Below are 130,558 nucleotides of genomic sequence, written 5' to 3' on the forward strand. Positions count from 1 at the left end.
ACACTGTGGCCAAGCATTTTTCAACAAATTGTCGCACCTCCGGATCCTTCACTCTATATAAAGCATCTGGCTTTTTCCCCTGGACGTAGAAAATGCCAATGAAATTTCACCACCAATGAAAATCCCCTTATGGAAAAGACATAAGAAAGGGAACAAACTTACAGAAACAACTTTCTTATATATTTGAGCCGGATGAGTACATTCACTATAAGGATATTCGAACGTGACCATCTCTAGTATGCACATCCCAAAGGAATAGATGTCAACTAGCTCATTATATGCCTCTTCATATACTTCAGGGGCCATGAACTCGGGCGTCCCTGTGAAAACAGAAGAGACACAGATAAAGCCCCAACTAGAATCACTGATCCTTGTTATTACCAAATCATTTCCAAAAGACATAAACTAAGGTGAACAAATTGTCATAGGATTTTGAGCTGGCCTCAGCTTTTCTTGACAACTACCTACACGATATTGCTGAAATTAAACAAACATACCTACACAATGAGCTGCATGAGATTTCCGGAGAATTGCTGCCAAACCAAGATCCCCAATTTTCACTTCCCCTTGGTTTCCATTGACAAAAATGTTATCACATTTTAGATCTCTATGGATCACAGGCGGATCGTGACTATGAAGATAGAGAAGTCCACTCAAGATCTGTCTACACCAATGCTTCACTGCTCTGATGTTAACTCTCTTGTGCTTTAGCCTATACCTGTTTCACAATTAAAACAAGCGAAAGTAAGAAAGAAGAAGAAACGACCCCACTGTACAAGATCTAGAATGCACGGAGATGAATGATGAACAGGAATAATGCAGTTGCCGAGATAGTAGTGGCAACTAAGGAACTTACTGTCTGAGTGTACCGGAGGTGAACATTTCAGTCACGAAGTTGATATTCCTATTCGCAGTATCAACCCAAGAAGTGTAGAATTTCATAATGTTCCTGTGCTTCAATGTTTTGAGGAGGTGAATTTCACAATAAAGCCTCTCAAGATCTTCAGGACTTTGCAGAAAATCATACAGCTTGACCTGGTTCCAAGCAACTTCAATCCCTTGATACTCATCAAATGCCCTATATCTGCATCAATTAAGAAGCAAAACCACAGACAAAGAAAAAGTAGATTTATCAGATGCCCTTCTCCACAAACTCAACGAAAAGCATAAAGAAGTTCAGTTTCTAAGGAAACCAGAACTAGGCCAGAAATACAATAAACTTGAAGTGAAAATAAAAAATAAAAAATCCATCTTTGAGAAAAATGATGGTAAATGAAATAGGATGAGCTTGTAAACATACACTGTCTTTGAAGCTCCTTTTCCGAGGATTTCATTGTACTGCAATAAACAGGGAAAATCATCATGAAAGTGAGGCATAGGAGGAAGAGGAGAAAATGGGGAGAAAGAGAGTATACTCTGCCATATCTGCCAGTTGGATCAACTTCAACAAACTCAGAGTCATCTGGTTCAAGGTGTGTGACCCCATTCATCGTCTGAATTTGCTGCACTGGATGCCTCTTTTGCTATGCTATGATTAGATTTCTCTCCTATGTTCTTCCTCTTTTGTTATGACACGAACACAACCCAAAAGGGAGGAAGAGGGAGGAATAATATTTTTTTTTAAATAATAGTTTTTCCGCAACCTTTCGAGGAGATTTTTTTAAGAAAAAAAACCCATGAAATAATTCACGAGAAAGAGAATAAAAACAGGGGGCAGAGGGAGAGAGAGAAAGTTAACCAGAAAGAGAAGGGAAAACTGTATGTGTGCCACAAATTCTGAGGGGAATGGGAAACAATACAAAGAAAGAGAGTCACCCAATCCATGAGGGAACGTGACAAATAGACAAAGGAGAGAGACGTGCACAGTCATCACCTGTGTTTTTAATCTTAACCATAATCCTCTATTTTTTAAACATTTGAATTATAATAACTATGAGTTTGACCAATTGAATCTATCGATCCATATTAGCTTTACTGGTTCAATCTCTCATTTTATTCTTAAAAAACAACATTAATTAATCATGGCAACACGACAAACCCAGCACGGACAGAGCTGGCCTGTAAAGTAAAAACGTTAAGTGAAAAACAACGCCGCGCTCCGTACCACCTACCAGACTCATGCCCAAAACGCAACTGCCACAAAAAATATTAATTACTCACTTTTTTTTTTTCTTTATGCTAAAAATATTGAAGCGCCAACGTTTGCTTTGTTGCCCGTGTAGCTGAAACTTTTAGAACTTACGTTACAAAAGCATGACTCACTCTGCTCTGTGAAAAACAAAATATAATTAATTACTTTTTTTTGTGGTTTTAATATTTAATTTGATATTATTATTATTAGTAAAAAGTTGAACTGAATCTTTCAATTTCTAAAAACAAAGCCTAGGGGACCTGGGATACTAAAAGAGCAAGCATTCACATTTATGACATAAAGGACTAGAAATTTTGCCTCCATGCAAGTTCCCTAGAACAACGGTGACGGTTATAAGATTGTAAGAAATGCATTTATCCATTTTTGGTAAAAACACCTCCACTTGGTTTGTCAGTTTGTCACAAGACATGTATATTCTTCTATTTGAAATAAACAAGATTGTGCGAGCCTTCCATAGCCACTATAAAATATACACACAGAGGATCCCACTACTTTTCATCCATTATCTAGTCACATGCTCCTAAAGAAAATTTCTGGTAGAAAACCCAGGTTTTTCCAGATTGAACTCATTCTAGGATAGTCACGAAGACAGTGAATAATATCTTCAGTATTAGTACTGCATCTCTTACATGTTAGGATTGGAATGAGTCTATACGATGAAGAACTGCATATGTGTCGGGAGTGCATCTTACCCATAAACTAAATAAAAGATTTGATTTTTCCTGAGTCTTTGATTGTCCATGTCCAGCTCCAAGGAACCTTCGTATCAACTAGATGCTGCTCTAGACTCCACCATTGAATTTCTGAATGAGTGAGTAAATACCATCTATAGTTTTTTTTGTTAGATAAGAAAAATTTATAATATATAAATTAATACAAATCTGATTTTTTATAAGATTGAAATTATATTTTTTTTTACAATAATATTAAAACTATTTAAATGTATCTGGCTAAACTATAAATATGATTCCTTGTCCATAAATTTGAGTATACACCTTCAGTAATCTTTCTATTTCTTTATTTTTTTTCTTGAATATCTCACTCATATATCATTTGTTCTTTGATAAAAGCTTGTTAGAATTATCTGAGAAAACTTTACAACTCTAATCTATCATAACCACAAATAGAGTAAGTTCTTTTTCTTCCTTATTTTTGATAATTCAAATTGGGTTTTCCATTTTTTGTGCTTGGGTGGGTTGCATGTGGACCAATCCTATTCATATGCCCCTCTCATGAGGATGAGTTCAATCACATTCTCATCTGGATAAGTGTTGGGGAGTTTAAGAACACCATTTGATACGAGGGAAGTTAATTTTAGCTATCTCGTTATTTGATTTTCTAATTGATGGTTGTATGTGTTGGATTGTGATTGTATGACAAATTTTAGGAATGATTTGAAGCTGTTAGCAAATCAAATGCATAATTTATGTGAATTTTTTTAAAAGTTAGGATTTTATGCCATTTTCTTAGTTGAATTTGAATATGGAACGGTGAAATTACTTATGGAATGAATGGTTTCAATTATTTATTTAAATTTAGAGTGTTTGTGACTTGGTGGAAGGTTGAATTTGGTTTTGGTGTGCTTGGCACCAGCTGATTTGCAGGATTTTGTTTGTCTATGTTATGCAGATTCCCTAGGAGATTACCTAATTATGCAGGCATGATTAGAAGTTGTTAGATGCGAAATGAGATGTTTGAATTTAAATACAAGATTTTATGTGAATTTTAGAAAAGTTAGGGTTTTATGTCATTGCGTTGGTTGAATTTGAATATGAAACTCTGAAATTACTAGTGTGTACTAGAACGGATGGTTTCAATTGTGAATTTAGAGTGTTTGTGACTTAAAAGCTTGTATTTGGTTTTAGTGTGCTTAACATTAGTTGAATTGCAGAATTTGTTGTCTGTGTTATGCAGACTCCTTGGGCGAAACTTATTTTATATAAGGTGACAGCCAAAAAGAGATTTGACAAAAAATTAGTAAAAATCTGTTTGTTAGGTCTGTTCGGTGGTCGAACACTCTCGCTGAGCAAATGTCAAACTGATTTATGGCCGTGAGTATAAAATTTTAAAAAATATATTATTTATGATATGTTTTCTTATCTACTTAATATTTTTCACCTATTTTTTTTTTTCATACTTACAACTTTATTTAAGATATTCATATACTTAGACAATTCTCATTAATTATATATATATATATATATATATATATTTGATTTTTTATGATTTCAATAAAAATAAATTGTAAAAAACAAAGCATTACTGATTAACGTCATCTCTACAATGTCACACCTCCATCAGACATAAAAAAACTTGATTGTATCGGTGAAACCTCATCACTAATGTTTAAGTTCTACACATGCTATAATTATCTTATTAACCAAAGACTATTAACATGTGCACAATTAGTTTTTTATATAATAAGATTTATATTGAGAAGATAATAATTAAAAAAAAAAAGAGTGTGATGATATTTTTATAAATAAGTAGAACTTATTTTCATTGATCCTACAATATATTTTAATCTAAAAGTTAAAATCATGGTTGTTTGTTAGAATCTCATTCATACTATAATTTATTAATGTTTTCATTGGATTTGTTTTTGTGTACTTTTTTTTTTCACACGTTCTCTTACGCACTATAAAATTAACTCTTTTCATTTGTAGGTGTTTATTTTGTATTTAGTATTTATAATTTGCTGTTGTTGTTTTCGTTTTATTTGTTTTACTGATATATTAAGTATAAAATGTGTATGAATGTACGTCTATCTTAATAAAAAAATTTAATTGTAAAAAAATTTGAAAAAAGTTATAACTAACATTACCAGCTTTAATAAAAATTATACGTAATGAGGGACAATCATTAGTTATAATACATTATCATTTATATATTCAAATTATATATTTTTTATATTTAAATAAATCTCATTCTTGTCTGATATCAATAATATCTGTTTTTATATATAAAAATTCTCTCCTAACTTTTAATGCAACAAGTTTTTTTTTTTTATGGAAGATAAACATATAATTTCAGGATAAATCTTGTATTATAATACTCTCCTTAGTGATTAGGAATGTTTGGATGAAGTCTTTTATACATACTTTTAGGAATAGAAAATAAAAATGTTATAAATTAAGTTATTTTGTACATATGATTTTGTATTAATGTGTATATTATCTTTTAAAAGTAAATATTATAAATTAAGTTATTTTGTACATATGATTTTGTATTAATTTGTATATTATCTTTTAAAAGTAAATATGCAGTTGGAATTTGAATATTTTATATATTTATAAATTATATTTATTCTATGGAGATGCAAATTCACTCACATTCATATCCTGAATTTTATGAAAATTAATTTTTTCTGGTGTCAACGGAAGGAAGATGCAAAGATAAGAACATATCTAATGCTGTGACAACATCTCTTCTGATTCTTTTCACCAATTATTCGTCATAGGTCACAATCATGGGCACACAGACCAAAGTCAATTCACAGGATCGAGAAGGTTTAATTTTCAGCATTTTCATCATTCAATACTTTTGCTTTCACCGATAAAATTGTATTATAACTAGTCATTCATAAGAAAATAGTTTGGAGATGAAGACTACTACGTAGTGATAAAAAATAGATATGATCAATTTTATACTTGCTTTAGACACACAGTATATAATCTTGGAATTTTCATAACCTTATTATGGAAAATGGCTTATGATTCAGATTGTGGGGCATGCAATATTTAACACAACAACTCTTTCATAACTCAATACATCCAAACTTATAAAAAAATTCTCCATTAATATTTCGTTACCTAACTCAGACTTTCTAATATAATTAACATGTTAATTCAAATAATCAACAAATTTGTAATACATTAAAAGATAATTTTAATATGTCATTTCACTAGTTCAGAATCGCTAGTTCAGAATCGCGTTTTTAACTCGTTTTATAGGCTTTGATTATTGCGGAACTGAAACCTATAAGAATACGGTGATATTTTTGAATTTTTTTGCTTCGTGTCCCTATCCAACCAAAGCCTATAAGAGCTTTTATGTTTCGATTATCATTCAACTGAGGCCTATAACTCGTCAGTGTTCCCCAAAAATTCAAAATTGTCACTGACAATAGAGACTTTGGTCTCAGGTGGAATAGAATCGTGAGACCTATATAACTTTATATGTCTCGATTATTTTTAGACTTTATTTAAAAGAATGAAATTTGAACATAAAAATTGAAATTTATTAACCCTCTGTATTTTTATTTATCTTACTTTTTCAACTATGTCAATGTATTTTTTATTTGTCTTCATTACTTATAAACCAACCTGGCTCGCTCAACCTAGTTAATTAAAGTTATTAGTGAATTATGTTCGATTGAATCCATATCTAAATTTACAATTTTTGAATGTACTCCTATTCAAATTCATAATAAATCGAATCAACCCACTTATTTTAATTTTACTCTAACAATTCTATTCATTGTATTAATTTTTTTTCTCAATAAAAATAAAGCACTCATATTATCTAAAAAACATTCGCTTTGGGTTTATTTCTTCTTTAAAGTTTATATATATATTGTTGGGTATTGGGCTCCCTTCCTATGTGGAGAAAAGGCCCAAAATTTGAGAAGCTCATGTCTCACTTAACCTAGTGGAGAGGAGGCTATAAAAAAGAGAGAGGCAGAACAATAGAGTTAGAATACACTGAAAGCCCTAACACATAGAGGGAGAGGTAGAGGGAAAATTCTGTTCACGTTTTTCATAGAGCTGTCGCAGTAAATTCGGCGCTGCAGATTCGTTCACCGTTGGATCGGACTGAAATTTTTACAGCAGGTTCGGAACTCATTGCTCTTCATTCTGACCGGTCGGATCTTTGATACGAGGTCTGAGTTGGGAGATATTAATTTCGCACTGCAGCAGTGATTTGTAGAGGTTTTCCCCTCTTGTTCTTCTCTATTTGAAAGCTTTGTTGTTTTGTTATTTGGTTGAGTGTTGGCACTAATTTGTGCTATTGATTGAGACTCTTTTGTACTCTTGTTGATCATAGTGAAGCTATTTCTTTGGTCTGGACGACTCGTGGTTTTTACCCTTGATTTAAGGGGTTTTCCACGTTAAAAATCTTGGTGCCTTTATTTGTGCTTTTGGTGATTTATTATTGCTGCCCTTTGATTATTGCTCCTCATAGATTCTTGCAAGTTAGGGGAAATTATATCCGCTGCATTCTCTGGTATATTGTTTGTTGTTGTTTTCCCCATCAGAGTGGCATCAGAGCTCTTGGTTGGGCTATATTTACTTGCTTGAATGATGGAGGCAAATGCAAAGATGGTTGCTTTGAATGGTACAAATTATCATTTGTGGAAGGGCAAGATGAAAGATTTATTATTTGTCAAGAAATTGCATCTTCCGGTCTTTGCTACACAGAAGCCAGATTCTATGTCTAAAGAAGAATGGGACTTTGAGCACCAACAGGTATGTGGTTTTATTCGGCAATATGTTGAAGATAATGTTTATAATCATATTGCTAATGAGACACATGCCAGAGCTTTGTGGGAGAAGATTGAGTCTTTGTATGCTTCTAAGTCGGGCAATAATAAATTGTATTTGTTAAATTGCTTGATGAATTTGAGGTACAGAGAGAATTCTTCTATTTCTGATCACTTAAATGAGTTTCAAGGGCTCCTAGATCAATTGTCAGGAATGGGCATAAAGTTTGATGACGAAGTTATGGGATTATGGTTGCTTAATACTCTACCAGAGTCTTGGGAGGTATTTCGGATTTCAATTACAAACTCTGCCTCGAATGGTGTTGTTTCTTTTCAGATGGCAAAGAGCGGTGCTCTTAATGAAGAGATGAGAAGGAAGGCACATGGTTCTTCATCTCAGTCTGAGATGCTTGTTACAGAAGCTAGGGGGAGAAGTCAGAAAAAGGAACATAAAGGTGGTAGAGAGAAGAGTAGGAGCAAGTCCAAGTCAAGATACAAGAATTTAAAGTGCCATTTTTGTCATAAAACTGGGCACATTCAGAAATACTGTTTTAAGTGGAAAAAGGAGAACAAAGACAAGAAGGGCACACAGAGAGAGAATGATCATGATGATGATGATCGTGTCACTACTGCTACAGATGGTGATCTTGTTCTTCTTCGTGACTTTGAGTCCGTTAATCTTGTATCTGATGAGAGCATGTGGATTATTGATAGTGGTGCTACACTGCATGTTACACCTAGGAAGGAGTTCTTCACATCTTACACTTATGGTGATTTTGGAGTGTTGAAGATGGGTAATGATGGTGAGTCTAAAGTGATTGGTGTTGGTGATGTTTGCCTGCAAACCAACATGGGAGTGCAGTTGTTGCTTAAAGGAGTCAAACATGCTCCGGATGTCCGTTTTAATTTAATCTCTGTGCAGTTGCTTGATGATTGTGGTTATGACAATCACTTTGGTTCTAGTAAATGGAAGCTCACTAAAGGTAACTTGGTTATGGCTAGAGGGGAGAAACAATCTAAATTGTACTGGACTAAAGCTTTGGTTGCTAAAGACAGTGTGAATGCTATGTATATGGAGGCATCTTTGTGGCACCGGAGGCTTGGTCATATAAGTGAGAAAGGGCTTAACTGCTTAGCTAAAAAGGATGTGCTTATGGGATTGAGAAATGCAGAATTGAAGAAATGTTCTCATTGCATGGCTGGTAAACAAACCAGAGTATCTTTTAAGAAGCATCCACCCTCAAGGAAGTCAGAATTGCTTGAATTGGTGCATTCTGATGTTTGTGGCCCATTAAAGGTAAAGTCATTTAGTGGTGCACTTTACTTTGTTACTTTTATTGATGATTGTTCCAGGAAGCTATGGGTCTATGCTCTTCAGCGGAAAGGTCAAGTACTTGAAAAATTCAAGGAATTTCATGCTATGGTTGAGAGGCAATCAGGCAAGAAGCTGAAATGCATCCGTAGTGATAATGGTGGTGAGTACCGTGGACCTTTTGATGTTTATTGCAGGCAGCATGGTATTAGACACGAGAAGACTCCTCCTAAAACTCCTCAGTTGAATGGTCTAGCGGAGAGGATGAACAGGACCTTGGTTGAAAGGGTTACATGTATGCTTTCGGAAGCAAAGTTGCCTAAGCACTTTTAGGGAGAGGCATTGCATGCAACTGTGCATGTTATTAATCTCAGTCCTGCAGTTGCTTTGAATACTGAGGTGCCAGACAAAATTTGGTTTGGTAAAAATGTTAGCTATGATCATTTGCGTGTCTTTGGTTGCAGGGCATTTGTTCATGTTCCTAAGGATGAAAGATCCAAGTTAGATAAAAAGACAAGGCAATGTATCTTTATTGGTTATGGTGAGGATGAATTTGGCTACAGGTTTTATGATCCTGTTGAGAAGAAGCTTGTTAGAAGCCGTGATGTACAATTCATGGAAGACCAGACCATTGAAGACATTGATAAGGTGGAGAAGACCACACCCGAGAAAGATAGTAATCTCACTGATGGTAATCCGATGAGGTTGCCCGCTCACAATTTGGAGAATGTTGAAACGGAAGCTCAAGACAATGAGCAACATGGTGATGTTGATGATCAACAGGTTGGAAGTGGAGTAGAGGTTCCAATTGATGATGCTCAAGAGGAACATGATGATGATGATCTTGGTGATATATCTTAATCACCTCAAGTCCAACTCAGGAGGTCTAATAGACAGAAACAACCTTCTACAAGGTATTCTTGTGATGAGTACATAACCTTGACTGATGGTGGAGAACCTGAGTGTTTTGAAGAGACAAAGTTCATTGCTATTACTGAAGCATGCAAGGAGTTGTTATGGTTGAAGAAATTCTTGCAGGAGCTTGGTTTTAGGCAAGATAACTATTCATTGTTCGTTAATAGCCAAAGTGCTATCCATCTTGGTAAGAATCCAACTTTTCATTCTAGATCCAAACATATTGATGTGAGGTATCATTGGATACGTGATGCTTTGGATGCTAAGTTGTTGGAGTTGAAAAAGGTTCATACAGATGATAATGGTGCTGATATGATGACTAAAGCATTGCCAAGAGGAAAGTTTGAAGTTTGTTGTGAGATCGCCGGTTTGGCGGTTATCTCCACATAGTTGTGAGGGGGAGATTTGTTGGGTATTGGGCTCCCTTCCTATGTGGAGAAAAGGCCCAAAATTTGAGAAGCCCATGTCTCACTTAACCTAGTGGAGAGGAGGCTATAAAAAAGAGAGAGGCAGAACAATAGAGTTAGAATACACTGAAAGCCCTAACACATAGAGGGAGAGGTAGAGGGAAAATTCTGTTCACGTTTTTCATAGAGCTGTCGCAGTAAATTCGGCGCTGCAGATTCGTTCACCGTTGGATCGGACTGAAATTTTTACAGCAGGTTCGGAACTCATTGCTCTTCATTCTGACCGGTCGGATCTTTGATACGAGGTCTGAGTTGGGAGATATTAATTTCGCACTGCAGCAGTGATTTGTAGAGGTTTTCCCCTCTTGTTCTTCTCTATTTGAAAGCTTTGTTGTTTTGTTATTTGGTTGAGTGTTGGCACTAATTTGTGCTATTGATTGAGACTCTTTTGTACTCTTGTTGATCATAGTGAAGCTATTTCTTTGGTCTGGACGACTCGTGGTTTTTACCCTTGATTTAAGGGGTTTTCCACGTTAAAAATCTTGGTGCCTTTATTTGTGCTTTTGGTGATTTATTATTGCTGCCCTTTGATTATTGCTCCTCATAGATTCTTGCAAGTTAGGGGAAATTATATCCGCTGCATTCTTTGGTATATTGTTTGTTGTTGTTTTCCCCATCAGAGAGATTGTTAGGAATACAAGTGTGAGTCTAAGTCCCACATTGACCAGAAATGAGAAAGTAGAGCACTATATAAGAATAAAGACCCATAAACCCATTGCCTTAAGGTTTTGGGTTGAGAGTGGTGTCAGTGTCTTATGTGGTTAGGCTCAGATCTCATTGGTGTTGTTCTCCCTAGTGAAACCCCCTCTGTAAAACCTGACATATATATATATATATATATATATATATATATATATATATATATATATATATATATTTGTAAAAGATAAAAATGAAGCAAATTATTATTGTTATTTCGGTGAGTATGTGGGTGTAATATGTATATATATCGAATGCATTTATTTTTCGTAAAAGCAATTTTTAAGTTACTTTAAAGAGTTCAATAGTTATAGACGGTTAGTATGAAATTTGTTTATGCTGTGAGCTTAAAAATCACCATTGAGATGTTTCTAGAAATAGTTAGTGTAAAAATATATAAATTTATCATACAAGGCTGTTATTAAAGTTAAATAATTTTCTTTATGTATTTTTGCATTAAAAAGTAAGATCCATTAAAGAAACACGGAATAAATAGTATGTGATTTTGTGAAAACTAAAGTCGTAATTTTTGAAAGTAATGATAGAGAGAGAAAAGAAAAAGTTGGATGGAAATAATAAATTAATATTTAGAATATTCAAAATAATAGTAGGAATGATCTGAAGTGCGAGATGAAGACGTGTGGTGTATGGAGGTTAGGGTGCAGTTATTGTAAACAGCAGCACATGCAGAGGTTAGTGGGATCCTATGCACCTCTTCACCCAATGTTTTACATTCATACTAATTTAATTAAACACTCAAATATCTTTTATCCTTTCTTTATTTGCCAGAGGATTTTGGGGCTTCATTGGTGGAGGAGAGGATCTCAATAACTCACCCCAAATAACTGTCTTTTGATTACTATATGATGTAAAGAAATTTCTTCTAATTATAAGTAAATTTGTACTCAAAGGATTTCTCATTTGATATTTCTTTTTTCTAAAAAATTATTACTTGTGATACTTAGATACACAAATACTTCAAATACCATGGTGTGAGACCATGTTATTGTCGTAAAATTATAAACAAAGATTAAAAATAAGATGAATAAATTATAGGTAAAAATGTTGGGTCATTTGATAAATGATCATTAGAGTTCTTCTTAAGAAAATTCAAGTCGGAGTCTAAATATCATATTGAGTTAAAATGAGAAAGTTGAACATATAAAAAAATGAAGTTCAAGGTGGTGTCAATCTTTTATATTTGTATTAAACTTATGCTTAATTGGTATTATATTTTCTTGACATGATTTATCTCAAAATTAAAGCTAAAACATTTTAAGTTTAACTAAAATTAAAGTTAGAAATTTATATCATGTATGTAAAGACTTGTGAATTCATCACTATTATAAAATTTATATCCACTTTTAGTGATATATGTGTAGTGATCAATTTTTTAATTAAAAATCAATTTAAAAATTATTTTTTATAGGTAAAATCTTAGTAGCTCACCAATTTATATACTAATTCATGATAAAAATTATTTTAGTTACTAATTTGAAAATTAACTATAACTTTTTTTTTTATTATAAATTATTTTAGTTATTAATAATTTTTAGTTTATAAATTAATATTGATTAATTATTTTTAATCATTATAATTAGTTATGATTTTTATTGTAGTGATACAATGAATCGACTTATGTAAGAAAATTAACAATATTGTATGAATTATGTTAATCATAACAAAATTGTTGTTAAGAGTAAATGACTATATTTTTGTACACATTATATGTCTATTGTCAATGAAATAAATATATTATCAAATTAAAATATTTATTTATTTGATAATTAATATAATAATTACATATTTTTTGTAATGCAAAAATATTTCATTAATTTCTTTTTTAAAATGAATAGAAAATGAAACCTATAAGAGAACAAATTTATTCTAAAATTCTTAGTTTAGATTTTTTTTTTTCAATTTTCTTTTTAAACGAGTTTTTGTCCGATAAAACTGAGATTTTGTAAAGCAGGAGAAAAATATATTAAATTAAATGGATAAAAATTTGGTTTGGAAAATATATTGGACCATCTAGTATTTTAAGTTCCTTTTCTTCGTGATTGGATTGATATACAAATGCTCTTTTTTTTTTAAGGTTGTTATTATAGGAACTTAATAGAATTGAATAATTAGTCAGAGAAACTTTCAAACATCGAATATAAACACATACTAATCAAGGTGAGGGAATTTAGTAATACATTTATATAATTTATTGGTTGTGGAAAGTGTTGGAAGACATGGTAGTAAATAATAATTTTAATCAGTAAGATGATACTTATTTTGGTTTAGATGTGTCAGTTTGATATTCATTTTTAAAAACGTGTTAATTGCGTCCAAACTTTTGAAAAAAATGTATCAATTAGGTCATTTAAAAAAAATAACAAAATTAACTATGTGCCAAGTGTACATATGTGTTTTTATTTATTTATATTATATTATATATATATATATATATATATATATATATATATATATATATATATATATATATATATATATAAATTCTTGGAATAGTTTTTTAAAAGTTGTTGGGTTATTTTCTACAAGAGATAGTTACTCAAGGTTGACTATAACACTCAAACAACAATGTAATCACTAGAGTGCGAAAAATCATAAAGGGTATTGCTCGAATTGTATTTTGTATAAACAGGACAATATTCTTAAATGACATGATTAATACCTTCTTTATGTAAATGTTGTCACTCAAATGAGGGATATTCGCTTAAATAATGATATTAACAATATTTTTGTACAAAAAGCATGATTAAAAGTATATGATTAATGTTGAAATACATGACATGATGTGTGCCTCGTATATGTCCTCTTTGTCTAGCCTTTTGTAAGTCACTTATATACATGTATATGCATTATATAAGGTTTGACCTTGGATGCATGGTTTAGATGATCCTTAAGGTTGTTGGAAAGATACTTGGATAATGTCTCACATAATAATGATACATATAAAAACTTGTTAATAGAGATATGTTGACTTTACTTTTTGTTTTGTCATTATAAAAGACCTTAGATGATTGAAAGTTAAATGAGGTTTCAATTTGACTCAATAACAAATGTACATTCGACTTAAAAAATGTTTCATGTAAAGATGATATTAGTCATAAAAATGATAATAGGATAAGACACTTAGAGGCAATGTCTATCCCTTCTTTGTTTTGCTTAATAAGATTTGTCTCATCACCCATCTCGCTTCTCATAGGATGTTTGTTGAAGAATATTTGGAGATTCATTTTACACACGAGAGTGGATATTGATACTTATAGATATTTTTTAATTTTTAATTTTTAATAATATAATTTAAATATAATTATTTAAATATAAACTTGAATAAAATATTCATTTTAAAAAATAATTCAAATAACATTGTACAATAACATATTAATGCAAATAAGTTTGGTAGAAAAAAATAAAATTATATATAATGCACCAAAAGCATAAGCTTTAAATTAATATTTTTAAAAACAAATTAAATTTTGTAAGTCTAAATAAAAAAATACTAAAATATAAAATAATATTGTAAATAATTTTTTCAATAATTAATATTTCTCTTCAAAAATAAATATACCAAACACTTTATTTCTATAAAAATATTTAAATAAAATTCATTAACCATAATTAACAGACAATTAATATCCAGGAGTTAAATACCCATAATTATCAACGAATAATTAATATATATATATATATATATATATATATATATATATATATATAAATCAAAGTATTTAAATGTCAATTTCTTGTAGAATTTGTTTAATATCATTTAAAATCTTTCAAAAGACTAGTATTTATTAGCATTCAAGTGTGCATATAGAAAAATAAAAGTGCATATTTTCGTTATCAAGAATAAATCAACTCACACCTCTCTTGCTATAACTCGCTTGGGCCTTCTTCCCAACTTGTACACTTGTACTTCCAATTTTATTAACCAAACTTTTCAATTTTCTTGAACAAACTATTCACAATGAGAAATTTTGACGAAAGATGACAAATGTTCCTATAATTATAACAATTAATAACATATATTTTTTATACATTTTATCATAATTTCATTCTTTATATTTGCTAATGATTTTTTATAATAGCTATATGATTTTTTCTATTGTATTCATTATTTTGTATTATTATAAAAAATGTGGCCATATACGTTCTCGCGTCAGTATTTCCACCGTTTTATTAAAACGTAGATATAATAATAGAAAAAAAAATTAAATATAAAAAATAATATTAGAGAATAATGTACATTAAAATTTGATTAGAAATTATTACCACTTTTAGAGATTGTATTTATTTATCATATTATAATATTTTTAATTATATTATTTAGTTATTAGTTAATTATTGCAAACTATATTATTATTATTATTTACATTCCATTTTTAAGGTTATGTTTAACTGTGTTATTGAGTTAAGTTTAGTCATATTATTTGTAATTACTAGTTTATTTTTATATTAATCATGATTATCATATTATAACGTTTTTTTTTTACAATTATATTTTTCTTATATTCTATTGTTTCGTTGTAAAAATAGATCTTTTAACAGTGATCTCATTCTTTGAGTAAATGGAGTATAAATAATTTTAGTTGATAAAATAATAAAGTATAAATATAATAAAATATTCATAAGTGTTATACATGTATAGTAATTATTTTTTCCACCAATAACGAGATTTTCTACTTCATTATCTGTAAAATGAATTGCTTATTTTAGAGAAGTAAAACCGTCCCAGAATCAAAGTACAAAATATTATAAAATAACGACATATAACTAAACAGTACATGATAAAAACGCATTACAAATTTGAAATGTAAATATACAACATTGATGAAATTTTATATGTTTTATAACTTTGGACCAATTAATTAAGTCAGGACCATAGATGTTCCCAACCCAAGTTTCATTTTCATAATGATTTAATTTAAAATTTATTTAATCTTTTCTTAAAATATATAAAAATATGGGTATCAATTAATTGCATCGCTGTTGCGACTCAATTTGAAATCTGACCTTAGACACATTAAATAATATTAATAAGTTATTTTTTTTTTATAATTTACAAATAAAAGAATGTCTAAGATTGGTTTGATTTGTGGAGAAACTTTGAAATAAACATAGGTTGAGAAATTCATAGATAGAAAAAAAAAAACTAGAAAAATGCACAATATTTATTTTTGCACACCTTGTGCCCATAAAGTCTCTGTATTATGAATATATTTTTCTGACAAATAAATTATAAAAATGGCATATTTGTTCTTAAATTTCTGTCCACGAAAAAAAATTAAAAAGAAAAGAAAAGAAAAGTAAAGGGCGGCAAAAGATGTTTGGTGAAGTTGTGTTTTGAAATGTGATGAAAAGTGATGGATGGAACACCATACAAACATTATCCAAACAAACCCATCTTATTAATGTTGAGTAACGATCAACTGAAGGAGAGTAGAACAAATTAAACAGAATAGCAGAGGCCACACAATGCGACATGAAGACCCAACGTAGAACAATACAACAATGACGCAGGCTTGCATAATGAACCTGCAATCGCTTTGATATACAGTTTCTTTTCATTTTCATCTTGTTCCAATCATGGTGCTGCGTGTGTCCATGCCTCGTGGACCAAGACTGTGTGAAAATGAAAAATACTGAGTTTAAACATATGAAATCAGACTAAAGAAATTTCTGTCTCTTAAACATCATTTTTCTATCGATTACAAATAAGATGATATTTTGACCACTAAATTTTGACAACTTTATCTTACAATTTCGGATGTCATCTTTTAAGTGGTTTTAGAACACAGAGAAATGAGTAAATGAAAAAATGTATAACCACTTAAGAGATATCACTTTATGTTATAAGAGAAAGTTATCAAAATTTAATCGTCAAAAACTCATTTTTCTATAAATAGAGTGCATATCTTATAAGTATATTTTATGAAGTTTGAGATAGATTTAAAATCTATTTTTTAAACTGTGTCATTGTTATATAAAATTTTTCAAATCTCACTTTATAAATTATAGAATTAAATTAAACTTTAGGATCTAGATGCAAAATTGAAAGATACATTTTAGGATATATCGTTGGATCCAAGTGTGAGTCTAAAATCTTATATTAAATAAAAATGAGAAAGTTGATCATATAAGGATTAAAACCCATAAATTCATTGTCTTAAGATTTTGGGTTAAGAGTGATGTTAATCTTTTATGTATGAGTTGAACTCATATCTTATTGATATTATTGTATCTTTTCAATAATTCTTGAAAGATCCAACACTAATATCAGTTAGTTCATATAATGACCAACTTAGATGAGACCGTATCAAAAATACTTTTGACATTAAATATAAATAGAGAGATATCAAAATCATATTTTAAGTTAAAAGTTGTGTAAATATCTTAGTTAAACTCATATTACATTATATTTTTCCGGTGATCTTATCTCAAAACACAAAACACGCAACATATATGTTTAGCATTTGTCACTTTGACATGTGCCGCACATTGGTTCATACAGAATCTAGCACCGTGACCTCTCTGACACATTGATTTGCCAAAAGATATATAAATTTTAGTATTACAAGTGGTTAAAACTTCTTGGATAGTTAAATGTAGACGTAGAAGGCTAAGTTTTGTTGAATTCAATCCAATTGGTTATGGTTGATTTTGTGTTTTGGAACTTCACCCACTGTTTTTGGGTTCTGATTTTGAAGTTCTAGAGTTGCAGCAGTGGCATCATTTTTTGTCTGTCTTTTAATAATCTCCACGGTCTGTTCCTGCTAACAGATAAATACGAAGTTCATGTTGATGACCAGAAAAAATGATGAAAATTAAAGTTGGGGAAACATGCGCACATGAGATGCTTTACAAGTCAGCGAATGCGTCCCAGTGCCTAGTAGAGAGATTAGTATCACCAAAAGTTTAGATTACCATACACACACTCACGTCCAACTCACTCATTATAATTTTATTTATTTCTCTTTAATTATATCACTTCTCTTTTTGCTGTTTTTATTCATTATTTAAAATAAAAAGCAAGCACAAGTAACAATTCCGAAATCCTAAAACGTGCACCTGAACCCATGTCTGCATTCATTATTTGTCCTGTTGTGTACGTGATATACGTACGTTTAGTTTTCTCTAATCCAAAAAAGAAAAAAAGTGGCTCTTTTTAGTTTTGATGAAGATGTACTTAACCGTGGCATTAATTGTGTCCCAATAGAGCTTGGGTTGGCAACAACTAGTGGCCAACAATGACACTTATTATGTTAACTCACCCAGCTAAGGTTGTCTTTAATATCATGGAACATAAACACGTAAGACTTTCCATGAAGTTTTGTTCAGAAAGCATTGTTCGGCCTGGTGGCACCCTAGCTGCATTATAGTTATTGTTATAATTCGTTGTCTTATTTATTGCAAATCGATAAGGATGAATGAGAGTTTCTTTTTTAAATTGGTTGTATTTTTCTTTCCATGGAGTGGCTTATAATTAGTTGATGCAGAAAGCTTCTTTCTGAATTTTCCAAGGAAAAACATTTCTAATCAGGATTAGGGAGAGTGCATATTGTGACTAAAATGTAACCTACTTACGTTGGTTGGTATAATGCACTACTTGTTAATATTCCTTTGATTTTAGTTATTCCGTGCACGAAAAACACATATCTTTTAAATTATAATGCTTTTTTTTAATGGTTTCTTATTTCTCACGCACTAAACATACTTAGAAAGACTAACACGTGATCAACATTATTTAAAAACACTCAAAAAGACCAATGAATAAGACCTTTCTTAAAAATAAGATTGACCGAAAATCAATAAATGGTGATAATAGTTTGATTTAAATCATCTTTTAATTTTTTTTATTACATATCTTTAGACAAGGATTTCAGAACAACCTAGCTATTCTTTTAGATTAAACTGACTTTGTTCTTAAACTTAGCAGAGTATGTAGCAGTTGATTTTTTTTTTTTTTGTTATATTTAACAGAGGAAATAAGAATAAACCTATTCTTAAATTTAAACAAATCAAATTATTATTGATTTTAGAGGCAAACTCATTTAAAATATGTAAAAAAATCTAAAAGATGAGAAGAGAATATAGTGGAATGGAAGGAGAAGCAAATAAAATAGAGAGAAGGCCAAACAATGCATCTAGTGGTGTTGGTGGTGTCGATCTCAAAAGATTCTCCCCAAACATATTGTATAGTTAAAGAATAATAGTAATCAAGGTTCAAAATTATAAAGTTGAAAAAACTTGGTAAATTTGTTCATGAAACATCTTATAAACGTGAAACGAATTAAAAGGGAGAATAATTTTTAGACTAACCATAAGGGAAAAAAAAGTCCAATAATGAGACTGAAACAATATTACTTACAGCATGAGGAACTTTTAACCCCACGTACATCTCATGGGTAATGACATTTTATTCTAAATAGGTTGAATTTAAAGTTAAAGGTGTGAATTAATTAATTTGCATACTTCATATAACTTTTTTAAACATTAGTATGACCTTTCAAAAAGTGCATGTCTATCTTATTCAAAAAATAAAATAATGGTATTTTGACACCCTTTAACAACCATTTGATAAATTATGTAGGAGTAAAATGATAAAAAAAAAGGGTTAAACATGTTTTTGGTCCCTCAAGTTCCAGTTAACTTTATAATTGGTTCCTCTTTGAAACTTTTGACCAATTTAGTCTTTCTTCTTTAGAAATGTATGGATTTAGTCCTTTTAACAAAGATCTTGGTAAGTTTCTTTAACGTTTCAAGGACATTTCATGATAGTATTTGAATTGTGTACATAGTTTGACCCATTTTCACTTAAATATTAACTCAAATATTATTATAAAACGAGTTTAAAACTTCAAATAAACTTAACAAAATTTGATTAAAAGGACTAAATCAACGCATTTCTAAAGATGAAGGACTAAATTGGTAAAAAGTTTCGATGAAAGACTAATTCCAAATTTCACTGAAACTTGAGGGACCAAAAACATATTTAACCAAAAAAAAGTTAAACTTTTGTATTTTAAAGAAAAAAGAGGAAGTAAAAAAATACGAAGTAATGATAGTGTTAAATGGGAATAAAAAAAAATGAAAATACTATTTTAATTTAAAGAATATATATGTGCGTGTGTAGGATTCACACCTTTTCTAGTAAGATTTATTGTACACAATACGCGTTTTATTTTTCTTGAATTTGAAAGATACAGCATATTGCATGCCTTTTCAATGTAACTTAATTTAAAAATGAATGTTCCATTTCCAGATACTAAGAAATGGAACCCAAACGTTCACACTTGGATGAGCATCTGATACTTGGTAATATCCTTGTTCATTTTGTCCCTTTGCTTAAACAAATAGTACTATAAATGCATGTATGGGACTTTTGTTATGTCGTTTTTGGTCAACATGTAGTTTTTTTTTTTTCATCATTGCCTATTGCATTGCTTACTGTACCTCCAAATTACTAACTGCATCCTCACAATACTAGGAAAATACTTAAATATTATTCACCTTTGCACTAGACCACACCACCACTACCATAGTTTCCGCCACCACCACCTCGTATCGTTATTGCAAAGAAAGAATAAGAGAGAGAAAACGCTGCATAGGAAGATGAAGAGAAAAAATACAGAAAAAAAAAAAACTTATTTCGAAAAGTTTTTTTGGAGCATTTTCATATGTTTTGGAAAACTTTTCCTAAAATAAATTTCATATTTGAGTATTTTGGAAAATTAATTTCGGAAGATGTTTCATAAATTTTAGAAAGTTTTTGTTCGAAAATTTTATTTCGGAAAATTTATTGCGCAACACATTTTATACAGTCCGAAAATTTTCTTCTATAAATTATGTTCTAGAAATTTTGTTCAGGGAATATTGTTTCAGAAATCCTGAAAAGTTTGTTCCCGAAAACTTTCTAAATATCTAAACCAAAAGTCACTTTTCCGGAGGGTAAATTGGTCATTTCAATAGTTTGAGCGAGCGTGGGAAGAAATTGGAGGGGTGCAGGAAGTACAAGTCTCATCAATTAAGATTTGGGCCTCAAGACTCAGTTAGATACCGATCAGTTTGGGTCCCTAAATAGTATACATCTTCTTTAAGAAGGGCTTCAAAATATTGGAAAAGTTTAAACTATTAATTGATTAAATTTTTGGATTATATAATCTAAAAAATTAACCAATATTACACAATTTAGAATTAAAAAAATACTTCTGAAGATTTAATTTGAGAATATATTTTAAATAATATAATTTAAAATATTTTTTGATATGAAAATTAATTATATGCTTTTAGATTATAAAATTCAAAATATTATGTAATGTAGTTTTAGATTATGTAATATAAATAATATTATACATTATAAAATTAAAAATATATTTGTTAATTTTGGACCACTTAATCTAAATCTGAAATGTGTTTTCAGATTATTTGACTCAAAATATTTTCAGTTCATGAATAATTTTAGATTTTTACAATAAAGATATAAGAAGAAATTATGTAGGAAGTGATTCAGTGAAGGAGCCCTTCAAAGAATAAGAAAACTCCTCTCTCAGTAGTTTTGATGCATTCTAATATAATACTACTCATAACATTTAATTAACATTAAATAAATGGCAATAAAAGTAACCATATATTATGTGATAACACAAATAAACTAGTAAGACACTTTCTGAAAAAAAAAAACTATAAATTATGAAATAACAAGTCGAGAGTTAAGAGTAGGGGTGGCAATGTGGGCCGGTCCAGCTCGTTTAGGTCCGGCCCGTATAAGACCCGCACAACGCGGGCTGGCCCACTCTGCACAACGCGGGCTGGCCCGCTCCGCACACTTTATGTGGATTGAAAACACTGACCCGCCCCGTATACTCCTTGGTCCGCGGGCCCGCGGGTTGGCCCGTTTTTTTTTTAAATTTTGATGATAAAACTTTCAATGTTTAAAAATTGAGAAATTTTAAGAAATTCACAAAATTAAGTAAAGATTTTGGGGAATTATATGATAAATTAATAATTCAACATTTTCATCATATTCATACTATGACATATACACATTGTATTCTTTAAATTTTAGCATATTAAAAATTACATAATATTTGTCTTTTTCACTTATACAAGAATTTGAAACATTAATGGAAGAGTTCATAAAAGAAGTAATTAATATACACAAGTGCAAGTTTTTTTTTTTAATTTATGCGGGCTTGTGGGCCGGGCCGCGCGACCTGCGGGCCTATGTGGGCCGGACCTATGCGGGCCTGCAGGTTCACTACCCTGGCCCGACCCGCATTTTTTCTGCGGATCTGCCGGTCGGCCTGACGGGTCACCCCTAGTTGCCACCCCTAGTTGTCACCCCAAGTTAAGAGAGTATGAGATCATGTTTGCAATTCCATTTGCTTAATCAAATGCAAATAGTAAAAAAACAGATTATAAAAGATTTAATGACATTAAAGAAGAGTAAAAAACTTTGATTTTTATCCGCAATAAAAAAACATATTAACTAATGGAACATTTGGGGTGTTTCAACCCATATATCTTTAAAAATGTCAAACACAACTAAAGTTGTTTCAAAATATGAGAGACTAAAATAGAGCAAATATTAGTTGGAGGATAAAAAACAAAATTACTCGATACTTAAGAGACGAAAAATATAATTAACCATATTTTTAAAATAATTTTAAAATATAAAAAATAAAAACTACTTAAAATATATTATTTTGTAAGAGAATTTATTAAAATTTAATTGTTAAAAAATTATTTTCCATGTAAAAATAAGACATTAAAGAATACAATGTTATTCTGTAGGTACATCTTTTTACCCTTTACATAGTTGCACCTAGTTGAGTTTGCCTCTAGAATTGGTAGTGCACACATAGAACACAACATAACACAAAGCACTACATTTTACCATCATTTCATCAGACCAAGTCATTGTCTATTATCGAGACAACATTATAATGCTTTTATCTTCAAAAACCTCTTCTTTTTTTCGTAAATCAAAAACCAATAAAGGTTCTCATATGTTATGATAAATATATTTATATATCATATCAATAAAATTTATTTTTTCGATGATCTTTAATGAAGTTAATTGTACTAGGTATATGTAATTACCTCAATTATGTATGTTTAGTAATTACATTAATTACTTTAAGTACATTAATAAAAAAATTCCCAGAACGCTTAATAATTATGTCGCATTTAATACAATTAAATCATATATACTAATTACCTACCTTAATTAAATAAATTAAATAATTATATATTAAATAATTACATTAATTACTTTAGAAAAACGGGAGAAATGTAAGAGATAAACATAGAAAAAGGTCTATGAAATCGAAGTAGATGTACCGAGAGTAAGAAAGGATTACATGTTTATTCATGAAAAGTGAAAAGGAAAAATGAAAAAAGTTGTGAGTTCGACTCTCTGTTTTAATATTTAGAAAAATAAAATTAATTTGTATAATTTGAAGTTAAAGATGAAAAAGATTATATGTTCGATTCTCAGTGATAAAATTCTAATTACTAATATTTATTTATAAAGAAAACATTATTAAATTACTTTCGAAAGTAAATTTTATACCGAAATATTTTTTAAGTAATGGTCTATTCTTATAATTTATGTAAGATCACATCCATAACGAAAATTTGTTTCTCCTTAAATATATTACGTAGCGAAAGTTGAGTGTGTCTTTTTTTTTTTTTTCTATAAAAATGGAGGATGTAAGAAGAGGGAAGAAGAACATGGAACGTGGCCGCTGGAGAGGGAAGAGATTATGAGTAGATAAAAAATGTTAAGGCTACCAATAACTGACACGTAAGACATGTCTGAAGCGAAAATAAGAGGGAAAAGATAAATTAAAAAGAAAAAAAGGTGAAGTTTGAGAAGAGTCAAAAAGCGAGTGTGTCCAGAGCAAGGAGGTGCATTGGTCCGTTATCTATCGCTAATGGAAAGTGGCAATGGCACTTCCATTTTCCAAATTCCAGTAGAATAGGCAAAGACAACAACACATTCATTCAATTGCAATTATTATTATTATTAATATTATTTGCATCGTTATTTATTATTTATATTAATACTAATTCATGCATCTTGTAATTTGGGTGTGATCACCACTCACAATCTTCAATCCTCTCTACTACAAGACAAAATTTCCATTCCGGCATCTCCTTCAGCCTACATGCACAGATTCCCCCAATTCGTTTAACCCACAAAGCACAACACAACCTCGTTCCATCCTTCTCGACAAAGTCGGTTGTTGTCTTTGTGTTGACGCTTATGGCTATGGCGTCTCTGATTCAGTGTTCGGTTACTTCCTTTTCTGCAACTCGAGGAGGAGACTCTGCTGGCTTCTTTTCCCCCTTCACTACCCGTTTCTCGAAGAACCGCAAGTGTCGGGTTAGATGCTCCTTAGATGATAATGTTTCCGACATGAGCGTTAACGGTTTGTATTTTCCCCTTCTTTTAATTCGATTTTCGATGCTACACTTATCTTAGCACTGTTTTTTTTTTTTTTTTTTTAATATCTAATAATTTTCACTTTGGGGAGTGTTGGAGGAAAGGGAAATTGAAGGCTGGGATTTGTCACAGTTTGGATAATTTTTTGTTAAACTGTAATTTTGACTATGCAGCACCAAAAGGGTTGTTTCCGCCTGAACCTGAACATTATCGAGGACCCAAGCTGAAAGTGGCTATTGTTGGAGCTGGGCTTGCAGGCATGTCAACTGCAGTGGAGCTCTTGGATCAAGGACACGAGGTTTAGCTCCTTCTCCTTCTGTTTCTCTCTTAATATACTATACTTTCGTATTGGATGATGTGGTATATTATGTCTTAAAGTTATTTCTGAAGCAAAAGGGAGTGATTCCTTCATCGTTGGTCAGTTTGTTTGATTTTGTAATTCAGGTGTTGAGTGCATTGGGTTATTGCAGCTGATGTTTTTTCTTTTTTTATACCTTTTCTTCAAAATTCTATCACTCAGGTGGATATATATGAGTCAAGGCCTTTTATTGGTGGCAAAGTTGGCTCCTTTGTTGACAAACGTGGGAATCACATTGAAATGGGATTGCATGTTTTCTTTGGCTGCTATAACAATCTTTTCCGATTGATGAAGAAGGTAAGCTGTTTTCACTTGCAGTCATATGTCTTCTTCATCTCTAAAACCTAGAGTCTTCCTCCCTCTTTTTCGCCGTGAAACATGTACTGTTCATTTTATTTTTTGTGTACATTTTCGTGGTATCTGTTTGTCTGTAACTTCTTCAATGCTTGGATAAATAGGTGGGTGCAAATGACAATCTACTTGTAAAAGATCACACTCACACTTTTGTTAACAAAGGAGGTCAAATTGGAGGTATGTTTTGTGCTACAATACCTTGCTTCATTTTTATTCATTATTTTGTCTCTCCACAATTTCCACCAGAGCATTGCATTGTTCATAACTTTAGTTTTTGTGCGCAGAGCTAGATTTTCGCTTCCCAGTTGGAGCACCAATACATGGAATAAGGGCATTTTTGACCACCAATCAGCTTAATGTAATCACATTGTATATTATCATGTTTGTTTATATTACATGACTTGGTCGTCACTCATCAGTATTATACAGAACTAGAAAATAATATATTTGAATCCCCAAAAAAGTATATTTGTTCATTTGATTTTAAGTGGGACTATCGTTGTACCTAACATTACATATTTTTTATGCGCAGACCTATGATAAAGCTAGAAATGCTGTGGCTCTTGCACTGAGTCCAGTTGTCAGAGCTCTTGTTGATCCAGATGGTGCTCTCAGGGACATAAGGAATTTGGATAGTGTAAGACGATTCATTATTTTTTGGTCTATTTCCAAATAATGTTTCCTGATTATCTGTGCCCCCAGTTTCTGTGTGTTCTTAAACATGTTGATACCGATTCACTCAGCATACACATGCATGCACACACATACAATAGGAGTAATTATGAAGGTTCTGTATATACCAAAAGAGTAAAAATTCCAATACTCACTTCCCTGGAATCTAAGCTTAGTGTTTCTCTTGGTATTGATTGTGTTTGTCGATCATATTTCTCAATGTCCAAACTTGTTCTTTTAACCAATTTGTGCTTTTGTTACAGATTAGTTTTTCAGATTGGTTTTTATCCAAAGGTGGCACACGCATGAGTATTCAAAAAATGTGGGATCCAGTTGCCTATGCCCTTGGGTTTATTGACTGTGATAATATCAGTGCCCGCTGCATGCTTACCATATTTGCATTGTTTGCCACAAAGACTGAGGCTTCCCTTTTGCGAATGCTAAAGGGTTCACCAGACGTTTATTTGAGTGGTCCCATCAGGAAGTACATCACGGATAGAGGGGGCAGGTATAGTTCTAGATACTAGAATATTTCCACCATGACTATCCAAATTTCTTGGTATTTATACCTTCATATGCTGCTGGAACAGATTCCATCTTAGGTGGGGATGCAGAGAACTACTTTATGACAAAACTGCTGATGGGAGTATTTATGTTACAGGACTTTCCATGTCAAAGGTGATATCCGCTTTCTTGTTTTAAATCTTTACATGCTTGGTTAGAATACAAGTGACATTCTCAAAATCTTTATAGTTAACACTCTGTTAATTTTTATTTTCACAGGCTACTGAAAAGAAAATTGTGAAAGCTGATGCTTATGTTGCTGGTTTGTAGATTACTTGGTTTTTGTATTTATTCCGTATTTTACCAACAATCTTCAATAATGCCTTACTGTCATTTACATGATGCCAGCTTGTGATGTCCCCGGAATTAAGAGATTAATTCCATCGGAGTGGAGAGAACAACAATTTTTCAATAACATCTATGAACTAGTTGGAGTTCCTGTTGTCACAGTGCAACTCAGATACAATGGTTGGGTCACAGAGTTGCAAGATCTAGAAAAGTCTAGGTAATTCTCTGCATTTTAATTTTAGGGTCCACATAGAAACTATAGAGCGAAGTAATTTTGTTTGACAATAAAGATTGATATATTTTAATTTTTATCATTATTGTTCAACTTCTTCATGCACCATTACTGGAGGGCAGGCAACTGAAGAAAGCTGTTGGGTTGGATAATCTTCTCTATACACCAGATGCAGATTTTTCTTGCTTTGCAGACCTGGCACTTTCATCTCCAGAAAATTATTACATTGAGGGACAAGGATCATTGCTCCAGTAAGTGTTTGCAGTTTCACAGTTCTAAATTTTTGCTTTCACTCATGAGTTCATTAACTAACAGGAACATAAATTTAAGAAGTATTTTAAGTGAATATTCTGCAGTCAGCATAATCATAATTATATATATGGAACAATAAAAACAACTTATATTTGCAAGAATATTGAAAAATTGGACTATATGTTAAGATCTTAATGTTCCCATTGCATCATAGATTGATTTTGGTTCCATGGCTGTTCATCACCTTTTTTTTATTTAATCTAAAGAAAGAATGCTTCGCGTCACTATAGAACTTGCAATACTAAGCCAGGTTAGCACTACAGCCTGTAAGGTTAGCACTACAGCCTGTACCAATATATACAACATTCTTAATACAATTAAAAGAAAGAAGAAATACAAAAAGTAGGGGGACCAAACCAAAACCCACTAATGAAGCCTAATGAGTAAATTTCTCATGGTTCTAAATTTTGATCATCAGCATGCATATAGTATTTGATTTATTATTGACCTTAAGTATATAACGCTAATACCTTTGTCAGATGTGTTCTGACGCCAGGAGATCCATACATGCCCTTACCAAATGACGAAATCATTGCAAGGGTAGCAAAACAGGTTGGTTAAAAGGAAATTATATTTCTCTTATTATGGTTTTTGATATTTTCACCGTTGCTTTATTAGTGACATGAAAAGTGTGCATCAAAAGCGAGAAGCTTATGATGGAGTGTGTTTACTATGTGTTGATTTATTTTGATAATTAAGCATTCAACATCATATGATGTTGTTAAAGATGTGATTTGATTACAGTCAACATTCAATTACTAACATATAATTACGAATAATCCTTTCAGTATGGTATCATACTCGGTGACCTGTTTTGTTTACTAATCGGCTTAGACCTTGACTTTTTCCGTGGAAGCACTAGCCCTAACTTTGTCACTTTGACTTTCTGTATTGGGTAAACAATACCATTGCAACATTTTTGCTCTTCGGTAGCCACTGCACCCTCTGAGTATTTTCTTGCTCTCTGGCAGCCGCTCCACCCTTTGAGCACTTCTGCTCCCGAAAAATAGCCGCATTCTCTAAGCATTTTGTCCTTTGGCAGCCACTGCACTCCCAAAGGAATTTTGCTCTTTAGCAGCCGCTCTCAGTGCATTTTTGCTCTTGGGCAGCCATTGTGCCCTTCGAACATTTTTGCTCTCTAAGAAATTTTGCTGTCTAGCAACCGTTGTGGCCTACTATATTTTTTCTCTCCAGCAACCACCACACTCTGTTAGCATTTTTTCTCTCCAGCAACAGCTGTACTCTTCAATCATTTATTTTTTACTCTCCATTAGCTGCAACACCCCGCAGCTGTCGTGCTGACCTCTGACAGGACCCTGTGATCTGAGCTACCCATCTTTAATGACTACTACACTACCTAACGCTTGGTCCGCCACTCATGTGTTGCCAGTTTCTCATCACGTCATCTTCACACACCGGTACCAAACTGATGCGCGAAACTTTGTCTATACTGACTTTGTCAACTAAAACAACTATTGATTGACATGATCATTAAGTCCCTTTTGAGGTCTTACATTGATGACACACTAAACACAATTACAAGCAATCCTTTCAATATATCATAAGATATGTTACTGGTTGAATTTGTACTTGTTCATTTGATGCATATTTGTTCATCCTGCTAATTTGATACGTGCTTAGATTGTTCTTTAATCATCAACATAGCATTTTATATTATTTCTATCATAAGCTACGTCACATGTTTCAGTTTGTAGTCTATTTTAGGTGTTTTTAAGTCGATGGTAGATATTCAGCTCTCTTTGTCATCATATTGATTTTGAAAATTTCTACCAGGTTTTGGCACTGTTTCCATCATCTCAAGGTTTGGAAGTGACTTGGTCATCTGTTGTTAAAATTGGTCAATCTCTGTACCGCGAGGGACCTGGCAAAGATCCATTTAGACCAGATCAAAAGACACCAGTGAAGAATTTCTTTCTTGCTGGCTCTTACACAAAACAGGTACACTTTCTTGACTAGCATAGTTTGTGCTTCTTCTACACAGGCCACATATAACCCTTAAAATTTCATGTTATCAAGATGCGTTTTGCCTTTTGATGTCCCTCTACAGCAGTTAGTTACCTACAAATACTTATATAGGCCCCCCGGGCTTCTGGTATAACCTATGAAAAAAAAATAAATAGAAAGTGAAGTAGCTTTTATCAAGCTGCTATATTTGTTTGAATGGGATTACTTGTGTTGGTACCGCAATCTATCGAGAACTAGTGTATTTTCTTCTTCTTTCAGAATCCGGATTCAGGATTGAAAAATATTTTTGGTGCCTTTTGGCACTCTAATGAATTTGTTGGCATTCTTGTCCAATTAACAGTTTGATAAAGAAAGAGAAAGGATGTTTTAGATAAAAATCATTTGACCCGATGCCCAGTTTTAGTTCAACCTTTTCTATCCATGGACTGTATTTTACTTTGACCCCCCATGCCAAATTTAGGGAGCTCTTACAGTTTTGGTGTGTTTGTCCTGCAATTGCAGTATTTTTATTCCAGTTTCACTGCAGTAGTGAAATGTGACTTGCATTGATAGTACTCATTTTTATTATTTATTTACTTGCATGCCTGCGATTTTGTTTTTTTGTTCAGGACTACATAGACAGCATGGAAGGTGCAACTTTGTCTGGCAGACAAGCTTCAGCCTATATCTGTGATGCAGGGGAAGGATTAGTAGCATTGCGGAAGGAGCTTGATGCTGAGTTCAAAGACGACCTAAAATTTACAAATACTAAAGATAAATTGAGCCTAGTATGAGAAATTTCCTTGTGGGGTAGTCAAAGTCGACGTAAAGCAAGTTTGTTCTTTTCGCATGCAACATTTTAGAATGTATATTCGATCGAAAAGTTATTACAGAATAATTGTTTCAAAGTGTAGCTCATAGTTCTAATATCCTGTGCTATCAATTGCGTTGCATGCACTCATTGTTAAATGAATAATAGCTATACGAATTATGTTATAGCCACCAGTTAGTTGCTTTAAAAAAATCGATTAACTGTTTTTTATAAACCAATTCATTTTGCGTATTAATTAAATATTACACCTTAAGTAGAAGTGATGTTCAAGACTAACTAAGCAAACCATGCACTTACACAAGACCACCAAGTTACATTGTTTTGGTGGGCCTTAGAACTCAATGAAAAGATTTCTTCTTCCTCGACTCCCATTATTTCTTCTTTCACTTCTATAAAGAGTGGAAAAAGTTCAATCGTCCCTGTAAAACATTGTGCGATGTGGAAATTAATGCACTATAATTATGTACTCTCCGAATAAAATGAAAAACTTATACTCAGTTAACTCACTTCAACATCCAAAATGCTTTACCTCTTTGTCAATTCACTGACCAAAGTAAGATCTCACAAATAAGAACACCAATGGAGATTGAATGAATAATAAAACAGAAAAACCAAATGAGCATTTTTTATGAATTAGGGAGTGTAGAAGGAAAGTAAGGGTGTAGGGAGAAATTTCCCAATGAAAATGGGACAATTATAGTATTGGCTCACTTGATCTTTACGGTCCCAAAGGGCAACTGGTATCCTAGGGAGTAGTTTTGAGCCGAAAAAAAAAATATAATGTTTAATATACGAAAAAATAGAACATCTAACGATAAAACATTTTATTCTTTTATTCAATTAAAAATTTATCTGTAAATAATTTAAAAATTATACCTATCTTAATTTCTAACGGGTTGAGGATAACAACTTTCACTTAATTCCTAAGTGCTAATGCTAGAAAATATATTTACATTAATATTGAATTAAAGAAAATTGGTAATACATTTGGATAAACTTAAACTCAAAAAATAAACATAAACAGATGGAGCAGTGGAGTAATTTCGTTCGGCTGAAAGTGGGCGCGTTTGATTTGATGTAGTGAACGATTGAGAGCCCAAATCCCGTAGAGAGTAAGAGAAGCCGTGTCGTCCACACACAAATAATTTAGCGAATATTAGGTTGGCGTTCCGACAGAGAAAACTTACGAACTGTAAACCGGGAAGACAACCTTAATCTAAATGAAGAGGTGATGGTTTGATACGAATCATAATGGTGTACGTGTCTTCGGAAATGGCGAAACTATGGTGCTTCAGTGGAAAACCTCCACTACCTTCACGCAACCAGGTACCATTATCACTACATGATAACTGTTGATAATGTGACGAGAATTCAAGCTTTTCAAATTCGTTGTGTCTTATCTGATTTATGTTGTGCAGTTGCGAAGGAATCACGGCGTTCAAAGGTACTCAAACACTGACGTACCCAAAAGCATGAAGACTTATGCAAGTATGAATAAGGAAAGTAAAAGTGAAACCCCTCAGATGTTGAAAATAGTAGTGAGTGGAGTGACAGAGCTCTTGAGGGTTTTCTCTCCTTCTTTCGATCAAGCAAGGTGTCTATGCCTACTCAATTTCCAACCTTCTTTACTTACCATCTATATATGTAATGATTACTCACTCCCATTTATTTATATGCAGCTTTGAGAAACAGAGAGATGAATTCCCAATTTCAACCGTCGATGATGTTCTAAGTATCATCAAATCTGATTACGACAACGCCTATTTCGTAACAGGTAACATTCTTTTTCTTTTGTCTTAGTTTATGCATTCTCAATATGAAGTAGCATTAGGTAATATTACCGTGTATGATAAATCTGTTTATTTTAACACTGACTTGAATAGTCTATAATTTATAAATTCTTAACATCAGTTTTTTTTTTTCCTGGTATGGTATCTGTCTCTAAATTTTTGCATGCATAATGAAGCGGGTTCGTTCTTGCAAGAGATTAATTACAGGGCTAAAATTAATGGACGCATTTCTCACTTTTGTTTGACAACTAGGGAACTTCACTTCTTCAATTTATGCTGAGAACTGTATTTTTGAAGACCCAACTATTAAATTTCGTGGTAAGAATTCTTGCCTTTTACCTATAACAATTTGTATGCTGCTCTTCCGCTTGTGCTTGGTTTGTCTTCTCTTCTTCTGCTTACTTTTCAACAGTTACTCATTGTTGTTACAGAAAAAAAGAAAACATCATTTGAACAACGTTCAATCAACTGAAGCTATATGATGCATGGTCATATACAGGTAGGGAGTTATACGCACGAAACTTGAAGTTGCTTGTTCCATTCTTTGACCGTGCATCAATTATACTACAAAAGATTGAGAAGGTAGATATTCTCTGTAAATTAACATTTTACTCGCTAGTCGTACAACTTGTAAATGTATATATATATAAGAGATTGTCTTTCTGTTGGAACTCTTGTCCAAAGGCACTCTTTTGTTGAAAAGAAAAATGCAGTGTTTTAGATCTTCCTCATTAAAACCAATTAAACTCATTTGTTTTGGTTACACATTAAGAAGATTCACATTATCTGGGAGTAAATAAGAGTGATCTGTTCATGATCAGAAAACTTTTTTTTCTTTTTGTTGCTCAACTGGAAGAATGTACTAATGGGGGGACTTGGCGGGGGACATGGGACTTGGCATCAGACTATTGACATAGGATGGTTCTTTTGCGTTTGGATTTTGGATATTCCATAGTTATATTGTGAAAATGGTCAAGTTTTAGAGATAGGAATAGAATTGTATTTTAAACCAAATTTGAATTTCCATGTTTTTGACAAAATCAATTTAAATTTCAAAACATTAACTAAAGTGGGAGATTTCTCCCAATCCATTCTCAAGTAATATGCTATTGGAATCCAATGTCTGCTTTATGAGAAGTCCACATTTATCTTTAAATGAAAGAGATTGCCCTTTTAACTGGATATTTGGAAACTGGCCATAATATCTACCACTTCTTATTCATGAATGGAGTCACCCCACCCCCACCAATATTCATAGCAGAACGAACACGCGATACTAAGAGATATGACATAGATAATTCGAACCATTTCTTATCCATTTGTGTTATGGTTTAGACCCTTTAAGGATATGTTTCCCTGTTTTGATTATATGTGGTCATCTTTCTCCTTGTTAAGTTCCTATGTTGTCTTTCTCGGACAATTGAAAGCCCTGATATTACAACTCTCGCGACCTCTGTTATTTAAATACTGAAAACCTTATCGCTGGTTGTTTCTTTCAATCAGTCTCTGGATCTTACTATAACCAAAAGGACATTATCCTCTCTGGCTACGCTGTTTACTCAAAAGATACATCTCACGTTTTGCTCATGATATGTTTCATAATGCAGGATGTTGACTCCGACAGAAATTTTGTGCTGGCATCTTGGAAACTAAGGTGCTTGTCCCTGTCCTTGTGTGCATTAATGAACCATTATATTTCTCTTTTCAAACACTTTGTATTCCCTCAGTTAAGGAGTTTCACAAAACGTGATATACGAATTGTTAAAGAAGATAGAATAAAGCCTTTTCTTAATTTTGAATCTTGTGCTGTATAATGCTAGCTCAGTTGTACAACCTGGTCATATGTTTGTGTATATGTACCTGTCTCTTGGTTCCCTCTATATACGCTTTGTTCAAAGAACGATAAAATGCTTCTAAAAGGAAAAACAGTGAAATTCCATTATAGAAATAATTTGATGATATTTCTGAATATACATAAAAATCTGTATTTGGCATCCTTCACCTTTAACACAAACACGAAGTTTAGCACTAAAATGATTCCTAATGGGTTGCTGCTTGTAGCACTGCAGTGTAATGAAATTAGGCACAATAGTCTTAGTTGATTCCTTAGGTTTATCAGGTGTGCTATTAAATAGGAATCATTACCTAAGAAGATGTCTGAAGTTACATCCCTGGTCTCCATTCCATGATTTCATCTCTTAAAATTCTAAATTTCTTTGTTAATTTATTTGGGGGATCTGATATGCAGGACCAACTTGAAGCTTCCTTGGAGGCCTCTGATTTCTATTGATGGAAGCACAATTTATGAATTAAATGAAGATTACAGAGTGAGTCAAATGCCTCCTAAACTCTCTGTCGTATACCTTTGCACCAATTGATGTGATTTGAGATCCATGTTAATTTGTGTCTGCTACTTATTTGTTTGATAGATTGTTAGGCATGTCGAGAGTTGGGATGTTTCTGCAGTTGAAGCAGTTTTTCAGATTTTCTCCTTAAACTCAGGTGGTTGATATGTCAAGTTTCATGAAATCTTGGCATTCATTCATCAAATGGCTCTTTTTGACAGAGTCACTTCGTAAATATATATTTCACAATGATTATAAATTTATGTAGTTGTTAAAGATGCAATATACGCCTATGTATGCAGAATATTTACGTTCTAGAAGAAATGTTTATAAATGGTGTATTGATTGATTGAGATCCAGTGTATATAAATGTCAGTATTTACACGCAACATGAAAAATCAAAGGGATTTTGGGATTTGTAGGATTTGAAATTCTAGCTCTTATATTTTTTGCTTGAAAGGAAAACTGCATTCCAGAATCGGCAGCATCCAAGAAGTACATAGCTGACACAGAAGAAAAGAAAACAGACTTATTGTTGACAGTACACTAAATTAAGTTGAGCAGGCAAAAGATTCCCTTTTCCATTAAGTGCATGTTTGAAAAAACTTGTTCATAATTACTTATAAAAGAAGAAAATAGAAATAAAAAATAAAATAAGTTGTTTCTGTAAAGTAAAATTAGTTTATGAGGAAGTTTGTTCTTTTTTCCTTTTTATTCTCTTCTTTTGAAGGTACTCCCGGAGAAGTTTTTCTGAACAAACTCTAAATTTGTTGCATTGGTCATACTTGCCTGTACCTGTAAGAAGAGTATGGAGTGATTCAAATCATCAATTGATGGATCAGCTTTATTGTTTGTACCACAAGACGTGCATCTGTTGCTATAATGGTGGGGTGAGATTAGTGTTTAGTGCAGAGCATCTCTAGACCATAAGTTCAGCGTTATAGTGCTGTTAGCAGAACAATTTTTTCTATCACTCTCCATTATCCTTTCCCTCCACTCTGACCACTGCAGCACAACCATGAAGTTCAAAATTACCTTTTACTGCCTTGAAACTTTAAATGAATTTTCTCTTTACCTACTGTTTGACCCTCATTCATAATAGCCTCATAGCCCATCCCCAAGTAGAATTGGTATGAGTACTTGCTCAGTAGACCAATTTTAGTTGCATTTGAGAATTATGAAGGCTCTGTACTTACTTTTTGACCAAACAACACTCCTTATTCAGCAATGCGGATTCCAAGGAGTTAAGACCAGGATGTAGAGGAATAGAAACAGATAACCATTGAGCTATTTTGTTCATACTACTTGAAGACAACTTAAGAGAAATAAAATAACTGTACAAGATATACAGAAAGCTGAGCTACAATCCAAGGCAAGTTCAAAATCAATTTCATAAGTGAACTCATGAATTTGCAAAAGAACAATGAACCAATCCTGTTACAAAATTTCAGAGTTCAGTCTCTTCTCCAAGCGTAGAGTAACAAAGAGAAACCACCGTTACTGCTCCCACACGACCTAGTTGATGAAGAGCACGAGCTCCTTCCTCCATCGCTGCTCTCCTCCGTCCACTGCAACACACCAGAGTTCGACGGAGACAGTGTCGCAATTGACGACGTCATAGTGGGTCCCACCAACCTCTTCTTCATCAACTTCTTCTCCGGCCCCACCATTTCAGGCCACACTGCGCCACCATCACCTACTTGAAACACAAAAACGCCATAGCCATTGCCGTTTTCACTATCAACCACCCAACTCAACACGTCCCAGTAGAACTCTACTTCAACACCATCGATGAAGATTTTCTCGTTGCCTCTGAATTTCCACGCCAGCCTTTTCACCACCAAGCAAACCTGACCATCCATTTTCACCCTCAGCACTTCTCCACTGCATAATTCAATCTCTATTTCACGTTTGGAACCCAAGAACTCACCCCTTGACACGTAACTCGTGCTTCCAAACACGTGCTCCCTTCTGGACACAAGAGTTTGGTCGCCCGTTTGGTGAGTTGAAAGCTGCAACGGAAGAATACGAAAAAGGTCACCCAGAAAGAATTCAACCTTGCCACTGCAGCAGATTGCAAGGTAGAAGCATGACTCAGGCTCAGCCGAGTTTCGAGTACTGAACAGTGCTCCAGAGAAGTCCCAGTGAAGTTTGATTTTGTGAGAACGTTTGTGGGGGCGCGTGAGGTAGATGGACTTGGATCCTGGTCGAGTTCGAAAGAAGGAGAGGGTTGAAGGGTTAAGAGTGATGGTGATAGAGAAGGTGTGAGGAGCGTAAATGGTTAAAGAGTGAGAGAGAAGTGTTCTGAACCAGGTGAGTGTAAGGTAGGTGAGGGAGTTGCAAAGTTGAGTTTGGTATATGCAGGTTACCAGGTTTTGTGGCGCTTGAGTGGTGCTTGAACTGGGAGGTGTGTTGGGTTGGCTGAAACAAGCTGGGATCATGTTGTGTTGTTTCTTCCTTCTTGGAACTGTGTGTGTGTGTGTGTTTCTCAAACCATGTAGTTAATGTTTGGTTGGTTTCTCAAACCATGTAGTGTGTGTGTTGGTTTTATGTGTTGGGTGGGAAATTTTGTTGAATGTTTAAGGTTGTGTTGTTTTGAGATGTTGGGAAAAGTATAGAAGTAATAATGAAAATGCAAGGGTTGGTTGATATTAAAAAGAAAAAGAGAGAGAAGATGAGGCTTTATGTGTTAGCCTTTCACATACAGTTTTGTTGGCTTCCTTGATTTGCGCCTTTGACCTTAAAAAGCCTTCTGTTCCTCGTATGTGTGCTGCTGAGCTGGGTTGCACTTGGGCTCTTCAACTTTCCAAGTCATTCAAATTAACCAATGAAAAGGATAGAATTAACAACTACTTTATGCCTTAGGCCGTTTTCTTCTCAAACATACTCCTCTCACTTCCCTTCAAATTAAATGAGATGTCATAAATCCCTTTTATGCTGTTTCAACTTTGAATATCACAAGCGTTCCACATAAAATGATCGTGTCTTTTGTTTTCGCACGAAGTTAAAGGGTCGATAATGAGAACTGACTTTTCACAATATCTAATTTTTCTTTTTCTATTAATCAGCGTACATAGATATGTTTTGATCACATATTATCAACTAAAATTATATTTTATTTTCTATTTTAAAGTATGTATTAATTTTGTTGTTACACTTTATAAAAAAATGTAATATATCAAAATAATGATAGAGTTTTATTCCTCAATACAACTCTTGTCGTTACCATTTCTTAGTTGAATTATTTCTTAAATGAATTGGGACTTCATCCGAATCCAAAATATAAGACACATTCAAGAAGATGAGACAAGTACTAAAGGCAACTTCAACAATGTTGGCCTTCCTCAAATCTAAAATCACCATAGACTAGGTTAAACCCTTTGATGTCAACATTGACAAGTTCCACACCTTCGCTGGGACTAAGCGGAAGCACTCATTTTCTACCTTTTTCTGTACCATCATTCTTTTCTTAACGGGACACTACTAGGACCATACTACATTCGTCTGAACCGGTTTTAATCATCGGCTCTGATACCACTTGTTAAGTTTACAAAGGATGGGTTTTCACTGGAGAGATACAACACCAATGAGACTTGAACCCAACCATATCAGGAATTGACACCACTTTCAACCCAAAACCTTAAGGCAATGGGTTTATAGGTTTTTATTATTATATAGTGCTCTACTTTCTCATTTCTAGCCCCTCCAGCAGAAGCATTTCCAACCACGAGTACTGTTTTTCTGCCCTTTTATGTACCTCCGACAAAACTAATTGTGCACATTCTCCCAACTATGAAATACTTTCATGTTTATGGAGAAAAAAATATATACATGTTTTTGCTAGAGAAAATTGTATAACTATTCATGGCTCTAGTTCAGTAGAGTGCATATTATACTTGTATAAATTAGTCATTGATTATATTATTTACAAATTATATATATATATATATATATATATATATATATATATATATGATCACTCTTTTAGCTTTTTCTTACAATAGTATAAGCAGTTTGATTTCTGACCGTAAATTATTCAAATTATTCAAAGATTCAATAGACAGATGTTGGTGCGTTTTATATTAATCTTTGTTTGCTCGTGTAACACGTTATACACTTATAAGTTATATTCATATAGCCTTTTCGATTTGGACTTTGTATCATCCATAAAATATTTTATATATATATATATATATATATATATATATATATATATATATATATATATATATATATATATTTTTTTAATTGTCTTTTTTTTTCACGTTATACACTTATAAGTTTTTTTTTCACTAGATCAAATTGTCTTTTTTTTTTCTTCTCTTTTTTCTAAGAAAATACGATAAATTTATTTATTAGTTTGATCAACACAATTGTAAGTTACCTATAAATTAGATCGACCAACACGGAAAAAAATGATAAGTATTTCAAAGTAAGCAATTTTGAGAATTACTAACTTATAAGTTATTTCAGTTATATTCTAACTTTTAACTTATTTAATTTTTTTTATTATTATTCATTTTATGTATAATTTTTTATTATCTTAATTCTTTATTTGAATTTTGTAGTCGTTGTAGTTCAAATTAAAAAATATTTTTAATTTTATAAAATATATAAAATATGTTTAGTCCCTTACACAAAATTAAATTTTGTATTTATTTCAAATTTTAAATCATTTTTTCCTTAAACTTCATTTAGAATTTAGTTGTTTTGTAACAATAACATTAAATATTTGTTTATATGACAAACGGTATTGTCATGTGTGTATCCACATATTAACATAAAAGACAATGATATTTTGATTATTAAATCTTGACAACTTTTTCTTACAACATGATGTTACATCTTTTAAGTAATTTTGAAATATTAAAAATAAAAAAATGGAAAATCAGAAAAACCACTTAAAACATAACATCAGTTAAAAAATTATTTTTCTAACATAAATGTGTCGATGTTAGCACATGTTAACACATGGCAACACGGTCGTCTCCCATGTCACCAAATTAAATGTTTTAATTAAAAATGCACTAATCACCCGCTTAACAAAGAGGAGAAAAAAATTCACTCTTTTATAATTATTTATCTCCTGATGACAAATAATGAAATAAAAGATAACAAAATATGAGAAGAAAAAAATCTAAGTTAAAGAAGCATATGAGAGAAAGAATAGGAATAAGTAAAGAAAGAATAAAACGAGAACATAAATTCACGAAGAAGAGAGTCTGGCCAATTCATGCTGAACAGGCTTGGTGAGGAAGCTATCTTTTCCAAGAGCAACAATGATGGGAGAGCCACCGATTCCACGAGCCAAAGCATTCATAATCTCTGTCATCAAGGACTTGAACTCCTCTCGATCCAGTGCGCCATTCCCATCTTCATCAAACCTCTTGAATATCGCTTCATTCTCTTGCCGTGGCGGAGGATCCGAACCAAACGGCAGAAGCAACCCGAACCCGCTACGGATTTCCTCGCACGACAGCTTCCCATCGCCGTTCTCGTCCACCGTCTTAAACCACTCGTCCACGAAACTGTCAAACTTCGCCTTCTCATTCACGAACTCCGTTATGGTGAGGCTGTTCACCACCGCTATGCTCATTCTGGTTATGTATTTCGGAACACCAACAGTTGCTTGGTTTGAGTACGAGGAAGAGAGTGCGCGGCTATAGTGTTTGTGTTCTTCTTCTTCTATGGACATTCTTTTATATATGTAAAGTAATGGTTGCCCTAAGTTCACGTTTCCAATGGTTGATTAACCTTTATTTTAGAGCACTGCACCACGCCAATGTGGGATTTTTCGTTTTTCTTTTTTCCTTTTTACTTCACGGATACGGTGCGTTTTCGAGAAAAAACATGTTTAAAACATCAGTCTCTCGAGTTTCTGAAACATGTGGATCTTTATGAAGTAAAAGTACCTAGATTCAGCTTTGTAAATATTTAAGAGGCTAAGTATAATTAATAATTTATTCATTTTTTTTTCTTTCATCTTTCTTTCTCATCATTTTTGGACTCCAATGAACTCCGAGGATCATGTTGTTACTCCCGTTTTTTTTTTTAACTTTATTATATATTTTTTAATTACATCTCTATTTTGTTTTTCTATTTTTTTCTTCCAAATAATTATCAGGTAATCTCGAACTCCTATCATTCTCTTTAATTTTCTCACTATAAATATTATTAATTTTTTGGTGTAAATTGTAAAATTTAAGTTCGAGAACAATTCTCCTTTTTACTATTAATTTCTTCACATTTTTTATTAATTATCTTTTTCACCTTGACAATTGACATTTTCTTTAAAAGTAGAAACCAATCTGACATATCTAAATGAAAATGGGTATCATCTGATTAATTAAACCTTCTTTATACAAGACTTTTTGCATTATTATAGGCTTATGTAGACCATTTACAAAATATGTTCAATACATATCTATTTTTGTATTTGTGTTTCACTTATTTACATCATTGTTCACATTTTTTATAATAATAGAAAGTGTGAGAACCTGATTATAGATTCTACAAAGAGTAGAATTATATTATTATATTAATACTCTATTTTCCTTATTAATAGCATGTTATATATATTACAAATAAAATAAAAGTTAAAAGTTTTTAAACAGGGTGTTCTTTTTAAAGAACAGAAGTGACTTACATAAAAGTAGCTTACATAAACTCATTACATTTTCAGTTTTCAATCTCCTTCTTTCTTAGTAAATTTGACCTCTTGCATTTTATCTCTTGAAAATCTAAAGTTATAAAAACAATTAGATCCAAGAATTCTACTACACAATAGTCAATCAATTTCATATTAGGGTAAGTTCAATTTTTCCTCTCCTGATAGAGAAACTTTATTTTTCTGGTGCATGCAGTTTTCTCTGAGTGTTTGTGATTTTTCTATTTTCTAGATGCATCTTCATCTAGCCGTGGTCCTTAAACCATTATTCAATTGTCGATTTTAGTCTTTGGGATTATGAATATAGGACCATTGTAAGTGGAGACACTGTGTAAAAGGAGAACAATGATAAGAGTCTTCCTTAAGGTAAGGGAAGTTAATCATTTAAATTGTTTTAAAATGAGAATTTATAACTGCATAATCTTTAAATGATTTTTTGTGAAGTTTTTATTTGATGTAATTTTTGAGTGATTTTAAGTATCTGTGTTGTGTTTTGAGTGGGTCTATATTTTTATGGATGATGATTCGTAGAGTGATGACATGACTAAGTTGTTTAATGGTATGTATTGGGTTTGAATGGGAATTATATTGATTAATACTAAAAGAAAATGATTCTTGGGGAAAGGGAGTGTGTGAATTATGTGTTATAGAATGAAAAATTCAGATGATAAAAAAAAACAGATATGTTAATCTGTTATGGGTTTTTGTATTTGTTATGACCAAATGTGATGTTGACATTGTTGAAAAAAAGTAATTTAGAGAGGTTGATATTATAATTATAAATAATAATGTTGATAAGATGAGTATGATATTATGGTAGAAGGAAAATTTTAATTGTTTAGAAAAAAATCTTTTTTTTTCTGCTGTCACGGTTGAGCGGCTCTGAACACTGTTAGACAACATGGGGGAGGCATTGAACTGCTTGGTCTGGAATTTTAGAAAAACTTTAAATTTTGTTTGAATTATTTATGTTCTCCTTGGCTTAGAAATGAAAGTTTGGTTCTCTATGGCTATTTTCAAGGGAAAATACCATTATTTAGGATATCAAAGTGTATTGAAAGAGAATTCTGAAACTGAGACTATCCTGACTTTACTAGTATCTAACTCACACAGAGTATGATATCTAGGTGGGAAGAGTCTAAGGAGACTTTACATGGCAAATAATATGACATGAAAGACAATTATACTTATGAAACTAGTGAAGTTAACTCTGTCATGACTTGTCAAATTAGATTTTATTTCATTTTAATCCATCTCTAATGATGGTCTCAGATATAGTAAGTATGACAGGTGCAGAATCTCACAAGTTCGTTCAATACACTAATCTTCCGGAAGTAACGAGTGTTATGATGAGTGAGACTTTAGTAGTAATTTCTGTAAAAGCCTAATAGTAATCATTGAGTTTGTTTTCTGGTGTTATTGTAAAAGATTTATTTAATATTCTTACATGTTCTTTTGTCCTATCCAGATCGTATATAAATATGTGAGCAGATGTAAGAACAGACGGAGTCAGTTGCTCAGGAGCATGAGTTCGTCATTTATAATTATCTCTTATAGTTTTGAATAGTTATTAGTTCAATAAATGAAGTCTTTGTCTTTGTTTTGAAAATTTGTATCAAACATATTTCTCATATTTGATTTACTTTGAAATATTTAGAAAAAATCATATACAACAGATTCTAATAGTCTTTAAACATATTTTCTCTCTCCATATATATATATATATATATATATATATATATATATATATATATAAATAGCGGCATAAAAGCAAATTTAATATTATTGAAGTAAAAACTGGCTGGTTACTATTTAAGCAACCCAACAATAGAAGAGTCATTATAATAGATATAACTTTTGAAATATTAGAAAGATACGTAAGTTTATAGATATTAACATAACCCGTTAACAAAATATGTAAATACGTCCTTGCAGTATTCACTCTAATACTCAATACTGCTTTATACTTTTACATTATTCATTTATTTAATATTGGAAAAATATCAATGTTCATTATATCTATTTACTCGTATTTGATTTAAGCGTTAAAAGAAATTTGTAGGTAGACTTTCGTATAAATCTTTAATCAACTCTGACACTGTCCGTGAAATTTCCGGGAAAAACACGTTACAATAACAAATTACATTGGTTTAAACATTTCCATTATAAATGAAATAATTGGAGAACTTTGACAACAAGAAGAAATTAGATTTTAGGATCACCTAAAGTATACATGTAACATAATTGGATTCTATTGTAGAATAACAGCTCAATCAATTATAGCTCTAATTAAATTTATGAGAGAGACTTTTAGAACAAATGTTTATTTTGTTCAGAACACAAGTAGAAGTGCAGAACCTATCTATCTGTCAATACTCAATATAAAAAAACAGGTAGAATAATAATGATGGCAGTCATCACTCTCGGTCCACCACTGGAACAATAAAAACACTAATTACATAATTGCAAAATTCAGAACACTCTCACTTTACTTTTTCGTAAACCTAATCAACTCTCCTCTTTCACTCGTGTAATCCACACACACTCATTATTTAAAAAATTCACACACATTTTATTTTAGACATATATTTTCTTCGACAACGTGTGTCAGTGTGTATGCACTGCATACATAGAACAACTCGAGTATTTATGTTGGATGGTCCATTTTTGTCACTTCTCACCAATACCTACTACTCTAGCCATAGCTTACAAAAACTCAGTTGAATTTAGAGGATTCTCCCTTATTATGTTTGAATTTAGTTGAATCACATAAATAACCTTTTGTTGCTGTCATTATATGAAGAAGAAAGTTGACACATGTTAATTAATTGAATTCATGTTTACAAATTGTGTATATAGGAATACAAGTGGTCCACATAGTACGTGTTAAAAATTTAAGTGTGAGTTTAAGTCTCATACTGATTAGAAATGAAAATATAGTGAAGTATATATAAAAATAAAAACTCATAAATCTATTATCTTAAGATTTTGGGTTGAGAGTGATAATAACGTAGTTGAGCTCAGGTCTCATTGGTGTTTGTTCTCCACGATAATACTCTTCCTTAAAAACTTAACCGTGTGTTGACGACCAATTGGATTTAAATTTATATAACATTAAGCTAAGTCGATTTTGATTATGTAAAATGACTCGGTGTTTTTTTTTTTTTTGTGATGAAAGGTATGTTATGTTAGCAATGGGGTAAGTGGTAGTTGTCCCTTGATTGAAAAGAAGGAAGACAGAATGAAAAAGGAAGAAATGCTATGTTTTTTTTCTTTTAGGTTATGGTACTCATCGATATAACTTCTCTATCAAGAATATAAATATATAAATAAATTGATATGGGGACAAATCCAGTTGTCACGTACTAATTTATTCTCTTTTTTAACTTTATTTTCCTTTCTCACTCACAGAGCATGCAGATAAGTTTATGAGATCGCAACTTTTGTGGCGATGCCATGCCATTATAAAAGGAAAGTCAAGCCAGACAACTGTAAGTGAAGGGCAACGATACAATAACTTAAAAAAAAGGTCACTGATTCAAATAAAATCAAGTAGAAAAAAGAAACAAGAAATGAAAACAAATTATAAAATTTTACATGGTCGAAAAGAAAAGAAGAAGAAATGATAATTTGGAGTTGATTATATTTGCTATTTATTGATTTTTTTTTTTCATTTTCTAGTGAAATGATACAACTAACTTTCTATGGCGTGCAGTAAGGCGAAACACGTTTTGGAAACTACTGATCGTTCCTGAAAAAACTGTCTGGTGGGAATGAAATAAGTAATGAGAATGCAAGAAAAAGCATCTAAAGGTTACACAAGTAGCATCTAACTCATTAAAATAAAAATTAAGTTGTGAGGTTTTCCATGAATAAAAATTCTATTCATCCAAAAAAATATTTTAGATAGTGAAATGCGACAGAAAATGAGAATTATAGAATAAAAAGAGCTCAGGTTGTTCTGGTTTGAGCTGCAACTTTTCACAAACAGGTGAAGGACAGAAAATGTGGTATGGGCATTATGTAAACAATTCAATACATAAACAATATAATTAATTATGCATGTATCTGCACCCATAACGAAGAGTAAAAAATAAATAAAAAAATAAAAAATAACGAAGAGTCACTTGCAAGTAACGCATTTTGGATGGATACTTTACACCCTCACCACCAAATAATTCGATTTAAATTATGTTTAACTTTTTAACACTGTTTTTGGGAAGCAATAATTTTCTTGGATAATCTTTGTGATGTTGGAGAATGTTTTTGAAATTTTATATAGTCGAGTAAGAGATATTATTGACTTTTGTGAGTATAAAACAACAACCAGAATGAAACCTCAGTTACCTGAATTCCTGATAGGTCGATCCAAGTAATTTTAAACTGTGTTAGTTGTATTGTATATAAACTAAGTATCAAATCGTTATATATCGATTTTTGTAAATATAATGCACGCGACAACAAAAAATTAATTTAATAGTGTCCTTGAATCAGAGCCGCTCATGGATAAAATAAGTAAAGTTACTCTATTAATTTACTACTAATAATTCTTTATTAATTAATTAATTATAAAATTATTTTTAAGAAAAAAAAAATCCTCAAAATAATATTTTTGTACTAATATATCTTTATTAAAGTAATTATAAAATTATTTTTGAGATAAAAAAGCCTTAAGAATATTTTACTACTAATACAGTTCTATTACATTAATTATAAAATTATTTTTAAGAATAAAATTTAATTAAATTATTATTAGTGTATGTTAATTTTATTAGTATTAAAAATGATAATTAACGAATTAAAACATTTATTTAGTAAATTATAATTTTGTTTACGAATAAAAGAATGATTAATTATTTTTATTGTCCTATAATTCTATTTTCTTTTTTTATATTTTTATTTTTTTGTCTTTTCTTGTTTTCTTGTTTTCTAAAAGTCATTTTTTTATAGTTTTGGTAGATTACATTTCTTCAATCTCATATTGTTCGTGTATACTAATTTTTCATCTTTATTTCTGGTTAGTATATTTTTTCTTTTTATTTGTGTTGTTGTAGTTTTTATTCTGTTTTAGATTTGTACTAAAATTAAAAATGCATCTCTTTGCTCAATTTTATTTTTCGATACTTTCGGTTTACGAATTTCAAGAGTTTTTTTGCAAATATTTTTCATGTGAAAATGACATTTTTTACAAAACTATTAATTAGATTTTGAGTCGGTCTTTTGATAGATAATAGATTAATTATACCATAATTCAAAGTTGAGTTTTTTTATAAAAAAATAATTCAAGTTTAGGAAAAAAAAAACTAACTATCAAGTTGAGAAGAATCTAAGTTTTGAGAAAAACATATTGGATGCAAGAATAAATAATTTGATAAAAATATTGATAATGAAATTATAAAATCTCTTTAATAATCATTTAGAATTAATTACTTTTTGTATATTTTAGATTCCACACATTTATTACTATATTTGAAAATTTTAAAACATACGAAGATATTTTTTATTTTTAATTAGTGCTAAAAAATTAAAGTCAATAAATTATACATTTAAAAAAATGCTTAAACATTGAAAAATCTTTAAAACATGATAATTTGTTGGATAATGATGAATTTGATTTATTTTCATAATTAAATGTGTTAAGAGAAATTATAAGTTTGGAAAATGATAAAAGAATTGACACTCTTAATCATATAAAAGTATTATATTTCTTGTACAGATACATATATAACTTATAGAATAATGTTAACAATTATAATGTAAAGAATGTCTCAAAAAAGATTAAATGGATTAGACTTAATATTGATTGAAGAAGACATGTTAAATGAAATTAATTATAACAAGTTAATAAATGATTTTGCATCAAAAAAAGCTTGAAAAAATATTTTTTAAATAAAATGCCTCGTTTTTTCTTATTTTATATTTGTTTTAGACCTCCCAAACTCTTGAGCCACCCTTGCCTTGAATATCATCATGGAAAATTATACCATGACTTCCAAAATAAACGATACTGATACATTTTGCTCACATTAAACCACGTCAGAAAATAAAGAATATAAGTCAAAAAATATGAATCATAGTATCATTTATCTTATTATTATTTAATAAAATATCATTCCATGTTGAAAGGATAAGCACAGTTTATGTTAATTTCATCTGTAATAATATACAAAGTTCATAATATTTTTTGTGATTATATATTTTTTTCTGTATTTGTAGCAAATATTGAATACAATGACATAAAATTTTCACTATGAAATCAATTAAAGAGAAAAAAAAACTGAATTAGCATAATATATGCTAAATTTAGCGTAATAAAAATACGAATAAACAGTGTTCATATGTGGAAATAAATTGAATAAATAAAAGGTAAAAATCATTTCAGTGGTTGTGAGATAGGTTTCAGAGCATGTAACTGGATTTTCTTTCATTGGTGATGTGGTGTTGTAGCCCACGAAGAAGTAAGAAGGAGAAATTGGTCTTTGATCCCAATAATGTGGACAATTAATTGGTGGTTAAACATTCTAAGAAGATAGTTTATGGGAGAAATTTGTGTTCAATTTTCACAGCATGACAAATCCTTGGATGACACTTGTCCTTCAAATTTAGTCATTCATTTGTTAAAAATGTATGTGTTAACAAAATTTAAGAAAAAATATGTGATGTTTTTTAGTGGGTTAAACGAGAGGATAGGTGAATTATGAATAAATTTATAGGACTAATTACTATTTTTATCTTATATTTTAGATTTAGATTTATTTTGGTTTTAATACTTTTTTTTTAATCGAGTTTTATTTTATGATACATCGATTTAATGTGATTTTTTTAAAATTGACATTAAGACCATTTGGAAGCTTATCATGGACTAGTCTATTAAAATGTTTAGTTATTATTTTGATCACTATATTTTTTTTTAATTTAATTGAGTTTCTATATTTTATAAATAGAGATAACCTGATACTTTTTGCGAAATCAGTGTTAATATTGTAAAGAACTTATCATGTGTCATGTGTGAGTTCAAATCTTTTTTTACAATCTCAATGAAATGGTCTCCTTGAGATCCAAGATCGACTCCCTCAAATCTAAGATCACATATATAAGATCTTAAATTTTGTTTATTGCATCGTCGGATGTGGACACATAAATGCACTTGTTACTTTTGAATTTGTTCTCAGGATTCATGGAAAATGACATTGACGGAATAAGAGACTAACTTATTAATTAATTTTTTATTCGGTTGATATGTGGTCACCTTTTAAATATAGTTAATGTCAATTTAATATAAGAGACCATATTTAATCAATTTAACAAATAAATGACTTGATTTAAAAAAAAATATTGTAACCAAAGGAATCAAATTCCGAAATATATGAACCAAAATAGTAATTAAATTTAAATTTATATAAAAAACAAATTTATATGTTTTATTATTTATATATTATTTCTTTTTTATCTAATATAAAAGTTTAAATTCATTTTGAACTTTTGATCATATAAAAAACCAAAACATTTCACGTTGTTTGGATGAACTGTGAGAATGGAAGATACAAGAATATTCAACATTAATAATAAGTTGTGAACTAAATCATTTTATTTATATATTATTCGTCTTCTGACCAATATGTGACTTAAAGTTTTACACTTAAAATTTGTTAAGAAGAGAAACCTAAGATTCAATACCAATGAATGGTAAACAAACCAATATATAAAACTAGAATATTACTTTTAACTAAAAATCTGCAAAATAATATATATATATATATATATATATTTATATATATTATTTTATATATATATATATATATATATATATATATATATATATATCATTTTAATTATTTATACGCGAAACTTCCTGGTCATCTTAAATTTCTATCATAAAAAATGAAAAAAATGACTTATAAGAAGGGTAGAGAAGAAGGAGCTTGGATTTTTACAAGAGAGTGTGGGGTCCAATTTCAAAGAACTCCTTCTCAACCTGAACCTTTCACTCACTCTCCTTCCCTTTGAATACATACATGCCAAATAAAGGGAATTTACATTCATTGACTATTCACTCTAAACATAATAATAGTATTTCATTTTTGTTATTCTGATTGAGAAATCTCTTGTTGGTTCATGTGTGCTTGTCGGGCAAAAGCAACTACACAAACCATAGGAGAAAAAAAAAAAAAAAACTTTCTTTTCCCCTCTTAACTTTAACCAGTGTAGAGTAACTCTCACAATTCAGCCTTCCTAGTTCCACCCAGTTACCATTTTCTTCCGCATTGTCCCCTTCTTTTCTTTGGCTTGTCACCGTCTATTTTTTTCCTCTATGCTAAATCTTAAACCATAATTGTAGGCATAGAATAGAGTCACACACACACTCTACTATTATCATTGTTTTTGTTTTTGAACAAAAAAAATCAATTCTTGGAGATTGATTTTTGGCATTGACAGTGAAACAAGTCTGCTTTTTGTCTTCTTCTCTGTGACCCCCTTTCACTCTCTACATTCCGCCAAATTTGTCTTGTACCTGCACGCGCCTCTTCCGCTCTTCTTCTCTCAAAAACAGATGGATAGAATCATGGGTTCCAATCTAAGACCCCATCTCTTCAACACTCTCTGATATGCCTTGTACTGCATCTCTGATCCATCAAGGTAACACTCTCTCTTACCTCTCTGCACCTTCTGCCTTATCCTCAGATATATATAGAGAGAGTGTGTTTATGTGTGTGTGCTAGAGAGAGAGAGAGAGAGAGAGAGAGAGAACATTTGTTGTCTACTTTTGTTCTGTTTGCCAAAAAGGTTCGAAATTGAATTCGGTTGTGGTTGGTTGCTGTTTGAGGAAAGAAAAAAATGAAGGACTTCCCTTCATGCTTTGGTGAAAATGCAGTTCAGGTTGCAGATTCTTCATCTTCAAACGCGAGCAAAACTGCACAGAATCTAGTTATCTGCGTTTACCAATGCCGGATAAGAGGTAAGTGCTGCTTGATAACCATCACGTGGAGTAAGAGCTTGATGGGGCAAGGGCTCAGCGTTGGGATCGATGATTCGTCAAATCAGTGTCTGTGTAAGGTGGATATCAAGCCCTGGGTGTTTTCCAAGAGAAGGGGTAGTAAGAGCTTAGAGGCTTATTCTTGTAAGATTGATGTGTATTGGGACCTTTCTTCTGCTAGATTTGGTGTTGGCCCTGAACCCTTGGAGGGGTTTTATGTAGGAGTAGTTGTAGATCGGCAAATGGTTCTCCTTCTCGGAGATTTGAGGAAAGAGGCCTTCAAGAAGTCCAGTGCCATCCCATTACCCTCTAATGCAGTGTTTGTTGCCAAAAAAGAACATGTTTTTGGCAAGAAGATGTTTGGTAATAAGGCTGTGTTCTGTGACAATGGTCAGATTCATGATCTTGTCATAGAATGTGACACTTCAGGGGTGTCTGATCCGTGCCTCATCATTCGCATAGATAGCAAAACGGTGATGCAGGTGAAGAGGCTGAAGTGGAAGTTTAGGGGAAACCATACCATCTTGGTGGATGGCCTTGCAGTTGAAGTTTTCTGGGATGTTTATAATTGGCTCTTTGGCACATCTCTTGGAAATGCTGTCTTTATGTTCAGAACATGCATTTCCGAGGAAAAATTGTGGGCTGGGCAACCCCTTTCTGATGCAAATGTGCTGCAGTGGTCGTTCTCTCAGAGGTTTTCTGAGACCAAGTCACAAGGTCTTGGCTTCTCCCATATTTTATACGCGTGGAAGAACGACTAGAGTTGTAGAAATCCACCATACTCACCATACTAACAGACCATTTAGTGAGTTGTGGGTTATCAACGATGTGATTGTTTTACACTTGATTAAAGATGAGTACTTTTGTTGTATCGTTTCTACCCTTAAATTCATACCTCAATATATCTGTGCATTTGAACAGATCATGGACATTTTTTTTCTCCAATTGGCTGTATATTTATCTTCAAGTGTTAATTTTATGATATCTTTATTACAAAAACACTTTGTCCATAGTTTGCTCTGTGTTATTCTAGTACATATTCTTTTGATTTCTTATTTCAGATATAAACCTGCAAAATACTAATGCTCATTATCTGCTACGGAGATACAATAACAATCCAGGGGCAGTTAAGGTTGAAGAAGAAGGTAGCATGTGGGAGAAAGAGAACGATGAATTAGAATGAATGATACTTTACATCTCTTCTTGTGTTATAATAATCCACATAGCTTTACTATATTTCAGGAAACTAAGATAGTCTCACACTATTATCGGGCTATGGAATCCTTCTCTTGGTGGAATATTCTACTCTCTGATGTGATGTCTGATATCTTGGTACATATTGATTTATTTATTTTTCATTTTCGTGCTGAGAAACCAGGTATCTTTCTATATACCATATGAAGATGAATCATGGCATGTGATTGATGTCTTTACTCAAACTATCTGTTAATTAACCTGAGAATATATTAAAATCTGATTCGTGACTCTCTATATGAAGCTCTGATTTGTATTCCTTCACAGTTAAATCCAGAATTTGTTTTATTTTCATCCTGCAGCCTGTCTGCTGTGTGATTCTGTCGAACAAATTAAGCAACACGAATAAATTTAACAGTTAAATTTCTTGTAAGACACTTGGCTGCTGTTTCAGATGCTCGTGTAAGAAATATTCCACAATCTAAACAGAACAGAAAACTATACTACTGTTATTTATTTATACCCTATCACCTGCAGTTTTTGTTTTACTTACATTACAGCTCATATGTTTTCCTTTATATTCATTCCATAAAATAACTTTCAGCAGTATTGATCTTCCAACGTGACTGTAGATGCTGACATGGGAAGAACATTTGTTAATGAACGCTTGGTTGAAATTTTCTCTTCTATGTAAAGGTAAGGAGGAAGTACATTATACATGTATAGGAGATGTGCAAGAGAAGCTACCTAATGGTGTTGTCACTTTGGAGATTGTATATAGTGTTGTCCTTAATGGAAGAAGAAAATCTCTTCTGACAATGCATCCTCTTGATTTTCTGCATCTTTGTTTCTATATTCAATTATTCATTATAAATTGTGTCATGAAATGATTTAAAGGAGGAATGTGATAGAGCATGTATATTTGAAACGGGTGATTTGAAATGTTGGTGTAAAAGTAGGTGATATTTGATGTTCCTATGCTTTTACTGTAATACCTAGGCAAACTCTGCATACTTGTGTATTCTTTGTGCATCGAGCACTCTTATTACTCTGCTACTGCTTTGATCCCTCATAAATAAACTCATACACATGCACTCATGCTTCTATGTTTCTTACTTGTAAGTTGTATGTTCCATATTTATCACTGTACGGTTATCTTGTGTCATTACCAAATTTGGCCACGGTCCTACTGCTTTTAAAATCTTGCTCGTATCAGAGATTACCCTTTTTTTGTGCATGTTATCTTCCAGTTTAATTTCCATCTATTTAATGTTCTTCCTGTGATAACAATCAACCTTACATTAGTCGGAGGAAAAAAATGGTGACTGCTACACTGTTTTAAGAGAATGTTTTATTTACAGTCATCACATTTAAGTTAAATAGTCATTGAATAAATTAGATTAAGAATTTAAAAACATATTTGATTAAAAGTTTCTTATTTTAACTCATTTAAGTTTTGCAAATATATCTATTTCGATAAATATAAGATCTATACTATTGTTATTATTATTATTATATTATTACTTTTAGCATAATCTTTTTTATATTTATTTTTTTATTGTTTCATTTAAAATTTACATTCATTGATTTATATAAGGGTACAAGCTCATTAAGTTATTAAAAAATACGTTGTATAAAGTAAAAATTTAAATAAACGTTAGGCATGTTGAACTTTTGAAAATAAAAAATAAGCTGTATAATTTAAAGAAATACAAAGCCTCCTCTCATGCTTGTCATATAATTTTCAGTCATATTCCTCCCTGGTCATTTGGTCCACTTTTCTGTTTGTTTAAAATTAAATCTCAAAATAAGAATAATACTAATTTCAAAATTAAAATAGAAACTGTTTAGTATCTTTTACCTTTTAAAATTAAAAGAAATGACTACGATAAGAGTGGACGACAAGAGGACAAATTACATAGGCAAGAAAAGAAAAGAGAGGAGAAACAAGGAACTTGAAAGGTTTTTATTTGAAGTTTCTTTCAAACAATTTTTTTAAAATGGTTTTTTACACAACTGAAATGGTTAACTATTCAAGAATTTTCTTAAAAAATGCAAAAGGTATAAAAAAATATCAAAACAACTTAACCTCTTATTGACAAAGACAATTTGGACTAAGACGAGTTCAGGACCAAACCTACATTCTCAACTTTTACGACTAAACTTTATGTGACTTTTCAAAAGTTTTCGACATAAAAATAGCTTTTTCTTTTCATTTATATTTTGTGACACTTTTACAGTGGAAATTTTTGAAAGAGTTATACTATTTTTAGAACTAATCTTTTGCGATGTTACTCTTTTTATCATATCACCAATTTAATCACACATATTCTCTGTTTTCTCCTTATTTATTTACTGTACAAAAATTTGTAAAAAGTAGAATTTGTCCTCTATTTTTAATGATGGTATGGGTACACAAAAAAGAGAAACTGACAAACAAGAGCAACTTTTTTTAATGGGCACGTAGAAGGGTGTGCATATTTTTTTCACCTAACTAATTTAGAAAATAAAATAAAAGAGAGAACAAGACATCAGTGCATGTTCCAGAAAAAAAGGTTCAACAAATGAAACTTTTGAGAAAACTTATATATCTTACCGTGGTCGTTAAAAACTCAGAAAGAATAAACCGTTATGCATATGTAATTCAAAGATGAAAGTTTCAAAGATTCACTTAAAAAGAGTTAGAAAATAGTTACAATATGATTTATAATAAATAAAAAAATTGAATGAAATTTTTTAGGTAAAAAAAAAAAAGTCCTGTCTGTACTGCACGGAACAGACACAAACAGCGTCTGGTCTTGATCCGTGCCGCCACGAAAGCTGATCCTGCAATTTTGTACGTCAACACTCTCGACATCATCAACTACTGCTAACGTATACTTACATTTCTAGCCACATTTTCACATTATGTTACTTTACTCAGCCCTTGTTGCTTAACGAAGAATTATACATGTTTAAGCTTGGTGCTCCATCAATTTTGCCTTGCAAATTGAGAATGGACAAAGAAAGGCATCTGAATGATACAGAAAAGGAATAATAGTTGTGGCATTGTGTAAGGAGAATTTTATGATGTGAATTGCAGAGTCAACATGTTTACGTAACATGGCAATAAGGTTGTTTATTTGATTTGATTTATAATACAAGAAAAGTGTTTTGTATTTGAGTTCGTGGTTCCATACCCATATGCTTGAATATTTATGGGAAGTTGCTGGTCACGAGACCGTGATCACCGGGATAAAGGAAAAGCCGTGTTCAGTTCCTTTTCATTTCACGGACCAATCAATCACCATGCATGGCCTAACTAGTTAGTTAGTTCCATTTCCCAGTGAACTCCATCACAATATTCACTCTCTCCTTCCAATCAGGAGTGATTGTTGCAACACAATTTCAAATCAGCAACGTTCATTCATTAAAATATATGTCGCAATTAACATCATAGGCAAAAATGTTATAAATTGAGTCCCTTTTGCAAAATGGTTTGAAATTGTGCGGAAAATAACAATGTATTAACAAAATTTTATATACATCGCGGGGCTTGCTTGCTTTTAGTGAAATAAAGAACGAAAAAAATTATATTCTGAACTACCAACCGGATGGTTAGATTAGAATCTTGGTGAGAAAGTCGCACAAAATAAATATATACATTAAACTAAAAAAGATAGTTTATTCCATTTCGTTTTCAGAATATTTTTGTTTGAAATTATTTAACTTTGGAATATAATTATTTTCAGAATGCACTACTGTGAACGAAAATAGATAAAATGAAAAAAAAAAGTGGATTTAGTCTAAAATATCTTATTAAAATATAAATGTTTGGAGAATTTTGATTAGATTTAAATGGTGGAGTAATATAGATGTACCAAAAACATGAATGAGCTGGCGTCTGATCATATGTTAGTGGAGAGCTTTCTCTGAGAACAAAATTCCAGGTGGCCTACAGCTGTATAATGATGCTACCTTTGTGAAATTACCAAAAACCCCACCATTTTCCAATTTCATTTATTTATATATTATGCTATAAGTTACCCTCACATGTGCGCCGCTAATGTTCACACTCTTCTCTTCTCTCCTTCAAACCCATGCCCATGCCAGCTCAGACACAAATTCTGCAAAACAACATATTTTAACCAAAACCATAAGTGAAAATTATTAGGTACGAGAGTAAGACATTATTTGATTAAAACTCTTGAAAATGAACAATGAATTTTCTACCTATGCTATATAAATTGACTCAACTAATTTCTGAATAGCAGCAACGCGAAGGTAATGAAAATGAATAAATAAAGAACTAAATTTTAAAATAATTGTCTTTTAACCCATTCCAACGGTCACTGACTTGAGGGACACACGACACAGTACAAGGACCGTAAATTCTCGTACTGTGATAAGTTGTGACTATTTACTAAGGTCAGTTGTGTGGTTCCCTTGAAATAAGGAGGTTGTGCTAGTAATTTGACACCGACGAATGGGAAGAGAAGAGAAGAAAAGAGAGGCTGGTTGCGAACATCATCAGTATTATTAAGGTGTGTGAGCATTTCATGTATAGAGAGTGCAGTCATGGGCGAGTCAAGCGACTCTGTGTCCATTGACATTGATTTGATACCTTTGGGAGGAAAGGTAATGCCACTTTATCACGTGCTAACTGTGAAGAGAACCGTGATTTCATTTTATTCTTCTCCAAGTTTTGACATGGTGTAATGGAGTTTCTATGATAACCATGTACTTAACATAGATTATACTTTTGCAGGAATGCACGGTGAAAACAAGTAAAGGTTCTTTGTCTGTGCTTGTATGTGGAGATCAAGAAAAACCCGCTCTCATAACCTACCCGGACGTCGCCCTCAATTGTAATCTCTTGTTTCTATTTTCTTGCTTATTGTTTATAATCTATTCAATATGAATATGAATATGAATGATTTTGGTTTTTTTCAGATGTGTCTTGTTTCCAGGGACTGTTGTTCTGTCCAGATGCAGCTTCTTTGTTGCTTCATAACTTCTGCATTTATCACATTGATGCTCCTGGGCATGAGGTCGGTATTTGCATTCTCGTTCTTTTTTTTCCAAGTTTCATGTTCGGAGTTATGTATGTGCAGATAGGCTTTTCTATGTGACTCTGTCCTTTTACATTATAAATTATTTGGCACCTTTCAATGTTGTGAAAATGAATGTAACTTGCGTATTAGAGTTGACTTGGATGTAGAATGTCTGGGGTGTTCTCTTCTCCTGGTGTCTAATTTGACTCTCTTATCATTTGTTTAAGAGTTATTGCAGTTGGGAGCTGATGTCATTTCTTCTGATGAACCATTGCTTTGCGTCGATGACCTTGCTGACCAGATTGCAGAAGTCCTTGATTTCTTTGGGTATGTTCAACATCTGATGTTCAAAATATCCCCTAATGTTTTACTAGGAAGAAAGTGATATCTTTCTGTGCATCGATGCGGATGTGTCTTAGGTCTATGTAAAGGAACTTTAAGTATTTGTTGTTGAATATATTTTTAGATTACTGAAACGAGCCTCTTTGATATTCTTACTTGGTTTAGGATTTTAACCCTTATCCAAAACCCTCTTAAATCAGGCTAAGGGAGGTTCTGTGCTTGGGTGTAACAGCTGGTGCTTACGTTCTCACTCTATTTGCTGTAAGTTACCATGTGTGAATTATAACTTCATCTACCATAAAAATCCAGTGTAGTGAACCGTGGTGCTTTTTTCTAATTTGACAGATGAAATACAAAGAACGAGTGCTTGGACTGATTCTTGTTTCACCTATTTGTAAAGCTCCTTCATGGACTGAATGGCTATACAACAAGGTTTAATATCTCTGTTATCTTTTTCTTTTATCTTATGTTGTCTACTGAAGTATTTGTATCTGGATTAAGGCGTTTAGTAAAACATTAACTGTCAAGGATGCGCACCTTTTTTGTATGCTACAGAACATTAAGAAAACTTAAGTCTATCATGTGTGTCTGACATAGCAATAAGTCCAATGTCAGCATAATTGGTCATCATATCCCAATTTCATAGAAGCTTGAAACTTTTAAAGCAACCAAAAAATTAAAAAGAACTCATTACCCTTGTAAATATAAGGTCTGCCTAAGATTTTTTTTATACCATTCATGCAGGTGTTGATGAATTTATTATACTTTTATGGTATGTGCGGTTTACTGAAGGAATGTCTTCTGCAACGTTACTTCAGTAAGGTATTTTTCCCATGCTTTCCCTCATCCCTCTTTGTGAAGGTGGAATCGTTGCTGTATATTTTATTACTTCTCTGCATTTGTTATAGGAACTTAGGGGCAATGTTCAGGGAGCAGAATCGGACATAATACTAACATGCCGAAGGGTATGAATATTTCAGTTTTAGTAACAACTAGTACACTTAATTTTCCTTGAGTACTTGCATAATTTGTATCTGTAGAACTCTCACTAGCTGATCGTCTTTTCTGATGCCATATTGCAGCTTCTAGATGAAAGACAAAGTTTGAATGTTATGCGATTTCTCCAAGCAATCAATGCGTAAGTTGTTTATGAAGTTCACTTAAGTTGTTAGAACATTGTTTTCTACAACTAGAATTTGAACCGGCATGTTATAAAAATTATTGTTTCTGTGATTTTTTACCACGGTTAACTTCTTGCAGAAGGCATGACCTCACTGAGGGTCTGAAGGAACTGCAATGTAAGACACTTATATTTGCAGGAGAGAGCAGTCCATTCCATGCAGAATCTGTGTACATGAGCACAAAAATGGACAACAGAAACTGTGCGCTTGTTGAGGTAGATAATATAATCCATTCATTATATAAGTCAACATATATATAATCTAGTAGAAATAACATGGTGAATTTAATATTCATGCTCAGGTTGAAGCTTGTGGTTCATTAGTAACAGAAGAGCACCCAAATTCCATGATAACACCACTGGAGTGTTTCCTAATGGGTTATGGCTACCACAGACAAACACATGGTGCTTCCTCTTCCAGCAATGGGTCAAACCCAGCAAGCCCCTCTAGTCATTCATGCATAGCACCAGAACTCCTCTCCCCTGAGAGTTTAGGTATTAAGCTGAAGCCCATCAGAACCCGAGTTGATGTTGAAATCTAACTTTGGCCAGCCCCAATACTGCAGTGGAATGAGCTAAATCATTGCACATAATATATAATATATATGGCTAGTGTAGGATATTCTTTGATTGTGTTGGAGGACTAATGATCCTGTTTGCAAAATGGCTGTTTTTCCTACAAATGTAAAAAAGTAGGAGCTATCTTTATCTTTATTTTTTATAGTTTACAATAGGACTATTCTTTTTACTAATCATGTTGTTTCTTGAGATAGATCTCTCACCTTACTGCTTTTCAGGTTTAAGCAATGAGGTCTGTTTGTTGTTACTGATGTTGATTTCTTGTAATGAATATATATGGATTAACTTTCCCCTTTCACTATTACGGTTTACGGACTCGCAACATTACTTGTTTTTGCTTTTAGCCTTTTTTTAGGGTTTAATCATATGCGCCTTCTAACATTGTCAATTATTTTGGACAATAGGTGAAAGGTAGGTTTTTAAAAGGTAAAGTTTTACTTTTTAATAAGTTTGTGTTAGCAAATTTGGACCCAAGAAATTTAAATAGCTGTCAAAGTTTGGAAAGCCCTTCTTTTGGCCCATGAAAGGTAAAATTTGTCCCTAAGTACTATTAGGAGAAATAAATTAAGAAAAATGAAATTAATTTCTTAAACTAAACTAATATGTAAATGAGATCAAACAAGATTCTGAAAAAAAAAATTAATAGAAAATACTTTTATGTATTAATTTATTAACATTATGAATAGTGAAATAATATAATTAAAATATAGGTATAATTACTGATTTGGTACCTCAATTTTTTTGTTAAGTTCAATTTGGTACCCAAATTTTTGGTTTGTTCAATTTAATACCCCAATTTTCTAAAGAGATTTAATTTGGTCATCTCCGTTAAGTTGGAGTTAACACCGTGTCCGTACAGGACACGTGTCAAGCCATGAAATTTTTAAATTTTTTAAATTTCTTTTTTAAAAAAATCATTTTTTTTACAGGACACGTGTCAAGCCATGGAATTTTTTAATTTTTTTAATTTTTTTTTAAAATTATTTTTTTCAAAATAATTTATTTTTTTTCAAAAAAATTTTAAACTGTCTCGTGTTAGTTTATCATCGTATCACATGACAGCTTACAATCATGACACGTGGCAGTGATAATAGTTGTTTTCAATTTAGTACCCCAATTTAAATTTTTGGTTCAATTTAGTACCTCAATTTTTTAAAATGATTCAATTTCATCCTTTCCAATTTGAGACCAAATTAGTAACTAAGTTTAATTATAATTTATATATACATGTTAAAATAATTGTTTTGAATTTATACATCAAATCACTACACCTAAATATACAAATTATTTTATTTTCTACAAGTATAAAAAATTTCATGTGTAAAAAATTACAAAGGTTAAAATGTAAAAAATAAAATAATTTAAGTATTTAGGTGAAATGGTTTGATGTATATATTAGAAAAAGTTATTGTAACATGTATATATAGGGTACTAAATTGATCTCAAATGGGAGAGGACGAAATTATAACATGTATTTACTAATTTGGTCTCAAATGGGAGAGGACGAAATTTGATCATTTTAAAAAATTGGGGTACTAAATTGAACCAAAAATTTAAATTAGGGTATTAAATTAAAAACAACTATTACACGACCACATGCATGATTGTAAGCTGACACGTGGCACGATGATAAACTGACACGTGGCACTTTTAAAATTTTTTGAAAAAAAAAATTGAAAAAAAAATAAAATAAAATTTCATGGCTTGACACATGTCCTGTAGGGATACAGTGTTAATTCCAACTTAACGGAGAAGACCAAATTGAATCTCTTTAGAAAATTGGGGTATTAAATTGAACAAACCAAAAGTTTGAGTACCAAATTGAACTTAACGAAAAAGTTGGGGTACCAAATCAGTAATTATACCTAAAATATATTTTATAATAGATCTTTAAGATAAAGAATATCAATATTAATATAATATTACTTCTATATAATATTGTTAATATACTAATAGTCTGTACAAATAAAGAAAATTAAGTTAAGACTACTCATAATAGAATCCGAACTCGAGATTTGTCTGATGATGTGTCAGTTGAGTCTAAGGTACATTTCAGTCTCAATTAGGGACAAATACATCTCGATTCAATTTAATCTAGACTCGGGGGTATAGACAGTTGGAAATAGCCTAAGTGTAAGTCAAAAGTTTTACATTGAATAGAATAGACGAGTTAAACATTATATAAGAATAAAGAACCATAACACCATTGTCTTAAAGTTTTGGGGTAAAAATGGTGTCAAATGTCTTATATGCATAAGACTAATGTCAAATATATATAGAACCACAACCTCTCAAATAACCATAATCCATATATGAAAAAATATAACCCATCAGTGATATAGAGCTGATGGTTCGGGTGACTGACCGCATAATCATAACCAAGAAGGGTTCACCGAAGTAACTGACTGCATAATCACAACCAAAAAGGGGGTCACCATACACATGAAGGAAAATATATCATAGGAAAAAAAATAAAAAATAAAAAAGAACTCATCCTTGAGGAGAGATTATTGGGAATAGTCCAAGTGTGAATCAAAAGTCTCACATGGGATAAAATAGACTAAGTTAAACACTATATAATAATAAAGACTCATAACATTATTGTCTTATGATGTGTTTGGATGGAGTATTACAATGAAGCAATTATTTTTTGGCTTAAATATGTTTTTGGTCCCTTAGGCTTTGTTCACTTCCAAAGATGGATTTGAGAGAGAGGGGGAGAGGATGGGTTTGAGTGAATTTGAAAGTGAATGGTATGTTGTTTTTTTTAAAGAGATTTAAAGGTGATTATAAGTGAATTTAGTAGTAAAGTTTGTGAGAATTAGTGAGTGATTTGATTAATATAATAGATTAAAAAAATGTTTTAATATATTTAAAAGAGAGTTTACCATTTTACCCTTATGTAATAAGTAGTATAAATTTGTGTTTGTATGAGTTTAATAAATTTTTAAATTTTTTATTTAATGATACACTTTAAATAAATAATTTACAAAAAAATTAATAAGATAAATTATTTATAATCATAGTATTGAAATAAATTTTATCAAGCAATTGTGAATATCATTTTATTTGAAATTTAAAAATTAGTACCAGTACATCACTTCCCATGATGTGGTGTATTGTTGGAGAGAGCATGCAAAGATCAGTACCCCATCGTCGAACACCACCTGCAAAAAAGGAACACAGTTCATACACCCACAACAAAACAGCTTCGACTATGGATGGGATCCGAAATCACGGATCGATTCCACTCTCCCATGAGCCAAGAACTTCTCCAATCCACTCTCCCATGAGCCAAGAAAGTTCCTCAATGTGCCAACTCCAGCAACTCACGATCCACGCATGGAGGGATCGGATCCGCCACTTCTTGGATCGATTCCAAGCTTCATTGGATCGATTCCACAGTTGGAGATCGGATCTGCTACTTCTGGATTGATTCCAAGCTTATCCAAGTTGCACTAGATCCGTTCCAAGGCACAAGTAAGCTGAATCATATCCGTTCTAGGGCACGAAGCGTAGGGGATTTCTCAAATTCTCAGGCCACCAGCATTGCACAACACGTGAATAATTTAATTTGATGAGGATAAATGGGTCTTTTAATAGAACTCTCCTTCAAATCCCATCTTATTAAGCGGGATTACAATATCAACGTATCCTTCAAATTCTTCCCAAACCTCGCCTGGATATCATGCTAAACGAACAACCTTTATACCTCCTAATCCATCTCCTAAATACACCGAAACGAACACACATTTAACTTTCAATGAAATTTAGAATTCGTACATTTCGAAACTTTGAACTAATTTAATTATTCATCTCTTAAAATACGTAAATTTAATCTCTTTAATTTAATTAAATTTTATTATTTATTTAATATTTCGCACACATCTTAACTTTGAATTTGAGTTATTTATATTCTAAGAAAAAAAAACTCTGGACTGGATTCCATGTGTGAAGAGTTTAAATCGAAACAAACATGTAAAAAGTACCGGGTCATGCATGTCGAGTTAATTTTCATCACATTGGTTGTGTAACAATTAGCACAATTTCTGTATTAGCTGGGAATGAGTACAGAGAGATTTCTTAATAATTGAATTGTGCTCTAACTAAATACACGGGGAGACTTTACAAATTGCAAGCTAATGGCAATAAACACTGTACTGTGCTACAGCAACAAAATTGTAATAAAGAGAAACAATTTAAAAGTATTAGTGTAATTTGTGCTACCGTCCCCATTTTACTCTCTTAACCTAATCATTCGCTAGATTGGTATGTATCTCTTCAAAGCCTGCTTCCCTCCAACCGCCACGGCGGCGGCGATCCCTCCGATTGCGCCGGCAATGGCGGCGGATCGAGGTCCGGCGGCGGCCCTGTAGAGTGCTCCGGTGCCGAGTCCAGCGATGGCGCTGTTGACTAAGTCATCGGTGCCCCTGGCGTGGATCATCCCACTCTCGAGGCCGGCGAAGATGAGGCCCAGGACGCCGAGCGAGTTGCCGAGTTTGCGGCCCGCGTGGCCACCCGAGTTGAGGATTCGGTTGAGACGGATTTTGAGGGAGTCGCCGGACTCGGCCTCGCGGAGGCCCTGGACGGTGCCTCTGGCGGCGCCGATGATTGCACCTGAGAGGTAGGCGGTGCCGGTGTAGTACTGGAGGTTGTCGCCCCAGGAGCGGTGGGTCCTGGCGGCTTCTTCCGAGAAGAGGTGCTCCGGTGCGGTGGGGAGGTTATAGAGCTTTTGGATTGGCACGTTGAGGTCCTGGTAGGGATGGTAGAGGCGCGTGTTGTTCTTATCCTTGGAGTTGCTTGAAGAATCCGCCATCGCCGTATGTGAATGAAAGAAAATACGAGGGTCGTCTAAGCAGCGTAGGGTTTAAGGAAGATGAAGGGTTTTGTAATTTTAACTTGTTTTTAAGATTCCACTTGTATTTATTTATATAAATATTATGAATAACCTCACTACTATTCTTTTTCAAAAGCAGCACCAAAGTCAGAATATATTTTGTTACCAAACTAGGAATTTACTTTCTCTTTCTCTGATATATATACATATAATGTTATTTATAATAGTTATTTTAAAAAAAAATCATGAAAATTGTTTATTTTTTATTTTTAATATAATTTAAGCAACTTATTTATTTTATTTTATTTATTTTCTTATTTCAATATATATTTGTGTTATTAAATTCTTTTCTCTATTGTTATAACTAATATTTTTATTTTCATGTTAATTAAGAGTATAACAGAACAGAATACAAAGTATGTCATCTTTAAAATTAAAAAATAAAAGACAAAAGGGTAAACTTTTATTAGAAAAAATTATACTAAAAAAGGAATGAGGGAGTGACAGTCAAAACATCATTTGGGTATTTCATTTCAAAATTATTAATTTAGGTATTTAAAAAAAACAAAACTCATTATATTTTTACTATTTATAAAATTTCTCTTTTTAAGGTTCTTTTATTTATTTTTATTTTCTCCAATTAATTTGAATCCGTTAACTTATTGAATTAAAATGTGTGATTTGATTTTAATAGTCATCCTTCTATTCGGTTAAGTATTTTTTTTTTACTAATGTTTTATTCAATTTTGAAAAGAAATAAAAGATATTAAATATTTTACTACTATTCATTCCATTTTTGAACCAATTATTGATAATAATTTTAAATGGAAATTGAATTTAAAGTTTGATTTTGTCGAAAGAAAAATAAGTCAAATAAATTATATTAAAGTACAATGTTGAATAATAAAAATATCAATTTATCTTGAATGATAAATATACTTAAAATATGATTGAGATGTGATTTGATTCATGTGGAGAGTACAAGAAATAGAACACAAAATCAAAAAAATCTTATTAAAAAATTTGTATGACTAGTTTATGGATTTTTTTTCCTGAATTAAGTCAATAATTTTATTATATCTCATTTTGTTATAACTTAACACTTTTGTCTAGATCAAAATTTTTGGCCTGAACGACTCATCTTAATTTTAATCCATATCAACTCGTCTCGATCTTTGGTTCAATTAGTCTATTTTGACATTTGGTTCGAGTGAACCATTCTCGATTTTTGACCTAAAAGTACAATTACCAATATAACTTGTGTAGAGAGATCAACAAAGAAAAAGAAAAAAGTTATATAAACAATCACAACAAAATGATGCACTAAAGTCGCAAAAATGTAAATAATAAAAAATAAAAAAACCCAACATAACCTTAAAAATATAATTTATATTGGTTAAATATGTAAGTGATGATATATAATATATTTCTTGCAATTACAATTACGTCACTCTGTGAATATTAACGTCAATTTTAAGTGAAGAGTGCTATTTTAATGACGTAAAGTAATATTGTCCCACTAGTATATATATTTTTTTCATTATTATTGCTTCATTGTTCCATTTTGTAGAACGTGTGTGATAATCTTTTACATTCTTAGACTTTAAGATAAGATAGAAGTATTAAAAACGAATTATTGTATACGTTGTCAAAGGGATTTCGTTATTTAAATTTGAATATAAATTTGGCATTCCTAAATTTTGTCGAATTGCTTATAATTTGAATATTTATTTATTAGCTCTTTTGGTAACTTTTCAATTATAAATAATTTTATAAATGTTCAGCATACAAGAAAACTGTTAATAAAAAATTCTACTACGACAAAAAAAAAAAATTAAGTAGCTTTTAAATTTCACTTTTTTAAAATTTTAAGAATGTATCTATGTAGCGAAACAATATATGAATTAATCTATTTTGGGGGCGCGTTACGAATGTTTTTAGTGCCTCTTGTTGTTTTTATTTAATTAGTTAATGACTTTGGATAATATCATCTTTAGATTGACTAGGTTGAGAAATCTTAATCCACGTGCCAATCACAATCTAATGATGATTTGTACCACACTAATTGAAAATAGGTATATTCCCCTCATCAAACAATATGATTGATATATATTAATTATTAAAAGCTATTTATTTTATGACTTTTTAGTTTTTTTTTTTTCGGTTAACTCTCTAACAAATTGTAATAGATTAAAGATTTTAAGCCGTATATACAAATGAAAAGAGATTACCCTCGACAAGTTTTTGGTAAGATAAATGGATTTAGTTATATCAAAACTAAGAAAGATGGTTCTCAACTCATTTTCTTTTTCGCAAAATAGAGATATTGGATCATATTTAAATCAGATTATCCTTACCTTATTCTTACATTGTGACTCGAAATAAATTGGTTAACAAATTTAAAAAAGATGAATGAATTATCCATTTGAGAACCGACGATTAATGTATATTGGTTTCACCCATGGTCACAATCTAAGAACTGTTAATTAATATTTTATAAATTTTAAAATAAAAGGGAGAAACGTATACCTTTGAGTGTCCTTGTGATTCACGAAAGGATAATAGAAACTCGTGAAAAACGAGTATAAGATGACCAAATGAATAGGAGTAGCCACAGATAATTCTTAGTTTTCAATAAGATTTATGTTTGAGTAACGTTATAGAATTTGATAGTACAATATATATTTAAATCTAAGTAGCAATAAACAAATTCACAGGCCTATTTGCATGATGTAAATTTAAACCATTTGTTATTACGAAATCGCTCTTCAATAAATTTCCTGGTCGATTTCGACAAAAATAAATAAATAAATTCTACGAACAGTTGATTAGATACGTGATATTTTGGGAGTGGGGTTAGTAACTGTAAAATTGTCATTGTATTTACTTTGTTCACCACCGAGATGAAGTTGTATGAGCGATCCAAAAGCCATGACAGTGTACTTTGTATTACTTACTTAACTATCCAGCGGTACTTGCAAAAGTAAAAGAAGCCCACAAAGACGACCCATTTATTTTAGTTTTGGGTATGTTGACGTAAGTTCGGCCCACAATGGTTTTTCAATAATTGAGATAAAATTGAAAGGTTGAAGGAGAAGACAAAGGCACGCTCACATGGAACCAAAACTCTATTCCAAAACGAGGTGCATAATGCAAACAAAGTAGTGAGAAAAGGTTTTGAAGATAAAAATAAATGCAGCTGGAAGCAAGGCATGCCCCCCCTCCTCCGTTTTGAGTGAAATAGGTCAAAACTGAAAAGGTTGTAGGGGAAAAAAAAAACTGGCAGGTAGAGAGAGGTACGAAGGGTGGAGATTGAAGCAATCTAATGAGAAGAAGAAGAAGAAGAAGTTGCTACTTATGACATATCTCTTTCCACAACTCATTCCAACCTGGTTAACCACTTACCCCACCCCCCTTTTCTTATTTCGCCCACCCCCCCGAGGGATGGCGGTGATAATATGATAGAGAGGGAGGACTGAAATGCAAAGAAAGTGGCGGAAAGGGGAAAGTAAATGGTTGAATGTGGGGGAAATATTCTTATTGTTGGCGCTCTTAGATCCAAACTCTACATGGAATAGTAGGCCCAACATATCCATCAATAAATTGAAATATTTTGAGTGAGGCTGTACTGTAGCACTGTATCCTCTGTACCATGTGAAGATTCCCATCCTTAAATAATTGGTCCCATCCTCTGCATGTTTTCACGTGTCCTGCCATTCGGATGCCGTTAATTACACCATCATGAGCATCAGCTACTGCATAGGATTCGAGTGGCCCAGTGACAACCAAACCAAAAAATTTTATTTTTATTTTTATTTTTTCTTCCAACTCCCATTTTCCACCTCACTCTCCCTCCACGCGCGTCCTCCCCAATCCCCAATCATGCATCCCATCATGTCACACACTTCCCTCTTCTTCAAGCAACTGCATCATCCTCTTCTATATACTCCTGCCAATCATTCTCCCTCAACTCGCATCCATTTTCTCATCCTTCTGTCTAAACTTTTTCCACTACAAGGAATAACAACGCATCATAAAGATCACTTTGGATTTTATTTGCAAATGGGAAAAAGGCTAAAAACCACTGGATATGCTTCTTTTTTATTTCTAACGTGCTCTGATTCACCTCTTCAAGAAAACCACATTTTCATTTCTAAAATATATTACCAAAATCATCATCATCTTCTAAAATATTAACAATTAATTCCCATGAATTTTTCCTGATAGCGAGAGATGCATGACAAATAATTCTTTCTTTTGATTGATATCGTTATCACTTGATAATTAATCCAGGAAGAGTGTTTAATAATTTCTCTGCTAATTAACACTTCTTTTATTATTTTATTTATCAGTATTATTATACAGAATATTGTCTGGTAGCTAGGGGTGTGAGTTCACTTTCTTCCAAAAGGGTGTGGTGGTGGGCTATCATTTCCTTTCCATGCAAGGACAAATTCTTTGATAAATGTGAGAGAGAAAGAAAGACAGAAAACAGAGAGAGAGAGAGAGAGTGAGGTTGGTGCGTGGTTTGTAAGTTGGTTGTATGCTATTGCTGATTTTAATTTACAGTGAGCACAGGAAAGAAGAGGTAAAGAAGAGAGAAGTGTCAACACAAAACACAAACACAAACATGTTCGATGGAGTACCTGACCAGTTCCACCAATTCATAACTCCAAGGACCTCACTGCCCCTTCACTTACCTTTCCCTCTTCATGCTTCTGGCACCCCCAATACCACCTTCCCTTCCAATTTTGATCCCTATAACCCTCATCAACTCCCACTCCAACCCAACACTCTCTTGCACCCTTTCCCTCCTCACAAAGATGAACACCACAAGGACCAAAACAACACTGTCCCAATGAACTTCCAAATCCAAAGAGATCAACGCCACCAGCAACTGCCCCAGCTCATTGATCCCTGGACCAACGACGAACTCCTTGCGCTCTTGAGGATCAGATCTAGCATGGAGAGTTGGTTCCCAGAACTCACTTGGGAACATGTCTCAAGGTAACCGTTCATTAACTTAATACTATTCTTGCAATTAAATACCTTCCTTTTTACTGTTATTGTCTCTCTTCCAGCTCTTTTTCATCAACAATTCTCTCAGAAATCAACACAATAAATTCTTTAACAGAAAATTAATTACGAGCTGCACTTTGTGTTTGATCAGTGTGGTTGCATCGTGTGCTACCTAAAACCTTTCATGTGGTAGACAAAAGCACACGTGCACCTACACTTTAGCTCACACACTGACACCTTGACACACATAAACACTCAGCCCGAGAGGAAGGAAGAGACGAAAATTGAAGGAAGAAAGCAAATTTGTCTATTATTATACGTGTTCCAGACAAAGATGCTCTTAGATGCCTCATTCCATGGTTGGTTTTTGGATTTATATAATTTATGGTGTGGGCGCAGGAAGCTGGCAGAGCTTGGATATAAAAGGAGTGCAGAGAAGTGCAAGGAGAAATTTGAAGAAGAAAGTAGATACTTCAACAACAACATTAATTACGGCAAGAATAACAACAATTATCGCTTCCTCAGTGAGCTTGAACAGCTTTACCATCAAGGGGGTGCTGATCATCTCGGGACCCAAGAAAAGACCCAGCAACACAAACAAGACAAGATGGACCACCATCCCTTGGAAGAAGGGGATTCTGGAAAACTTGAGGCGCCGGTCACAAAACAAACCCACGATGTTGATGATGATGCTGCAGCGGAAAAGAATCAGGGACGCAAGAGAAAGAGGCCCGGTAGGTTTGAAATGTTCAAGGGTTTTTGTGAGAGCATTGTGCACAAGATGATGGCACAGCAAGAAGAGATGCACAACAAGCTCCTCGAGGACATGATGAAGAGAGATGAAGAGAAGTTCACGAGAGAGGAAGCTTGGAAGAAGCAAGAGATGGAGAAGATGAACAAGGAGCTCGAGATGATGGCTCGTGAACAAGCCATTGCAGGTGATAGACAGACCAACATTATTCAAATACTGAACAAATTCTCAGTCCCTCCTGCTTCAAACAAGAGTCTCAAGGTAGTAAGCAATGGTTCAAACCTAAAATCTCACACTACGAAAAACCCTAATCCTTCACAAAACATCCCAGCTACAACAGAAAACCCTACCTCCAGTCTTGCACAAGACACATTACAACTTATTACGAATCCTTCTACTTCTTCCTCTTCAGTTCAGGTTCCTCAGCCCAACCCTAGTTCTTCCTCTCTAAATAGCCAGAATAACATAAACCCAGCAGAGAGAAATTCAGTTTTGAATAAAAGCTTGTCACCAAACGTTGGTGGTGAGAAAGACGATGTTGGGAGAAGGTGGCCAAAGGACGAAGTGTTAGCACTGATAAACCTGAGGTGCAGCAGTGTGAGCAACAACAGCAACAGCAATGAGGAGAAGGAAGGGAACAAGGTGCCTCTGTGGGAGAGAATCTCACAAGGGATGTCGGAGTTAGGATACAGGAGGAGTGCAAAGAGGTGCAAAGAGAAGTGGGAGAACATAAACAAGTACTTCAGAAAAACCAAGGATGTTAACAAGAAGAGGTCCCTTGACTCAAGGACTTGTCCCTACTTTCATCAATTGAGCAGTCTCTATAATGAAGGAAAACTTGTTCTACAATCCGAAAAACCAGAAAGCCACACGAATAATCCACCTGAGAATAATCTGGAGCAAGTGCAACCAGATCAAACACGAGCCGAGTCTTCTTCTCAAGTGGGGTCTGGTGGTTTCAGTGTGCAGCAGCAGGTTGATCATGGAGGTGAGAAAACCTTGATGCAAGTACCTTCTTTGGATTTTGATCAGTTTTAATTCATTGATTTGTCCAGGCACAAAAATAATAACGAGTACCAACTCTTTTGTAACTTCTGTGTTTTTGTTTTTTTGGTTGATGCTGGTTTTCTTTATAATATATATATATATCTATATATATATATAGCATATAAAATTGATTATTGTATATCCGAAAAGCTTAGAATTTGGGTGGCACCGACAGCTATAGCTAGTTTGAGGAATGAGAACAATTAATATTTCTATTCCTGTGTAAGTGTGATATTTATGTTGTATTTTACTTTATCTTAGTGAGGGGAATCAATTGATGTTTGATATTTGTTTTAATGGGGAAGACATTGACCCTGTTAAAAAAATAAAGGGAGGGGAAGGAAAACATTCTTTAGGACATTCTTCACTTTTGTAACTAGTCACTGGAACTAACAAAAGGTTAAAGGAAGCATCAGTCTTTTTCGTCCAAGTATACTGGGAAAACGAGTTTAGGTATACTCACCCTAAAGTCCCGCCAACATAAGGTTTATCTCTAATGTCCAACATTCAAATTTTTACTATTATGGATAACTTTGTCACCCACCAAGTAATAATGAATCTTGTACTCAAGTGCTAGGGGCCACATCCTTAGAATTTTCATCAGATCACCAAAATTATCCATTTTCCATCTCCCCATTTATTAACATCGCATTACATTTGGCAATGCAAAGGAAATTACTAGTAAACTATTACACAAGTTTTATTTGCATCCATTTATTAACTAATTAGTAATTTTCCATAAGTTTGCTTACATTATATTTATAGAGAAATTGTATATACATGATAGGGATATAAACCTTTTGAAAAACAAAACAAATAAATGAGAATAAGTTAGTAAGTGTTGAGATAAAGGGAAACATTACATTCTTTTTCTATATAACTATATTGTGTGGGTAGGCTATTTTTTACATCTTGGTATTTAGATTTTAAACAAGAGAGAGACTCAAGTTATCCATATAACTAAATATTAGAAAAAATATTTGTATTTAATAACTCTTTTTGTGCATTTAATTAAAATATTTTATTAAATAAAACAATCTTTGTAAAAAAATATTAAATCTTAATCATCTACATTCATTTTTGATTCACCTAGAGCAGTAGACGTGTAATTCTGTTCAGTGTAAACATTTAATACCATGTTTAATCATTAATATTTCAAAGTTAAGCAATGTTAGTCCAATATTAATATTTTATCTTATTGATAACAATAACTTTTAATAGAGTTTAATGATATATATGTTAAATTTATTAGTAAACATGATTATTAATTGTACATGAATGAATAGACATGCTAATATTTTCTATATGCAGTTTGAAACATATTAACAATGCACTAAAAAATTGCAATATTATGTAACTGAATTTTCATATAACCAAAATTCTACCTTGGTAAACTATGAACCAAAACAACATTTAAGCCACTTTTCAAAGTATTTTATATTTTATTAAATGAATTGATTTAACATCTGGTATTTTCTTAAAATAATATAAATGTTTAACGTGTTTAAAATTTAATTTACATGATTATGAACTCATTCTATGAAAAAATATTTTTTTCGACAAACAAGTCTTGTACTTTGTTTGAAGCATTGAATTGTGTACATGGCGATACTATTGGGTAAAAAATTGGGTACCGATGAAAAAGGAGTTAGTTAGGTCAATATTGGAACAGTGTTTACACTCTACAGTACTCTGAGTTACTTCATGGCATTATAGTTCTTAATGAATGGCACCATTCATTTCGATAGGTAGTTGTCAGTGCACACAGTGCATATATTTTCGTGCCAAAATCATCTTCGTTATTCTTTCTTGATTGATTGATTACTTCTGCTTGATTCACAATCTTCCAAATCTTTCTTGTTTTTTTCTCACCAGAAACACGTTCTTCAGCAGGATACTACCCAAATCGGAACTACTAACACATCCATAAACCCTTTTTCTTCCCATAACTATTCTCATTCAAAACTTTATATAATTCAAAAGAGAGACGATAGGTAACAAGAGAGAGAAAAATATGTAGGAGATAAATAAAATGGTATAGAATAGAGTCAAAGAAGTGACGCAATATATCGTTAGAGGCCCACCAGTGGTATTCTTTTCTTTCTTTTTGTTTCTTGTGAGTCTAGATCACTTTTCTTTTTCTTATCATTTTCCAATAATATTTTTGCAAAGATCCACACTTTTAAGTATCTCAATCAGAGACATCCATTCAACTCATAAGAATTTTAATCTATGTATGCTAAAGATAACTACATGCTTTTAATTGTCCAAATAATAAACTGAGTTATAATTGCTACTAATAAATGTTAGAATATTTCAGTAAGAGTTTTATGATATTCAATGAAATAATTGAATTGATTTAGTTGAATGGCTTTTTATTTTAAAGTTTACTTGATTTTGTTTTTTGATTAATGGGTAATAAAAGAAAGCTCTTTAAAGTGTGACAAGCATCAAAATGAAGAGGTGGAGTTGGAGCACAAGAACACGTGTTACTGTGAATGCTAGGTAATGATGTTAAAGATAGAAGAAGTTGTGGAACGTAAGCCTTTTTCGATGCTTTAGGATGAGTGAATGAAAGTACGAAAGAAAAAAAAAAAAAAAAGCTAAAGAAAGAATAGAGAAAAGGATGTGAAAACGCAAAGAGAAAAAATGTGTACATAAAAGGAGGGTGGAATCAGTGTAATAATTTCTATGCTTTTTTCTCCTCCACTGTGCCATGCATACCACACTTTTCCATTTATTAATTAATTCAACTCCATGACTAACAAACTTTAATAAATCCCCTATACTTTTCAACTTATCATCACACAAAATCCCCTATTTTTGTTCAAGTCAAGATCTTTTGGTTTAGCCTCTTTCCCCCTTCCTTTTTAGATTATGAATCCATAAATTCTTCAACATCCTAATTATTGGCCCAATCTCATTGCTTCACTACTCACAAAGTGACAAACACAAATAGTTATTACCATTGGAAAAGAAACCAAGTATAAAAAAAAATATATCTTTAACCACATTAATATATGAGGGATGCAGTTCCTAAAACTTACTATTTTAAAAATTTTAAATTTGTTATCATATAAAACTATTATAAAAAAATTATTTACATGTTAATGTAACTACAATTCATATAAAAAAATAATTATTTTATTTATATAACCAAATATTTCATACAATAGATTATATTCAAAATCCTTATATTGCATCGGTCTGTCTCCATGAATTTTTTTTAGTAATACTTCGATTCTAAGCTTAAGGGTTTGAATGTTACGATTATTCTTGAACTGGTGATGATGAGTGTAACGTCCCATTTAATTATTTAGCGAAATTAAAGGAAAACGTCACACAATATAAGTACAGTAGCGTAGTCCTGGGGTCCTTAACCCAACCCCGACAAAACTCGGGCACACCACGATGCCAAAAGAAAGTTGAATACGAATACAACATAGAGTGTAGCGTAGAAATACTGAAAGAGATACATGGGCCATAGCCCTAAATAAAACACAAAGAAAACTCCAGCCCAGATGGCTAAGCAGCGGAATCACCATTCGCTTATTGACCACGAGAACCTCACCCATCTGCTCCCATCAACCAAGTTGATGATCATCGCAAGGAAAAACAGCCACATACAACACAACCATGCAACGAAACGGGTAAGCTAGAGCCAACGACATATGCATCAAACAGTCAAAAGTGTTTTCATCATCTCGCATTCATATAATCAACCAAACATGTTATGACTCTCAATCAATACACTACGACTCGACTCGACTCATCCGGATACGTATAACTTAGTCGGATTCAGCGGATGCTTGCACTTGTGGTGGATACCTCTGCTCGACCCTGAGCTGCTCGATCCTGAGCTACGTGTTACAAGTGTTACGATGAATCAAATTTCCCTCACCACAAGGTTAGCCCTTAATGGATTTCAGGCCTCCTGCTACTCTCACCACAGGAGTCAGTCCACTCTAAGTGAGACTAACTGGCCCCTTAGAGTGTCAGGATGCAGTCCTTACCTTGAATCCTTACCTAGTTATACAGATGGGGCACCACCGTGGACACCCACTAACAGGGGCCATGGAATTACGTCCCGACCACTGAAGCGTAGCCCCGGAGGTCTCACCTAGAGACCCCAAGGAATTACACGCTGACACGGACCAACATTCATAAAACAGCAGTAGGAGAACATCAAAAATCATGTTTACAATTCCCTACCCATCACTGAGATTTATTCCTCATACGCATCACACTTTGAATTCATACATTTGATCATCACCATCCCATGAGTCTAGGGTCTCACCTCATGTCAACACCATGTTCCTTTAGTTCCAAAACGCTCATGCATCTCACATGCCAGGTTCCCACAACACTCATCATTCATTTATCATGTCACGCATACATAGCAATCCATCATATATATCTATATATATACACATGCACCTCGACATACAAGCATACCTGGGTAATTTCCGCTCATACCATCACATAATTGTGCAATAGAATACAGTTCAGCCACCAAAAGATATGAAAACCCCAAACTGATCGCATTCTCGCTCAGACCGTCGCTCAGGCTGAGGAGTCTCGCCCAGGCGAGAGTCTCTCGCTCAGGCGAGTCCTCTTCGCCTAGGCGAAAGTTCGCGAATTTGGAACAGGGGCCTCCGCACGTTCTCGCTTAGGCGAGACTTGCCTCGCCTGGGCGAGACGTTCACGTGCTCGAAGTTGAGCGAGTCGCCTAGGCGACCACTTGCGCGAGAAGGCCTGGGCAAGCCTCTGCTCGCCTCGCCTGGGCGAGACATGCTCGCCTGGGCGAGTTTAACAGCCCGTAAAAGACGTATTTTGCACAAACCAACAACACACCACCCATTTCAAGCGATCTCCACAACATACACATTCAAGAATCATAAAGTGCACCACAAAACAGTTCACAAAACACAATAACAGTGAGGTTCTAGCTTCCCGTACCTGGACAAGTTAGCTGAAAACCTCGACACCCAAACTGTGGAGGACGAACAGCTTCTAGGAGCGGGCTCGAAGTTGGAAAACAGTGCGAGAATGAGTCAGATCGGAACCCTAACAACAACTTATGAAGAATAGACCAAGGAAAGGAAACTATGAGTCTGAGAGCACTTACGTGAGCTAGAAACGGTCAAACGGGAGGCAGAATGTCAACACGGTGGAACCCTAACGGGGAGAGTGCGGCTGCGGCTCTAAGCAACAAGGTAGGAAAATCTGAAAAGTGAGAAACTAGGTCAGACTCGAGTGACTTTATCTTTTGGGCCAACCCTAAGGCCCAATAGCTCAAGGGCAGCCCTTAAGACTTTAGGGCAGAAAACTGGCCTTACAATGAGGCAAAAAAAATTTTAACATGTATATTACATTTTACAAGGTGAAGATGTTGCTCACTCCATTAGTTTGTGTTTATATATTTTTATATGGTTGTTTTCCAAAAATATGAAAATTAAGTTGACATGTCTTAAAAATCAAATTTGAATAAGTGGTTTCCAAAACATTATTTTATTTTATACAAAATAAATATTTAGATACACTTTATGTCCTTAAAGGTTATGTTTTTATCATTTTGGAATATTTGGTCACTCTTTAAGTAACGCCCTTTTCTTGGCGTTGTTGGGTATAATTAATTTAATATTAAAACTGGAAAACATTAATGAAGGTATCTAAATTGATGAATAAACTTTTAAATTAAAATAATTAGATTATTCTTAATTATAAAACTAAATTAAGTAATATATTATTTTTTTATAAATAAAATAATTTCGTATAATTTATTTTAACTTGATATTGAGTTTTCCTAAATAATGATTTAAAATGAGATGGATGAAGCGAAGGGAAGAGAAAGTAAGAGATGGAAGGGAGAAGCGAGAAGAGATGAAGCAATGTAGCATACAGCGACAAGACAGGGGATGGATGCATATGGTGTAAGGTTGCTGTTGGGGAGTGGGTCCCACACCCATGTCTGCAATCAAACATCTCATACACTGCCACCACGCACCTCACATGTGCTTCTGCTCTCCCTTGTCTTATTCTCTCCGCTAACGTCCACACTACCAACAACACTACCTCCACTGCACGTGCATCTCCTGCTCCTACTCTCTCAAACCTTTCCTTCAATCTCTTCGTCAAAGTCAACGCCTATCAACCAAGCCCACCCCACTCACCAACAAAATATCTTTCGGCCCAAATCCTATCAATTTTTTCCGATCCAAATCTACTCTTCAAAAAATTACTCCAACAAATCATTTAACACAACGCCTTCAACTTCTATAACCCACATAACAAAAACCCATCTTCATCCACAATCTGTTTTATGGTGTGTATTCTTATTCAAATGTTTTTATTATTTCAAATTATATTATGAGATACGTAAATAATTATCATAGTACAAAAAGATGCTTATCAACAATGTTTTCCAAGTGGGTTCATATGTATAATGTATATATAATCTTAAGAACAACTATGCTATTATGTTTCCTCATTACATGCCTCAACCCAAAGTTACCAGACAAATGTGCTGCATCTATGTCTTAATACATAGCATTTAAATCTGTTTTAAAATGGTTTTTAAATTTATTGAAGTGCTATTTATCAAAATGCAAAAACCAATATATTAAATAAAATAAATAAAAACCAAAATGTTAGGAAGAAAAAAATGTTAAGATCAATTATATTGCCCTTTTTCTTTTAATTTATATATCCATCATTACAAAAAATCGTGTTAAATACGATGATTATTTGTTGCATAATATGACGCTTATGATCATCGTATTTTGCACGTGTGGCAGGACCACATACCGCCATATATTCTACCGTCACAAAGTATAATATGACAATCTTGTATGAAGCGCCGCAACACCCGTCATTTAATGCATTGCACAAATAATGGTAGTCGAAATTGTCATATTCACTACGTAAATAATGACATTTAAAATTGTCTTAATTTATTTATTTTAAAAGAATTTTAGTGCAAAGAACAACACTTACAAAGAATTTTAGTAATAAAATATAATATAATATTTTTGAATTGGTGTAATTTGAATGTAAAATTATTTTTTTATTTATTTAACTTGTTTTTTATAAAAGCAGAAAGTGTAAACAAAATTATCACATAGATAAATTTTGAACACAAATATTTTCATTCATACTGCATATTAAAAAAGTTTATATTATCCAACATCATCCAAAGGTGTACATGTTGAAAACAAAAAGCTAACAAAGATTGTGCATGTTCCTAACTAGTCTTGCCAACAAAGCCATTGACTGACAGTGAGGTGTTGCGATGGCTAACAATGAGGTGTTGTGGGAGGCTGATTGTGATTTCATTTGTTTCGTTCAGTAAAGGTAGCACACCTGATTACGTTTCTTCTAGGGTTAAACATTGAATGCAAAAGAGAGATAGGCGCGAGATGCAAAAAACAATAGTCTAATATAAAATAATGATGTTTGTAAATGTCATAATTTGTATGCACAATATAACAGTTATAAAACTGTCATATTATAAAGCAAATTATGACAGTTTTTAAGAACCGCCGTATTAAAACTGTCATATTTACTTTAATTTTTTGTAGTGTATACCTATATATAAAGGCATTCTCTTTTTCAATGTAACAATGTTAAATAGAAACTAATAGATTTTTTTTAATAAAATGATAGTAATATAATAATAATAATAATAAATAAAATATAGGTTAAAATACTCCATTGACCATCGTTTGTATATCAAAATCTCAATTCAATACTCATATTCTTATCAATTTCAAATAGGTCCATATTTTTGTAAATGAGTAACAATTAGGTCTTTTATATTAGTATGGAACTAACACCATTAAATAGGTGTCACATATCAGCTCCTTATTTTTTTAATTTTTTAATTTTTTTAATTTTAGTTTAGTTTTTTTAAAATATTTATGCCATGTGTCACGTGTGTAGTGTGCCACGTGTCAATCTAATATGATGATACGTGTCAAGTTATTGTATGACTCTCAATTTGGTCCCCATATTTGTTAATTTGATTTGATTTCAATCCCAAGTTTTTTTAAAAAAAATCCATTTCATGCGCTCCAAATTTCGATCAAATTTAACTTTTATAAAGATGTTATGATTATTTTTGTTAAAAGTGATATTTTTATTAAAAAATTTAATAATATTAAGTTTATTTAATATTAAAATATGTGACATGTGGACCTGATTGTTACTCATTTATAAAAATGTGGACCTAATTGATACTAATAAAAATTTGAGAACCAAATTAAGATTTTGGTACAAAAACGAGGACCAATTGAATATTTTAACCAAAAATATATTAATTAGTGGAAATTATGCTTTCTACGGTTTGCGAACGACCCACACATTTTGTGAAGAAATGTATTGATTGAAGCGAGTTAAAACAAAACATTACGAATAGGAAATGATGAGAAGAACTGAATTCACCAAAGGGAAAGCAGAACCCAGGAATTTCAATCTGGTAGATATTGTTGCCACTTTTGATCGGCACAAAAAGGTCGTGTTTCTCGTTACTGAAATCACAAATTATTTGGTTTGGATGATTGGTAATGGTGTTTTGATTTTTTTCACTTTTCAAAGGGAAATTGATGGATATGTGTCAGGCCTTACTTGTGACTTCTCTAATACATTCCTTTCAAAGAAAACCCTAAATAGGTGGGGGAGCAATGTTGGCATGTAGTGTTGTTAAACCTTATATGTTGTTGTTTTTTCCTAAGACTATATGAGAACTCAAATCTGAAGACAATAAGTGTGTTGGTATTTTTGACTTATATGATGTTGTTTTTTCCTATTTTTATCCAATATAAACTTTAACTCAAAATTGGGATCCCATTATCTACTTTCAGGTGTGAGTCTCTTCCATGTTGGTAAGTTCCACCAAAACATTGACCTTTAATTATACTGTCAGTTTATCATAAAAGGACACATTTGTCTAAAACATTTATTAGAAAGACTTTTAATACAAAGAATCCATAAATACGTAGGAATTATAACTCATTTTATATTATAGTTATTTGAGTCAGTCACAAAAAACAATTAATAGTTCTAATATCGCTTACGGATCTCTTTCAATGAGAGATGTTAACAAAATTTGAGACATATAAGTCTATTGATCTAAGATGAAGATAGATATCTAACTTTAAATCATAAAGAAAAGATATTTTGATGATGATAACTTATGAAGAAAAAGATGAAGTCTTAAAGATTATTTGGATGCAAAAACCATCATGAATACTTGTAAAAATTATATTTAAGTCATAAGAATGAAATTTCAATGTTAAACTAGAGTTGGAAAAAGTTTGAATGGTAAGTGGAAGACATTTGTAGTACAACAACATCTTTATCATCTTGAAAATTTTTGAAAGTCTTGTAAAAATGTTTTCTCGTTATGATAATCGATTATAACTTATAATAATATATCAAAATATTTTTCTAGGCTACGATAATTTATTATCTATGAAATAATTGATTATACAAGTAAAATTTGTTTTCAAATTCACTTTGAAATAATCGATTATCATAAACAATAAATGTTTATTTGGACCGTTTTATGAAATGGATTGAAGTGCAATTTTTTTTCTATGAATTAAGTTGAGCTCTTTGATTCAAAATACAAAATTCAAACTCTGAAACAGCTCTCCGATAAGTTTTTGTTTAACCTTGTTTTAAAAGAACGAATTTTAAGTTCCTCCAAATGTGTTCTTGTATGACAAGGTATCGTTCATATTGCTTGAGTTTAAAGTTTGGTTCATCCCATTAGAGAAGTATTTATCATTTTTTATGTGTTATCAATGAAAGTGTTTTTATTCTCTTGTGCTTTTCGGAAGAGGTGATTTACTCTATTTTTGCTTTGCAAAATTAAACTTTTATAAATTTTTCAAAGTTCTAGTACTTCGATATTTGCTATCAAAGTTTAAAGTATAAATTAAAGATTTATTTTAAAAAACTTTTAAATGCTAATTTTTTTCAAAAATCACATTTTTAACCTCAAACTAGTTATTCTACTTCACCTTTTATTTTAAGAAAGTCATGAATTTGTATAGAAGATTATGATATCACCTGCTACCATCAAACATTTTACGAAAAAAATATTAAAAGTATCATAATATAAAGTATTAGATACCAAATTAATTACCAAAAATTCTTTAATTCAAAGATTAAATCTGTAGTTACATATTTCTCAATATACATGTACTAACATTTTATTTTCTACTTTAAAAAAAAAATAAATATTGTGCAACTTTAAATAATTACTCTCACCTATCAATCTATTAAGACGGAACCACATTGATCATTTGTAATTTTAATAAGTATCATTTGGTAAAAATTATAGTTAATATTACCTTATTTTATTAAATTAAATATATTTTTAAATTTACATTCACATGAGTTTATAACTCTAATGACATATACTTAATTAAAAAGTTGTAAAATTTACATGACTCATCTGACTATGAAAATTTAGTATGGACTCAATTCAAAGTTTCTAAATTTACAACACAATTAAGCTTATATTATAGTCATTGTAACACAATATAATGCAATAGTAAAAATATTTTAAATAATAAATAAAAATAAAAATAAAAATAATAATATAATATAGATAAGTTTATATAATAATAATTTCATAATATTAACGATAAAAAATTAATAATAATAATAATAATATTAATCAAAATAATTTATAAAGTGATAATAGTAATAATTAGAAAATCATAAATATTAATAATAACAATAATAATAAAAATAAATTCATAAAATAATAACAATATATAAAAGTAATAATAAAATAAAAACAATAATTATAATAATAAAAATATTAAAGAAAATAAAAAATAAGTTATAGTAATCAAAATAAATTCATATAATTAAATTAATAATATAGATAAGAATAATAATAATTTTATGTTCATTTTTTTGAAATATATTCTATATTTTTATATTTATTGCCTGGGATGACAATGCAGAACTTGTCTAACTATATGGTCCACAAAAAAATGTGGGACAGATCCAGGTATTGAGTCCGTTGATCTGCAAACATGCATAACCTAACACAATTATGTTCTTTTTATTTCTAATTATTGACGTATTGACGTATTGAGCCCGTTGACCTGCAAGTCCGCATAAATGCAATGATTTTGCATGCATCGTGGTAGAATATAAGGGTTTCTCAACAAAAAAAAATTGTGTGAAACTTTATTCACATATGAGAGGTGAGAAATGTAAAGAAATTGAATTATTTAAATTTTACATTAATTTTTATCTAGAAAACAATTTCATATTTTGTTAAAAATAATGAAAAACTAAAATTAAATAAAATATTTTTTATTTTTTATTCAATAATAATAAAGCATACTTAGATATTTATAAATATATTTTATTTTACAATTATTTTATTTTAATTAAAAATTATATTTAAAGCAATTAATTTTATTTTAATATATATTTTATTTTAAAATGAATAAAATTAAGTTTTTTATTATCTATATCAATCAATTTATCACAAATTTTTATAAATTTTCTTCTCATTTCTTATCATATTTTCCTTAATCAAATATTCCCACATTCACCTCCTTTTCTTTTCAATCCACTCTCTCAAATCCGTTTTCAAATCCAAACACAGCCTTAGACCATGTTCTTTTGAGATTAATGATTTGAGGGAGAGGGAGAGTAACAGATTGGAAGAATTATAGAATGAAGTTGGTGTTGGTTCTTTTAAAGGGTTTGAGGTGATTTTGTAGTGGATTAGAGAGAGAAGATTGTGAAAGTTTATGACTGGATTGACTAATGTGACATATTAAAAACCACTTTTAATAGATAAAAAATTTAAATTATCAAAATGTCACTATTGTTAACAGTAATATAAAATGATATATAAATTATTTAGAATTATTTTTATAAAATTTATTGAATGATTGAAATTATAAAAAAATTATTTATAAAAGAACGAATAATACAATATATTTGGTATGCAAATAAATTTAATATGTAAGGTGAAAAATAATTTATTTATATGAAGATCTTATTTTATTTTTAACAGTAACTTTAGAAGTAATAATTTTTTATTTGTGTTATTAATTTTTATTATGTTGTTTTCATAACAAGGAGAAGAATAAATCGCATGCAGGAAAACTGAAATATGAGGGGGTAATTTTGTAAATTGGAGTGTGTCACCCTCTGATCACCATGCACAGGGAGATTGCATATTGAATGAACCCCCGATCATCGCTCGATATCACCCTCTATCACCCCCAAAGGAACAAGGTGATCACTTGTTAATCCTCTATTCTCATTCCACATGAACAGTAAATCCTCCAAAAAGAACACAATGTTAAACTTCAACTTGTGAATGCAAGTGTGAACCACTTCTTGAACTCTTTGTTAATTTGGACTATTTTTTATTGGACTGTTTTTGGATTGCTTTTTATTGGGCTATTACACTATTTTTTATATTGAATTGTGATTGTTTTGCATCTTTAATGTTCATGTCTATGCCTTGTTTTATTGTAGAATATAGTTTTTTTGAGCTTGTAGAATATTACTTTCTTTAGATGATCTTTATGGAATATTTTATCTCCAAACTAATTTGATCAGTGCATGTGCAACTTTGCATCCTTAAATTTATTTAAAAGCAACAAATTAATTTTTAAAATTATGATGTTTCAAAAATGTGGAGCAGCTTATGGATTTGCGGGCGGACCATGTATTTTGGTTTGTGCTTTTCTTTGTAAGACAGTTTAGACCTAAATAGGTCAAATCGACCTATATTATCATCCCTATAAAATATAACAAAAACCTTGTCGGTACGAGAAGATTTGAAAAAAAAAATAAAACAATAAGAAACTCTTAATTTTTTTTAGATTGTTTTAGAGATAAATAAACGTTATTCTCGTTAAATTTCAAAAAAATATATTTTATGGTGGCTTTTAATTCGTGTAATGTTAAAATATGTAACAAAATAAAATTGAAATGGTTGTGTGAATCGGTTCATTTTAGGTTGTGTTTGTGTTTAAAGATGATGGATTTTGAAGTGCGTATTTAGAGATGGTAAATAAACCCGTCCTCGTGTGTATTGTCCGAACCTGTCCCCATTTTGACGGGAAATCCCCGCATTGATTGGGTATGGATATGGGGAATCCCGACTTTTTCAATTGGGTATGGGGATGAGTATGTGGATTTATATATCCCCACCATAATACCCGTTCCCGCCATATCTCCGCCCCCATTTAAATTATTAAAACATTCACGATTAATTAAGTAACCATATATATATATATACACTTTTTATTTTTTATTTCTTCTAATTATTTGGGTTGTCATGAAAATCATCCGCATTAAAATGATGTATGTCAATTAAAAATATTGTATGTCTCACATTTGAATATTTTTATTATTTTTTCATATTTTTATTTATTATATATTTTTCTTTTAATGAGAATGATTAATACTCTCAATTTAATTGTTTAATAGCATAAACCTTTCATTTACTAGGTAACATAAAAAATATATTATATATTTATTATTATTCATTTTTGTTTCATTTGAAGAACTATTTTCTTTCGCTAAAACAAATTTCGTTATTTCTCAACCATTGAGTATATACATTGATATTTGAAAAGTTTGCTTAGATCTCTAAGATATTTTTCATCTTATTATACCTTTAATTATACATTTAGTTTTTTTGTGCGATTTATTTCACTGCTCTCTCAAATCGTTTCTAAGACACACATTTGTTAATTTTTTAATATTTTTGTTTTTTTGTTTATTTTTATCATGCAGAATACTATTTCAATATATTTTATCCAATTATTTTTTATTTTCTAACTTATTATAAATTATACTGTAATTTTTTCACTATAATTGTATAAATAACTTTAGTTTACTACGATATAAAAATTGAATGTAATTGCCATGAATATTTTTTTATCACCATCCAAGATATATTAAAGTTTAAAAGATACAAGATCTATGTCAAAAATGTTATTATTATGTTTATTATTTGTTCTTTGCGTCATTTTGATGAAGTGATGTATTATAACTTTTATTAGTTTATAAAAAATAGATTCATTAGAAATTAAAAAATTGAAGTAAACAAATATTTAAAATATATTTAATTTGAATATTTGTTTTCCTTTTATATATTTTGTAAAAGTATTTTTAAATTTTATCAACGGTTTCATTGATCTTTGCAAATTTAATAAATGTTTTGATTCTCATAAAATTTTATTTGGTATTATAATCTAAAATGTAAATAATTATAATTTTTTTTAAAGTATTTGATATCGAAGAAACAATGTTGCTCCTAATATTGAATATTTGATAATATTATGTTTCCTTTATCGTAATTTTTTATTATTTTATAAAAATTAATTAAAATTAATATTGAAGTAGTAAGAAAATGAATATGAGTATGAGTACGAGATTATACTCGTTTCCCGGTGGGGATGAGGATGAGACAAAAGTTTGATACCCACTAGATTTGATTTGTGTATAAGGATGAAAATGAATTTTTTCTACGGGAATGAATATGGGATAGCGAAACTCGTACCCACCCCGCCCTGTTGCCATCCTATATGTATTTGATTAGAAGATTTGAGAGGAAAAAAACGAGACTGAATTTGTTTAAATTAAAAAAATGTGATAAGAAATAAGGAAAATTAAATGAAAGTTTAGGAGAGTTAATGAAATGATTTGATAGTATTAATGCAATAAAAATATTTTAATTGATAAAAGTATAAAATTACAATTTTGTCTGTTAAAAAGAATATTAAAAATATAAGTGAAATTTAAGTTGTTTGAATTAACACAAAGATGATAAGAAACGAAGGAAAATTAAATGAAAATTGATGAGAATTAATGAATGATTTAATAGGTTTGATACAATAAAAAAATGTTTAAATTGATAAAAATATAAAATTATAATTTTGTCTTTGTGTAAAATAAATTGAAAATAAGATGTGAATAGTCGAAATTAAATGGAGTAAATTATAAGTGGTGAGTTTAAACAAAATATGAAATATACAATTTTTTTATTGTAATAATAATAATAATAATTTTTATTATTGTAATAATAATAATAATTTTTATTATTATAATATTCACCGTATTATTATAATATTGACTGTGCTGCATCACCATCAAGGAATATTCACTGTGCTGGAATCTCTGGACTCCCTCCATGCATGAGAGACAGAGGCAAATCTTTGTTAGTAAACTGTGATAAAAAGGGAGGTTAGTTTCGTATTTTAGTATCTTATGACTTGGCTTTTCTCAATAATTTTCGCTCAACACCGAAGATCTTATTCACATCTCTCACAAATCTGCGCCCGAAAATCATCACAAATAAACTTATACAAATACAGGTTTTCACGCTTTTCCATCATTCTAAATAGTATTTGAACCCAAACATAAGGAGATTAAAGTGCAAAATAATACATTACCTTTATGAAAGATAAAATTGAACTTAATAAAAAGTTAAAATTAAAGCGACTATTTAACCTAAAAATTACGAGAGAACAAAAAAATCTACGAACACAGAGAAAATGATTCTATGGAAAGAATCTGAAGAGAAGACGTGATATAAGCTATCTCTGACACCTTCTTATACACTTGAATACGCTATATAGAAAGTATGAACTCTGCCACATTAACTCGTGTTGTTAGCATATTAAATTCCATTGGGTAATATTCTGAAAACCACAAAACTAAGTCAGAGTAAAATAATATGAAGTAAGAGGAAAAAACAAATGCAATAAAGTTTGGACACCAAGTATCACGTGTTAGTGTGACACCACTCTCTTTCTCTCCTTACTCGAATCGTGTCATTAAATATCTTAATCGGAGATAAGTACAGGTTCTTAGTTTGTTAATTGTAGTTCCTTTGTATTTCTCTCTAACGTGCATTTTCTTTTTATTTAAGAACGTGCATCAGTGTTGGTAGGAGCTGAATCCTTTTAAGAGACAACTATATAATTTTTATTATATTGAATGCATTTGAAGACTTTTATAATTTATTTTTATTTTCATGTTTAAACGGGATTACAAAACCCAATAAAGCAGGGGGTGAAGATATTACTATTGAGCAGGGTGTGAGACAACAGACAACCCACCTTCCAGTCCTTCACTTTTCCCTCTGTCTCTGCTCCTTTTCACAAAACGGGAAACAAGAGCGTCATAATAATTTCACTCATTTTTGTTTATCAGGCAAATAATAATAATAATAAAAAAATAATAATAAATAATAATATCAGTGTAGTTTTAACTTCACCTATCACTTCCCCTCCTTCACTCACTCCCATTACTCTCTCCTCTCTCCTGCATCTGTCAAAGTAAAAATCTCACCCTCACGGGACACTGGTTTTAGCCTCATCTCACTCTCTCTCTCTCTCTCTCTCAACCAAGTTGTTTAATAAATAATAACACTGCAATGCAATCTCTCTCTGGATTTGTACTTTTCTCTCTCTGAACCAGAATGGCGAAAGAGCTTCTTCTGCAACTTCGTCTACTGCTTCTTCTCCCGGAACAACGGTGTCGTTTTGCGCCTCCCCTGCCAATGTTCAACTTCGCATTCTGACTCCTCTTACTTCTACATTTTCGATCCCTTCGATCCGTTTAGCCTCACCTTGCTTCTCGCAACCACCGACTCACTCAACTCAGGTGCATTTTGCCTTTTACTCTCATTTCTCTACCTGATTCAACTTTTCTACCTGCTCTCTCTTCACTCACCTTTTTTATTTTTTACCTTCCCTGCTTCCGGTTTAGATTTCTCTCCGTTTTCTTCCTTTGCACTGTTCACATCCTCTTCGATGCTATTTTTTCCTTCTGCATTCCACTTCGTTGCCTCTGATTCGTCGTCTTTTCGGCTTAATGTTTCTGTTACTGCTTAATTATTCTGGACACTTGTTCTTTCGTGAAATGTAGGTAAACCAGCAAATCATTAATTATGCGTAGTGATCTTAGTAGTTGTTAGTACTGCTTCGAGTAGCGAGGCTGGTTGAATGAAGGAAACATTTGCGACACACGTTATGTACACTTTCTATTTCTATAGGTTTCTCGCCAGGGAATGGAAACACAATAACTCTTTACGTGAATAATTTTTGTGGTGAAGCCTTATTTGTCAAGTAATTAACTAAACTCCCTGATTGTTCAACTTTGGTACTTAACTTGGTGTGATCCAGGGTTGTTTATTTCCCTTTTACCGCGTGATCTTATTGTTCTGTATTCTGTAATTAACGAGCATTGCTGGACCCGGTTTTTGACTACTTTATTTGCTTTATTTGTTTTCTTTTGATTATCGATTATATTTGTTCGTTTCTTTTTTTCGCAATAATCACCGTTGTATTGCGTTGTACTTTTCTTATTCTACCTTGAGAAGGGATAAAGGGAAAGGGTTAACTTGTAAGCATATGCAATTCTTGAGTAACTTCGCTGCTAGTGTAGTTTCCCTTCTCAGTCACACAGTGCAGTACAATAATTGTCTCTGTAACTTCCAAATATGGTTTAATTATTTACCTGCCCTCCATTATTTTGTCATCTAACCTCTCTGTAAGGATTCAATGTGTTTGACTTGGAATGTAACCAGGGGTGGGAATTCTCTTAATTGATGACATGGAGCAGTATGAAATACTTGAGCAAATTGGAAAAGGTGCTTTTGGTTCTGCGCTTCTTGTGAGACATAAGCATGAAAAGAAAAAGTGAGAAACTAACCTACCTGACCTCTATTTATTTATTTATTTTTCTCGTCTGTTTCTTTCCAGTTGTGCACTTAAATGTTTAAACAACAACATTTGCTATTCCATAAATCATTATTGGTAATGCTTTTGCACTTGTGTCTTTTGATTATATAGATATGTGTTGAAGAAGATTCGCCTTGCTCGTCAAACCGAGCGCTCTCGCAGATCTGCACATCTGGAGGTTGGTGCTTCAAATAGCAGTTTAAATAGAATACATAATACTTGTGACTTTTTCTAAAATATTTCCCTTTGCATGATGCATTGTTTGGTTTCTAGTTCTATAGAAGTGTCATTTGCTAATGGGCCGCATTGTTCTAATTGCATAACTAACATTTATGTCTTTTGTTCTGTATAGATGGAGCTCATCTCTAAATTAAGAAACCAATTCATTGTGGAGTACAAAGATTCGTGGGTAGAAAAGGTATTTTGCTTCTTAGTTTTTACCTCTCTTCAGTTAATTAGAAGAATGGTTTCTACTTGCTGCTTGCATAAAATAAGCTTGTATTGTAGGATTGCTAGGAAATCTCTTGGTGTATGCATCATAAAACTCCAAGTTTGTTATATGTTTTGATCTATTTTGGCTCCTTCCTTCTCAGGGTTGCTATGTTTGCATCATTATAGGTTATTGTGAGGGAGGAGATATGTAAGTCTCGTTTCTCTAACTTCTAGCATACAATTCATAGTTCTATTCTTAACTATTGTAAATTGGAGCATGGATGTTTTTCAAAACATGCCGTTGATGTAATGCAGGGCGGAAGCTATAAAGAAAGCTAATGGTGTCCTGTTTTCTGAGGAGGTTATATTTTTCTCCAATCAGAAATTTATATTCCTTCCATTTGGACTAGAATAAGGGTGACATTAATTTTTGCATTTAAAATTTAAAAACGACCATTTGTTTGCAGAAACTTTGTAAGTGGCTCGTTCAACTTCTTATGGCTCTTGAATACTTGCACATGAACCACATTCTTCACCGTGATGTCAAGGTTAGTGACTGATTTCTCTTTGTATATAATAGTACAATATCATAAAAGTTAGTTCCATCTAATTTGTACTAAGCTATATACTAATGAGAAAATCACATGATTCCATCAGTGTTCAAATATCTTCTTGACAAAAGACCATGACATACGGCTCGGTAAGTTATTCTACATTTTCTTTAAGTAAAGCTTAGATGATTGAAATTTTGTTCACTAGTTATCAAGGGCCATGCAGGTGATTTTGGACTTGCCAAAATGTTGACGTCTGATGATCTCGCTTCCTCTGTAAGACATGTGCAACCTTTTAATTGGATTTGGTTATTGTAAATTTAACACTTGTAATAATCAACCCGTGGTTGTCTTGAAATGTAGGTTGTGGGAACTCCTAGCTACATGTGCCCTGAGCTCCTTGCTGATATACCTTATGGTTCTAAGTCAGATATTTGGTCCTTGGGTAAGTAATAGTATTATGGTTTTATTCTTTGTACTTTTTCTGTTATGGGTTTATTGTTTGATCTCTGAAATCGGATAATCCAGGATGCTGTATATATGAAATGACAGCGCATAAGCCTGCATTCAAAGCATTTGTAAGTTTCTTTCTTAGAAGTCTTTTTTTTTTCTGTATTTTTTTCTTTATGCAATGTATTACATACATTCATGTCTGCTGTTGAATGATAAGTATAGCATCGATTTGACAAATATCTGTCAATAATTTGGCTATCATCAAACTGCCATATTTGGACATTTAGTGTTAGGTGGACTGACCAGTAGATTACAATCTTGTTAATTTAAATTATCTTTGTATCTCAATTTATTATGTTTTGAAATTGTTATTATATTATTTTTTATAAATTCGATTTTACAATATATCATCACCAACACTTATTTAGCTGCATAATATCTGTATATAGAATCAGATTCACTATATGTTTTCTGTGAACTTTGTTTTGGAATTACCTAATTATCTTTCAATTTCTTTGAGCAGGATATACAGGCATTGATTAACAAGATTAATAAATCAATAGTGGCTCCACTGCCTACAAAATATTCTAGTTCATTGTAAGCATATAATCTTCCATCATAAAAAATTTTATTGAACTTTCCATTTTTCAAATTGTAATGTCATGTTTTACGCTGTAAAATTTAACACTTGTCAAACCAAGTGCCTAAAGTTTTCCAAACATAAGGTGTGTTTAGCCTAAGATAATTTATAGTAAGTTTTTTTTTTGTTAGTTTATGTGATCAATTATTAATATCATGGACTATATGATTAATGATTGATCAAGTATATTTATTGCTTTTGGCAGTCGAGGTCTTGTTAAAAGTATGCTGCGCAAGAATCCAGAGCTTAGGCCCAGTGTATGTAATATTATCCTCTGACCTAGAATAATTCATTGAAATTTATGAATGCTACATCTAGCACGGTATTTTATTTCCATTGTGATTGAATAGATATTGCAATCCTCTGACCTAGAATGATTCATTCAAACTAATGGCTGCCACATCTAGCACCGAAATTAATGCTGTCATCTGCAGAAAAAGCATGCAATTCAATGAACATTCCTCAAAATTTTTGGATTTGAGATTTCATTGCCCATGACAAGCATTACACTTCAATTAAACTGCGTTTTCTCCACCCTAAATGGATTGTCAGGATTGGATTAGCTGAAGGAATCACTTTTGGCTTGCCTGGTTGGATATAGTTGGGTTGATGATAGATTTTACTTCAAATTTTGATGCGATTTTCACTTTGACCTCTCATTCATTTATATGAAAAAACCCTGTTTGGTACTGGAGAAATCCTCGTAGTTGCATCAATTAAAGGCACAGGAATACGATAGGCAAAGTATTGAGTTGTGAAAGGCAATATTTTTGAAACTGAAAATTGTACTAAAATTTGCATACAATTATTTCTACACTGTTATAACCAATATGGTTTTTTGGGCATATTAATGATGTCTGGTTTCCCGAAGATATTAACTGAAAATTGATATTAATGTGTAGCTGCCATGAACATCACCCTTTTATCCTCTAGAACTCCATCAGCTAGATTGGTTTGCTTGTCTTAGAAAATGGATTTTGTTTAATCAACTCTACAAAATTGAGTACGAGACTAATATTTATGGATTGGATTGTCCGGTGCATCGAGTAACATGATAGATAAACAAATCTTTTTAAAATAAATTTTGATACTAACTTGAATGTAGAGATGGCCAAAAATCAGCGAGTTTCATCTCAGCTGATGTATATGTGTATATTGTACTCATATTTTATTATATATACATATTATATAGATGTATGTATACATCAGCTGAGTAGATGTATATCTCAAAAGAGAAGGCTGCAACTTATGTTCCTTAACCTAAAGCAAGGTACATCCATAAACAACTTTCATAAAATCTGTACAACAATTTTATAAACAGGTGAAGAAAATTTAAATTAAAAGCTAAAAATTCAAATATCTGCTTTTAGAAACCATGATTTACCTGATGACTGGTGCCACTGCCGTCTACATGGCAGTAATGATTATTGTTAGTGGTGGCCAATTTTATTCATTTTGCATAACGTCTTGTTGAGCTCATTTATCCTTTGTCTCCATATGTGTCCTTTTCTGGCATCTACGTCTATTCACCATGATATCACCTATAGTTGTGGCCTTCTGGGCAGCTATCCTTCTATGTGCTCTACCCATCTGAAATTCAAATTTGATCTGTCACATGGACCTATTTCTAATTTGAGGTGTGATTGTGGTGGTAGGCTACAGAGCTGCTTGGACATCCACATCTTCAATCTTACGTTCTTAAGGTCCATCTCAAAATCAATAGCCCCAGGCGAAACACATTGCCAGTTCATTGGCCAGAATCCAAATACTTGAAGAAAACTAGATTTTTGGTGCCAGAAGATGACCCTGTTTCTCTGTATAGGGATAAGCGACATTCTTTCAGTAATGATCGGACTCTAAACCCAAGTGTATCTGGTGCTGATCAAGATTCTGTGTGCTCTACTCTTGAAATAGATTGTACTCCTGACCATTTGAATCAAAGATTAGCAGAACTACGTGTTGGAGATAGCCATGAATTGAAATCAATCCGGAAGCCTGCTGTTTCCAGAACTTCTAGCATTACTAAGACTCCAAGATTCACTTCCTCAAAAGTCGCTGGCACCAACAAGAAAACAATGAAATCCTCAAAGAATCATAAAGAGGTAAGGGAAGTTGTAAGTCCATTATGTTTTCACATGACTTTGCCTTCTTTTTCTTTGGGTTGGGGGGTATAAGAATGTTTGTCACATGGTTTAGTCATAAAAAGAGTCAATCATGTCATTTTTGTGGTTTCGTTAAATATTTAGTTAAACAGTTGACAATTCCTGGGCCTGTATAGATATTTTTCTAAAGAATGGGGTGGTTGTATTGAACTGCACTAACAAGTAGTCAATCCACAATAACCTTATTCCTAGTTTGAAATATTACAATAAACTCTTCTAATTTACTCGGTATAGAAAATCTCCCTTCTTGTCATTAGCATTTATTTATTTTATAAGATCTTTAACTTATGACTAAGGTACAGGTTTAATCTATGTGCTACTTTTACGCCTAATTTCCCTGTCAAGTAAATGTCGTACCTTTTATATTTGATTAAAAGACAGGAGAGCAAAGTTACCAGAAAAATTATTTATGGTTTTAATAATGTTCTTTTAAATTTACAAAAGTTACACTGTTACTATTATAAAATTAACATCATTTTACTATTGGGGAGATCACCTTTATAATTGGTCAAGCCTCAAGATAATTCACGAATAAAATGAATTACCTGTCTGACTTGCTAAAGTTTGATTGCAGATGCTTCCTTCACACAGTACCACAAAATCTGCTAATACTAACCGTAGAGCATCATTTCCATTGCCAACAAAAGGTGGTATTCGGCAGCCTCCTTGCGGGCCCAATGCCACTATGATTAGTCACGTGTCTTCACCTGATATCTCGGTCAATTCTCCACGAATCGATAAGATGGCTGAATTCCCATTAACTTCATATGTGGATTCTTTGTTCCCTATCAATAGAACATCATCCTTTGTTCAAGGTTCCTCTGGCCTCCCATCCAGTGGCAACCATTCCACTGTGATAGACAAATGCACGGTAGAGGTACATGATAGAGCCTCAAACAGACCTGACTGTACTGATTCTTGGCAGGGAATCAAGCAGAGCGTGTTAAAGGAAATTGATGAGGATAAAAGTGGTTCCTCGGATCAAAATGCAACAGCAGGAGCTTCAAGCCACACATCTTCTGACTTGCGCCGTAGACAATTTGACCCGTCATCATTCCAACAAAGGGCTGAAGCTTTAGAAGGGTTGCTTGAATTTAGTGCAAGATTGCTACAGCAGGCAAGGTATGATGAACTTGGGGTTCTATTGAAACCATTTGGGCCTGGAAAGGTTTCCCCAAGGGAAACAGCTATCTGGTTGAGTAAGAGCTTCAAAGAGAATACTTTCAACCCAGAAGAATTCATGTAAACTGCTATAATGTTACCGTAGTCATTTTTAGAGTTCAGTGTTTCTTCTCACACGAGAGAGTTTAGCCAGATGATTTTTTTAGCTTATCACATTTTTTTTTTTCATTCCAATGAATAACGATAACTCAAATTTTCGATCTGATCCATGAAGCAGATGGTAGATATTTCTTTGGCAGGAAAGGTAGCGAAGGTTGCTGTCTCAAAACCCTTTCCATTCTTGTAATTGTTCGTTCATTTTTCTTTGCTAGAATAACTATGCATCAGTTAAATGGGGAGCAGAAGGTATTGGCATTTGAGTAGAGGCCCTAGTTATGTAATCAAGGAAGTGGTATACTTTGAAATTTATCTCTGGTCCTAATGGCATCGAAATGGTTAACAATACAAAAAACATTTTGCTGGTGTTACTGTTTAACTAGTTTCCTTGTGGTACTGGGTGTTTTGTATTTGTACTGCCTGATAAGTGTAAATGCAAAGAAGCATTTAGTAGAAAATCGACGAATCATACTCCCATTTATGAAAGCAGACTGATGTTAGGGCAACTTTTTCTTTTCACTTTCAGCATCTGAGATTGAGACCGACATACCTTGAATTCATACACGCAATGGCCATATTATGGACTAAACATGTTACATTGCCTCTATCCAGTGTAGGTAGGTACTAGAAGACGGCCAGCAATTTCTTGGATATGATGTTTTATTATTTAAGCACACAAGCATTCAACCCCCAAATTTTGCGTTGATTGCGGCTTTTTCCTTTCTTGTTTTGCTTGTCGTCCGGACAGACTCAAGTTGAAATGACTGTTTTCAGACGATATTTGCTGCGTCTGCCATTTTGTCTGAATTTGATAGTTTCGGCTTCTAACATTTGGGAATTGATATCGATTCATGTGTTTCGTTATTCATTATTTATCTGAGAAGTTGACTTCTCACTGATGTCTGTACCTTGATCCCTTTTGCGCGTATTCACTGTTCAAACCGTGTCCTAATGTGGAACTAGTATACGAGAATGGATATAAAATCGTAACAATGCGGCTCTTAATCAGTGTGTTTAACATTCAAGAAACCAACTGAAAGAATCCATTTGTGATTCTTGGCCAACTTCACCATCCCATGGAGTCGTCTGGACTCCATTAATTCTAATCGTGCTATCGCTTAAGACTTATCTTCCTTACCCTCGACGAAACCCATTGTCCAGGCTTTACATAATCTTTGTGAAATTCCTATTAGCCAACTTCCAACAACTGTATCAAGGGCAATGAGATGCAAAAGATACCAGAAGATGAATGCACACTTGGTATTGACCTTCGCGAAAATACTTACACTTGGTTTTTGAATTTTCTTTGTCAACTTCAGAAGACTTAAGTCGTGTGCTACCTGGTGGTAAGTTGAATCCAGGATCCTAGCGGCTGGTTACTTGGACAGCGGATTTTAAACCTTCATATGTAAGACAATCTTATGAACAGTGCCGGGTAAGAAATTTTTGGCCTTTCTCAACTTTAGAGACCAACATTTTTTACCTTTATCATTGGATGACTTTACGGTATGTCGTTCTTGCGAAATGGTTGCAAGGGCTATTGAGGATCTTGATAATGAAGCATGATTTACCAGGTCAAATATTGGCTAAAGGGAAGGTTACTTTATCTTCAATCAATGTGTGATCTCTGATACCTCTCTTTCACGTTAATGGATGATCTGAACTCCCCTCTCAAACTGGAACATATACATTTCGAGCGTAGAACTAGACATTAATAGGTGATTTGATAGCGAGTGGCATGATAGGTCTAACAAACAACAAATGTCATCTAAGATAAGTTATAACTCATGTTTTAATATCATGTTAATAAGTTAACTTTAAGTTTAACTCAACTTTACAAAACTGGTTTATAAGATAAAGTTGGTATCCACTTCTATGTTGTAGTGACATCAATTATCCTAGGTGGATCAGGTTACAATCGAATCATAACTCTTGAGCTGTTACATCCTTAAAAATAGAGAGAGTTGCGCCTTGACTAATAGTTATAGTTTTTGACTTAGTGATAAACGTTTGATCCTAATATTATATACTATGAAATTATCTTATCTCTAACTAATATAAAGTCTCCATTCCAACGTATACTTATTGCCAAAAAATAACGAGAAAGATAACGCTTGGTAGTAGGGTTGACAATGATAACCTTGTTGTTCATGTGGAGAATGACATTTCGCCACATATACTAAAATCAACAACTCCACTGTGGTTGTCACCGACAATCCCCCAAGTAGACACAGTGTGGTTTTGAAGTATTTCAAAAAAGCAGTCTTTCTTTCTCAAGGAATTTCTGAGAGCGAGCAGAATTCTTCCTAACGTTTTAGAAACTCCTCTAGTTTTTAAGCTCTGTCTTGATGATACATACTCTAGTTTGTAAGTTTAATGCAGAAGTTTTCTAGAACACGGAAATAATTGTGGAGGATACTCGTGATTCAACTAATATAGCATAAAATTCTCTCCTGCAAGTATGCTAAATGATATGAATGAGGTTTCTAAGTTTTGGGGTGACATGGTTGTGGAATATGGTAGGACCGACCCGATAACTCATCCTTTCAGCAGGATTTATCCAAATGGCAGAAGATAAAATTGAAGCAGAGAAGAGAAAAGCCAGTTTAGGCTTGCAGCAAGATTCTTGGAGGAGGTTACGAAATAACTCCTTCGACGAAGTTTAGGTTACTGTATTGTAATGCTAGCTGTCTAACAAATTCCAACACTAGAAATGCATAAACTGCTGCATCTTCTGCTTATTTCAGAACCTTGGATGGATCATGCCAAATTTCCTCCTAGGTTTTGGTCCTACTTATGATATAAAAACTTTGCGGTTAACGCCAGGGTTCACTTATTACCAAATCTTTGGTGTTCTTGTAGCGTTGAGTTGTTTCCTATTATTATATTTCCATTTGAGCAAATCTGATAGTAGCTAATAAAGTTTTACATGCGTCAACCGGGGAAGGACCTATCTCATAATTATAATGCTTTGGTTGGATCCTAGGTTCTCATTGGTGATTTGATGCAGTTTTGAGAAGAATTTATTGCATGCGTAGATGGTGTCGAATAATGGTCGGGTGGGGTCATCCACAATTGAATAATTTCATATTATATTTTAAAATCTTCCAGGTTTTTCATTTCTTTTTATAGATTCATCAATATTTTTCATTCTAATGTTTTTTTTTTTTTAACTTCAAAAGCCTTTTGGAATATGGTAACTGTTTGACATAATTAAAATTGCAGGAGAATTTTTATTTTTTATTTTTACTTTCAGTTAAACTTGATCTAAAGTTCTTAATTTTTTCACACTGATAAATTTGGTCTTTAAATCTAAAATAGATATATGAGAATTTAATTATTTTCTAACTTCAGAAGCATGATCTCTTATAGTAAATATAATTAATTCACATTTTTTTCTCAATTTGAAGATTCGTTTAATCCATATAAAAAATAGAAGGACCATGACTATGTTTTTCTAAGGTAAATCACATTTGTTTAAGGTAGTTGTATAAAGTGCTATTATTATTTGGGGTGGTTTTGTAAATAGAAAATTTCTTTCTTTATTTAGTACAATTTCATATACGATTGCAATTTATAATTGTATTTAGCCATTGATTTATTTCTGTTTACATGGTATTTCAAAGTGAATGACCATAAAACATATTCATTTTATGATTACTGGTGGGCTATTAAAGTTTAAATATTTAATTTTTTTCTACAATTTTAACAAAATTAATTTAATATTTAATGAACCGATTAGTCACTCATTTGTTATACATATTTGAATATAAGGTATTTTGTTATGAATATTTTACTCAAGTATGATGAGTATTAAAATATTATTGCCTACACGCCCTGAAGTGACCGTAACTGTAACTGATTTGAAATTGTTTAGTTAAGTGATAGATGTTCAATCCTGGTATTTATCTTCAACTCAACATCTAGAAGTTAATGTTCAACGTGGAATCAAAATTAATAACTAAATATGTGATTGGGACATTCTTCCTCTTTACTCTTACCACTTCTAATCGATAAATCTAAACCTAAGGTATTTATAATTCTAATTTTGAGATCTTTTTACAACACAACACAACACAAATTTGAAATTTGAGTTGATAAAATAAATCATTTTTTTTAAATAATATTCAAAACAAAAACTATTATTTTCCATGAACATATTTATGTAAGAAAAGTGATATAAAAAGCAAAAATTGTATATATATATAAAAAAAATGGCATGAAAGGAACGCACTGTATATTATTGAAATGGTGAAAACTTTCTAAAATTCCTATGTGAATAAGAACAATTCTTCTGGTAAGAATTTGACACTTGTCCAAACTTTGACATTAAATATATACTATAGACTACAATATAGAAGTAAGGATTCATACAGCATTTTTAAGCAGAAAAAAGAAGCTTCCTTTGCTTACTTTCCACTCTTCTAGAGGAAAAAACACTTAAAATTTCTTCAAACACGGTAGTGGGAGAAGAAATCTGGGGAAAAAATGATTACTATAATATTGTTCTGTGTAGTGAATGGAACGTGAGAGAGGTGTCTGCCACAATTTTCTAACCCAAAAGTCTTGGATGTGTGAAGCATAAGAATGTGAGAAAGACAGTAACTGTTATAATATTAATATAACAAATACAACTTCTTAGTTCTTATATTTATAAGGACCAAACCCAAATCCTCCTTCCATCATACACCTTCAAACTTCTGATTCTTCTTCTTCTTCTCTCTCTGTTATTGCTTTTGTTATATACCAAACAAATGGGTTCCTACAGGTTTTTTGGCATCATGGCCATGTTTCTTTTTCTGCTGTTTCCCTTCGCTGCCAAAGGGGATAATAATATTACTGATTCTTTTCTTGGTGCATAACTCATCTCTATCTTCGACACAACGAAAAACTTAATCTTATTCTGTTTTATCTATTCATCTAATGCATGAAAACTGCAACGCTACAAAGTGGTGTTAAATTTGTGTATTATGACTTTAACTGTGACATATGGTTATGAAATATTGCAGATAAGGTTTGTGAAGAAGTGGAATGTGGGAAAGGAAGGTGCGTTGTGAATACAAGTTATCCATTAAACTTCATTTGTGAATGCGAATCTGGCTGGACGAGAACTCAAGACGATGATGATAAATATGCCACCAGCTTTCTTCCATGTGTCATTCCCCAATGTAGTTTTTTTCTCTGTTGCTTCCACTTTAAGTAATTTAAACAATTTTACAAATTTTTGTTATTACAGTGTAACGTTTAAAAAACTGGTTTAATGAAAATTGTTGTATATATCTTCTGCAGGTAGCTTGAACTATGGTTGTCAACCAGCACCACCGCCAGTTCCAGAGAAGAGTTTTCCACACAACTTGTCAGCTTTTAATCGTAAGAAACATAATCATTGTTTATAAAACGTTAAATTTTATTTAGCAGTTCAGAAAAATTCATGTCATTAGTGAATTATAATATGATACTCTTTCTATAGTAATGTGATTTGTGTTAGATCTATCGAGGAAATTTCATTAGGGAGATACAACACCCGTAAAATCTGAGTCCAATTACGAGTATTCCTTTCTTATTCTTTTCTGTATCGTCGTTTTTCTTAACGGGACACGCTTATGTGAAATTCTTACTATGAAGACTTTTGATACTAGGACTATACTGCACTTGCAGCCAATTTTAACCATTGGTTACCACTTGTTAGGTTTATAAAGGAGGTTTTATTAGGGAAATACAACAATGAGACCTGAGTCCAACCACATAAGACATTAACATCATTCTCAACCCAAAACCTTAAGACAATAAATTTATGAGTCTTTATTCTTATATAGTACTCTACTTTCTCATTTCTAGTCAATTTAAAACTTAGTCTCACATTTCGATTCCTAACACTTTGCAATTAAAAATATACTATAGCTTGCTATTGGGCGTACTGTGGGGAAGGAAAATGCACGCAGAACAGGACACATACATACTCATGTGAATGCAGCACCAATTACTTTAATCTTCTCAACATCTCCGTTTTTCCTTGTTACAGCGAATGTAAGGATTCAAAACCTTTTTTTTCTGGTCGCAGAATGTTAGCAAAAAAGATTACTTAATGATTAAGGAAAATGATTGTTTTATGGTTGTATTTTGAAGGTACTCTTGGATCTGATTGTTCGAAGCTTGGAATAAAAGTTGCAGATTCAACCAGTGGCAGTCAAGGTGAGATTGGACCAATTTTTTGTATTTGCTGACACAATATTTAAAATGGAAAAGAAAAAAAACATTGAAGTTTGTTTGAAGATATGTGAATTCTGAAGTTGTGTTTGTTTTGGTGTTTTTGTCTCAGATAACTCAGGCTCGGTGTTCAGAGGAAGGTTCCATTGGATGATTATGTTGATGATGTCCACGGGTATGGTGATGTGGAGCTAAAGACTGAAAGGGATGCAGAAAATTATTTTGGTCGATAATTGATTTCATTGTTGTTCATCACTCATTGGGGTGTGAATGTGATGACTATTGTTGCTATAGTGTATGTTATACTGTATGCACATACGTAGACAGTACGAATGATTTGTTTTTTGTACAATAAAGGGAGTGAAAATATTTGAACTTTAGAGCTTTTGTAAACTACTAAAACTCCGCCGTTTGTGGATTTTAGGTTTTACATAGTTAATTCTATTACTGCAGTGTTATTGTATAAATATATTATTTTTTTGATAAACTTATAATATATTTTCTCGGTTAAATATGTTTTTCTCACTCTAGCTTTAGTGAAATTTGAAAGTAGTTCATCTTCAAAATTTTTGATTAATTTAGTCTTTCACTTTTAAAAATACGTGAATTTAGTTCTATTAACCAAATTTTGTTAGGTTGATATGACATTTTCAACGTATTTCATGATAGTATTTGAATTGTTTAGACCGTTTGACACATTTTTGTTTCAATATTAACTCAAATATTAAAATACATTTAAAATGTCAAATAAACCTAACAAAAGTTGGTAAGAAGGACTAAATCCACACATTTCTAAAGATGAAATACTAAATTGATATAAAGTTTCAAAGAAAAACTAATTTCAAAATTGACTTAAACTTGAGAGAGCAAAATCATATTTAATCTTATTTTCTCCGACTGCAAATTAACTGTTCTATCATTTTCATGTTTTGAATACATTTTTATGATGATGAACTTGTCCATTCTAATGATATTCATTAAGTTGCAAAAAATGATTAAAAATTATAAGTATGTTAAAAATTTAAACATAAAAGTTATAAATAACTAAAAGCTAAATAACCAAATTATGAAAAATAATTACATGTCAATTGCCAAATTTCTAACATGTAGGAATTAAAATTTAAATTAAGCTAAAATAATATTTCTCTTCTAAGTTTCTTATCTAAAATCCTGTAAGGAGTGAGTCAGTTCAAAACGTGTTTGTTTTATTAATTTAAACTTCTAATATATTTAACTCTCAAAACATATAAAGCCCGTTATATTTAAAAAATAAATAAATCCTTTTCTACAGCATTGAATCATATAAGTCTCGCAATTTAAACGTTAAACGTATGTAAATATTAAAATTTATATTACACAACTGTTTTCGGTTTCATTAAACTAACAAAATTAAAATGAATTTTTAAAATATATAAAATAAGTGAAAAAAAACGTATTTTTAATTATTGATTAAGTTTGTAACAATTTTTGTTTAAAACGTTATAATTTTAAATGATGACGCGTAACGGAATTTTATATGTTTATTAATTAAAATATATTATTTAGAGATAAAAGTTTAAAACATTTTTTAAGTTTAAATACTATTTTATTCTTATTTTGGTCCGTTTATTCAATTTGAACCATTTTTTGTTTGTGTTTATTTTGGTTTTTGTTTTGCTAAGTTATATTCAATTTGGTTGATTTTGTTGAAGTTGTTTAACTTGATAACAACAAAGTCTACAAGTTGGTATTATTTGTATTGATTTAGTTATGATTGTTTGTGTTTTATTTCCATAAGTCTTTACTTTAACTATGTTCAATTTAGTCTCACTTAGAAATATAAAAAAAAAAATCCGAATATGTGAGTATATGGGAATAAAACTCGCAATGAGTAAAAAATTGATATTGTAAATGGATACGAGTAATTTTTATATCCGTATGAGCGGATACGAGTATTATAGTATCTGTACTCCTCGTGAATATCCGTACTTTCATACTCGTTATATTCTCATTTAAATTTTAAAAAAAACATGATTAAACCATTAAAACATTAATTATGAATGAGTTAATTTTTATAAATTAGTTTAAAAAAATGTTTATATTTTTTGTAATCTGTCATTCAATACTATTCAACTAGGTTATTTGCATGATTTGAAATTTATAAATGTGATGCATTATATTTTGATTTGAAGTTATGGTTAAATTATGTTGTTAAATATTAAATTTTTCTGTTGTAAATATGCATAGATACTCATAAATATTCGTTGATATTATAAAACATGTAAGTACCCACATAACAAATATTCGCATAAATATAAATACGGGTACGAAATAAATATTTATCTCACAGATAAAGTACAAAAGAGCTACTACTAATAGCCTTGACATTTCTAATTTCACCCCTACTGATCTATCCTTAATATATGGTTATCAATTTAAACAATATCAACTACTACAAAATTAAATATAATCTAACAAACCAGGAATGATATTGAACATACAAAAAAGAGAGATAAACTTAAACAAACTGGACTAAAATAACATCAAAATAGCATTTAAACCGACTTATATCTAATATTTTTTGCGGAAGAAACCATATTATTTTTACTTCTTGTTTATTGTTACTCACGAATAAATTTTAATTTTAATTTCTTTCTTCCCTGAAACGATGATTAATATTAATTAATTAAAGATTACAAATTCTGGGGTTTCAGCGTAACCTTATTCGGAGCTGGGTTTGTTTTTGGCCATTGATATTTGATTCCTCTCTCTCACACACACTCTCTCTCTCTCTCTCCCTCTCGTCTTTCTCTTTCTCTTTCTTTCTCTCGCAAAAACCGTATCAGCAATGTCTGGGGAATCAGCCAGCGCTATTCCAAAGGGTCAAGTAAGATTCAAACTCTATCACCATCCTTTTCGATTCGTTCAGAGGAACCACGTTCTGATCTTTTCATTTGTTTTTTTCTTTCTTCTTAATTAGGTTGATCTCTTAGACTTCATAGACTGGTCTGGGGTTGAATGTCTCAATCAAAGTTCCACCCACTCTCTCTCCAATGCTATCAAACAGGTTCGTTAGGTTTCCTTTCTCGTCTTTCTCCCCCTGTTCCTCTTCCTCCATTCTTTATTGTTTTCAATTTATTTCTTTTTCTCTTTATCATATGCAAGTTTTATGCTTTTTCAAAAGGGTCCTTGTTAGTGAAAAGAAGGGTTTTTGGGTTGCCTGCCTTATCTTACTGTGTTTGTTAATAAACAGGGTTATAGAGAAGATGAGGGTTTGCATCTGGAGAGTGATGCAGATGAACAGCTTTTGCTCTATATTCCTTTCACACAAGTTATTAAACTCTACTCCATTGTTATCAAAGGTCCTGAAGATGAAGGTAACACGTTCATAAACTTCAAACTATGTCATTCATTGAATTGAAGACATGGACCCTAAAACTTTTCCTCAGGACTCTGAAATATGCTTTCCTCTCATAGTGGCCAGTGCTTGATAGATTAGATTTAGTCAATTCATGTTAGTTGAGATTTAAATATTGCTCAATAAGATGCCCCTATATATCTGTACTTCTGTTAGGGAACTTGTAGTATATTTTCTGAATTGAGATATGCTAGGGATGATTATTTAGCTTGTATATATGATCTTCACTGATTGCTACTGCACTTTTTTTTTTTAAATTTTGTCGTGGTTATAATTGGATTGCATTGTCGTCTTTTAGGCCCCAAGACAGTGAAGTTATTTTCTAACAAGGAGCATATGGGATTTAGGTATAGTTTTTTTCTTTTTTTTTTCTGCAAATCTCTGTGTCATAGCAATTTTTTCATGTGATTCAATTAGTTGCTGATTATTTGTTAACGACAGTAATGTCAATGATTTTCCACCAAGTGATGTGGCAAATTTGTCGGAAGAAAACCTTAAGGTAGTTATTCTGTGACTCTTTCTAAGTTCATGATGTTTGCCCTAAAGCAATTTGAAGCTTTCTTTTCCCACACATGTATCTTTAACGTAAAGATTATTCCATTGTCTCTGACAGGGGAAACCAGTACTTTTAAAGTATGTCAAATTCCAAAATGTTCGTAGGTATGCTATTTTCCTGGATTCCTTCCTTTTGAGACGTGCCTCTTGTTTAATCTAATTGACAGAATTGTCCGCTAATTTATATTAATTACTTGATCAGCTTGACAATTTTTATTGAGGACAACCAAACAGGATCAGAGATCACAAAAGTTCAGAAGATTGTGCTACATGGTTCAACGTAAGCTATAAACCATCCTTCTATCAAGTTTGATTACCCATCCTTTCTCATCTACAGCTTTTGGTTTTTTCTGCTATTAGTTCAGAACTATCAAATTTCTTAGTAATTATTTGTTTTGCCTGTTCCCGTAATTTGATTGTGATTTCTCTTATTCATTTTACATCCAGCTATTATATTTAGCATCATCATTGTTAATTGATTTCTGGCAGAAGCAACAATAAGAACTCTACTGGATCCAGATATTCATTTACTTTTAGTTTCAAGTTTTTATCCAAGAAATTACCGTGTCATGCTGTGTTAGAAGCATTTGTGATTTTGGAATCGACCACTTAATTGACTTGAATGTGGATTATACCTTTTTTCGTAGTTTGCAATCTTATATGCTTCTCAAGGGAATGCATTCTGGCTATTTAAAAGTATTGATTTATTATTTTCTGATATTTTACTGTCAATGCAGCGTTGAAACAACGGACATGAAGGGTTTGAAGAAGATTGAGGATCATTAATCCTCGAGGAGATTCAAGTTTTCTCCCAATCCTCCCTTAGAAATTTTGATTGGAAATGTTGTGTTAACTTCGTGAATGATGGTTTATGACTTCTAATGTCTAACTCATTTCAAATAAAACTGATGCAAACTATATCCATATGATTGTGACAATTTGTGTTTGGAAGCAAACATTTAAAGCTGCATGGTTATTTGTTGTGTCTTTGAAACATGAAACTTGGTCGAGGTTAGAATTGCCTTGAACGACTGGATCTGGAAGGAGCTAAACTGCGTTGAAGGTGGCATCCTAATCAGTCATTTAAATCATCACCCTTTACCTGCACCAAACAGGAACATGCCTGTGTTTTCTGTTCACCCTTGTACCATTATTCTATATCAGAATCACTTCAAATAACGGAAGAGTTCTGAATAGTAGGTGGCTCATGTGGCCAATTATCAATATTTGTGACTATATCCTCGCCTGTTATTCATTTTGCAATACAAGTTTTCAATCAGTATTTTTCATAAACCTTGTTGCCAAAGTTGTGTAGTCTCTATTGGCAAAATCAGAATAGCTTAGAAACTGCACTAAGCTGGTTTAACAGGTGCCAGGTTATCTATCTCAATACAATACATCGATTGTGTTGCTTGTAACTGTTTTTTAACCTTCTTAATTTAATATTTAAGTGTCTGTTTCCTAAACAGAAACTTCGCGAGTTTTTTTTAATTGTAGTTGGACCATTTTTGAAGAAACATCACAATTCATTTGAATAGTATGTACTAATATTTTATGTGAAAATATAAAGAAGTATTTTGTATTGTCATTGTGTCAAGTCTTATATCAGTAGATTGTTGAAATATCAGGCAAATATGTAAGTCCAAAAAACTTGCATTCTTTGAACAATTCACGTAGTTTGTAAATTTATTTAGGAGGATATTTACTAAACTATTTGGTGAAATTCCACCTACTTAAAGGCCAGAATGATATAATTTTATATTATGTTGTTTTAAGGACAATTTTCAATTCTTTCTTGAGTCATTGATTTTGTTGTACTAAGCATTTGATATATATATATTCCCTTCTTTCCAAAAGTTTAATTTTAATTTCAATTATATTTTAATGTGTAATATGTTATATAGTAGAATAAGGTTGGTTGGTCTCTTTTAAATACCAGGTCTTATTTTTGTGAGATTTCATTGAAGAATGTGGTTAAAGAAAGCGACAAAAAGTTGATGAGTATTCAGCAGAAGTTTTAAGTATTTAGAAGAATCTTCTATAAAATTCTCATTCTTTAAAATTCTTTGAATTTGATATAAATAAAACATTTAGATGCGTGATCATTTGGAATCGTTTTAAGTTGAATTTTCCACTCGAAATTCTCGATCCAAACTTACATAGTTGAAAGATAATCTAGCTGTAAAAAGAATAACTAATGTATATTTATTTATTGAAACACGGGATGTCAACGTGATGGGTAGTAGCTTCCCGTATATGTTGGATTCGTTTCGCACTTTGTGTGGATACTTGTATATTTTTTAAAATCCACGGGTATCTATAGGTACCCGCGAGTATTTTCAAAAAAAAAATATTTAATAACAAACCTCAACTATAAATTTAAATAAAAAAATATAATGCATAACATTTATAAATTTTAAACAAAGTACAAATAACTCATTTAAATAGTGTTGAATAATAGTTTACAAATAAATGGAGATTTTAAAAATCAATGGATAAAAAATAATCTATTCAAACTCAATATGTTAATATTTTAATTATTTTTTTATTTTTTTAATTTAAATTATAGTATAACATATACAAGTATCTATGAGTACGAATACTATGATACCCGTATCTGTTCTCATTATCCGTGGATATTCTTCTTTAATATCTATTTTCTATCTATTACGATTTTTATTCGCAAGTACCCGGAAATAAAGATCTTTTAACATCTCTAACCGTATAATTCAACTAATAGTTCCATAAAACGTGAGTTAGCTTATTGTTGGACATTCGGTACATTTAACTAAATCTCAAAAGTTAATCAGTGAAAGGAAAATTATCTAAGTCTTACGAGGAATTTTTTGGTGATATTCCAACAAACACAGGCTGAAACTCGTAATTTTATTGAAGTGACTAAAAGAGAAACAAATCTTATCAGAAGATAACCTCCATAAATCAATCAACTTACCACCAAAGAAAAAGAGAAAACAAACTTGTTAGCATTTTCTAAACAGTTTAAAATCTCCCAACTTGTTAGCATTTTTTGTTTTAAATCCATGTTAGCATTTTTTATTTTAAATCCAATTTACTTGATTGGATATTTTTTTGGATTTTTAAAATCTAAAAGTAATCTACTTAATTATATTTTTTAGATACTTAATTATATTTTTTAGATTTAGAGTTGGTATTGATAGAAGCTCAAGAGAGTAAAAATTGAAAGTATATTGAATTGTAAAATTAAAAAATAGTGAAAATACATTATGTTTGATGAAATATAGATATAATTACGCTGGATGAAATAGTAAGAGTACAAAGTGAATAAGGACATATAAACACGTTAAAAAATATTAAGACGAGTTAATCCAGCAAATCCTAGGCTTAACAAGCAGGGTGTATCCAGATAGTATAAATAGCATTGTTCAAGAGGTAAGTCACTGATCTCATTTCTTGCATTATTGTTGTTACAGCCAGTAACTAACTTGAGTGTCAGAGTGCCTTTGCAGACTCTTTTGTCGAGATCATCCGGCTATCAGAGAACAAAAATTGTGATTATTAGAAGAGGAAGAATTGTGGTTAATTGAAGAGCACGAAAGGAAATAGACATTGAAACTATACATCTCAACCTAAATAGAACATGAAGAAGAGTACATTTATCATTAATATAAAAACCTTCTTATAAACTAGGGGTGGGCAAAAAATTTAATTTTCTTGATCCAATCCACTTTTGCTCCAATCCACTCCAATTATAATCCATTTTATTAAAAATCTAATCCATTTAAAATCCATTTAATGCATATGGATTCCAATCTAATTTACATTTTATATATCTTATGGATTGGATATCCATTTTATAAATCAAGATTTTTAAATATGGATAATCCAAAAAATCCAATCCAAATTTTCAATTTAAATTTTTAGTTGGGTTAGACTAAAGGTTGAGATGAACTATGCTAAATTCAGACTTGGATGGACCTTGCTCGACGACCTATACAGATCGGACAGGCCCGACAACCATAAGAGGTTGGGCGGGCCTAAAGATATGAACGAGATAGGCGGGCCCGACAAACCGAACGAGTCGATCAGGCCCAATGACCTGATGAGTCACGCGGACCCGAAAACCCGAACGGACCAGGCAGAACCAATGACGAAAACAGGTCAGGCAGCCCAAAGACCCGAACGAGTCAGGCAGGCCCAAAAACCTGAACAGGCCTGACAACCCGAACGGGCCCGAAGACCCGGATGGGCCCGACGACCTGGCGACCCGGACGGGCCCGACGACCCGGATGGGCACGACGACACGAACGGGCCCGACGACCCGAATGGGCCCGACGATCCGGACGGACCTGACGACTTGGACGACCCTGACGGGCCTGGCGACCCGGACGAGCCTGACGACCTACACGGGCCTTACGACCCAGATGGCACGATGACACGAACGAGCCCTACGACCCGAACGGGCCCTACGACCTAGACGGGCTCAACATCCCAAACGGGCCCTACGACCCGGATGGGCCCGACGACTCAGACGGGCCTGATGACCTTGACGTACCTGACGACCCAGATGGGCCCCACGATTCGAATGTGCCCGACTACCCGATTGGGCCCGACTATTTGGACCTGTCCGTCCGGGTTGTCTAGCCCGTCTGGGTCTTGGGCCCATTCGGGTCGTCCGACCCGTTCATGTCGTCAAGCCTGTTTGTGTTTTCGGGCCCGTTCGGGTTGTCCGGCCCGTTCGGGTTGTCGAGCCCGTTCGGGTCATCGGGCCCATCTGGGTCGTTCGGGTCGCCGGGCTCGTCTGGATCGTCCGGGTTGTCGGGTCCGTCCGGGTTGTCTGGTCCGTCCGGGTCGTCGATCCCATCCGAGTCATTCGGGCCTTAATGACACAAGTTTTAAGAAATTCAATTTAAATTTCTTTTATTAAAAATGGATTCTGGATTTTAAACTTGATCCAAATATTTGGATTGGATTTAAATCTTGATCCAAATATTTGGATCTGGATTCTAAAAAAATCCAAACTACTTTTGTTAAAAAAATGGATTTAGGTCAAAAATCTAATCCAATTATTTGGATATAAAATGGATGTGGATTGGATCATTAAATATCCGATCCATGCCACCCCTATTATAAACTCTCAGGCCTTGTGGTATACTCTTTGAAATGTATATATTTACGAATCTTTAATTCATCTAAATTTTGATATTCATTATTATCCAGAGATATCAAACAATTCAATAGTTGAATTATTTAGAAAATAAAGACATGTCTACTCTAAGTAAAAGTATCTCCAATATAAAAGATATTTGCAGTTTCGTTTTAAAAAAGCACTTAAACTTGCATCTTGCATCCTTAACCTAAAATAAATTAGCGTCCAGCATAATACATAGTTTGGAAAGATCCAAGTGTAAAGAAAAAACATTGTTGATCTCTAATTTATGGAGAGGAGGGACCACTCCATTTGCAGAGCAGTAATTGCAGAACATGGCCCCCCCTTATTGTGTCTGCGCTACCTTCCGACAGTCCTATGTATTTAACTTTTGTTTTTTTTTACAACACATGACTTATTTTTATTTTGTATTTCTATGGAGAGATATTGAAAGATAATATAATAGACGTAAACTGTAGGTAAAAATTTGTTGGGTATCTAAATAATAGTACCCTCTTCCCTCCTCAACCACCTCTGTAATCTCTTCCATCTATTTATTCACTCACAAACCAAACCAGACCAATACCAACCTCATTCAAAACCAAGTAAAACCTTAAAATGACGAATCTATCACCAACTTTGACTGATTGTACCAGTTACAGTTTCCTGAATCGGCACTCATGCATCAATACGGTGCGGATAATAGAGGTGAATATATTCCACTCCATGCCGGCGCATCCTAACATCTTCAAGATCACCATTTCCCAATGCTGCCATTGTTTCACTCAACTTTCACCAACTCCTTCACTGCCTCACAAATCAACCAATACTCGCCAATTGAATTAACCAATCATCAAAATTACCAATGAAGAAAAAAATGCAATAAAAGGGAAAAGTTTTGATTGTTTTCATCTTCTTAACTTTTCAAATTAAAAAAATATATATATAGGATCAATGAAAGCAATAAAGTGTTTCGCAGTATAATTTTGGTAATTATCAAATAATAATATTCTGGTCAATCCTTACATAGGCCTGGAAGTGGGATAATGAGTGGTGTGAGAGCGTCTATATTTGTCTGAGTCTAGATTTTCCGTTAGATTTTTATTTTTTTTTGTTCTATCTGAATGTTAAAATTATACTGATCTTGGTCTTTTACAAAAAAATTTAATAGATTTTAAAACATTAAAATAGGTGTTTACCGGTGTATTTTGAAAGTATAGAATAGAAACAAGCCAAAAAAACTAATCATAGAGATCAAATTCTTATTTTTTTATAGTTCTATTTTCCATTTAGAGACTGTTCTCCTGTGTTGCCGGTTGACAATGAAGGTGAAGGAGACATTAAAGAGTTTCAGTGACCTTAATGTGATGGACTCTTGTTGAATGTAATGTTCTCTGACCAAGTTCTATGATTCAGATGTCAATGTCAGCTTTGATATGCGTGCGGTAAATAATGAGCCCATAGATTCATTTTTGAAACCATGATAATTCATATGGATGTCATATTATTGTTTTCACTGCTATATATCACTCGTTGGAATTGGAACTGAAATTGATAATGATGAATGATGCAAGAATATGTCTTCTCTAAGTTTTTTGTTTTATTTTTTTATCGGTAACAAAAATAAATTTTAAGACTAGATCAAACAAATTTTGCTAAAATTTTAATTTATAATTTTTTGTTAAGTTGGGATTCACTAAATCGATTTATAAAATTATCTTATTTTTATAATTTTTAACATTTATTTTTAAAATGACTGTTATTTTATATTTATTATTCGTCTAATTGAAGGTATATAATTTCTTGTTGAGATTTTTAGGGACTTTTAAAAATAAGAGAGATATGAGATATATGAGAGATATATGTGATATGTCATACGGAGGAACATATCATATATATCTCTTATATATCTCATATCTCTTATATTATCAAAAATCCTAAAAATCCCAACAAGTGGTATCAAGAGTCATTTCATTATTCTTACTGTCAATAAGATGGAAGGAAATATGTCACACGTCGCTATTCCACTCTTTGATTGTGAAAGCTATGATCTATGACCGATAAGGATGCAAACATATCTAGAGGGGCTAAATCTATGAGAAGTCAATGGTTCAGAGTGACTGACCTAATAACCATAACCAAAGGGGTCACCAGTGGCGGAGGATCATTGGGGCAGGGGGTGGCCATGGCCCCCCCTCCCCCACAATTTTTAATTTTTTATATTATATATATTAATTATTTTTAATTTTTTATATTATATATATTAATTATTTTCAATTTTTTAATTTTTTTATTATATATAACATATAAAAATTGATAAAAATTAAATGAGATATATTTTTATTTATTTTATAAGGCACAATATTTAATGTTAATAAATATTAAAATATAAAATCAAATGTAATAAATAATAAAAATATTTATTAAGATATTTTTTATTTTCTTTCTCATTGTATTTTTCATTTTTCACAAGTTATATTGATTTCACATTTTCACATGTTTTCTTTTCATTTTGAGAAAAAAAAAACAGTTAAATACAAAATTATTCTTTTTTTCTTTCATTTATCATTTGTTCTCTTTCATTTATGAAGACAAAAGGTAACTCTCTCCTATTACTTGATAGTGAAATATTTTTTTAATAGTTAATATTATTTTTTACCTCATGAGCCTTATATTTATTTTTTATTATTATAGGAAAAAAAAATGATTGTACTATGTGTTTTTTCATAATCAGCTTTTAATGAGAATTGATTGTCATTGATTTTTTTCTTTTAGTAACTTAATTTTTATTTTTTTAATTAAATTATGATAAATTATTTTTTAATCTTAAACTTAAAAAAGAAATAGGTATATTGACGAAGAATAAAAAAATAGATTTATTTCTTAAAAGTGATAAAAAGAAAGCTATTGGTGAAGATGAAATCAATACAAATTCAATATCTTAACTTTATGTATCCTGAATCATGATACAAATAATCATATTGTTCTATTAGAGAAACATGTTTTATATTAATATTTTGGAACATGTTTATCTTTACATTGAAAAAGAAATAGTTAAAAATTTTAGTTTTGACTCAATTATGGATGAGTTCAAAAATCTGAAAAACAAAGGACAATTCTTTGTATATGTATGATTTCTTTAGATACACGATTATACTAAATTATGTATACACTTTTATTGTGTTAATGACAATAATTAAATATATAAATTTTGAATTTTGAGTATATTATTTTGGCTCTCCCAACATTATTAGTCAAGATCCGCCACTGGAGGTCACCATACACATGAAGAGAAATATACCATATGAAAAAAAAAACAAGGGACTCATCCTTGAGGGGAGATTATTGAAAATAGTCCAAGTGTAAGTTAAAGTCTCACATTGAGTAGAAAAGACAAAAAGTTAAACACCATTATCTTAGGATTTTGAAGTAAAAGTGATGTCAAATATCTTATATGTGTAATAATAATGTCATATAACCATATAGAACAATAATATTCTCCATAACAATGACTATAACCAAAACATAAGAAGTAATATAAAACCCAACACTTCTCTTGTATTATAGTTGATCTTTTCAATTATGTTTGTATCGCGAGTTTCTGTACATGAGCAGGAAGGTATAAATTTTAGTATGCTTCTGAAGTTGGTTTGATTTAACGTAGAAGTATTATTGTGAGGAAAAAGTGATGATTTTATTGTGAGTTTTGAATTCTAGGTATCTTATAGTTAATAAATACGCATTGATTTGTGTTCATTTCAAGCAACAACCAAGAATGTCAGAAGTGGAAAAATGTAAGTGCGAAAACGGTAGCATGTCAGCAGATGTTCGGCAATTTAAGGACCCCTTTCATCAAATATCATAAATGCTTGCTATAATTTCATGCCAAGAGTTTTCTCAATGCATAAACACTGCACATTTATAATCTCACCAACTAATTTGCATTAATTTTTCCCCCGTTCTTTTAATGCTCTTTCAAACCATAATTTATTAAGAAAATAACTTTGAAAATAAAATGGTTTTCAAACTACATTTGTGTTTGGGGGTCTATAACAAGAAGATATTATATTAAACTTTCAAAATATCTACTTTACTCTTTATGAAAAAATCAATATACAAAAATTATTGATAAAAAAATCTTTTAGATTAAAAAGATATTAACACATCTATTTATTCACAATTAACACATATCCTCTGTTTTTTTTTTTGTAATTTGAAATTTTAGTAATAGTTTTTTTTAGTGTTTAGGTCGGATATCTTATGTTGAATAAGCTAATACGAGACTTTCAAATACAACGAAAGAAGATAGTAATTTTATTAAAATAATTTTTAATTATTCAAGAGTTTAATATTAATCATTAAACCTTATATATAAGATGATGCATTTCATTATATATATATATATATATATATATATATATATATATATATATATATATGTATGTATATATATATACATATATGTATATATATATACATATGTATGTATAGATATATATGTATATATACATATATATCTATATATACATGTATATACATATATATATATATATATATATATATATATATATATATATATATATATATATTATCAATCTCATAAAAAGTTATTTAAGTTTGGACAATGATATTTTTTGACAACTTTCTCTTATAACCTAAGTTGGTATCTTCTAAGTGGTTTTAAAATACATAAAAATAACAAAATAACAAAATTGATAGCCATTTAGAAGATATAACTTCTGATTGTAAGAAAAAGTTGTCCAAATTTAATTGTTAAAAAATCATTTTCCTTTAAGTTTTATGTAACTTCTCTTCTAATCAATCCTCTATTTTAGCCAAAATAAAAACATATTCCAAAAACTACATGTTAAGCATATTTTTATACTAAAAAATCTAGAACAAATGATGATATTTAAAAAATGTTAAATATATAACAAAACATTAGAAAAATATCATAAAAGAAAAAAAAAGATAATCAGGCAATAAAATAATAACAATTTTCATTAATTTGGGACATTTATTCACTTAGGGCATAACTACAACATCAGATATTGGAACGAAAATAAAAGAAAAGAATCTTTAATTTTTTATCTCACCAGCTAATCTCAATTATAAATATTTATGGATTAAAAATAAGGATCAAAGTGTGGGAAATATTTTAATATAATTTAAAAAAACATGTAACTAAAATATTATTCTATGGTTATTAATGTTTTGATGGACTTTTAATTTCATGGATAGATGTTATTTATGGTTAACTATTATATTTTTATTATTAATTAATATTTTATTTAATCAAACTTATTATAATCGATTTTTAAATCTTTCTTTCACCTATAAATACATACATTCATGAATGAGAATAGATACAAACAAAAACACTGGAGCTCATACAAAAGTGTTTTGTATTCTTTTCTAACTTATCTTTTAAGATATGAGTATTCATAAGGTTCAGAGAGTATTTCCTCTACTCGATTGATTATGTGATGAGACATTGTATCTAAGGAGATAAGTGCATATGACTTTTCTCTTGCCTTATCTAGTAGGAATGTTTTTCTCTAAGAAGAGTGTTCTACCTGTCTTAATCCATGATATTTCTATTCATTTTTCTTATTTATTTATTATCTATTATTATTATTATAATAATTATTGGTTCTGATTAATATTCTTTTATTCGTATATATAGTATTATTATTGTTCTAATAATTATTATTATACTATTTATATTTTTATTATTAGTAATATTATTTGATTATTCATTTTTCAACAAAGAATTAGATGAGAATTTTGATTAAAGATAAGATAAAAATCCTTTCCGTAGTGTGTTGAATATTTTTATCTAAAAATAGAAGAGTAAAAAGTAATCGAAAAATGATTTGAATTAATTAAATGTTAAAGATTGAAAACCTTAAAACACATGTAATGCAACTACCATAGGGTGTAGAGTGGTCGCAGCAGACTGGGTAGCACATTACTCTGTTTCTTTGTCTCACTTCAAAATGTTTTATCTTCGTTGGCGGGACAATTTGGTATTGGGGGTGACTACTAGTTTGGGGGGAATACTTTAATCACAATCAATTCTCAAACTTTTCATCATGCCCCGTTTCATATCACATTCCATAAAAATAAGAAAATTAAAAAATTAAAAAATTAAAATAAGGAACTAACAACTAAAATTTCTCAATAAAAAAAAATATAAATTCAGGGACAGTATCATGTTTAACCACCCAAACCAAGCTCTTTTTTATAATTGTAGCAGCATGTGCACAACATTGGGTTCAGTACCATTCCAACAACTCTGATAATTACCACTTTATGGAGACCAATTTCATCATATATCTGGGACAAGTAAAAACCGGATTCTACTCTGCAAACTCCTTTTCTTGGGTTCACAAAAATTAATAACCACTTCTTTCGTATCCTCAACTCATTTTCCAAACATTAATAACCCAACAAATTGTTCTTGTTAGAAAAATGAACAAAAAGTGTGTGCGCGTGTGTATGGAATCAGCTTGCTTTCATTTCATCCCAAGAGAATTCTGTGTCCACATGAATCTAGGAAGAAAGAAAAAAGAAGCTCACCTAATTTATCATCATACGATGTTTAATTAAGAGATTAAGTTGAGTGGGAGTTTAGGTAGAAAGGTTAAGGAAAAAGCTATGACGTCCCTTTTTCGTAAAGAAGAGAAAGGGTATTAATGAGAAACATGGAGTTTAATGATGCAGAGCAAAGAGAAAAGTTGTGAAAATGTTGGTTTTGTGTGATTGTGGTTAGAGGAATGAATCGCAACCGTGCAAATTGCAAAAAATGGTCCCCTAGATACTCATTGTTCCCATACTCTATTTGGTTCATTCTAACTGATGCCTACCTTACATACAACACAGACAATATGAGAAAAAGCATGAAAGCTTCATCCAACAAAAGTTTTAAAAGGCCGTTGAGAGATATATGGAAACTCTCGCTCGCTAGAGTGTGTCTGCATGTGGTGGCGTGAGCGTGATATTATTAAATTCGTTTCAACCATAGGACCACATGCACACATCTTTCTCCTTCTTTTACTTTTCATCATCTTCTAAATGCTTTCTGCTTTCGCTTCCCCTTCCTTAATTCAACTCCCATCTTACCAAAATCGCCAACACCCCGTGATTAATGGACACTCTTCTCTTCAACCCCTACATCCCTTTCATCCCAACTTTTCAACTCCCCAGACCATCAATTTGGAACAATTCCATGTTTTTCTCAAAAGGAACTCCATCAAAATTTCAAAAATATATGCTGCTGTAACACGTTAAATAAATCCCAGGCCCCGAAATAACACAAAAATACAAATTAAGAAAAAAGAAAGAAAGACAGTGATCTATCTTTGTCATATGAGACAAAAAAGATGACAGTGGAAACAGCAAAACTAGCTACTTAGAACCGGAGATGGTCCAAAATGTAGCCTAATAAAAAACGTACAAAAGAGGGAGACAAAAAATTAAAAAGGAACCACATACTTTTATTATGCTTTTGCTAGCTATACGTTTGCCATCTTCCCATCGCTCTTATCTCTACGCAATCCTCAACCTTGGAGAAACCACGAACAACGACACAAGATCTGTGTATATATATACACACATATACATGCATATATAGCCTCACAATAACTATACATATCAAGACTCTATGGAGGCCGCCATGGATTATATATTTTTACACCCTCTTATCGTGCACCTGCAGCAGTTGAAGCTGCCAGCATGATCTGAGTTTACCTTCTTTAACGGTAAGAACAGATCATGTGGCTGCTTCACCTGTTGAACGGAAGCATATACAAACCCTAATTCGCTTTCTCATCCTCCTCTTCGTATCTTCATACAACCCTAGAAAAGGTTTCTTCAATTTATGCATACGATTATATATTCATTGTTGCTTTTTCTGTCTTCTACTTTTTCTGGATGGCTCAATTCCTGTTCTTGTGTGTTGGCTAAATCTGAAGATTGTATTCGAATCGGCTTCGTTCTTGCAGAAAAGAAACAAGAGAGGATGGTGGCATGTGTTCAAGTGACAGTAAGGCGTTATTCGGTGCGTCTTCCTATGATTTTAGTTGTTCATTTCTCACTTGCATATGCAATTATGCGTTGGTTTTTCATTTGTTTACTGATCTTATATATACTCATCGGTACTTCTAAATTGTATATACATATTCGACTGGTTATGATTAGGAGTTCCCAACTTCCAGATCTACAACCACTGAATATAGATGTGCACAATTAGACATTAATTGGATTAATTGCTTTTCTCCTCTCAAAGTAAATCTATTTCACTTTCACTCCATCAATGAATTCAGATCCTTGTTTCATAATCATGGATTGTGCTTACACAATCAAGGTGCTAAGTGAATTCGTTGCGTTGATTTTCTCTCTGGTTGATGATATAGTGAAAATCATTATGCTGCGGAATGGGATGAAAACTGCATGTGTTTTCTATTAACAGATCAACAAAAGTCAACCTTGTGATCTAGTTCTTACCGATATATAAATGGAATCAACTTGTTGGCCAACTAAGACTTCATTCAGAGGGTTAGTATCTTATATATAATTTCACTTCATATTTTTCTCTGCAAAAGTATTTGATGAAAGTCATCTAAAACCTACTGGGTAAAACTAAATAATGACGATTATATTATATTATGACTTCTATTTTATTTAGTTACTCTCATTTTTTATTTTTTTGACATAATTTAGTGTGTATCAATTAATGTATTATTATTTTTGTTAGAATCAATAATGTACGGTAAATCACGTGTAGAGTAAAAGATGAAATCAAATTATAATTTTTTACTAAATAAATGTGTGAATCACGTCTATTTTCTCTCACCTCAGTGTTATTTTTCTTTTTTCAAAATTAGAAAATTGTAAAGTGAACAGCAATTGACAGATACGGTGTATCAATTGAAAAGGCAGAACGAACATATCTCTGGGAAGATCCGTATGTATATGTAAATCTATGACATAACACTTTTAAATTTCCTGACTTGATAGATTCTTACACAAAATGCACGCTATCTATATGGATATTGAACATGTGCATACATGATATGGAAGTTAATTAAGTTAATTCATTGCTAAACACTTCCATTGCTGAAATCAAAGCTTTTGGGGGAGAAGTTGCATATATCGTGCTTTTTAGATTAATTCACAAGAGGTTTTCCTCTGTTGTTCAATTTTTCTAAGTTAAAATGTTGACTATATTAAATTTATTTAGTTGAAATCATTTATGAATTATTAAGGTACTGAATTATATTAAAGTTAAATAAGAAGTTTAATTATCATCTTTTCTTACCTTTTTTATATATGTTATTGGAAAATTTGCTCAAATATCACTGATCATACCTTTTATATATACATGTGTGTGTGGACCAAAATTGTGGGAATAAATGATGATTTTACAAAGAAAAATAAATAAAGTAAAATAAAATAGTTTCTTTGGTCTTGTTGGCTGACTTGAATTTCTTCCATGTGAAGGAAAAATCTTGCTTTCATTATTTCCCTATCCCTCTCACCGGTGAGGTGGGCCAAGACTTTATTATATCGATTAGAGAAATTTATCCTTTCATATAAATTAATAAAAGTATTTGCCATAATGTTAAATTACAAGAGAACAAAAAAGAGAAGTAATCATAGTCATTATTTATATGAAATTAATTAATTTGATTATGATCATTATAACATCATATTCTTACTTATTTTATTAAAGAAAATAAAATCCGTACCAAATTGGTTACAGTAATTTTGATTCTTAATTTCATTTACATTTTTATTTTCTAAATTTAAATTTCAACAATTTTTTTAGCTTATATTGGTTCAATTTTATCAATTGCTTTTTCTTTTCAATAGTAAGTCATAGAAAATAGGTTAAGAGTAAAAAATAATTATAAATGATATTCATATATTTTATTATTAAAAAGTCAAAATTATAAACAGAATTTTATTTTATAAAAACGTTAAAACTTTTTACTTTAAACATCTTCTACCTTTTCTCTCATATTATAATCTCTCTTCTCATCTTTTGAAAGAAAATCCTATTTTAGGATTTTTAATGTCAAGAGTAAACAAATGTGTACCATCATATTTGTTTATGTAACCAGTGTTAGAATTAATTGATAAATTAATTAAATATGTGACTTATGTGAAATATAACGACGACAAATGTCACTTGATAAAATATACGGACCATTACAATATAAGTAAATCTTCGATACCAATTTTAGAAACAAAAAATAGTTAATCATTATAGTGACCAATTTAAATATTAATTTATAAAATAAAAAATTATTGGTTACTAAAATAGATACTATTATAAATAAAAAATTCTAATTGGTCATTAATTAATTAGAGACTAATTTATAATTTTTAGTAACTAATTTTTTTGGTAGTTAAAATCATGGTACTTAATTTTAAAGATTGATTATAATTTTGTATCCATAATAATGATTATTTTAATAACAACAAATTTTTAGTTTTATAAATTGGTATATAAACTAGTCACTGTATTATTAATAATTATTGGTCACTAAAATTTGTGAACATTTAAAAAGTTTTCTTTCCTATTTTAGTTATAATGTTAAATCATAATAAAAATAAAATAAAAAAACTTATAGTATTAGGTCCAAGGCCGATTAAAATAACTATAATCGTATACCTCAATACGTATTTATTACATATTTAAAGCATAGTTTACTTCTTAAAAAATTGTTTATTATAAAATTTAATTATAATATGGTTTATTCTAAAATGTATTTATTTAGTTATTTTAATTATTTATATAATCAGTCATCTTAAGTTTACAGGGATAATAATGAGTTACTCTATTAACCATTGTTCGTTGGAGAAAAAAGAAAAACTAGCTGACTTCATAGAAAGGAGATCAAACTTTATTGATGAAAAAAAATTGATGTTTTTTTTCTTTTATATATTTTGTGAGTTACTCCATTAACCAGTGTTCGTTGGAGAAAAAAAAAACTAACTGACTTCATATAAATGAGATCAAACTTTATTGATGAAAAAAAAATAGACGTTTTCTAATATTTTTTGTTGCATAATTTAATGTTGATTACACTTTTTTTATTAAGATTTAAATTTTTATTTTCCATGTAGATTTCAATTGTAATTGAATTTAATTGTTTCGAAGAAGTTAAATGATGTCAAATAATTATATTTTAATTAATGACATTTTTTTATAATTTGTGATTTGATCTGTATACAAGAAAGGTGTGATATGCTAAAAATTGAACTGGTTTAAATGTGAATTAGATGAACAAATTATCAATATAAATTAATAAGGATGCGGACATGCTTAGTATTGCTATCTATTCAATCTTTTTATAAGTGTTTGTAAAAATGGTCTTAAAAGGAAAGAATAAAAATTATCTCATCTAAATTGTAAGATAATTTTTTTTTTAATTACTCCTTCAGTACAAAATCTCAAATTAGTCTTCAGTAATTCTTTCTAGTCTCAATTTTATCTTGATTTTTAAGAAATTAATATAATTTGATTTTGTTTTAAATTTTTTAAGATAAGTTAAGGATTTTTTTTTTCAAAATTGGAATTATTAATAAAAATGATTTATTTTATTAATTTTAATGTTAATTTTGATGAAATATATTTGACCCACTTTAAAATATTTAACAAAAAAAAAAATCAGATTGTAACATTTTTTTTAAAATTAAGATTATAAATACCGAAAGACCAACTTATTTTTTTAACAAATACAGAAATCAAAAGAATTATTAAACTTAATATTCTTTAGTATAAATTAGAGCAAAGGAGCTATAAGAAATTTATTTGTATAAATGAATTTTAACCATCGAAATCAATATCATTTAGGATACAAATTGTGTAAACGGTGGTAATTTTATGGAATTTTTTCCTGCAACAAATTCTTTTACATTTTTATTATTATCACTATATTCACGTACATTTTATTTCTTTAACTAAACTCTTTTACCGTTGTTACCATTTTTTTATTTTTCTTATTTGAAAAGATTTTTGTTTTTGTTTTAAACTATAAAAATATAGATGTTTTGTTTAATAAAAAAAATTTAAAAATAGGAATTTAAAAGCATAACAAAATATTAATTTTTTAATTAAAATTTATAAAATGAAAAATTATTAAAAATTATTAAAAAAGTTTATTTAGAAAACAAATATAAAAAAAGCAGTCAGAGCTTTTTCTGTAATTTTATTTTAAAATTTTAAAATGTTTGAGTATTTTAAAAAATATTTTTCTTTTCCTAAAATAATTTGAAAAAAAAAATCCAGTTCAAAATTTGGTTAATTGATAACCAAATTTTTACTGATTTTCTTGTGCAGAATGTGTAATGACCAAAAATTTAAAAATAACTAAAAGAAAATTAAATCTTAGTATGTGACTTGACAAAATTCATTAACATGTATTTATAAATATCTAGAAATAATTACAATCAGTCCCGTTTAGTTCAGAAATAGCATATCAATATGTAAAGTATAAAAAGAAAGGCTATAATAAATACAATTTTCACAACAACAAAAAAAATGACATTCATGAGTACTAAAATTAACTAATAATTTAGCGTGAGGGGTCTTACCACTATTACCACTATTTGTTTTACCCCATGATGCACCGATACTTCAACTTAGATCATGTATTAGTGTTTGACACGCATCCGTGTATGATATTTTAGAATACTTTATCGATACTTATCTATGAAGTATCTAATTTATAAAGTCATGGTACACTACAAGAAAATATTTAAAAAATGACCAATTTTAGTGACAAAAATTAATTAATCACTATATAGTGACCAATTTAGGTATCAATTTAAAAACTAAAAATTATTGACAACTAAAATAGTTCTAAAAAATTATAATTAGTCTCTAAATTGATAATTAAAATAGTTTCTATTATGAATTGATTTCTAAATTGGTCACTAAGTTTTGACTCTCAAAATAATTGGTTTCTAAATTGGTCATTAACATTAGCTACTAAGGCTGTGGCTATCAAAATAATTGGTCTCTAATTAGGAAATTGGTCTTTGACATATTTTCTATTACTAAAATTTGTTATTCTTTAAGAGTTTTCTTGTAGTGGTACTTTTATGATGACAATAATTTATATTTTTTCATGTTAACAACTTTAATACATATTGTTTTAATTTGGATTCACACACTAACAAACATATATTTATTATGCTTTTAAGAATGATTGTACCTTTCTCAATATTTATATATCACGTATCATATCCTATTATTTTTAAAATAAATGTATCAACGTATCGGATACGTGTCATATTCGATACACGTATTGTATTCGTATTCGTGCATCATAAGTTTTACCTCTCTGGTCATATATATTAATATACGATCATCATAGAGAAATAAAACCAACCAACACATAAGACAAGAAAAATAATGATAAGTTAATGCATTTTAAATGAAGAGAACTAATATATAAGATAGGACAACATAATAAATAATGTTATTAATATTTTAGAGAAAACCCAATTCCTATATTTACATGTCTCATTTTTAAATATTTCCCTTCTCAATTGCTTAGTCATAAGAGAACATTTTATTTGAGGCTCAATGTAAAAACTCACATATTCCTCATTCAACAAAGTTAATTATCCACATCAATCACAACTCTATCCAATTATCTCATTCAAATCTCAACCCAGATAGTTCAAGCTACAAACTACTCATTTTATAAACTAGTCGAAAAAAACATAAATGATTCACATCCATCAAATCAAAACCTAGGTATCAGCCTCAAACAAATATCAACTTAAAGCAGCTTAAACAACTCGGAATTTAGACTCTCCCATAAGACTTGTGAGACTCTGCACCTGTCACACTTATTTAAAATTATCCATTTTATAATCACATCCAAAATCCCAGGTTCTTCACCAAATGATGACAGGGTTAATTTCACTGGCTCCCTATGCATGATAATATTTCATATCATATTGTTTGCTTTATGAAACTCCATTCGACTCTCACCACCTAGATATTCTTCACTACATGAGTTAGATACTAGTAAAGTCAGGATAGTCTCACTCATGGAATCACCTTTCAATACAATTTGACATAAATATAATAGTAGTAATTTTTCCTCTAAAATACTATTTGGACTCAAACCTCACAATATCAATCCAAACAAAGTTAACAAAATCTTATATTTTCTAACAATCATCAACTTAAATGCATTCTAACACACCAAAATAGTGTATACCAATTACATATATCATTAATGACATAAAATTCATTCTCAAATTGCTCAAAAGATCAAAACACATTAAATGATTCTTGTTCTATTGCAGGTCTAACATAGAGATTCCATTTCACCATATGTATTCGATTGTAATCTATTTATAGACAAAAGTCCATCCATAACATAACTCACCCTCTCAATACTATTTTATTGTATATTGCTACATTAATACGTGACTCAACGATTCAAAACATTTTTTCTTTCCTCCTTCAGAGTTCAACAAGTCTAACATTTAGACTTTTCTTGAGAAATTATCCTCCGAACAATTCTACATATCTCTAGTCTGTAAATCACAAACACAATTAACTCTAATATTCCACACTAATATTTCCACAATTAGAATACATATATCCGAGACTTTTATTCAAATAATTATAAACACAAATCACACATAAATAAAATGATTAGCTTCCATTACCTTAAGGTATATTCTTAATATTGTTCTTCTCTTACACAACTTCAAAGCTTAAACAAAAAATATATCTATCTGAATAAATAAGAGTCCAATTAATTATCAGAGTATGATTTTATGATCACTAATAAACAGAGATCTGCCTAAAGTGTAGAAAAATCACATCCAACCAAAAATTCTAAATGAAAAAGGAAAAACAAATTATTTCAAAGAATAAATTGTAGAAATTGAACTTACTCTATTTCGAGATCCAATCAGTTTAAGGTGATCTTTAACTCTTTGACTACTCAATGGTACTATCAATTTTTTAAAATGGATTATCATGGAGAAAAAAATTGAGAGAAAAAGATTGAGGAATGAGAGTTTGGATGAGAACATGAGTTTGAAAAAAATATCAAAGGAGGTGCAGTCTTTTTTTTCACATTTCTATTCCTCATCTCTCATCTAAAAAAAATTATAAAAAGTTATTTTATTTATTTTTTATTATCATTTTTTCTCTCTTCCTTATTAGGCATGTTGCAGAATGACGGAATTCAGAAGTAAAAAAAGAAAAAAGAAAAGGAAAAGTCATGTTGTCACTGTAAATACAACATACAATGTACATACAATATGGTATGTTGAAAACAAAAACACCAAGTGTTATATGTCAAAAATAAAAACAAAAATACCGTAAAAAGAAGAAAGAAAAAAACATCTTCACACTTAATAATTAAATATTAAAACACTAAATTTTTAAAATATTTCATTACACTAACATATTTAAAATATTTAGTAAATTTTAATACTTTTTCTATTTTGATTTATTTATAAATTTCAATTAGAAATTTTATATTTTGTTATATATTTTTTTCCTAAATAAAACTGTTTTCTAAACAAAATTTTTATATTTCTATAATTCTAATTTTTTTTCCAAATAGAATTTTTTTTAAATAATAATAATTAAACTACATCTATAATAAAAGAGTTGAGGAAAGGAAATGCATATAAATTTAGTGTTGATAATAAAAATGTGAAAGAGTTTATTACCGAAAAAAACCAAAAAATCAAATTTCATATGAAAAAAAAAGATTTGCAAGTTAAAATTAAAAAAAAAAAATCTTATATTGAAAGTATTATTGAGAAATGTTTTATTGGTGAATCATTTGATAATAATTTTGTACTTTGTAAATCCCATTTAATAGTCTCATGCTACTAAATAAAACATACCTATTATGATTCAACAAAGTAAGTAGTATGGATAGACAGTTATAGAGTGCTGATACAGTCATCCAAAATAACCATATAAATAACTAATATAGAGGTGCAGTCTATACAAAATGGAGTTAGCTCATACAATGTAAAACTCCAGAGATCTAACTCAAAAGGGAGTCACTACTATTCCAAGCCAAGATCAGCTCTTGTCTAGGAGAGGGGTTTCTTCATCTGGATTCGGCTCTGTTCACACCAATAATAAGTGATCATTGCAAAGGAGAACACATAAGGAAATAAACATAAAACATGAAGGGTAAGCTAACTAAAATGAGAGAAAAGTAATACAGTTCACAGAGTAAAATCATTCACAACACACATAATTCGATTATATAATTCTAGACTTGATATCCGGATTGTGTAAGTGACATTGGAGCTCTTGGTGGCTTGCACCTGTGAAGGTTCCCAAACTTTGCAGAGTTTGAGCACAAGGGGTTATCACCTAAAACTCACAGGGTAAGTCCTCTTCGCGTCTAAGACTTAATCAATTTCAAAGACTAGGACCTCTTGCTACTCCTCACGACATAATCCATTATACTCTATGTGAGCATGAATGATTATTGGAGTTTCAGGATACCAACCAATACAGATTCCTCACGTCCTTACACACACACACACACTAACATTCTCTTCAAAATTTCCCTTGAAATTCTATCTCAACCACATTTTCTCACAGTTCATATTCATCTTATTCACCATACATAGCATTAGCAACAACATACCATTCACAAAGGAGGCTAATTGTACATAATCACTTTCAAACATGTAAATCCACTCTTTAAAGTATAACATCACACACCCCACTGCAGGAGCTTTCGCTCAAGCTAGACAATCTAGCCTAGGCGAGGGATCATCTCGCTTAGGCGAGTCCATCTTGCCTGGTGGCAAAACTTAAAAACCTGAGCGAACTCTCGTTCAGGCTAAATTGGGTCGCTTAGACGAGGATGTCTCTCACTCAAGCGACCTCAGCTCGCCTAGGCGAGGCTTCGCGCAGGAACAACAGTAGGTTTCCTGGTATTTTCGCTCAGGCGAGAGCCACTCGCCCAGATGAAAATACCAGGTTACGAACATGTTCCCACATGCAGAAACCCAAATTTTTCCACACAATCTAAAATACATTCAATTTTACAGTTCAAGCATCAATTCATCACTCAATCATGCAATCTAAGGTCATCCAAACAGATTTCCCTACAAATTTAAGACAAGGGTTAGCTTCCCTTACCTTTCTATGGTGTTTGAGCTTGGTAAGATACCTTCTCAACAATGGGGCTCAGGATTTTAGATCAACCTAGAGAATTTAGTCATTACAACACAAGATGAGGAGGACGCTTGATTAATTCCCAAAACAGAGGCAGAAATTTTGAATTCACTGTAAAACAAGATTGGACTTGGAAGAATTGACTTACTGTGAGGGAGAGAGTTGGAAGCAAAGTCAGCGAGGAGCTCTGCAAGGGTTTCTCTTCCAGGAACTGAATTTGCGGAAGAAGAAGGATTAGAATTGTGGAGAATGTGGGAGTTTAAGAGGAAAAGACCGAAGAAAATTGTGAGGTGTGTTTTATTCAATGTGGTGAGCTGATGCACTTAAGCTTGATGAGGAGAGATAACTTAGAGAAATAAGAGTAAGAGGTTTCACATACTTGATTATATTTTTGTTCATGTTCTTTTAGAAAAACATGTAATATTAATAATTTATGATATGGGCATTATTTTAAAATGAAATATTATTTAATTAATTTTTAAATATATCATAAATTCAGTGGGTAAGGTATGATATCATTATTATATCCGTTTTCCTTCATTTTTTTCTCAAACTTGATTAAATTCGTTATTTCTTTTCTAATTCTTTTTGTTCTAATTTGATTAACGGTCCTTACTTGAATAACTTATCCATTATTTATTTATTTATTTTTAATTTGTTCTTACCTGCGGATGTAATGGGAGGAGATTAAGGAAGGAATAAACGAGTTATTTAATATTGAGAGTCAGAAAAACAAAAATAAAAATCATGCCATCTTATTAATAAAAAAGTCAGATCAATGAAATAAAAGCTTTTAATTACCTAAATTTAGATGATTAACCCAATTTATTTTCAAATTGATTAACCCTAAGTTGGCTACCTAGAAGAAGACGTCCCTACACGATTCAATAAAGGGAGGGAGACAACCCTAGATCTCAAGGCACAACTAACTCCAATTAAATTGTACTCATTTTTGAATGCTTTTTATACACAATTATTTGTATCCTCATATTATTTTTCAGCAGAATGATTGAATATAATTCCAATTAGATAACCAATTAATTAATCTTATGCTTCACACTTCTATGTATAAAATATATATTTGGCCAAATTCTAAACTATATATATATATATATATATATTTCTAATTAATAAAATATTTAATTAATATAAAATAGAAGAAAAGAACAACTTTCTAAAATAAATAGACTGAATACATATATAAGGAATGGTTGAATTTATTTTATTAAATAGATACTTTGAACAATCAAAGACTTATATAGATGTGTTGGTTTGCGCATTGAAAAATTAATTTCAACGTAAAGTAAGAATAAATTGCTTCTTACGTAAAAAGATCAATTATAATTAATTCTAGTTTAATTTCACGCAGTCTAAAAAAACTACTTCTTGCACCCATAAAATTTCTATCAGCTCTGCACCTACACAGTTGCACCTATCTTCATACCAGCAATTCATTCTTCTTCTATCTCGCCATATTTTTCGGCACACTCCATATATACCACCTCTCGCTCTCATAAAATAAAGTGCAATGCAATAACATTTATTTGTATGTTCTGGAATTTCTGATAAAAAATCATAAAAACATCCAAAACACCAAAGGCACCATAAATCACAAACGATCATCCCATTAACCCAAAGAACAATGAAACCTAAGTAATTACAAAGGTGGAATAGAGCAACGGAAGACTATTCCTTCCTTAATTTGTTGGGAAGGGGAAGAAAAGAGGTTTGGGAAGAAGGGAAGAAAAGAGGAGATGAGCATGAATTCCGGATTCTCCTTTTCCTAATACAAGTTTATTTAGAATTTTGTTCAAAAAATTATACATAAAATTAAAATTTGTTCACTTTTAAATTTTAATATATTTTGAACACAAATTTTATAAGTAAATAAATACAGAACTTTTCCATAATTGGCTGACAGTATACAAAAACTTTACAATTTTTTCTATAATTCGTTAACGTATACAAATGAAATTTATTAACTTATATTTGATAAAATTTAGTATTTTGTTCACGAAATAAAAATAATAACGTTCAAGTATACACTAAAAAAACAATACACAAAATTATTTTAAGCAAAATTTTAATAAATTTAAGGTTAGACGTATAATACTTATGTATTAATAAATTATGAAAATATATTTTTTTTAAAATTAATTAATACAATATTTAATTATTTAATATTTAATTATTTGTACATCAATATTGAATACAATACTTAATTTAAATAAAATTATACGGACAAAAAATAAGTATTATAATCATTCAAAACATATTACAATATGGTTTACGATCGATCTAAATTACATTTTTTCATTTAATTTCCATGTATTTAATAATTTTCTCTAATTGTAATTTTAAACAAAGTCATAACTAAATAATTAAGTCACTTATATTAGCTAAAATAATTAATTATTCTCTCTGATCCTTATTATTCCTAAAATTCTAAATTACAATTTTAACCATCTTATAATATTAACTCCTACACAAAATGAATTTTATATTTCAAATTTTGAACTTAAGAAACTAAATAACACATTTCAAAATTAAACCATTTGTTTTTTATTATTTGTTAGTATTTTGTACGCGAAAGAATTTATTCCATTCAAAGTCATCTTATAACGTTTAAATAATAATGAAAAGAGACATACAACTTCTCCCACCCTTTCAGTGGTGGAACTTGACCAAAAATTCTAAGGGACCAAATTATATTTGTTATATATAAATTATTTTTTTAATTAAAAAAAATTAATTTCTTTTAATTAAAAAAAAAATTAATTTCTTTACATTATTTTTTTTATTCAAAATAAGCACTCATGACAATAGAATCTAAACAATATGGATAATTTTCTAGACACATTTGATATGTATGAATCCATTTTAGATAAGTCCTTCGTACCTCATCAATTTAATTTGGTGGGTATTGCCAAATTTGAAGACGCTTTCCCGGATCACGTTCTAAAGTATTTTCAAATTCATTATATGTAACTTTAGGAACCTTAGAGAGTTGTTTTTCGTTTTCTTCAATATTTGGATTCTCATGAAGTTTCTCAATTTTAGATGACGTAGATGCATTTTTTTCATCTTCATCACAACCCTTCCTCTTGAAAAAAGAATCAATTCTTTTACTCTTTATCATAATTTTTCTAATATAAAATTTTCACCTCTCTCCTATTTACAAAAAGATAAAATTATGAATAATTAAATCTTAAAAGCAAACTCAATATTTTAAGAAAATTAATAACTTCTAAATGATTAGCTTCCCTTACCTAGAGTATATTCTTAATCTTGTTCTTCCCTTACACAACTTCAAAACCTAAAATAGCTCTATCTACACGAAGAAGAGTTTGATCAACAATTAAAGCATGATTTTATGATCTCTAACATATTGCTTCAAAAATAAAAAGGAAAAGATGAACTTACTCAAAAGAAGAAATTGTTCGGTCCAAAATGTTCCTTAACTCTTCAATTTTGTCGTAGTGCAATTTGATTTTGAAAATAATAAAAAATTGATGGTAAAAATTGAGATGAAAATAAAATGGGAGAAAGAGATGAAGGCACGGAAACCAAATAAAAAAAATTTAAAAATTATATTAGAAAAAAAACATAATTTTTAAATTTTTAAAAAGAAATTTTCAAACTAAATTAATATAAATAAGATAATAATATATAAATAAATAATAATATATAAATAAAGTAATAATATATAAATATTTTTTTTAAAATATATAGAAAATAAAATAAAATAAAAATCAATTAATATAAATAAAATAATAATTTATAAAAATTATTTTTTAAATATATAAAAAAAAATAAAAAAAAAATGGTGGGGGAGCCGTGGCTCCCCTGTCCCTTCGTACGTCCGCCACTGCACCCTTCCTTCTGACCTTACTACCAAAAATTACTTTATATCTTGAATTAAATAATTATTACAACGTAAAACAAATTACAACCTCAAACAAATGTAATGAAAACCTTCATGTATAATTGTGATTGAAACCATTTTAATTTCAATATCAATAAAATTGATATAGAATAATTGAAATAAAATATCTACTTCAATAACATAATTTGACTTACAACTTTGAGAATGCTAATCCTAATCTTGGGAACGGGTTAAGGTATAATCAATAAACACAAATTTCATAATAATTAATTGTGACATCAAATTAAATACAACCTCAATAATTATTAATACAATTATGATTTATTTAAAGAATAAAAATACCCATAAGTATACTATAATTGTAATTGATAATTTATTTGATGCATAAAAAAAGTTATTAAATAATTAAATAATAAATTAATTTTAATGTAGTTGTAATGTATTTAAATAAAATTACATAAAAAATATGAATATTATAACACTATTTAGAACTCTATACAATAACTTTTATGATGAAATGACTAATGCAATATCATATTTATGAAAATTATTAAATAATTTTATTTTAACAAATCACCTATTTCTATCCCATTCTATGGTTATAGGTGATTATGATTATCTTAATGTATATAGTTGTGAAAATATTTCTACAACTTTTTTTATTAAATACAAAATATTATGATTTTATTATGTAATTAAAAATAAAATAGAAAATTAAACTAAGGGATGAATAAAAAAGTTAATTATGAAATTTCTCCAAACAATATTAAAAAAATAGAAAGTTAGAGTGAGTGATGAAAAATAAATTTAATCAGTTTTTAACTTTTTGTTTGTATGCATCCAATATATTAAAAATGACAGTTGTATAATATGTATTAACATTTTTATCTTCTAAATATAATAAAATTATACCAATAATTATTAAAATTAAAATTTATTTAAAATCATCATTAAATATTAATTTTTATAAAATTTATTATTTATTAATTATTCTTTTCGTCCAGAACACTTTACACATATTTTAGATGAAAAGATAAATGTTCACCACCTTAGACAATATACAAGCATGTATTTAGATTAGGTTGTGTA

General features: G+C 31.1%; 12 protein-coding genes and 4 long non-coding RNA genes across 18 annotated transcripts in view; 10 read left to right on the forward strand and 6 right to left on the reverse strand.

Moving 5' to 3' along the window:
• The window catches only part of WNK1 (WNK family serine/threonine-protein kinase 1), a 3,689-nt gene extending 1,869 nt beyond the window's left edge, over positions 1 to 1,820 (reverse strand). The window contains exons 1-6 of the mRNA XM_028081641.2: positions 1,416 to 1,820; positions 1,301 to 1,338; positions 857 to 1,084; positions 498 to 718; positions 163 to 320; positions 1 to 79 (exon numbers count right to left, since the gene is read on the reverse strand). The exon at positions 1 to 79 is cut by the window's left edge and continues 351 nt beyond it. Of these exons, the coding sequence (XP_027937442.1) occupies positions 1 to 79; positions 163 to 320; positions 498 to 718; positions 857 to 1,084; positions 1,301 to 1,338; positions 1,416 to 1,490 (799 nt within the window). The 5' untranslated portion in view covers positions 1,491 to 1,820. The remainder of the gene's footprint in view (positions 80 to 162; positions 321 to 497; positions 719 to 856; positions 1,085 to 1,300; positions 1,339 to 1,415) is intronic.
• A 22,036-nt stretch (positions 1,821 to 23,856) lies between these two features.
• On the forward strand, positions 23,857 to 30,147 carry ZDS (zeta-carotene desaturase). Its single transcript, XM_028081437.2, has 14 exons — positions 23,857 to 24,475; positions 24,663 to 24,787; positions 25,010 to 25,144; positions 25,306 to 25,378; positions 25,486 to 25,559; positions 25,734 to 25,838; positions 26,137 to 26,381; positions 26,464 to 26,551; positions 26,657 to 26,699; positions 26,786 to 26,942; positions 27,080 to 27,208; positions 27,749 to 27,821; positions 29,064 to 29,228; positions 29,864 to 30,147. The coding sequence occupies exons 1-14, from the start codon at positions 24,310 to 24,312 to the stop codon at positions 30,026 to 30,028; spliced, it is 1,743 nt and encodes a 580-aa protein (XP_027937238.1). The 5' UTR covers positions 23,857 to 24,309; the 3' UTR covers positions 30,029 to 30,147.
• A 947-nt stretch (positions 30,148 to 31,094) lies between these two features.
• LOC114192625 (adenine phosphoribosyltransferase-like protein, putative (DUF2358)) lies at positions 31,095 to 34,554 on the forward strand. The gene is made up of 8 exons (XM_028082404.2): positions 31,095 to 31,392; positions 31,485 to 31,660; positions 31,746 to 31,840; positions 32,109 to 32,174; positions 32,356 to 32,438; positions 33,464 to 33,510; positions 34,105 to 34,183; positions 34,286 to 34,554. The coding sequence occupies exons 1-8, from the start codon at positions 31,318 to 31,320 to the stop codon at positions 34,364 to 34,366; spliced, it is 702 nt and encodes a 233-aa protein (XP_027938205.1). The 5' UTR covers positions 31,095 to 31,317; the 3' UTR covers positions 34,367 to 34,554.
• A 905-nt stretch (positions 34,555 to 35,459) lies between these two features.
• LOC114192624 (uncharacterized) lies at positions 35,460 to 36,898 on the reverse strand. The gene has a single exon (XM_028082403.2). The coding sequence runs from the start codon at positions 36,640 to 36,642 to the stop codon at positions 35,656 to 35,658; it is 987 nt and encodes a 328-aa protein (XP_027938204.2). The 5' UTR covers positions 36,643 to 36,898; the 3' UTR covers positions 35,460 to 35,655.
• Positions 36,899 to 39,252: 2,354 nt separating this feature from the next.
• On the reverse strand, positions 39,253 to 39,896 carry LOC114192756 (uncharacterized). The gene has a single exon (XM_028082563.2). It carries the CDS (start codon positions 39,894 to 39,896, stop codon positions 39,408 to 39,410), a length of 489 nt encoding a protein of 162 aa, XP_027938364.1. The 3' UTR covers positions 39,253 to 39,407.
• Positions 39,897 to 48,866: 8,970 nt separating this feature from the next.
• LOC114189503 (uncharacterized) lies at positions 48,867 to 52,140 on the forward strand. Its single transcript, XR_003605684.2, has 3 exons — positions 48,867 to 49,505; positions 50,904 to 50,987; positions 51,085 to 52,140. It is a non-coding gene; the product is annotated as an uncharacterized LOC114189503 (long non-coding RNA).
• LOC114189502 (uncharacterized) lies at positions 49,414 to 50,762 on the forward strand. Its single transcript, XM_028078081.2, has one exon. It carries the CDS (start codon positions 49,704 to 49,706, stop codon positions 50,601 to 50,603), a length of 900 nt encoding a protein of 299 aa, XP_027933882.1. The 5' UTR covers positions 49,414 to 49,703; the 3' UTR covers positions 50,604 to 50,762.
• Positions 52,141 to 55,463: 3,323 nt separating the features above from the next.
• On the forward strand, positions 55,464 to 58,471 carry LOC114190390 (protein NDL2-like). Its single transcript, XM_028079248.2, has 11 exons — positions 55,464 to 55,653; positions 55,784 to 55,883; positions 55,969 to 56,066; positions 56,308 to 56,396; positions 56,612 to 56,672; positions 56,757 to 56,843; positions 57,156 to 57,233; positions 57,320 to 57,376; positions 57,494 to 57,549; positions 57,672 to 57,807; positions 57,894 to 58,471. Exons 1-11 carry the CDS (start codon positions 55,594 to 55,596, stop codon positions 58,131 to 58,133), a joined length of 1,062 nt encoding a protein of 353 aa, XP_027935049.1. The 5' UTR covers positions 55,464 to 55,593; the 3' UTR covers positions 58,134 to 58,471.
• Positions 58,472 to 60,298: 1,827 nt separating this feature from the next.
• On the reverse strand, positions 60,299 to 61,854 carry LOC146884820 (uncharacterized). Its single transcript, XR_014996520.1, has 2 exons — positions 61,261 to 61,854; positions 60,299 to 60,575 (listed from the first exon to the last, which is right to left on the reverse strand). It is a non-coding gene; the product is annotated as an uncharacterized LOC146884820 (long non-coding RNA).
• Positions 61,855 to 62,172: 318 nt separating this feature from the next.
• On the reverse strand, positions 62,173 to 63,076 carry TIM23-3 (translocase inner membrane subunit 23-3). Its single transcript, XM_028081752.2, has one exon. It carries the CDS (start codon positions 62,984 to 62,986, stop codon positions 62,432 to 62,434), a length of 555 nt encoding a protein of 184 aa, XP_027937553.1. The 5' UTR covers positions 62,987 to 63,076; the 3' UTR covers positions 62,173 to 62,431.
• Positions 63,077 to 67,462: 4,386 nt separating this feature from the next.
• On the forward strand, positions 67,463 to 70,121 carry LOC114192002 (trihelix transcription factor GTL2-like). Its single transcript, XM_028081504.2, has 2 exons — positions 67,463 to 68,014; positions 68,426 to 70,121. Exons 1-2 carry the CDS (start codon positions 67,551 to 67,553, stop codon positions 69,813 to 69,815), a joined length of 1,854 nt encoding a protein of 617 aa, XP_027937305.1. The 5' UTR covers positions 67,463 to 67,550; the 3' UTR covers positions 69,816 to 70,121.
• Positions 70,122 to 73,115: 2,994 nt separating this feature from the next.
• LOC146884821 (uncharacterized) lies at positions 73,116 to 75,198 on the reverse strand. The gene is made up of 2 exons (XR_014996690.1): positions 74,784 to 75,198; positions 73,116 to 73,399 (listed from the first exon to the last, which is right to left on the reverse strand). It is a non-coding gene; the product is annotated as an uncharacterized LOC146884821 (long non-coding RNA).
• An 11,057-nt stretch (positions 75,199 to 86,255) lies between these two features.
• On the forward strand, positions 86,256 to 93,469 carry LOC114192275 (serine/threonine-protein kinase Nek2-like). Of its 2 annotated transcripts, none has more exons than XM_028081945.2 (15): positions 86,256 to 86,495; positions 87,421 to 87,532; positions 87,686 to 87,752; positions 87,927 to 87,992; positions 88,168 to 88,214; positions 88,322 to 88,367; positions 88,474 to 88,554; positions 88,664 to 88,706; positions 88,784 to 88,833; positions 88,921 to 89,002; positions 89,086 to 89,135; positions 89,534 to 89,607; positions 89,856 to 89,907; positions 91,306 to 91,752; positions 92,387 to 93,469. In XM_028081945.2, exons 2-15 carry the CDS (start codon positions 87,447 to 87,449, stop codon positions 93,056 to 93,058), a joined length of 1,863 nt encoding a protein of 620 aa, XP_027937746.1. In that variant the 5' UTR covers positions 86,256 to 86,495; positions 87,421 to 87,446; the 3' UTR covers positions 93,059 to 93,469. The 2 variants fall into 2 exon arrangements, with proteins under 2 accessions (XP_027937746.1, XP_027937747.1); XM_028081946.2 differs by lacking the exon at positions 86,256 to 86,495 and adding an exon at positions 86,935 to 86,959.
• Positions 93,470 to 97,733: 4,264 nt separating this feature from the next.
• LOC114192257 (uncharacterized) lies at positions 97,734 to 99,784 on the forward strand. The gene is made up of 6 exons (XM_028081917.2): positions 97,734 to 97,944; positions 98,100 to 98,258; positions 98,380 to 98,460; positions 98,992 to 99,117; positions 99,217 to 99,282; positions 99,410 to 99,784. The coding sequence occupies exons 1-6, from the start codon at positions 97,845 to 97,847 to the stop codon at positions 99,490 to 99,492; spliced, it is 615 nt and encodes a 204-aa protein (XP_027937718.1). The 5' UTR covers positions 97,734 to 97,844; the 3' UTR covers positions 99,493 to 99,784.
• Positions 99,785 to 101,970: 2,186 nt separating this feature from the next.
• Positions 101,971 to 104,542, forward strand: LOC114190027 (PITH domain protein (DUF1000)). The gene is made up of 8 exons (XM_028078775.2): positions 101,971 to 102,163; positions 102,257 to 102,343; positions 102,530 to 102,653; positions 102,993 to 103,041; positions 103,136 to 103,193; positions 103,308 to 103,354; positions 103,452 to 103,529; positions 103,987 to 104,542. The coding sequence occupies exons 1-8, from the start codon at positions 102,125 to 102,127 to the stop codon at positions 104,033 to 104,035; spliced, it is 531 nt and encodes a 176-aa protein (XP_027934576.1). The 5' UTR covers positions 101,971 to 102,124; the 3' UTR covers positions 104,036 to 104,542.
• An 11,307-nt stretch (positions 104,543 to 115,849) lies between these two features.
• LOC114190772 (uncharacterized) lies at positions 115,850 to 117,645 on the forward strand. Of its 2 annotated transcripts, XR_003605847.2 has the most exons (4): positions 115,850 to 116,246; positions 116,384 to 116,439; positions 116,795 to 116,936; positions 117,266 to 117,645. It is a non-coding gene; the product is annotated as an uncharacterized LOC114190772 (long non-coding RNA). The 2 variants fall into 2 exon arrangements; XR_003605848.2 differs by having other exon boundaries at positions 115,853 to 116,246; positions 116,795 to 117,488.
• The last annotated feature ends 12,913 nt before the right edge of the window (positions 117,646 to 130,558 follow it).

The sequence above is a fragment of the Vigna unguiculata genome, chromosome 7 (assembly GCF_037176805.1).
Source record: "Vigna unguiculata cultivar grain cowpea cultivar isolate G323 ecotype 2 chromosome 7, ASM3717680v1, whole genome shotgun sequence".
Taxonomy (NCBI): Eukaryota; Viridiplantae; Streptophyta; class Magnoliopsida; order Fabales; family Fabaceae; genus Vigna; species Vigna unguiculata.

Bases quoted from the DNA above. Each gene is read 5' to 3' on its own strand.
- LOC114192257 (XM_028081917.2), top strand. From the start codon at position 97,845: ATGGGTTCCTACAGGTTTTTTGGCATCATGGCCATGTTTCTTTTTCTG. The intron at 98,259-98,379 runs GTAGTTTTTTTC...TATCTTCTGCAG, and splicing joins TCCATGTGTCATTCCCCAAT to GTAGCTTGAACTATGGTTGT. The intron at 99,118-99,216 runs GTAAGGATTCAA...TGTATTTTGAAG, and splicing joins TTTTCCTTGTTACAGCGAAT to GTACTCTTGGATCTGATTGT.
- LOC114192756 (XM_028082563.2), bottom strand. From the start codon at position 39,896: ATGTCCATAGAAGAAGAAGAACACAAACACTATAGCCGCGCACTCTCT.
- LOC114192275 (XM_028081945.2), top strand. From the start codon at position 87,447: ATGGAGCAGTATGAAATACTTGAGCAAATTGGAAAAGGTGCTTTTGGT. The intron at 87,753-87,926 runs GTTGGTGCTTCA...TGTTCTGTATAG, and splicing joins GCAGATCTGCACATCTGGAG to ATGGAGCTCATCTCTAAATT. The intron at 88,834-88,920 runs GTAAGACATGTG...CTTGAAATGTAG, and splicing joins CTGATGATCTCGCTTCCTCT to GTTGTGGGAACTCCTAGCTA.
- LOC114190390 (XM_028079248.2), top strand. From the start codon at position 55,594: ATGGGCGAGTCAAGCGACTCTGTGTCCATTGACATTGATTTGATACCT. The intron at 57,377-57,493 runs GTATGAATATTT...GCCATATTGCAG, and splicing joins TAATACTAACATGCCGAAGG to CTTCTAGATGAAAGACAAAG. The intron at 57,550-57,671 runs GTAAGTTGTTTA...AACTTCTTGCAG, and splicing joins TTTCTCCAAGCAATCAATGC to AAGGCATGACCTCACTGAGG.
- LOC114190027 (XM_028078775.2), top strand. From the start codon at position 102,125: ATGTCTGGGGAATCAGCCAGCGCTATTCCAAAGGGTCAA. The intron at 102,164-102,256 runs GTAAGATTCAAA...CTTCTTAATTAG, and splicing joins GCGCTATTCCAAAGGGTCAA to GTTGATCTCTTAGACTTCAT. The intron at 102,654-102,992 runs GTAACACGTTCA...GTCGTCTTTTAG, and splicing joins CAAAGGTCCTGAAGATGAAG to GCCCCAAGACAGTGAAGTTA.
- LOC114192002 (XM_028081504.2), top strand. From the start codon at position 67,551: ATGCTATTGCTGATTTTAATTTACAGTGAGCACAGGAAAGAAGAGGTA. The intron at 68,015-68,425 runs GTAACCGTTCAT...GTGTGGGCGCAG, and splicing joins ACTTGGGAACATGTCTCAAG to GAAGCTGGCAGAGCTTGGAT.
- LOC114192624 (XM_028082403.2), bottom strand. From the start codon at position 36,642: ATGATCCCAGCTTGTTTCAGCCAACCCAACACACCTCCCAGTTCAAGC.
- LOC114189502 (XM_028078081.2), top strand. From the start codon at position 49,704: ATGAAGGACTTCCCTTCATGCTTTGGTGAAAATGCAGTTCAGGTTGCA.
- TIM23-3 (XM_028081752.2), bottom strand. From the start codon at position 62,986: ATGGCGGATTCTTCAAGCAACTCCAAGGATAAGAACAACACGCGCCTC.
- ZDS (XM_028081437.2), top strand. From the start codon at position 24,310: ATGGCTATGGCGTCTCTGATTCAGTGTTCGGTTACTTCCTTTTCTGCA. The intron at 25,560-25,733 runs GTAATCACATTG...TTTTATGCGCAG, and splicing joins TGACCACCAATCAGCTTAAT to ACCTATGATAAAGCTAGAAA. The intron at 26,552-26,656 runs GTGATATCCGCT...TTATTTTCACAG, and splicing joins CAGGACTTTCCATGTCAAAG to GCTACTGAAAAGAAAATTGT.
- LOC114192625 (XM_028082404.2), top strand. From the start codon at position 31,318: ATGGTGTACGTGTCTTCGGAAATGGCGAAACTATGGTGCTTCAGTGGA. The intron at 31,841-32,108 runs GTAACATTCTTT...TTTGACAACTAG, and splicing joins CAACGCCTATTTCGTAACAG to GGAACTTCACTTCTTCAATT. The intron at 32,439-33,463 runs GTAGATATTCTC...TTCATAATGCAG, and splicing joins TACTACAAAAGATTGAGAAG to GATGTTGACTCCGACAGAAA.